The sequence below is a fragment of the Hemitrygon akajei genome, chromosome 26 (assembly GCF_048418815.1).
Source record: "Hemitrygon akajei chromosome 26, sHemAka1.3, whole genome shotgun sequence".
In the NCBI taxonomy this organism is placed as follows: domain Eukaryota; kingdom Metazoa; phylum Chordata; class Chondrichthyes; order Myliobatiformes; family Dasyatidae; genus Hemitrygon; species Hemitrygon akajei.
The window spans coordinates 48,059,128-48,203,306 of NC_133149.1; the positions used below are offsets into that span (position 1 = coordinate 48,059,128).

The 144,179-nt window shown below is 51.9% G+C and overlaps 1 protein-coding gene across 1 annotated transcript; it reads right to left on the minus strand.

Moving 5' to 3' along the window:
- Window positions 1–5,987: 5,987 nt before the first annotated feature.
- On the minus strand, window positions 5,988–89,381 carry LOC140716969 (serine/threonine-protein phosphatase 2A 65 kDa regulatory subunit A beta isoform-like). The gene is given in 16 exon segments (XM_073030167.1): window positions 5,988–7,323; window positions 16,676–16,767; window positions 22,012–22,154; window positions 31,736–31,890; window positions 34,372–34,432; window positions 37,819–37,992; window positions 45,976–46,110; window positions 48,462–48,532; window positions 53,145–53,214; window positions 53,216–53,260; window positions 60,406–60,561; window positions 63,233–63,380; window positions 65,083–65,315; window positions 68,809–68,909; window positions 68,993–69,083; window positions 89,241–89,381. Coding segments are annotated over 16 exon segments (1,779 nt in total). The 5' UTR covers window positions 89,328–89,381; the 3' UTR covers window positions 5,988–7,306.
- Window positions 89,382–144,179: the final 54,798 nt, after the last annotated feature.

Genomic DNA, 144,179 nt, shown 5'->3' on the forward strand with positions numbered 1-144,179 from the left:
GGAGCCTGAAGACACACACTCAGCGATTCAGGAACAGCTTCTTCCCCTCCGCCATCCGATTCCTAAATGGACTTTGAACCCTTGGACACAACCTCACTTTTTCTTAATATATAATATTTGTCTTTGCACGTTTTTTAAAAATCTATTGAATATACAAACGAACATAATTGATTTACTTTCATTATTATTTATTTTATTTATTATTTTTCTCTCTCTGCTAGATTACGCATTACATTGAGCTGCTGCTGCTAAGTCAACAAATTTCACGCCACAGGCCGGAGATAACGCACCCGATTCCGATTCCTGTTTTTTTTTTGAGATTCGAGGCCCGTGCCCAGTGTATTATGCACGGTAATGATTTGGATGGAAGTGCAGGTAGGGAGATTCGTAAACCTGGTGGTGCAGGAGACAGCGAGGTTGTCAAAGGTTGCGACAGAGTCTAGGGACTGCGGCTGCTGGAATTTAACTTCTCGACCAGCGTCAGACCAGGGCAGGTCGTAGGCAAATTAAGTGGGAGGACCCTGTTTGTGTAGAGAGGGAGAGACTTTGCGACGGAAGGACAGAGAAATGGCTGCATAGAACACAGCACAGCACAGGCCCTTCGGCCCGCAATGTGGTGCTGGCCTTTTAACCTGCTCCGACATCAGTCTGGTCTTTCCCTCCCGTAGAGCCCTCCATTTCTCATTCGTCTTGTATCTGACTCTCCTACCACCCCCGGGGTGTATCTACCATCCATCCACCACTCTGTAAAAAAAACCTACCCCTGACATCACCTCTGTACCGTCCTCCCACCCTCCTGAAGTCATGACCACCCTGGGGAGAAACTCCCTGGCTGCCCACTTGACCGATGCCTCTTGATCATCTTACACACCTCTGCCACCTCGCCGCTCATCTTCACCCCAAAGGGGGGCAAGCCCTCGCCCGCTCGACCAAGACGTGCTCTCTAGTCCAGGCAGCGGACTTGGCCGATCTCCTCTGCAACCTCTTAAGCGTTGCAGTTTCCGCATCCTTCCAGTGACGAGGAAACCGGGACCGAACATGGTATTCCAAGGACGGTCTAACCAGGGTTTTACAGAGAGCGCCAAAGTTACCCCGCCTCTCTGGAATTCCACCCCAGGGCTATTGAAGACCAGCTTTCTTAACCACTCTGTCAACTTGTCGGGTAACTTTCGAGGGACCTATGGACCCCAAGATCCCCCCGTTCCACCGCACTCCCGCCATTAACCCCGTACTCCGCCTTCAAGCCCGACCTTCTGAAATCCCCCTTTCACTGGGCGTCCCTGGAAGTGCGGATCGACGGCACCCCCCCCTCGCTAACGGCCGCTGGGCTCCGCGGCGAGAAACCCACCCGTCCCAGTCTTGGCGCGCCGAGGGCGTATGTGAGTTCGGCCCCAGATCCGCGAGGTCGGGACGTCTCGCCCACCCAAACCCCGGTTTGTGTGAATGCTGCGCGACTCACCGCCCCCCCCCCCCGGCAAGGCATAACGGATCGCACACCGCGTACGATTAATAAGAAGCATACTTAAGAATATTAACTTAAGCGCACGGTTATTGAAGGTAAGAGAAAAGAACAAAAAGGGCCCACTTTACTTAAACAGTCACATGTGCACGGTGGAGCTCAAATCTTGGAACTGGTCTGGAACAAACTCGCCGGGCCCTCCCTCGGTCTGCGTGAAAGCACACAGCACCCTGCGCATCAGGGACGGCATCGTCCACCACCTTCCCTCCTCTCTCCTCCCAGCTCCCGCCAAACAAGATCCTCTCCGCCCCGTGTTCTCTGGAACCTTCTCCCAATTTTGCCACCCTGACTGGCCGACACCACGCTCCTAAGCTGGAAAACAAGAGTCTCCCGTCTCAGCAGGGACCGCTAAAATGAAATACCTGCAGCATCGCGGAAAAAAAAGAATCTTAACCAGGGCGTGACGCTTTCCAAAGTGAATCCATTCATCTCCATCTGCCACCTCTCAGCCCAGCTCTGCTTCCTCTCGATGTCCCATTGTACACCCTGCTACACTATCTGTATCGCCAACCTTCGTGTCCTCTGCAAACTTACTCACCCACCCTTCCACTTCCTCATCCAAGTCATTTACTGTATATTAAAAGAAAATCACAAGTAGAGGCCCCAGAACTACAGATGCTGGAAATCTGAAGGACGTCTGCAGAAGGCAGTATCCACAGAGGTGAATGAACAGTTGATGCTTACGGCCAAATTCCTACATTAGGAGGGGTCCGTGAAAATGGCAACAAGTCAACAGGTCTGTGGGCGAGGTGTATAGCACGTGTAATGCCTTAGTTTGTGTTTTTTTTACTGTTATGCTGTCTGTTATTTCGTTTTGTGCTGTTTTGTGCGAGTTGTTTCCCGCTCACGTTTGGGTTACTGCTGAAGATAAAAGATTGGAGAACTGTATGCCGTCTATTTATTGTTGTCGAGCCCACTAGGCGATCGGCTGTGCTGGATTGGGTGTTGTGCGATGATCCGGAGGTGACAAGAGAGCTTAAGGTCAAGGAACCCTTAGGGAACGGTGATCACAACATGATCGAGCTCACTTTGAAATTCGAGGAGGAGGAACTAAAATCCAATATGCATTTCGGTGGAACAGAGGAATTTACAACGGCATGAGAAGGAAACTGGCCAAAGTCGACTGGAAAGGGTCACCAGCAGGAAGGAGAGCAGAACAGCAGTGACTGGAGTTTCTGCGGAAAATGAGGGAAGTGCAAGACAGATAGATCCCAAATAAGAAGAAATTTTCAAATGGAAGGACGCTACTGTGGCTGACAAGTGAAGTCAGAGACAAAGTAAAAGCAAGAGAGGGCATATGAGGAAGCCAAAGCTAGTGGGAAGATAGAATATTGAGAAGCCTTTAAAAACTTGCAGAAGGAAACTAAGGTCATTAGGAAGGAAAAGGTGAATTATGAAAGGAAGCTAGCGACTAATATCAAAGAAGATACTAAAAGCATTCTTAAGCATATAAAGGGCAAAAAGAGAGTCAAGGGTAGATATAGGACCAAGAGAAATTGATGCTGGAGATATTGTAATGAGAGACGCAGGGATGGCAGAGGAACTGAATGCATATTTTGCATCAGTCTTCACAGTGGAAGACATCTGCAGTATACCGGACATTCAAGAGTGTCAGGGAAGTGAAGTTTGCGCAGAGGAAATTACGACTGAGAAGGTGCTCAGGAAGCTTAATGGTCTGAGGGTGGATAAATCTCCTGGGCCTGATGGAATGCACCTCTGGGTTCTAAAGGAAGTAGCTGGAGAGATTGCGGAGGCATTAGCAATGATCTTTCAAGAATCGGTATCGGATGACAGGAAAATTGCAAATGTTACTCCGCTATTTAAGGATGGGAGGCAGCAGAAAGGAAACTATAGACCTGTTAGCCTGACATCAGCGGTTGGGAAGTTGTTGGAATCGATTGTTAGGCATGATATTACGGAGTACCTGGAGGCACATGACAAGACAGGCCAAAGCCAGCGTGGTTTCCTGAAAGGAAAATCCTGCCTGACAAACCTATTGCAAATTTTTGAGGAAATTATAAGCAGGGTAGACAAAGGAGATGCAGTAGACGTCGTGTAATTAGATTTTCAGAAGGCTTTTGACAAGGTGCCCACATGAGGCTGTTTAGCATGAGCCCATGGAATTACAGGGAAGTTACTAGCATGTGTGGAGCATTGGCTGGTCAGCAGAAAACAGAGAGTGGGAATAAAGGATCCTATTCTGGCTGGCTTCCTGTTACCAGTGGAGTTCCACAGGGGTCAGAGTCGGGACCACTGCTTTTTACGATGTATGTCAATGATGTGGACTATGGGATTAATGGATTTGTTGCTAAATTTGCCAATGATACCAAGATAGGTGGAGGAAATAGAGAAATTAAGCCTGCAGAGACTTAGATAGTTTAGGGGAATGGGCAAAGAAATGGTAAATGAAATACAATGTGGGAAAGTGTAGGGTCGTGCACTTTGGTGGAAGAAATAAACAGGCAGACTGTTATTTCGATGGGAGAGAATTCAAAATGCAGAGATGCAAAGGGACCTGGGAGTCCTCGTGCAGGATACCCTAAAGGTTAATCTCCAGGTTGAGTCAGTGGTGAAGAAAGCAAATGCAATGTTGGTGTTCTTTTCCAGAGGATATTTATAGAATATAAGAGCAGGGATGTGATGTTGGGGCTGTATAAGGCACTCGTGTGACCACACTTGAGTATTGTGTACAGTTTTGAGCTCCTTATGTTAGAAAGAATGTACTATCATAATGGGATTTCTGAGAGGGTGTGTAAGTGTGTACCTCAGATAAATACTTTGTGGAGATTTGTGATATATATGTACAATGTCTGAAATACATCTTACGGAAATGTTTGTTTGATGATGAACTTCAATTAAAAAAAGTAAATTACAAAAAAAGAATGTACTGACATTGGAGAGGGTTCACTAGAATGGTTCCAGGAATGAAAGGAACCATCTAATGAAACCAGCTAATGTAATGGTTTCTCTGTAGCAGCAATGTTTGGGTTATGACTAGAGATAATGGGGACTTTGGAATGTATGTTCACCAATGAGAGGGGTGTTGTTCTTTCTTGTGGGTCTGGAAGAGGGATTTTCATGGTCCTTTGTCAGGGAGAGATGAAGAGAGGGGATGCGAATGGAGAGAGTTGTTAGACCGCCGGACAGAGTGGACTGAGGAGTGAGGGTCCGAGGGTTTGAGGGTCGGCTATGCTTGGAGGAGGATGACGGGAACAAATGACAGGAATGACAGGAATGAAAGGGTTACCGTATGAGGAACGTCTGTCAGCTCTTGGGCTGTATTCCCTGGAGTTCAGGAGAATGAGGGGAGGGGGATCTCATAGAAAGATTCCAAATGTTAAAAAGCCTGAACAGATTAGATATGATAAAGTTACTTCCCATGGCCGGGGAGTCCAGGACAAGAGGGCACGGCTTCAGGATTGAAGGACGTCCATTTAGAACAGAGATGCAGAGAAACCTCTTCAGTCAGATGGCGGTAAATCTGTGGAATTCGTTGCCACGAGCAGCTGCACGTCAATGTCAATCTCAATGGGTGTATTTAAGGCAGAGATAGACAGGTTCTTGATTAGCCAGGGCATCAAAGGGTATGGGGAGGAGGCAAGGGGGATGGGGATGACTGGAAGAATTGGATGGCGAAACAGACTCGATGGGTCGATTGGCCTACTTCTGCTCCTCTATGATTAAGGGGAGGTTTCTCTGGTGAGGGACACTAAGGTTGGGCTTGGGGCCAGAGAGAGGAGTTTGTAGGATTTGACCCGGAGTGGGGCCGGGGTGATCAATGGGGGATTGGTGGCGGGGGAAACCGTGAGCATGTTAGACTGTTCCAGTAAAACAGGCCCTTATCTTTGCTCTTTCTTTCCTAACCTTTTAGTCAAATTGAGGATTATGAAACTAAATATCTTAATTCTATGCGGTTATTTTGTAACAGGATCACAAATTACAGAGGGTCCCCACAAACAGGGGGCCTTGGGATGGGCTCGCCCCTCAAACCCGCACGTTTGGCGGGGCCCGGAGATGGCCTTCCCTGGACTTAAGCGGCCGAGGAAACGGAAATGTTTCGCACTGGCTGAGCCAGCGAGTGCAGGAGTTGGGGAGATTACGTCGCAGTTGTACATAACGTGGAGCATCGCGTGAAGATCCGGCCACTACAGGAGCAGCGTGCTGCTTAAAGGGAGAAGCAGTAGCGGTGGGTACAACTACAAGTTTTAAAAGGCATTTGGAGGGAAAGATTTATCGCATCAGTGGGCCAAACACAGGCCAATGGGACTAGATCAGACATGAATACGATGGGCTCCCCCCCTTGCCTCTCCACGTTGACTAAACTTGCTAATCCCACTTCAGTGACAAACTCTGATTTCTGTGCAAGACTTCGGTCTAAAATCCGGCGAAGAGCACAGAAAGCCACCTGACAAAAGAAATAATTTAACAGGAAGGAAAGAATTGCGAGGAGACAAAACACGTGACAGTATTTACCTTAATCCACTTTATTGGGGAAATCAGTCCAAACAACGATGTAATGTACAAATTAGGAGAAAGACATCCAGTGGTAGCAGGTTAAACCTGCCTAAAATCATTCAAGAAGCTATCAGACATTAAATTACATGATTTGCAATATTGAAACGGCATCCCAAATGTGACGAGACCACTGGAATGATACAATATTTTGTAATTCTGGTCAGGAAGAGAATCTACTTTAACTGATACGTACAGAAGCGGGGCTGCCTAACCAAACCACCGGGTAATCACAGCATCCACTGGCACTGCTGCTCACGCCATCAAAAGAAGCAGGTCGGCATTTAAAGCCATTTCAGTAAGGTTGGTCAAAGCTTACAGCACGTCGTTCAGCAACCCGGAGAAAACGCAGCGCGGACACCCTCCCACACGAGGCCCCCGTCTCTACGCCAAGTCGCATTCTTTCCCCTTCGTCAGGACCCATCCGACGTGGACCCCACCCCTACACCAGGCCAGGACCCATCCGACGTGGACCCCACCCCTACACCAGGCCAGGACCCATCCGACGTGGACCCCACCCCTACACCAGGCCAGGATCCATCCGACGTGGACCCCACCCCTACACCAGGCCAGGACCCATCCGACGTGGACCCCACCCCTACACCAGGCCAGGACCCATCCGACGTGGACCCCACCCCTACACCAGGCCAGGACCCATCCGACGTGGACCCCACCCCTACACCAGGCCAGGACCCATCCGACGTGGACCCCACCCCTACACCAGGCCAGGACCCATCCGACGTGGACCCCACCCCTACACCAGACCAGGACCCATCCGACGTGGACCCCACCCCTACACCAGACCAGGACCCATCCGACGTGGACCCTCCCCGCCACTTCAGATTGGACGACGTCTTCAGTTTCAATTCGAGCGTTTGCCGTTGGATGCTGGGAATACAAGCGAAGGAGTTTTGGGAAAGGAGGAGAAGGAGCCGGCAGCATGCTGGATACAAAGTGACTATCGACGGAGCAGCAAAGCTAATACACATCCTTGTTAACAGCTAAACCCACCGGATACACAATGCCACTGGGTACACTACAGTCAATGAAAATAAATAGGGGGGAGTAGACACTTATGATCACTCAAGCTAATTTCAGGCAGCAGAAGGTCTGCGGAACTATCATCTCCAAGGCAACTGAAATCCAGTGGCACTACCTACGAGACATTTACATTTTCCAGGGGGTCATCCTTTTCAGAGAGAGTGGAAGAAGGTTTTCAAAGATGTCAGCGGCTGATCTCGCTGCAGGTGCGGAGAGCCGTTCCGTCACCCCTTTCTACGATAAGGCAAGCACTGGGTAAGAAAGGAAAACAGGCAGATCAGATACTGAAAGCAGACAAGACGTGAACGCTTCTGAAGATAATCAGAACGTGCATCTACCTGTAAGCTATGACGACAACTTGTGGGAATTCTAGCAATGGAGTACATGTCATTTCTAAAATACTGCAAGTGAATTCATATAATTACCAACTCTTAATTCCTGTTGCTTTAAGACCTATCCGGGCAGACGGGGCTCGTCGGCTCATCTGGGGGAAGGAGAACTCCGATCTCAAACCTCCGCTGTACCCGATCACGGGGGAGGCTCCGGGAGTGAACCCCCAGTGAAAAACCCGGAGCTGGAGCCCCCCGAGGCAGCCCTACGTCGAGTTCGACGCTGACCGGCGACTCCTGCAACGCCGCTGGTGACAAACGGTATCTGCCGTTCCTTTGGGTGCGTGGAGCCTGCTACACGGGCAACAGTTCGCTCTCCGTATCCTGCTGCCCTGGCATGCGTATCTAGACAGATAGGACACAACAGCCACGGTCGACCCTGACCAACGGAGGCCTTAGTCACTTTAAGACCTACTGGGTTCTGCTAACTACTAGATTTTAAAGTAGGAAACATTATCCACAAGCCTGATACAGAAACACAGGGGGCAGCAGGAGGCCATCGAGCCTGTATTGACTACAGCGATCACAGAAGTCTTGCTCTTGCCTCGGAACCCTTGCTGTCCCACGCTGCACTCTGCTTTCACCACTCCCACTCTCCTCACATCAGCCCCGTCATTTTCAGCCAAAATGTTAACACCCCTGCCCGTGGACCTTAAACCACTCAATAATGCAGCCCATTTCTCAGCCAGCAATTAATTTAGCAGAAACCGCGAACCAGGTTTTCTGCTTTACTGAAGAGACACCACCTCAAAATCATTCAACTGAAAACAGACCACAAACTCTCATCTCTTCAGTGATTTTTTTAAAAAAAATCAAGTAATCTGAAACGCTACACACCAAATGAATTGATTTAACTGTAATAAATGTACACGGGAGGAGTGACTGAGGCCTCCGTCGGTCAGGGTCGACCGTGGCTGTTGTGTCCGAGCTGTCTAGATACACAAGCCAGGGCAGTACGATACGGAGAGAGCGAGCTGTTCCCCGGGTAGCAGGCTCCCCCTCTCCACGCAGACGATGAACCCAGAGGAACGGCAGAGACCGATACGGTTCGGCACCGGGAGTTGCCGGTCTGCGTCGAACTCGACGTCGGACTGCCTCAGGGACTCTCCTCATGAGTGGATATCGCTGCAAGGCAGCGGAGATCTGAGATCAGAGTTTTCCTTCTCCTAGATGAGCCCCATCTAACTGAGGACCAATTGGAATAAAGGCATCAGCTACCTCACATGGTTGGGACAAGTGAGGGTGAGACACAAAAGTCGACCACAACAGCAGAGCTCCCAGAGGGTCACAAGCTTGTCGCGGGGTTTGGAGGCTTGTCTGCCTCAACGACCCGGAGAACTATGTTGGTCGGACTCAGGGTTTTATGCTTTGGCTCTTGGTGGGGTCACCCATGCCAAACAGGTCAAAGGGCAGAGGCCAGACTCAGGGCGGTCCACCGGGTTCAGCTCAGGGCCAACAACCCTGACCGGTCAAACAATAACTGTTACGGAAACAGCAATGAAGAATCTTTCTACCTCCGAGTGCATCGTAAGTCCTGGGCTCCACCCCCGCGGGATTTGTGTGATTGATAGGAGTGAAAACCGAGGAAGCTACTGACAAGATGAGGGGGAGCCCTGAACACCGCCAAAGATGCAGGGCCTTCATTACTGCCCCGAACACCAGCCGGGTAACAGGAAGTACATACGATGGTAGAGAATTATTGAACGGTACCGCTAGATTTTAACACCTGTTCTTAAACCCTAAAAATCACCTAATAGAAACACAGAACCATTTACTGAGGATTCCACTCAAAACTCTGGATTGCTTCTTAAAATATTCAGCCCACAGAAACAGGAGGGCGAGTAGGAGACAGAACTGGGAATTTCATGCTCAGCTCTATCACAAGGTTTGTAATTCTGAACAATTAGCAAATCCCTCTAACTGGAAACAGTTCCAAGTATCACAGCGTTTTTCCAGCTCTTTGAATAATCCTCTGGTTGGCTTCCCAGTTGTACTTTCAGAGTTTTGAATCCATAATTTGTGTTTTATACCCCTTATTGAACCTGCTGAGGACTGCGTGTTTCTCCCCCCGACCCTCGCTAGCTGCACGTGCAGATTACAAGGCACACATCTTTAGTTTAAAGAGCCTTTTCAACCATCAGTACCCCTACAGCAGGCACCCATCTTGTGCTATTTCTTCAGAGACCCAGCGACAAACTGGGACACGATGCAGGCCGGAACTGCCTGCGGGGAGAATGCTTATGCTGGGACCGAGCTGGGACTCTGGGACACGATGCAGGCTGGAACTGCCTGAGGGGAGAATGCTTATGCTGGGACCGAGCTGGGACTCTGGGACACGATGCAGGCCGGAACTGCCTGCGGGGAGAATGCTTATGCTGGGACCGAGCTGGGACTCTGGGACACGATGCAGGCCGGAACTGCCTGAGGGGAGAATGCTTATGCTGGGACCGAGCTGGGACTCTGGGACACGATGCAGGCCGGAACTGACTGAGGGGAGAATGCTTATGCTGGGACCGAGCTGGTTCTCTGGGACACGATGCAGGCCGGAACTGCCTGAGGGGAGAATGCTTATGCTGGGACCGAGCTGGGACTCTGGGACACGATGCAGGCCGGAACTGCCTGAGGGGAGAATGCTTATGCTGGGACCGAGCTGGGACTCTGGGACACGATGCAGGCCGGAACTGCCTGAGGGGAGAATGCTTATGCTGGGACCGAGTTGGGACTCTGGGACGTGATGCAGGCCGGAACTGCCTGAGGGGAGAATGCTTATGCTGGGACCGAGCTGGGACTCTGGGACACGATGCAGGCCGGAACTGCCTGAGGGGAGAATGCTTATGCCGGGACCGAGCTGGGACTCTGGGACACGATGCAGGCCGGAACTGCCTGAGGGGAGAATGCTTATGCTGGGACCGAGCTGGGACTCTGGGACACGATGCAGGCTGGAACTGCCTGAGGAGAGAATGCTTATGCTGGGACCGAGCTGGGACTCTGGGACACGATGCAGGCCGGAACTGCCTGAGGGGAGAATGCTTATGCTGGGACCGAGCTGGGACTCTGGGACACGATGCAGGCCGGAACTGCCTGAGGAGAGAATGCTTATGCTGGGACCGAGCTGGGACTCTGGGACACGATGCAGGCCGGAACTGCCTGAGGGGAGAATGCTTATGCTGAGACCGAGCTGGGACTCTGGGACACGATGCAGGCCGGAACTGCCTGAGGGGGGAGAATGCTTATGCTGGGACCGAGCTGGGACTCTGGGACACGATGCAGGCCGGAACTGCTTGAGGGGAGAATGCTTATGCTGGGACCGAGATGGGTCTCTGGGACACGATGCAGGCCAGAACTGCCTGAGGGGAGAATGCTTATGCTGGGACTGAGCTGGGACTCTGGGACACGATGCAGGCTGGAACTGCCTGAGGGGGGAGAATGCTTATGCTGGGACCGAGCTGGGACTCTGGGATGTGATGCAGGCCGGAACTGCCTGAGGGGAGAATGCTTATGCTGGGACCGAGCTGGGACTCTGGGACACGATGCAGGCCAGAACTGCCTGAGGAGAGAATGCTTATGCTGGGACCGAGCTGGGACTCTGGGACACGATGCAGGCCGGAACTGCCTGAGGAGAGAATGCTTATGCCGGGACCGAGCTGGGACTCTGGGACACGATGCAGGCCGGAACTGCCTGAGGAGAGAATGCTTATGCTGGGACCGAGTTGGGACTCTGGGACGTGATGCAGGCCGGAACTGCCTGAGGGGAGAATGCTTATGCTGGGACCGAGCTGGGACTCTGGGACACGATGCAGGCCGGAACTGCCTGAGGGGAGAATGCTTATGCTGGGACCGAGCTGGGACTCTGGGACACGATGCAGGCCGGAACTGCCTGAGGGGAGAATGCTTATGCTGAGACCGAGCTGGGACTCTGGGACACGATGCAGGCCGGAACTGCTTGAGGGGAGAATGCTTATGCTGGGACCGAGATGGGTCTCTGGGACACGATGCAGGCCGGAACTGCTTGAGGGGAGAATGCTTATGCTGGGACCGAGTTGGGACTCTGGGACGTGATGCAGGCCGGAACTGCCTGAGGGGAGAATGCTTATGCTGGGACCGAGCTGGGACTCTGGGACGTGATGCAGGCCGGAACTGCCTGAGGGGAGAATGCTTATGTTGGGACCGAGCTGGGACTCTGGGACACGATGCAGGCCGGAACTGCCTGAGGGGAGAATGCTTATGTTGGGACCGAGCTGGGACTCTGGGACACGATGCAGGCCGGAACTGCCTGAGGGGAGAATGCTTATGCTGGGACCGAGCTGGGACTCTGGGACACGATGCAGGCCGGAACTGCCTGAGGGGAGAATGCTTATGCCGGGACCGAGCTGGGACTCTGGGACGCGATGCAGGCCGGAACTGCCTGAGGGGAGAATGCTTATGCCGGGACCGAGCTGGGACTCTGGGACGCGATGCAGGCCGGAACTGCCTGAGGGGAGAATGCTTATGCTGGGACCGAGCTGGGACTCTGGGACGCGATGCAGGCCGTAACTGCTTGAGGGGAGAATGCTTATGCTGGGACCGAGCTGGGACTCTGGGACGTGATGCAGGCCGGAACTGCCTGAGGGGAGAATGCTTATGCTGGGACCGAGCTGGGACACTGGGACACGATGCAGGCCGGAACTGCCTGAGGGGAGAATGCTTATGCTGGGACCGAGCTGGGACACTGGGACACGATGCAGGCTGGAACTGCCTGAGGGGAGAATGCTTATGCCGGGACCGAGCTGGGACTCTGGGACACGATGCAGGCCGGAACTGCCTGAGGGGAGAATGCTTATGCTGGGACTGAGCTGGGACTCTGGGACACGATGCAGGCCGGAACTGCCTGAGGGGAGAATGCTTATGCTGGGACCGAGCTGGGACTCTGGGACACGATGCAGGCCGGAACTGCTTGAGGGGAGAATGCTTATGCTGGGACCGAGCTGGGACTCTGGGACACGATGCAGGCCGGAACTGCCTGAGGGGAGAATGCTTATGCTGGGACCGAGCTGGGACTCTGGGACACGATGCAGGCCGGAACTGCTTGAGGAGAGAATGCTTATGCTGGGACCGAGCTGGGACTCTGGGACACGATGCAGGCCGGAACTGCTTGAGGAGAGAATGCTTATGCTGGGACCGAGCTGGGACTCTGGGACACGATGCAGGCCGGAACTGCCTGAGGGGAGAATGCTTATGCTGGGACCGAGCTGGGTCTCTGGGACCTGATGCAGGCCGGAACTGCCTGAGGGGAGAATGCTTATGCTGGGACCGAGCTGGGACTCTGGGACACGATGCAGGCCGGAACTGCTTGAGGGGAGAATGCTTATGCTGGGACCGAGCTGGGTCTCTGGGACACGATGCAGGCCGGAACTGCCTGAGGGGAGAATGCTTATGCTGGGACCGAGCTGGGACTCTGGGACACGATGCAGGCCGGAACTGCCTGAGGGGAGAATGCTTATGCTGGGACCGAGCTGGGACTCTGGGACACGATGCAGGCCGGAACTGCCTGAGGGGAGAATGCTTATGCTGGGACCGAGCTGGGACTCTGGGACACGATGCAGGCCGGAACTGCCTGAGGGGAGAATGCTTATGCTGAGACCGAGCTGGGACTCTGGGACACGATGCAGGCCGGAACTGCCTGAGGGGAGAATGCTTATGCTGGGACCGAGCTGGGACTCTGGGACACGATGCAGGCCGGAACTGCTTGAGGAGAGAATGCTTATGCTGGGACCGAGCTGGGACTCTGGGACACGATGCAGGCCGGAACTGCTTGAGGAGAGAATGCTTATGCTGGGACCGAGCTGGGACTCTGGGACACGATGCAGGCCGGAACTGCCTGAGGGGAGAATGCTTATGCTGGGACCGAGCTGGGACTCTGGGACACGATGCAGGCCGGAACTGCCTGAGGGGAGAATGCTTATGCTGGGACCGAGCTGGGAGTGTGGGACACGATACAGGCCGGAACTGCCTGAGGGGAGAATGCTTATGCTGGGACCGAGCTGGGAGTGTGGGACACGATACAGGCCGGAACTGCCTGAGGGGAGAATGCTTATGCTGGGACCGAGCTGGGACTCTGGGACACGATGCAGGCCGGAACTGCTTGAGGGGAGAATGCTTATGCTGGGACCGAGCTGGGTCTCTGGGACACGATGCAGGCCGGAACTGCCTGAGGGGAGAATGCTTATGCTGGGACCGAGCTGGGACTCTGGGACACGATGCAGGCCGGAACTGCCTGAGGGGAGAATGCTTATGCTGGGACCGAGCTGGGACTCTGGGACACGATGCAGGCCGGAACTGCCTGAGGGGAGAATGCTTATGCTGGGACCGAGCTGGGACTCTGGGACACGATGCAGGCCGGAACTGCCTGAGGGGAGAATGCTTATGCTGAGACCGAGCTGGGACTCTGGGACACGATGCAGGCCGGAACTGCCTGAGGGGAGAATGCTTATGCTGGGACTGAGCTGGGACTCTGGGACACGATGCAGGCTGGAACTTCCTGAGGGGAGAATGCTTATGTTGGGACCGAGCTGGGACTCTGGGACACGATGCAGGCTGGAACTGCCTGAGGGGAGAATGCTTATGCTGGGACCGAGCTGGGACTCTGGGACACGATGCAGGCCGGAACTGCCTGAGGGGAGAATGCTTATGCCGGGACCGAGCTGGGACTCTGGGACACGATGCAGGCCGGAACTGCCTGAGGGGAGAATGCTTATGCTGGGACCGAGCTGGGACTCTGGGACACGATGCAGGCCGGAACTGCCTGAGGGGAGAATGCTTATGTTGGGACCGAGCTGGGACTCTGGGACACGATGCAGGCCGGAACTGCCTGAGGGGAGAATGCTTATGTTGGGACCGAGCTGGGACTCTGGGACACGATGCAGGCTGGAACTGCCTGAGGGGAGAATGCTTATGCTGGGACCGAGCTGGGACTCTGGGACACGATGCAGGCCGGAACTGCTTGAGGAGAGAATGCTTATGCTGGGACCGAGCTGGGACTCTGGGACACGGTGCAGGCCGGAACTGCCTGAGGGGAAAATGCTTATGCTGGGACCGAGCTGGGACTCTGGGACACGATGCAGGCCGGAACTGCTTGAGGAGAGAATGCTTATGCTGGGACCGAGCTGGGACTCTGGGACACGATGCAGGCCGGAACTGCCTGAGGGAGAGAATACTTATGCTGGGACCGAGCTGGGTCTCTGGGACACGATGCAGGCCGGAACTGCTTGAGGAGAGAATGCTTATGCTGGGACCGAGCTGGGACTCTGGGACACGATGCAGGCCGGAACTGCCTGAGGGAGAGAATACTTATGCTGGGACCGAGCTGGGTCTCTGGGACACGATGCAGGCCGGAACTGCCTGAGGGAGAGAATACTTATGCTGGGACCGAGCTGGGACTCTGGGACACGATGCAGGCCGGAACTGCCTGAGGGGAAAATGCTTATGCTGGGACCGAGCTGGGACTCTGGGACACGATGCAGGCCGGAACTGCTTGAGGAGAGAATGCTTTTGCTGGGACCGAGCTGGGACTCTGGGACACGATGCAGGCCGGAACTGCCTGAGGGGAGAATGCTTATGCTGGGACTGAGCTGGGACTCTGGGACACGATGCAGGCCGGAACTGCCTGAGGGGAGAATGCTTATGCTGGGACCGAGTTGGGACTCTGGGACATGATGCAGGCCGGAACTGCTTGAGGGGAGAATGCTTATGCTGGGACCGAGCTGGGACTCTGGGACACGATGCAGGCCGGAACTGCTTGAGGGGAGAATGCTTATGCTGGGACCGAGTTGGGACTCTGGGACATGATGCAGGCCGGAACTGCCTGAGGGGAGAATGCTTATGCTGGGACTGAGCTGGGACTCTGGGACACGATGCAGGCCGGAACTGCCTGAGGGGAGAATGCTTATGCTGAGACCGAGCTGGGACTCTGGGACACGATGCAGGCCGGAACTGCTTGAGGGGAGAATGCTTATGCTGGGACCGAGCTGGGACTCTGGGACACGATGCAGGCCGGAACTGCCTGAGGGGAGAATGCTTATGCTGGGACCGAGCTGGGACTCTGGGACACGATGCAGGCCGGAACTGCTTGAGGAGAGAATGCTTATGCTGGGACCGAGCTGGGACTCTGGGACACGATGCAGGCCGGAACTGCTTGAGGAGAGAATGCTTATGCTGGGACCGAGCTGGGACTCTGGGACACGATGCAGGCCGGAACTGCTTGAGGAGAGAATGCTTATGCTGGGACCGAGCTGGGACTCTGGGACACGATGCAGACCGGAACTGCTTGAGGGGAGAATGCTTATGCTGGGACCGAGCTGGGACTCTGGGACACGATGCAGGCCGGAACTGCCTGAGGGGAGAATGCTTATGCTGGGACCGAGCTGGGACTCTGGGACACGATGCAGGCCGGAACTGCCTGAGGGGAGAATGCTTATGCTGGGACCGAGCTGGGACTCTGGGACACGATGCAGGCCGGAACTGCTTGAGGAGAGAATGCTTATGCTGGGACCGAGCTGGGACTCTGGGACACGATGCAGGCCGGAACTGCTTGAGGAGAGAATGCTTATGCTGGGACCGAGCTGGGACTCTGGGACACGGTGCAGGCCGGAACTGCCTGAGGGGAGAATGCTTATGCTGGGACCGAGCTGGGACTCTGGGACACGATGCAGGCCGGAACTGCTTGAGGGGAGAATGCTTATGCTGGGACCGAGCTGGGACTCTGGGACACGATGCAGGCCGGAACTGCCTGAGGGGAGAATGCTTATGCTGGGACCGAGCTGGGACTCTGGGACACGATGCAGGCCGGAACTGCCTGAGGGGAGAATGCTTATGCTGGGACCGAGCTGGGACTCTGGGACACGATGCAGGCCGGAACTGCCTGAGGAGAGAATGCTTATGCTGGGACTGAGCTGGGACTCTGGGACACGATGCAGGCCGGAACTGCCTGAGGGGAGAATGCTTATGCTGGGACCGAGCTGGGACTCTGGGACACGATGCAGGCCGGAACTGCCTGAGGGGAGAATGCTTATGCTGGGACCGAGCTGGGACTCTGGGACACGATGCAGGCCGGAACTGCCTGAGGGGAGAATGCTTATGCTGGGACCGAGCTGGGACTCTGGGACACGATGCAGGCCGGAACTGCCTGAGGGGAGAATGCTTATGCCGGGACCGAGCTGGGTGCAAAGCCGCAACTTACCAGTCATGGCTTCCTGCGCGAAGTATTTCACGTCCATATCTTGGTCCTGACTCAATTTCTCCAATATTGGTTTGACCTCGTTCTGTAAAGTGCTGCGATTTAAAAGTGATTTTTAGTACCTGTGAGCTTAAAGACTAGACAGCAGCACATTCACTTCAATCCAGAACGGAACTGGGTATTACCCAGATTAAAAACCTCCTGTTTCTGCCTCTCACGCAGGCTCCCGCTACCACAACTGATCTTTTACTGGCCAGGTACGGGGTGGAGCGGTCAGAAACTGCAGCTCAGCTCATTTGGGTGAGGGGATGCAAAAGGATGCCCCATTTTTACGCCGTTGGCGAGAGGGGGCATTAAATTCATAAATTTCCTTTTAATGCAATCCATCTGCTACTACTTTCCACACAAATTCCCATCAAATCCGAAACGCACAATTTCACAAACATCGTTACCCGGACGGGTTGGCGGGTTGGGGGGTGGGGAGATACATCGCTACCAAAGGAGGTGTAAGGCACTCCTTCCCTCCGCTAGCCTGCAGGTCACCCTTGGGCAAGGTGTAGCACCTGGGAGCAGATAGCGGACGGTCACGTGTGCAGCCGGTGCGGATCACAAGCCCTGGTGATGCGACCACTGACGCCGGGCAGACAATCTCTGAAGAGTACCGATTATGGCTGGGGTCACCCCGTCTTGTAAGGACACAAGCTGCCCAGGAGGCAAGGGCACAAACCAAGAACAATCGTGGCACGTGATGATGATGGTGGTGGTGCTGACTGAAATCTCACTGTGCAGTTTTCGGTTCTAACCAGGGTTTGTCCGTCAGTGGTCGAAGGGGAGAGGGAAGATGTATTAAAGAGGATCGGAGGAGTAAACTTTTCATGCAGGAACAAAAACCTGGACAGTCACTTGATTAATCTCTGGTTAGGTCACACTTGGGGTACTGAATTCAGCGCTGGTCAGGCCTTTAAAGAGTGTGAAGGCTTTGGAGAGGGTACAGAAGACGTTTACCATGACGTTGCCTGAGATAAATCTCTGGTTGGGTCACACTTGGGGTACTGAATTCAGCGCTGGTCAGGCCTTTAAAGAGTGTGAAGGCTTTGGAGAGGGTACAGAAGACGTTTACCATGACGTTGCCTGAGATAAATCTCTGGTTAGGTCACACTTGGGGTACTGAATTCAGCGCTGGTCAGGCCTTTAAAGAGTGTGAAGGCTTTGGAGAGGGTACAGAAGACGTTTACCATGACATTGTCTGAGATAAATCTCTGGTTGGGTCACACTTGGGGTACTGAATTCTGCTCTGGTCAGGCCTTTAAAGAGTGTGAAGGCTTTGGAGAGGGTACAGAAGACGTTTACCATGACATTGCCTGAGATAAATCTCTGGTTGGGTCACACTTGAGGTACTGAATTCCGCTCTGGTCAGGCCTTTAAAGAGTGTGAAGGCTTTGGAGAGGGTATAGAAGACGTTTACCATGACATTGCCTGAGATAAATCTCTGGTTGGGTCACACTTGAGGTACTGAATTCCGCTCTGGTCAGGCCTTTAAAGAGTGTGAAGGCTTTGGAGAGGGTACAGAAGACGTTTACCAGGATGTGATAAATCTCTGGCTGGGTCACATTTGGAGTTCTGATTTGAGCTCAGGTCTCCCCTTTAAAGGGTCTGAAGAAGGTAAAGAAGACATGCTAGCTGGTACTGCAGCCTTTACCTGAGAGGTTGCTAAATTGGGATTGCTTTCTCCAGAGCAGTGGAGTCTGAGGGACGGGCTGATTGAAGTTTGCAAAGGCAAAGACAGACGGCTGATGGGTAAGATGCGAGAGCAAGAGGAAAACAGCTCGAAGATGTGCCGAGGATTTGAGTGCCTGGAACACACTGATGGGTCTGGTGGCAGTCGATGCAGATACGAAAGAAGCGTTTAAGATCCGAAGGAGGGTCACGGTCTGAAACGTCGACTGGTGCTGCCTGACCTGCCGAGTTCCTCCGGCATTTTTTTGTGAGTGTTGAAGTGTTTAAGACACTGTTAGACAGGCAAATGAATGTGCAGGGAACGGAGCATATTGGCCACTTGTAGGCAAAAGGACGTGGTTCAATTGGGCGCTGATTTTGTTTTTTTGCTTTTGCAGGTGTGGGAGTTCCAGAGCAACATGCACAAAATGCCGGAGCACCTCGGCAGGCCAGGTAGCACCTACGGAAATTAATGAACAGTCGACGCTTCAGGCCGAGAGCCTTCGCCAGGACTGAGAAGGAAGAATTGTGGGTCAACGGGCCTTTTCTACAGTGAGCAAGACAAAGGGATGTGGAGTTAGCGTGGCTAAGTGGGTTACTATAGCAAGGAGTGATTGTCAGTACAGACGCAATGGACGGGAGGGCATGCTTCCATACAGTACAACTATTTCCGGAACCTGGGCTTTGCTTGAAACATCATCCGCAGACAACTTTTAACCCACGTTGCCAGCTTGCCAGAAGTTTTAACAATAAAACTTGACTAATCTGTTGGGATTTTTTTGAGGATGTAACCAGGAAGTTAGACAAGGGAGATCCAGTGGATGTAGTGTACCTCGATTTTCAGAAGGCATTTGATAAGGTCCCACATAGGAGATTGGTGGGTAAAATCAAAGCTCATGGCATTGGGGGGGAAGGTATTGACATGGATAGAAAACTGGTTGGCAGATAGAAAGCAAAGGGTAGCGGTGAATGGGTGTTTCTCGGAATGGCAGGTGGTGACTAGTGGGGTGCCACAGGGCTCAGTACTGGGACCACAGCTGTTTACAATTTACGTCAACGATTTGGATGAAGGCATTAAGAATAACATCAGCAAGTCTGCTGATGATACTAAGCTGGGTGGCAGTGTGACATGTGATGAGGATGTTAGGAGAATTCAGGGTGACTTGGATTGGCTGGGTGAGTGGGCAGATACTTGGCAGATGACGTTTAATGTTATTAAGTGTGAGGTTATCCACTTTGGGAGTAAGAACAGGAAGGCAGATTATTATCTGAATGGCGTAGAATTAGGTAAGGGAGAAATACAAAGAGATCTTGGAGTCCTTGTTCATCAGTCACTGAAGGTGAATGAGCAAGTGCAGCAGGCAGTGAAGAAGGCTAATGGAATGTTGGCCTTTATTACAAAGGCAATTGAGTACAAGAGCAAGGAAATCCTCTTGCATTTGTACAGAGCCCTGGTGAGACCACACCTGGAGTACTGTGTACAGTTTTGGTCTCCAAGGTTAAGGACGGACATCCTGGCTGTAGAGGAAGTGCAGCGTAGATTCACAAGGTTAATTCCTGGGATGTCCGGACTGTCTTACGCAGAGAGGTTAGAGAGACTGGGCTTGTACACGCTGGAATTAAGGAGATTGAGAGGGGATCTAATTGCAACATATAAGATTATTAAGGGATTGGACAAGATAGAGGCAGGAAATAGGTTCCAGATGCTGGGAGAGTCCAGTACCAGAGGGCATGGTTTGAGAATAAGGGGTAGGTCATTTGGGTCAGAGTTAAGGAAAAACTTCTTCTCCCAGAGAGTTGTGGGTGTCTGGAATGCACTGCCTTGGAAGGCAGTGGAGGCCAATTCTCTGGATGCTTTCAAGAAGGAGCTAGATAGGTATCTTATGGATAGGGGAATCAAGGGATATGGGGACAAGGCAGGAACCGGGTATTGATAGTGATTGATCAGCCATGATGTCAGAATGGCGGTGCAGGCTCGAAGGGCCGAATGGTCTACTTCTGCACCTATTGTCTATTGTCTATAAAGACCAGCCTCCTGTGCAGGACCTTGTCAAAGGTCTCACTGAAGTCGAAGCAGACACATTGCATGACACACAAATAAAATGGTTCGCTGGGCTCCCAAAAGGCCACTGGGAGCTGGGGAGCAGATCTACAGGCAGATACGACGTGCGACACAGGAACGGAATCAGGCCGTCCAGCCCATCGAGTCTACTCTGCCATTCCGTCACAGCCGATTTATTATCCCCCCACCCCCCCCCAACCCCAGTCACGGAAAGGGTTTACTGAGTGGCTGACTTCAACCTCCCCAGTACCAAACGGAATTTCCTGAGCGCCAGAGGCTTCAATGGGTCAAAATCAGTAACTGCGTCTAGGAGGGTTACACCAGACGTCGACGTCACAGAGCCTACGAGGAAATGAGCCGGGCCGGATGATCACATTTTCAGCCGCAATTGTAATTCCCTCAGTTTTAAGATATTCACGGATTAAAACTGATCCTTGGGTGAAGGTGCTGAGGCGCAGAAGGGGTAATTGTAAGAGTATTAGGCAGGGACAGGAGAGGGTAATCTGGGAAGCAGCTGCTCGAGGGGACAGCGACACCTCTTCCCCAGGGCACCACTGCTCAGTACAAGAGGATGTGGCTTTAAGGTGAGGGGAGGGAAGTTCAAGGGGGATATTAGAGGAAGGTTTTTCACTCAGAGAGTGGTTGGTGCGTGGAATGCACTGCCCGAGTCAGTGGTGGAGGCAGACACACTAGTGAAGTTTAAGAGACTACTAGACAGGTATATGGAGGAATTTAAGGTGGGGGGATACATGGGAGGCAGGGTTTGAGGGTCGGCACAACACTGTGGGCTGAAGGGCCTGTACTGTGCTGTACTATTCTACGTTGGACCCTTCTAAAGGCCAGTTGATTGGAGTTCCTCGGGTAGCGTGGGTGATGAGAGAGTGTGTGCAAGGTCAGTCTTACAACCTTACAGAAAGGAATATTACGCATGGCTCGGGAAAGCGGTAGTAAAACGAGGCCCTTGGGAATACGAAGGCAATACAAGTCATTCGGAGGGCAGAAACGGGCCACAATGTCCTTGGCAAGAAGGCAAGAGAGTGGGGCTGAGGGGGGGATAGTAAATCAGCACGATAGAATGGCTGTGCAGCGTCGATGGGCCAAACAGTCTATTTCTGCTCCTGTGGCTTGTGGTGTTAATCTCAGGACAGCGAAGATCGTTTAAGGTTAGCAAAGGAGGAGAGTGAGGGTGGGGAGAGGAGATGGACTGAGGGTTAAGTTTATGCCCCTCTCCCACACAGTACACGGAATGAGCTGCCAGAGGAAGTGGTTGAGCCAACTCAACATTGACAACTTTGAAGAGGACAGGTACGTGGGCGGGGAAGGTTTAAAGCAGGGGTTCACAACTATCTTGGTGCCACGGACCGACACCGTTAAGCTAAGGGGTCCACGGACCCCAGGTTAGGAATCTGGGACCGGCAGAGACGGGAGGTCTTGGCCGGAACGGGCCTGTGGCTCCATCACTAAATGCCACCACAAGCGGCATCTCAACTTGCGTCCCAAACCAGAGACGGAACATGCTCCGCGGGCCGGGTTACGAGCCCCAACTCAGTGGCGTACCTACCTGGCATCTAAAACCGGTCCTATTTTCTGCAACGACTTCGCCACGTTGAAGCGAACGTTTGCCACCTGGTCGCCTGCCATCTGGAGGACCGTCGGCAGCATGTGCTTCGCTGTGATCTCCTGGCCACAGGCTTCAGACAACACCTGAAACAGACAGACAGACAGCAGGGAATGCAAACGTTCACTCACAGCCCCCACCTTCCAGACGGAAGAAAAGATCACCCATCTGATTAGTGCAATTTTGCCCCGTGATGAAAAGACACGGTCCACGCTGGCACCGGTGATAATCGGCAAGGAGAGAGAGGAGGTCCTGCAAAGGGGATTTACAGGTCAATTGAAGTGTTGTAAAGAAGTAAGTTTCTTCCAAGATGGCGGTGTGACGCAGCTTGCAGCGGCCACTCCGGAGCTGATTATCTGTTATTTGTGAAGTGGGGTGCCGTGCGCAATCATAATCGATTGAAAACGGACGTGGGAGCACGGAGGAACATCGGGGAATCTCCAGGAAGACCTTCTTCGTTGCTGCTGCTGCTGTGAGGTCCGGGACTCTGCTGGGAAGAACAGGCCCCCAGTCCTCGGGGTCGCGTTGCCGATGGCCGTTGGCGGGGCCGTCTTGATACGCTCGGCAGAGGATGGTGCTCGGAGAGGCTGTGCCGGAGGGGATGGTCGTCGGCTCAGAGGTTCGACGGACTCGGAGTCCGCTGCGGTCAGGTCACTTTCGATGTGTGCTGTGTCTGCGAGGCTGGGTTCGACAGAGTTTTCATTGTGTGCTGTGTCTGCGAGGCTGAGTCGGGTGGCGCCGTGGAAGTCCATAGCAGGGGTACTCCCTTCTGCCGCCGGCGTGGGATGGCGAGTCTGTCGGGACCCTGAGGACTTGTGGAAACTGTGTGGTGATTTCTTTTGAACTTATAGTCCTTTAACATCTTTGGACTATTTTTACTGTGCCCATGGACTGTCTTTAATCAATTATGCTATTGCTTGCACTGTTGTAACGATATGTTGTAACTATGTGGTTTTGTGCAGGTCTTGTAGTTTTAGTTTTTAGTCTTGTTTTTGTCTGGTGGGTTTGGAGCTCCTTTCCAGGGTAGCGCGATATTAATACACAGCAGCCTCTCCGGACTCTGGATTGGGGATTGCCGAACGTTATGTGGATTTTCTGGTGTAGTCTGCTTTGTCGTGTGCTTTTGTGATATCATTCTGGAGGAACGTTGTCTCATTTTTTAACTGCATTGCATTTGTGGTTTCTAAATGACAATAAACTGAATCTGAATCTGAAATGGTGGTCTATTGTAATCGCCGGACTACCCCCTCGGCGAGTTTAGAAACAGGAAGGCAGGACGGCTGAGATGAAGAGACAAAGAGTGGGTGCAGAGAGCAGGCAGGCAGGCATCACTGGGACCTCTTCCATGGCAAGCTGACCCGAGCCAAGAGGGAACCGAGACTGTAAGACGCAAGAGCAGAATTAGGCTATCGAGTCAAATATGATGGCAGAATATAGCATTAATGGTCAGACTCTTGGCAGTGTGGAGGATCGGAGGGATCTTGGGGTCCGAATCCATAGGACACTCGAAGCAGCTGCGCAGGTTGACTCTGTGGTTAAGAAGGCGTACGGTGTATTGGCCTTCATCAATCATGGGATCGAGTTTAGGAGCCGAGAGGTAATGTTGCAGCTGTACAGGACCCTGGTCAGACCCCACTTGGAGTACTGTGTTCAATTCTGGTCGCCTCACTAGAGGAAGGACGTGGAAACCATAGAAAGGGTGCAGAGGAGATTTACAAGGATGTTGCCTGGATCGGGGAGCATGCCTTATGAGAATAGGTTGAGTGAACTTGGCCTTTTCTCCTTGGAGCGACGGAGGATGAGAGGTGACCTGATAGGGGTGTATAAGATAATGAGAGGCATCGATCGTGTGGATAGTCAGAGGCTTACTCCCAGGGTGAAATGACTAACATGAGGGGGCATATTTTTAAGGTGCTTGGAAGTAGGTACAGAGGAGATATCAGGGGTAATTCTTTTACGCAGATAATGGTGAGTGCGTGGGATGGGTTGCTGATGGCAGTGGTGAATCCGGATACGATAGGGTCTTTTAAGAGACTCCTGGATGGATACATGGAGCTCAGAAAAATAGAGGGCTGTGGGTGAGCCAAGGTAGTTCTAAGGTAGGGACATGTTCAACACAGCTTTGTGGGCCAAAGGGCCTGTACTGTGCTGTAGGCTTTCTACGTTTCTATAAGTCCCCTCCACCATTCCATCATGGCTGATTTATTTTCCTCAGTCCCATTCTCCTGTCTTCTCCCCGTATCCCTTCACGCACTTAACTGATCAACCTCCACTTTAAATATATTCAATGGCTCGGCCTCCATGGCCGTCTGTGGCAATGAATTCCACAGATTCCCCACCCTCTGGCTGAAGAGATTCCCCCTCAGCTCTGCTCGAAAGGGACGTCCTTCTATCCTGAGGCTGTGCCCTCTGGTCCCAGACTCCTGCACTATTGAAAACCGCCTCTGTGCATCCGTACCCTGGCAGTGAGGTTCGCTCCAGCTCTTTGGGAGGGTTTAAGCTAGTGAGGCAGCAGGGGTGGGACAGAGAACACTCGCGTAGCGAGTGCTGAGTCAGAATTCTAACGTCAAACAAACTGAACAGGCAGGAACGGGTGGGGAAGCACGAGAGGACTGGGAGGTTTAACCGCGTCTGTTTTAGAACATAGAAATTTAAAGCAGATTACAAGCCCACGTACCTGTAACCTACTCTAGAAACTGCCTAGAATTTCCCTAGCGTATAGCCCTCTAGTTTTCTAAGCCTCACGGACTCATCTAAGAAATTCTTAAAAGACTGTGTGAAAAACTTCACCCCTGACACCCCCTCGGCACCTAAAAACTATGCCCCCTCATGTTGGCCATTTCGGGCCTGTAAAGAGCAGCCTGTCCTGCTTTCAGCCCGCTTGGATTTGAGCTGAGATAAGAGGCTTAGGAATGTGGTGTCAGCCGATCAGGATGGTGGAATTGGGAGGAGGTGCTAGAGAACGAGGGGGAGCCGGGAGCCGGGAGGAGGCAGGAGGGAAGGCGGTGGGCGACGCCGTCCCTGTTGTGCAGGTGAGTGGCTTCGAGGAGGAAGGGCCGATACTCCCAATGGGAAAGCCCGTTTGCTCAAGGTGGATTTCCAGCGACCTTCGGAAGGTGGTGTGTGTGCTTTCACGCAGACCGAGGGAGGGTCCGGCGCGCGATTTACAGACAAGTTCAAGGTTCGAGCTCCACTGTGCACATGTGACTGTCTCAGTAGAACGGGCCCCTTTTGTAAATTTTTTCCCTCTCTCTTTCCTTTTGCTGCAGTTAACGTTCTTAAATAGACTCCTGAATCATTCTAAGCAGGGTACGGTCTGTTATTCCTTGCTGACAGACGATCGTCAGGGGCAGTAAGTCACACAGCGTTCACACAAACCGGGGTTTGGGTGGGCCAGATACCCCAGCCTCACGGATTCTGCACCCTCGTACAAAGTCTCGTACACCCTCGACGTACGAAGCCTGAAGTTTCTCCCCGCTGAGTCCAGCGGCCGTTAGCGAGGGGCTAAAAGGCTGCGTTTTCAGAGACGCCCGTTACAAAGGGGGTCTCGGAACTAATGGCAATATATTTCCAAGTCCGGATGGTAATATTCCAATGTTTCGCTATACTTGGCTGCTTACATCAAGTTCAAGTTTAACTGTCATTCAACCGCACTCTTTCAGGGTCACGGTACAAGACACAGTACCAACAGTCATGCACAGCACGTGGCACATACAGCAGTCACACAAAAAACATACCGTGCAAGTCCCTGAGTCCATGAATGTTGCAGCAGTTTGGAGTCGGGCACATAAATCCTGTCTCCTGCCGAGCAAACACTTGGAGGGAGGGGGACGGCACCAACGTTAGCATAGACGCCGCGCTACTCCACCTCCAGCGCCAGCTCCTGACGCCTCTCTCCTGGGAGGCTCAAACCCCTGCAGTCCGCCAATAAATCAGTGGACCAGACTTGCAGCATTACACGTTAACAATGCTCGACACGAGAGACTAAGACAATCGCTCGCTGCCAGACTGCACGCCGACCCCGCTGCTGCCTCTCTGACGCGGGGAGCAGCGCCATCTGCCCCGAATCCAGCTCCTTCACCTTCTCCGCCGGCGGGCAACTCGCCGATGGGGTAGACCCGCAGCACTCTGTTAAGATCCAGCAGGGCCTTGCAATCGTAAATAAATAAAAGACAATAACACCTTTGGCTGGCCTCGTCGCGCCCGAGCACACTGCCATCTTGCGGGAAGCTCGCCGCTAGAGGTTTGTGGATTAATAAGGTGCGTCCCAGAAAACCCTCCTCCTCAGCATTTCAGTAATAAATCATTACGGTGCCTCCCCACCACTCCACTCACTCACTGAATCGTTCAGCCACTCAACGACGACAGGAACAATATCACCCTCCCGTGTTGCTTACACCAAACTAAATATAATCTTGCATTCCTTATCACACTGACGTTTACTCTCCTTACTGGGCTCGCTGTGTTTCTCTTCACTGCCCCCTCAGCTGTGAACGTGGCCTGTGGCCCATCCCTGTGGGTTGGAATCCCAGCGGACACTCCCGCAGGACGCGAGCCCTGCTTTGGTCCAAAGCCCGCACAGGGATCACTTTCTGGGCTGCTCCTGCTGATCCAGAGGTCCAAAGTTCAAAGCACATTCATTACCAAAGTGTGAGCTCCATATACTAGCAGGAGATTCGTCTTCTTGCAGGCAGTCAGAAAGCGAAGAAACACAAGAGAATCCACGGAAAAGGAACCCCACGCAACGTGCGCAGAAAGAACAAACCGTGCAAACAAGAATTTAAAAATAGTAAAGACATAGAACAAGACCCGCAGAGTCACTGGAATTAGGTCCACAGCCAGGGAGCCAGTTCAGACCTGTAGCTGGTCCAGGGCCCCGATGGCCTCAGGCCACAGCCAGGCAGTCAGTTCAGACCTGTAGCTGGTCCAGGGCCCCGATGGCCTCAGGCCACAGCCAGGGAGCCAGTTCAGACCTGTAGCTGGTCCAGGGCCCCGATGGCCTCAGGCCACAGCCAGGCAGTCAGTTCAGACCTGTAGCTGGTCCAGGGCCCCGATGGCCTCAGGCCACAGCCAGGGAGTCAGTTCAGATCTGTAGCTGGTCCAGGGCCCCGATGGCCTCAGGCCACAGACAGGGAGCCAGTTCAGACCTGTAGCTGGTCCAGGGCCCCGATGGCCTCAGGCCACAGCCAGGGAGCCAGTTCAGACCTGTAGCTGGTCCAGGGCCCCGATGGCCTCAGGCCACAGCCAGGGAGTCAGTTCAGACCTGTAGCTGGTCCAGGGCCCCGATGGCCTCAGGCCACAGCCAGGGAGTCAGTTCAGACCTGTAGCTGGTCCAGGGCCCCGATGGCCTCAGGCCACAGCCAGGGAGTCAGTTCAGATCTGTAGCTGGTCCAGGGCCCCGATGGCCTCAGGCCACAGCCAGGGAGTCAGTTCAGACCTGTAGCTGGTCCAGGGCCCCGATGGCCTCAGGCCACAGCCAGGCAGTCAGTTCAGACCTGTAACTGGTCCAGGGCCCCGATGGCCTCAGGCCACAGCCAGGCAGTCAGTTCAGACCTGTAGCTGGTCCAGGGCCCCGATGGCCTCAGGCCACAGCCAGGGAGCCAGTTCAGACCTGTAGCTGGTCCAGGGCCCCGATGGCCTCAGGCCACAGCCAGGGAGCCAGTTCAGACCTATAGCTGGTCCAGGGCCCCGATGGCCTCAGGCCACAGCCAGGGAGCCAGTTCAGACCTGTAGCTGGTCCAGGGCCCCGATGGCCTCAGGCCACAGCCAGGGAGCCAGTTCAGACCTGTAGCTGGTCCAGGGCCCCGATGGCCTCAGGCCACAGCCAGGGAGTCAGTTCAGACCTGTAGCTGGTCCAGGGCCCCGATGGCCTCAGGCCACAGCCAGGGAGTCAGTTCAGACCTGTAGCTGGTCCAGGGCCCCGATGGCCTCAGGCCACAGCCAGGGAGTCAGTTCAGACCTGTAGCTGGTCCAGGGCCCCGATGGCCTCAGGCCACAGCCAGGGAGCCAGTTCAGACCTATAGCTGATCCAGGGCCCCGATGGCCTCAGGCCACAGCCAGGCAGTCAGTTCAGACCTGTAGCTGGTCCAGGGCCCCGATGGCCTCAGGCCACAGCCAGGGAGTCAGTTCAGACCTGTAGCTGGTCCAGGGCCCCGATGGCCTCAGGCCACAGCCAGGGAGTCAGTTCAGACCTGTAGCTGGTCCAGGGCCCCGATGGCCTCAGGCCACAGCCAGGGAGTCAGTTCAGACCTGTAGCTGGTCCAGGGCCCCGATGGCCTCAGGCCACAGCCAGGCAGTCAGTTCAGACCTGTAGCTGGTCCAGGGTCCCGATGGCCTCAGGCCACAGCCAGGGAGTCAGTTCAGATCTGTAGCTGGTCCAGGGCCCCGATGGCCTCAGGCCACAGCCAGGGAGTCAGTTCAGATCTGTAGCTGGTCCAGGGCCCCGATGGCCTCAGGCCACAGCCAGGCAGTCAGTTCAGACCTGTAGCTGGTCCAGGGCCCCGATGGCCTCAGGCCACAGCCAGGGAGTCAGTTCAGACCTGTAGCTGGTCCAGGAGCCACTCGAACTAGGCAAGTTCAGTGCGGAGGGAAGTACTGACAGTGACAAGTCGGTTCAGTGCAGAGGTGAGTAAAGCCTCACGGAGATGTGAGTCTTTCGCCCTCAACTCTTTTAACCTGGCTCGGTGCTTAAATCGACTGAACACTGGTTCATTCCCCACTCTCAGGCCACTTACAATCCAACCTGGTCCGCGGCAGCCGACCTGCGTTCTTGAGAGTCCAGCTTGCCAAATCCTTTAGGACACCGTAAAAAATGCCAGGTCGAGCAGAGCACGATACCCTCCAGAACCTATCAAGCTCCACTTCAAATATACCCAGTGACTTGGCCTCCATCGCTGCCTGTGGCGATGAATTCTGTGGACTCACCACCCTCTGGCTAAAGAAATTCTTCATCTCCGTTCTAAAAGGGATATCCCTCTGCTCCAAAGGCTGTGTTCTCTGGTCCTAGACTCCCCCACTATAGGAAACATCCTCTCCACATCCACTCCATCTGTGTCCTCTGGTCCTAGACTCCCCCACTATAGGAAACATCCTCTCCACATCCACTCTATCTGTGTCCTCTGGTCCTAGACTCCCCCACTATAGGAAACATCCTCTCCACATCTACTCTATCTGTGTCCTCTGGTCCTAGACTCCCCCACTATAGGAAACATCCTCTCCACACCCACTCTATCTGTGCCCTTGGTCCTAGACTCCCCCACTATAGGAAACATCCTCTCCACACCCACTCTATCTGTGCCCTCTGGTCCTAGACTCCCCCACTATAGGAAACATCCTCTCCACACCCACTCTATCTGTGCCCTCTGGTCCTAGACTCCCCTACTATAGGAAACATCCTCTCCACATCCACTCTATCTGTGTCCTCTGGTCCTAGACTCCCCCACTATAGGAAACATCCTCTCCACACCCACTCTATCTGTGTCCTCTGGTCCTAGACTCCCCCACTATAGGAAACATCCTCTCCACATCCACTCTATCTGTGTCCTCTGGTCCGAGACTCCCCCACTACAGGAAACATCCTCTCCACATCCACTCTATCTGTGCCCTCTGGTCCTAGACTCCCCCACTACAGGAAACATCCTCTCCACATCCACTCTATCTGTGCCCTCTGGTCCTAGACTCCCCCACTGTAGGAAACATCCTCTCCACACCCAATCTATCTGTGTCCTCTGGTCCCAGACTCCCCCACTATAGGAAACATCCTCTCCACATCCACTCTATCTGTGTCCTCTGGTCCCACACTCCCCCACTATAGGAAACATCCTCTCCACATCCACTCTATCTGTGTCCTCTGGTCCTAGACTCCCCCACTATAGGAAACATCCTCTCCACACCCACTCTATCTGTGTCCTCTGGTCCTAGACTCCCCCACTATAGGAAACATCATCTCCACATCCACTCTATCTGTGTCCTCTGGTCCCAGACTCCCCCACTATAGGAAACATCCTCTCCACATCCACTCTATCTGTGTCCTCTGGTCCCAGACTCCCCCACTATAGGAAACATCCTCTCCACATCCACTCTATCTGTGTCCTCTGGTCCTAGACTCCCCCACTATAGGAAACATCCTCTCCACACCCACTCTATCTGTGTCCTCTGGTCCTAGACTCCCCCACTATAGGAAACATCATCTCCACATCCACTCTATCTGTGTCCTCTGGTCCTAGACTCCCCCACTATAGGAAACATCCTCTCCACATCCACTCTATCTGTGTCCTCTGGTCCTAGACTCCCCCACTATAGGAAACATCCTCTCCACACCCACTCTATCTGTGTCCTCTGGTCCTAGACTCCCCCACTATAGGAAACATCCTCTCCACATCCACTCTATCTGTGTCCTCTGGTCCCAGACTCCCCCACTATAGGAAACATCCTCTCCACACCCACTCTATCTGTGTCCTCTGGTCCTAGACTCCCCCACTATAGGAAACATCCTCTCCACACCCACTCTATCTGTGCCCTCTGGTCCTAGACTCCCCCACTATAGGAAACATCCTCTCCACATCCACTCTATCTGTGTCCTCTAGTCCTAGACTCCCCCACCATAGGAAACAACCTCTCCACACCCACTCTATCTGTGCCCTCTGGTCCTAGACTCCCCCACTATAGGAAACATCCTCTCCACACCCACTCTATCTGTGTCCTCTGGTCCTAGACTCCCCCACTATAGGAAACATCCTCTCCACACCCACTCTATCTGTGCCCTCTGGTCCTAGACTCCCCCACTATAGGAAACATCCTCTCCACACCCACTCTATCTGTGTCCTCTGGTCCTAGACTCCCCCACTATAGGAAACATCCTCTCCACACCCACTCTATCTGTGCCCTCTGGTCCTAGACTCCCCCACTATAGGAAACATCCTCTCCACATCCACTCTATCTAAGCATTTCAATGGAATCTCCCCCTCACCTTGTCCGAACTCCAGCGAGGCCCAGGCCCATCAAATAAAACCAGGGAGCTCTGCAACAGGAGAGCTGCAAAGCTGAAGACTGTGGGGGCCTTTAAGACCACTTGTAAATTGTAGTTGCATCAAAAAACTTAAAATTCCCTCAGCCAGATAACGTATAACGTCCATTTCAAGGTATTCAGATCTCTCAGCATAGTCCACTACATCGCGGAAACAGACCCTTGTGAAATAAAACTTCACAGTTGTAAGCCATCAGGTGGGTCAACCGGTCATTAAATCAGTTGTCCTTCAGCTAACACCGTCCGTCCATTTCCACAGGGACGGATCGGAACTCTGCTTCACAGAATCATGAGAAGTCTCGCCCTCAAATCACTTTCTACTCCAGACACCTTGCCGATTAAACACGAAACACCACTCCACCTCGGCAAATAACGCAAAAGCGCCGAGCCTCGCATCAAGCAGATGCCAATACTGGAAGGAGCAGCTTTGGCAACGTTGAGAAATTAAATGAAGAATTAAGTGTTGTTAATTGATTTTTTTGCAGAATCTAAACATTCACAGTGAACATATTAGAAGAACATTTTAAATAAATCCATAATATCTCTGTTAAATCCTTTGTGTGTTCTAACTGTACGTTTTATTCATGGAATATTTTAGCAGCTTGTGAAGTTTAATGGAAGCATTGTGAAGGTGATACTCACGTTAATGCAGAACAGGGTAGTCATTCTGTGAAGGTAGTTGGGGTCGCTGGCCATGGCAAGCACTTTCGGCACAATGGTGGATTCCGCCCAGTCTTTGCCGAACTTCTCCACCAACTTGGTCAAGTTGTTGGTCGCGGCCTCGCGAATGGCGTACACTGCAAGACAGCGTTCACAGGGTCAAGAATTAGGCGCTTGGAAAGTAGCGTTTTAATATACTTATTTATTGTTTATTATTTATTGAGATACAGCACGGAACAGGCCCTTCTTGCCCTGCGAGCCTAGCCTAATCACAGGACAATTTACAATGACCAATTAACCTACCAACCAAGACGTCTTTGGGAGGAAACGGGGAGAACGTATAAACTCCTCACAGGCGGCGGCGGAAATCGAACCCAATTGTAAACCGTTGTGCTAACCACGACGCCACTGTCTGCCCCATTGGATACTTTAAAAAATACATCGGATAGATTACCATTATTTATTACTAATTATTGTAATTGAATAATTAGTCATTGTTCAAGCCCTAACCGCAATATTCAGATTCCAGGGACCTACACGAAAAGCAAAACAGTCCAAATCAAATCTGTTGCTAATTTTATTGGTCTTTCATCAAAACGCACTTTAAAGAAAAATCAGCCCAGCTGCTTTTGGGAAATTTCTTGCACAGGGAAGTAATTAAGCCCTAACTGCAATATTCAGATTCCAGGGTAAAACGGACCTACACGAAAAGCAAAACAGTCCAAATCAAATCTGTTGTTAATTTTATTGGTCTTTAATCAAGACGCACTTTAAAGAAAAATCAGCCCGGCTGTTTCTGGGAAATTACTTGCACAGGGAAAAATATCCTCATCTGCCATTCACTTATAAAAAGGATAAGGAACGTGAATATCGATTGCAAGGACAAACTACATTCTGACTGACGAATGCACAGAAGCTTGAAAGCTCCCAATTTAACGGCTGAGAGATTTACGACGGGTGACACACATGAGTGGCCGAAGTCTCAGGAGAGGCTTCCGGCATCAACTAAATACCACAACCCGCTTACCCCCAAGAGAACGAAGAGAGCCATCTTTTACAAAAAAACAACACAGGACCTGAGCGATGTTGCCTTAAAGCCGGCTTGAGTACTGCATAGCTGTGACCGCCAGGCAAGAAGAAAACCACTGCAGATGTGATGGGCGGCTTCTGGAGACGCAGGCAGGATTGGGAACTCGTACATAGAGGGGGGTGAGAAAAAAGGAGTGGATGAGGCCGGCACGAGGCCATGTTGGGAGATGTGTCTGTGAATCCCTGCCCGTTCATTCGCCTGCTCTGTTGAGCATCTCCAGAATTTTTCAGCTACTGTTTCAGATCCCCAGCTCCGCTGCCTGTGGAATAAGAGGCAACTAACCGGAGTGGCTCGTGGGTCTAGCTCACGTCTCGCAACACCCCGCAGAGTCTGGAGACGTCCCGGCTAGCAGGCTCACTGGTCATTGTAAACTGTCCTGTGATTAGGCGAGGGTTAGATCGGCTGGTTTCTGGGCGATGTGGCTTGTTGGGCCATTCTCGAATAATTAAATAAATAAACGTATCTGTTAAAGTCCGGTCTGTTTCTTGTTACCTTTGTGTACTAGTGTACTAAAAGTGTACTTGTAGCAGTAAGAATTGGGGGGGGGGGAGGTGGTGTTAGGATTATGATGGCATTGGGCAGGAATCTGGGAGTACAAACTGGGATGAATGCACTCAGAAACACACAATTGAGACGCGGAAGTCGTTTAGGGCTTCACTTGGATGGGGCTCTGCAGAGGCTTGTCCCACTGAGGCGGGGAAAGGACAGAAGGGCGAAGGAGCCATGCTTGACAAGAGATGCGGAACAGCTAGTCTAGAAGCGTAGGATGCGAAGATCAGCCTGGGCTCCGGAGAGTCACAGAAGGTGGCCAGGAAGGGCGTGAAGAATGGACTCGGGAGAACTAGAAGCGAGGACTTGGCGAGTAGGATTCAGGGGGAAAAACCCCGAGACACTGGAGAACAGGAGGATGGCCAGAGTGAGGGTCCGGGCCGGCCAGTGCTGAAAGACGAAACGTGTCTGGAGCCGGAGGACTTTGGGGGGAGATCCGCAGCGAAGACTTTGCTTCAGTAACCACCAGTGAGGGGGACCTTGATGTTTGTGAGGGCAGTGATATGCTACAACTTGTTGACATTAAGAAAGAGGACGTGCTGGAACTTAGGGCGGATAAGTCCCCGGGGCCCCAGGGTTACTTATGGGAAGCAAGGGAAGAGATCGCTGCACCTTTAGTGACGATCTGGGCATCCTCACTGGAGGTAGTCCCAGAGGATTGGAAGCTGGCAAATGTTATTTCCTTGTTCAAGGAGGAGAGCAGGGATGACTCTGGGAATTACAGACCAGTGAGTTTTAGGAGAAGATTCTTACAGACAGGGTTTACAAGAAGCACAGCCTGATTCGGGAGAGTCAGCACGGCTTTGTGAGGAGGGGCATGATCCAATCCTTTGAGGATGTGACGAAGCAGGATGATGAACTTTTGGTAAGGGGTTTAGCGGGCTCACTCAGCATCAAAGAAAGCACTGTTAAACGACGCGGACAACTCTGAAGGGCTTTTCGCTCAGCAGAAGTCACGATTCGTCAAGGCTGTACTCACCGTGATCCACCAGCCACGTCATGCACAACGAGTTCAACTTCTCATCGAAAAACTCCACCCCCTAAACAGGTTTTGACGGAAAAAAAGAAGAGCGTTGATAAAACAACTCCTGGGATTTCTAGCAGAACGTGCCAACTCGCGACATTTGCATTCTGGCCGCCTCCGCCCGTTGCTACTTACCGGCACGGTTAGCTAACTTCTTTGAGCCAACGGCCAAGGGGTCACACAAGAAAGACTGGCCACATCCTCTAATAAACTGCAGCAAAACTAGATCGTGCCATGGCAGAAGGCTATACAAAAGATACCCTATCTAATGTACTTGCTTCAAGTACTTTCGAATATCCTTGAATCAATTTCTTTGATCAGGACTATGATCCATGAAAAATAGGAAAAAACTTAGAAGTGTCCAATGGTTTAATGAACCATTAAAGTAAGAACGTTACCACTATCGGTAGCGTAGCAGTTGGCATGACACTATTACAGCTGGAGGGGGGGGGGGAGGTCAGAGTTCAATTCTGATTGTCACCTGTGAGGAGCCGGTACGTTTTCCCTGTGGGATGCCAGCGTTTCCTCCCACAATCCAGAGACGCACCCAGTTAGTAGTCACTGTTACCTGTCTCCTGTTTGGGCTAGGGTGGGATCAGGGTTTGCTGAGCGGCAATCGAAGGGCAGGCAGGGCCTGTATTTTTAATAACCCATGCACCCAGATCCACAGCAGGAAGCTATTTCAACTTCACGATTTAAACATTACGCAAGCTGCCACGTGTGCTGGATTATTCAGATTACAGATCTCACACTCCCGACCAGCGCGGTATCTCTCTTCGACATGACAATGCACCATTCTACTTTCTACATTCAATCACTGGGAACGAGTTAGCCTTTTCCCGCGGTGCATAATTCTCAGGTTACTTTGCTTCGTATCCAGCACAAATAAAAACTCCCCCAGGGTAACCGTGTGGCTGAGTAGTCCAACCACAAGCTCTGCCGGTGACTCTTACCCGGACCTTGACAACTCTTTAACTACAAAGGTGTAAATATTCACTGAACAGTTTTATGATTAACCGTAAAACACGGGAACACAGCACAACAGGAGCATTGTTAGTTTCTGGCTGAGAAAATCTACCTTGTGTTTTCACACGGAAACTGAGGGTGACTGGCTTCCTTAAAACCAATCCCATACAAAATCTGGTATGATACAGGAGAGTTGTAAAATTAGTCAGCTCCATCATGGGCTCTAGCCTTCGTATTATCCAGGACATCTTCAAGGAGCGTTGCCTCAAAAAGGCTGGGTCCATCATTAAGGACCCCCCCAACACCCAGGACATGCCCTCTTCTCACAGCTACCATCAGGGCGGAGGTACAGGAGCCTGAAGACACACACTCAGCGATTCAGGAACAGCTTCTTCCCCTCCATCATCAGGGAGGAGGTACAGGAGCCTGAAGGCACACACTCAGCGATTCAGGAACAGCTTCTTCCCCTCTGCCATCAGGGAGGAAGTACAGGAGCCTGAAGACACACACTCAGCGATTCAGGAACAGCTTCTTCCCCTCCGCCATCAGGGAGGAGGTACAGGAGCCTGAAGGCACACACTCAGCGATTCAGGAACAGCTTCTTCCCCTCCGCCATCAGGGAGGAGGTACAGGAGCCTGAAGACACACACTCAGCGATTCAGGAACAGCTTCTTCCCCTCCGCCATCAGGGAGGAGGTACAGGAGCCTGAAGACACACACTCAGCGATTCAGGAACAGCTTCTTCCCCTCCGCCATCAGGGAGGAGGTACAGGAGCCTGAAGACACACACTCAGCGATTCAGGAACAGCTTCTTCCCCTCCGCCATCAGGGAGGAGGTACAGGAGCCTGAAGACACACACTCAGCGATTCAGGAACAGCTTCTTCCCCTCCATCATCAGGGAGGAGGTACAGGAGCCTGAAGACACACACTCAGCGATTCAGGAACAGCTTCTTCCCCTCTGCCATCAGGGAGGAGGTACAGGAGCCTGAAGGCACACACTCAGCGATTCAGGAACAGCTTCTTCCCCTCCTGCCATCAGGGAGGAGGTACAGCAGCCTGAAGACACACACTCAGCGATTCAGGAACAGCTTCTTCCCCTCCTGCCATCAGGGAGGAGGTACAGGAGCCTGAAGACACACACTCAGCGATTCAGGAACAGCTTCTTCCCCTCCTGCCATCAGGGAGGAGGTACAGGAGCCTGAAGACACACACACAGTGATTCAGGAATAGCTTCGTCCCCTCCGCCATCAGGGAGGAGGTACAGGAGCCTGAAGACACACACTCTGCGATTCACGAACAGCTTCTTCCCCTCTGCCATCTGATCTCTGAGTGGACACTGAACCCATGAACACGACCTCAGTATTTCTGCTAGTTACCGACACAGAGAGGTAATCTACAATAACCAGCTTACAACCAGCACGTCTCTGGGATGGCGGAGGTAATCGGAGCGCCTGGCAGAAACAGAGATGAGGAGCGATTTCTTCAGGCCGGAGGGTGGTGAATTCACTTCCACGGACGACCATGGGGGCCGAGACATTGGGTGTAATTAAAATGGAGGACGGCAGGCTCTTGATTAATCAGGGCGTGGAAGGATACGGGGCGAAGACAGGAGAATGAGGTTGAGAGGGACGATGAATCAGCCATGGTGGAATGTTGCAGGATACTCGAAGGGCTGAATGGACTAATTCTGCTCTCAAGAGGTCACTTGGTTCCAAACAATTCGTTTATTGGTCATTACAGAATGTCTCTCTGGTGCTTCCTGCTCCCTTCCCCCTTTTCCCAACCAAAGAGTCAGAGGGTCACTCATTATCAAAGCATGTATCCATGTACAACTCTGAAATCTGTCTTCTCCAGATAGCCACGAAGCAAAGAGAGAAACATGAAAGTCTTTCAGAGAGAAACACGAAACCTACACCCCTCCAGTACAAAAAAAATAGCATCCTGATCATCAGCCCCCCAAAACCACCCCTCCCGCCACACACAAAATGGAACAGCAACATCGATCCCCCCCCAACCCAACACAAATATCCAACAGAACAGTTAACCCCCAAACAGCCCTCGCACAACAAAATGAAAAGAAACAAGCGATATAAAAAATAGAATATAAAAACCGTAAGTCTGAAAAAGTCTGCAGTCCTTAAACCTGCTGGACTAAAAAGGCTCCCCACCCCGGGATCCGCAGGCTAATGGTCAATCAAAAAAAAAGGTGGGGAGCCCCGGGTCTAAGGTAAGGCTACCCATGTCGGTGGGCTACGAGTATAATAGTTACCATCGCACGGTTGCTTCTGGTACAAAAAGGAAATTGAAGACGTTCAAAGTTATTTGCGTCTTTAAAGTATGAATTTAATATGGGCAATCATTTCCATTCTGCAAATCATCCACACGGAAGCACTGCTAATAAGACTATGAAGAACATTTTAGAACAAAACACCCACCAGCTGCCCTGCGAGCAGGGGCATGTACTCGATGATCGCCAGGCGCACTCTCCATTTGGCATCTTCTGCTAATTCCACAATGGCTGGCAGCAGAGACTGTGATAACTGGCGAATTCCAATCACTTCATTCACGCAGTCCAGATTGGAGATAATGTTCAGACGGACCTCAGGGCACTAGGGAGGAGACAGACAGACAGACATACTTTATTGATCCTGAGGGATCACCACGAATAGTGTAGAAATATAGCAATATAAAACCATAAATAGTTAAATAATAATAAGTTAATCGTGCCAAGTGGAAATAAGTCCAGGACCAGCCTATTGGCGCAGGGTGTCTGACACTCCGAGGGAGGAGTTGTGAAGTTTGATGGCCACAGGCAGGAATGACTTCCTATGACGCTCAGTGTTACATCTCGGTGGAATGAGTCTCTGGCTGAACGTACTCCTGTGCCTAACCAGTACATTATGGAGTGGATGGGAGTCATTGTCCAAGATGGCGTGCAACTTGGACAGCATCCTCTTTTCAGACACCACCGTCAGAGAGTCCAGTTCCACCCCCACAACATCACTGGCCTTACGAATGAGATTGTTGATTCTGTTGGTGTCTGCTACCCTCAGCCTGCTGCCCCAGCACACAACAGCAAACATGATAGCACTGGCCACCACAGCCTCGTAGAACATCCTCAGCATCGTCCGGCAGATGTTAAAGGACCTCAGTCTCCTCAGGAAGTAGAGACGGCTCTGACCCTTCTTGTAGACTGCCTCTGTGTTCTTTGACCAGTCCATTCGTATCCCCAAGGCAATTTTCTGAGTACAGCACAGGTGAAAAACGTTCATACTGCGAACACTGTCTCACAGATACACTGGCACTCCCCAAACTCTCTCCTTTCAAATATCATCTCAGACATTAATGAAATATTAACCCCACAAAAGAAATTATGAACGTCACTTTCACACTTACAATACTTAGGGGACATGCATATAGCCAGGGTGTCGAAGACTTGTCGACGTGCAGCGGAGAGCAAGTTTGTCAATCTGGCGGGAGCACAGGATGTTGGGAATGGCGAGGGTGGAGCGCCCACGGGAGGGGCGTGGGACAGGCGCCAGAGAAGGAGTGCCAGGGGCAGGAGGGGGTGGCGCGGGTACAGAAACACCCCCAGCCCTGAGACACCAGGCAAGGTCACTTGATTCCAAACAATTGGCTTATTGATCGTTAAAGAATGTCCCTCTGGTGCTTCCCGCTCCCTCCCCACCTTTCCCAACCAGAGAGTCAGAGGTTCATTTATTATCAAAGCATGTATCCATGTACAACTCTGAAATCTGTCCTCTCCAGATAGCCACGAAGCAAAGAAAGAAACATGGAAGTCATTCAGAGAGAAACACGAAACCTACACACACACTCCCCCCCGTACGAAAAAGAACGGCATCCCGATCATCAGCCCCCCCCCACCAAAACCACCCCTCCCCTCCACACACAAAGTGGAACAGCAACATCGACCCCCCCCAACCCAACAGAACATTTAACCTCCTGAAACACACCCCCTGCACAACAAGATGAAAGGAAACAAGCAATATAAAAAAAAATAAAAACCCTAAGTCTGGAAAAAGTCCACAGTCTATGAATACAAATGCAGGACCACGATACCACCGACATTCACCAAAAGAGGGGGGCAGGGACACAATTCCCCCTCTCCCTGCCCCCCTTCCCACTCTCAGTCCGCAACAGAGACCCGTATCAGAATCAGGTTCATCACCCCTCACAGGTGTCATGAAATCTGATTTTTTTTCCCCCCGCGGCAGCAGCCCAGTGCGATATAGAAGAATCACCGCAGGACCGTGCAAACCCCAGACACCCCAGCTATGCACACGAGCCCAGGACTTTTGCGCAGTACTATACATAGCTGTGGTCACGCCAGGAACTCGAGCGTCGGTTAGCAGAAGCGAGCGCAGTTGCTGCTATTAAGAAGGTGCTTGGGAAGCTGGAAGCTTTGACGGTAGTCAAGTCACCTGCGCCAGATGGGCCGCACCGCAGGGTGCTGAAAGAGGCAGCTTTAGAGATTGGGGAGGCATTAGGAATAATCTTTCAAGAGTCATTAGATTCTGGAATGGTTCCGGAGGACTGGAAATTTCCAAATGTCACTTCACTCTTTTAAGATGGGAGGGAGGCAAAACCCAGGGAGCCCGTTAGCCTGTCTTCAAGTGGTTGGGAAAACGTTGGGAATCCATTAATAAGGACGAGGCTTCCGGTACTTGGAGGTGCATGGTTTCCGTGAGGGGAAATTACAGGCAGGATAGACAGAGGAGGGTCAGTGGACGCTGTTTACTTGGGAGTTTCAGAAGGCCTTTGACAAGGTGCCACACTATTACAGAAGACACCTTAGCACAGGTAGAAGGTTGGCTGATTGACAGTAGGCAAAGAGTTGCCCTTTCTGGTTGACTGCAGGTGACTATTGGTGTTCCGCAGGGGTCGGCATTGCGACTTTTTCTTTCCAAGAATATGTCAATGATCTGAACGATGGAACTGACGGCCCGGTGGCCAAATTTGTGGATGATACCAAGACAGGAGGAGGGGCGGGTAGTGTTGAGGAAGCAGAGCGAGTCTGCAGAAGGGCTTGACAGATCAGGAGAACAGCAAGGCAGTGGCAGCCGGAATATACTGTAGTGTCCAAAAGTTTTTCGGGCAGGTGAGGACCATCAGCCTTGGACGGCAGCCCACCTAGGAGAGGGAAAGCCCTGATTTTAAACCTCCGCTGCCTCGCGACCACACCCACCCACGGGGAAGGCTTTGGGAGTAAACCCCTAAGGCAGTTTGATGTTGTTTACGACCTCTGCGAGGACCCTGGTGCCCAGCTGTATCGGCGCTTGCCCTTCCCTTCGACTACATCAGTGACGCGGAGAGGGGGGAAACCCACTTCATGGGCAACAGCCAGTTCTTCAAACTTTCCTGCCCAGGCCGGCACCCTGGAGAGGACACCGCAAGTCCACCAGAGGCGCAAACCCACGGTCCCCCGGGATCGACGGCTGCCTACTGCCAGAAGTGTACAGCCATATGCACTTTGGTAAGAAGGAATGAAGGCATACACTTCTTTCTAAATGGGGAGAAAATTCCAGAAGGCAGAGGTGCAAGGGCACTTGGGAGACCTCGCGTAGGGTTCTCTAAACGTTATCTTGCAGGCTGACAGGGTGGTAAGGCAGGAAAACGGAATGCCGGCTTTCATTTTGAGAGGGCCAGAACAAATATAGGGGCAATGCTGAAGCCTCGCAGTTGGGAGTATTGTGAGCAGCTTCGGGCCCTTTACCCAAGATGTGCTGGTATTAGAGAAAGTTCATGAGAGTGATCCTGGGAATGAAGGTGAAAACATTCAAGGGGAAGAGGTTGATGGCTCCGGGTCTGTACTCCGAAGGGAAGGAAGGGAGGTGAATCTGATTGAAACTTATCGAATGTTACGAGGCCTAGAACAGAGAGGATGTTTCCTATCACCGGAGGGCACAGCCTCGGAATAGAGGGGCGCCCAGAGCTGAGAGGAAAATTTCTTCAGCGAGAGGGCGGCGGGTCCGCCCGCCGCTGATGGCCGCGGAGGACGAGTCATTAGGCATGTTTAACGTGGAGGTTCTTGATTAGTCCGGGGGTTAAAGGTTACGGGGGGAGAAGGCAGGAGAATGGGGTCGAGAGGGTAACAAGCCAGCCACGATGGAACGGCGAAGCAGTCTGGATGGGCTGAGGGGCCTAATTCTGTCCCTGAGTCTCACCGCCCTTTATTGCCAGCTCCTCGGGAGGGAAACAGCCACCATTTTGCGAAAAGCTGCCCTTCACAAAAGAAACACACTGGGATTTCTGCGTCTGAGAAATCTTTCTGCACGTGTGGCATAAATAACATGCAAAAATGCCAAATGCTATTGAACTATCCAACAGTTCAAATCATGACCCGGCAGGCTTTTTTTCCTTCATTTCATTTCAAACGAACAAATAACTCAAGGTTTGAATTAATAGCCGACAATTTGAAGATGTGCACTTGGGATCTGTCAGCTGTGCCGGGAAAAAATCGAGGCATTTCCGACATTTGGTGAGTCTTTTGAGGTGTAGCACATGAAGGGAGTCATTTTAATTGTAAGCACGAGCAAGTCTGCAGGCGCCGGAAATCCAGAGCAACTCACACAAAACGCTGGAGGAGCTCAGCGGGTCAGGCAGCGTCTAGGAGGATGAATAAACAGCCGGCGTTTCAGGCCGAGGCCTTTTATCGGGACTGGAGAGGGAGGGGGAGGACGCCAGAATAAAAAGCTGAGGAGAGGGGAAGGAGGCCAGCTGGAAGGTGATAGGTGAAGCCAGGTGGGTGGGAAAGGTCAAGGGATGGAGGAGGAAAGGATCTGAGAGAGGAGAGTGGACCAGAGGAGAGATGGAAGGGGGTGGGGACCCAGGGAGAAGTAAAAACTCAAGAGTGGGGAATAGAGGAAGGGGAGATTTTTAAAAAAATAATTTTAATTCTGTAAAAATAGTGAAATGCAAATTTCCACATTAATTAAAAAATCCCAAATTTGCACATGCAACGTTTTTGTTTAAGTTCACGCCAAAATAAATAAGGAACTTGATAGATGGAAAAATTACAGTTCCATCACACCATCAAGCAATTCACCTTTAATCCAATACGCACTAAGATTACAAATTAGCTCTCCAAACATGATAGGAAAGTGTTTCCATGGCAACACATCACTGCTTCTAAAGAATGCCGTGCACATTTGCTCTTACCTAAAGCTCTCAAACTAAATAGTTTGAGAGACCCTGGTGAAAGAAGCAGTTGTTATTCCATTCATGATTCATAAGAACATAAGAAATAGGAGCAGGAGTAGGCCATCGAGCCTGCCCCACCATTCAATAAGATCATGGCTGATCTGTCTGCAAACTCAGCTCCATCTACCTGCCTTTTCCTTATTCCCCTTCTACCTAAAAATCTATCTAACTGTATCTTAAATATATTTAGTGAAGAAGCCTCAACTGCTTCCCTGGGCAGAGAATTCCACAGATTCACCACCCTCTGGGGAAAACAGTTTCTCCTCATCTCCGTCCTAAATCTTCTCCCCTGAATCTCGAGGCAATGTCCCCTGGTTCTAGTCTCACCTACCAATGGAAACAACTTTCCTACTTCTATCTTATCTATCCCTTTCGAAATTTTGTCTGTTTCTATAAGATCCCCTCTCATTCTTCTGAATTCCAGAGGGTATAGTCCCAGGCGACTCAATCTCTCCTGGTAGGTTAACCCCTTCATCTCTGGAATCTACCTGGTGAACCACCTCTGCACCGCCTCCAAAACCAGTCTATCCTTCCTCAAGCAAACATGAGGAAATCTGCAGATGATTGCTTGCATATCCTCCCTCAAGTATGGAGACCAGAACTGCACACTGTACTCCAGGTGCGGTCTCACCAGTACCCTGTACAGTTGAAGTATGACCTCCCTGCTCTTGAATTCAATCCCTCTAGCCATGAAGGCCAACATTTTGTTTCCCTTAATATCCTGCTGTACCTGCAAGCCAACTTTTTGCGATTCATGCACAAGCACTCCCAAGTCCCTCTGCACAACAGCATGCTGCAATCTTTCACCATTTAAATAATAATCTGCTCTTCTATTATTCCTTCCAAAGTGGATGATCTCACATTTATCAACGTTGTATTCCATCTGCCAGACCTTGGCCCACTCACTTAACCTATATCCCTCTGGAGACTCTCCACATCCTCTGTACAATTTGCTTTTCCACTTAGTTTAGTGTTATCAGCAAACTTTGCTACGCTACACTCAGTCCCCTCTTCTAAATTATCCGTGTAAATGGTAAACAGCTGCGGGCCCAGCACCGACCCCTGCGGCACCCCACTCACCATAGACTGTCAACCGGAGAAACACCCATTTATACCAACTCTCTGCCTTCTATTGGTTAACCAATCCACTATCCACGCCGATACACTTCCTCCGACTCCATGCATCCGTATCTTATTTATAAGTCTCTTGTGAAGCACCCTACCGAATGCCCAGTATATGACATCCACCTGCTCTCTTCTATCCACTGCACTCATTAGGTCCTCAAAGAACTCCAGTAAGTTTGTCGAACAGGACCTGCCCTTTCTGAATCCATGCTGTGTCTGTCTAATGGAACCCCTCCTTTCTAAATACTTCGCTATTTCTTCCTTAATGACAGCTTCAAGCATTTTCCCGACTACAGATGTTAAGCTAACTGGCCTTAGAAATGTTATTCACTGAATAACATATTCCATTCCGGCTCCCCTCTTCTCTTGTAATCTGCCTATCACCTCCCCCGGATCCCCTCCTCCTTCCCTTTCTCCTATGGTCCACTCTCCTCTCCTATCAGATTCCTCCCTCTCCAGCCCTTTCCCTTTCCCACCCATCACCTCCCCCTGGTGTCCCTCCTCCTTCCCTTTCTCCCACGGTCCACTCTCCTCTCCTATCAGATTCCTTCCTCTCCAGCCCTTTACCTTTCCCACCCATCTCCTCCCCCTGGTGTCCCTCCTCCTTCCCTTTCTCCCACGGTCCACTCTCCTCTCCTGTCAGATTCCTTCCTCTCCAGCCCTTTACCTTTCCCACCCATCACCTCCACCTGGTGTCCCTCCTCCTTCCCTTTCTCCCACGGTCCACTCTCCTCTCCTGTCAGATTCCTTCCTCTCCAGCCCTTTACCTCTCCCACCCGTCACCTCCCCCTGGTGTCCCTCCTCCTTCCCTTTCTCCCACGGTTCCACTCTCCTCTCCTGTCAGATTCCTTCCTCTCCAGCCCTTTACCTCTCCCACCCGTCACCTCCCCCTGGTGTCCCTCCTCCTTCCCTTTCTCCCACGGTCCACTCTCCTCTCCTATCAGATTCCTTCCTCTCCAGCCCTTTACCTTTCCCACCCATCACCTCCCCCTGGTGTCCTCCTTCCCTTTCTCCCACGGTCCACTCTCCTCTCCTATCAGATTCCTTCCTCTCCAGCCCTTTACCTTTCCCACCAACCACCTCCCTTCAACCCCCCTCCCCCTACACACCAACCTTTCCCCTTTTCCTGGTCAACCTAGCACCTGCCAGCTTGTACTCCCCTTGCCCCACCTTCTTATTCGGGTGCCTTCCCCCCTTCCAGTCCCGTCAAAGGACCTCGGCCCCAAGGGTTCATTCCCCTCCATTGGTGCTACCTGACCTGCTGAGTTCCCCTGGGGGGAGGGGAAGGGGGCAGAGAGGGAGAGAGGGGGGAGAGTGGGAGAGAGAGGGGGAGAGTGGGAGAGAGAGAGGGAGGGGGGAGAGAGGAGGGGGAGAGAGGGAGAGAGAGGGGGGAGAGAGAGGGGGAGAGAGAGAGAGGGAGAGGGGGAGGGAGGGAGAGACAGAGGGGGAGAGAGAGAGAGGAGAGGGGGAGGGAGGGAGAGACAGAGGGGGAGGAGAGGGGGGGAGAGGGGGAGAGAGTGAGACAGAGAGTGAGAGGGCAGAGAGAGAGAGGGAGAGAAAGAAAGAGAGAGAGGGGGAGAGTGAGGGGGAGGGGAGAGATAGGGGGAGAGAGAGGGGGGAGAGGGGGGGAGAGAGGGGGGAGAGAGGGGGAGAGAGAGGGGGGAGAGAGTGGGGAGAGAGAGGGGGGAGAGAGAGAGGGGGAGAGAGAGAGGGAGAGAGAGAGAGGGAGAGGGGGAGGGAGGAAGAGAGAGATGTGTGTGTGTGTGTCAGTCACTCTGGATTGCCAGCATCTGCAGAGTCTGTCATTATAACATCTCAGAATGCTGGACATCACCGGCAAACGGCAGTTACAATGTTTTGTCATCAGGAAAGATGGCAGATGAACATGGGTCAACTGCTGTCCCCTAATCAAAGCCTAGACACATCAATCTGCATTGCAACACGTCCCGTTCTGGCACACTCATCCAGATACCTGTGTCTCGTGGTGGAGCACGGGCTGCCCGTCACCCTCAGCAGATGCCTGAGGGTACAAGTCCCAGGGAGACGGCAACCAGCTTTCCGATCGCCTAATGAAGAAGCGACCTTTCATCACCACTCTTGACTCGACAGCAGCTTTCCAACAGCAGACAGAAAAAAAAGCCCCCCGCAGCTGTTTGCCTGTTTCCGTAGGCTATTCAGAAAATATCCCTGATGCCCACCGGTCACGCGAGGGGTATGTTACAGTTTGTACTTGGTGATAAAGTTACCTCATCTTTGAGCTGAGCCAGGAACAGGGGAAGCAGGTGCTCAACAGTGCTGTCCTTGCCCAGGATGGTGGACAAGCCCATGATAACAGAGGCCAGCGCCGACTTCACGTGTTGATTGGTGTCGGACACAAGCTCCTGGAAAAGAAACCCACAGGAAATGATCAAGTGAAAACCTGGACAGGTGTGGTGGTGACATTTGCAGAATGTTCCTCGCTTGCTGCTAGGAGCCCCTGTTTGGAACATTCGGTTTAGTATGTGTGTCAAAGGCGATTAACGCCTTACTTCTGCAGAGCAACAGTCTTACGAGAACTGCAACAGCTTAGATATTAACCGCAGCCTAGAGCTTCTGCCTTAGAGCGAAGAGCAGCCCGTTCCAGCTAAAACCGCAGGCTAAGACGTGACATACGATGTTATTACTTTCTTGTACGTCAAACCGTTTCATCTATCTGTACAAAAGGTCAACTCGCACACACTCGCCTGGTCAGAGTCAGTCTCTCCACCGTGAGGGTTGGCTCTCCGTCATCATCACGACAATAGAGGTTCTCGCTGCGAACTGAGCCCAGAGAGTCTCTGTCTTTTATTTTAAGTGAAGCGTTAAAACTCTGCTACAACACAGGCATCTCAGTCAACACGCACAAAATGCTGGAGGGACTCAGCAGGCCAGGCAGCGCCTACAGAACCGTCGACCGCACTGTTCTCCGTGGACGCTGCCCGGCCTGCTGAGTCCCTCCAGCATTTTGTGTGTGTTGTTCTGGATTTCCGGCACCTGCAGACTTCCTCTTGTTTGTGATTTGATATCTCAGTCAGGTTGCTATTGTGCTCCACTTTCCTACGATCCACCTGGTCAGTCATGGGTCATTCTTAAATAATTTATTTTACAGTTTGATATTATAGTTTATATAGATCACGGAACAGAACCCTACAGCGTTGTACTTAAATTCCTATCAAGTGCGCAATCTAATCTACCCAGTGTCCACATTCTCCCATTTTCCTCACATTCGCGTGTTTATCTAAACGTCATTAAAGGTCTCCGATACTTCTGCTTCTACCACCACTCCAGGCAGCCAACACCAGGCTTAAAAAATGCGAGCAACTCGCACAAGATGCTGGAGGAACTCAGCAGGCCAGGCAGCGTCTACGGAGAAAAGGACAGTCGATGTTTCGGGCCGAGACCCTTCGTCAGGGCTCAGCCCTTCCTGCCGAAGCAGTTCAGCCCGAAACGCCGACTGCTGAGTTCCTCCAGCATCTTGTGTTTTTCCAGCATGTCTTGACTGTGTTAAAAACTTGCCTAACACACCTCCTTTCAGTTCACCCCCTCCTCCGCGCACGTCCTCTGGTATTAGACATGGGAAAGACATGCTCCCCGTCCACTCTATGCCTCTCATATAACTTTCTATTCGATCTCCCCTCGGCTTCCGCCACTTCAGAGAAACCAGCCCAGGTCTGCCCGACCTCTCGCACTTTCTCCAAAGCCCCAACACCTTGCTATAACGGGGCGACCACAGCTGGAAGCAATACCCCAGATGCGGCCCGGCTATATAAAAAAAAAGCAACACAACTTCCTGAGCTCGATGCCCCGACCGGTACAGGAAAGCGTGCCGCACGCCTTCCTAACCGCCATGTGCCGACCTTTATCGGAGGTGGGAAGTTCTTTATGAACCTAGCAGCGCTCGTGCGAGAGTCCTCCACTCTGCTGAGCTCAGCGGGCTTAGTGACGTCACTGATCCCGGCGAGCGACACCAAAGCTTCAGAACAGGAGGAACTGTACCCGCCAGATCCCCGCAAACGCCAGAGTCAACGGCCCGGTGTGCCGTATCTTCCTACCGACCACAAAACCAGAGCAGCGCTGTAAGGTGGCTTCAGGAATGTGTTTGCTCAACGGCTCCACTTAGTATCAGAGAATACACAATCTGCAATTCTTACTCTTCACAGATGTCCTCGAAAACAGAAATCCCAAACAATGAATGACAGAAAAAATGCAGAGTCCCAAAGGCCCCGCTCCCACACCCAAGCAGCGTCAATCCTCCCCCCCCACACACTTATGAAGCACCATCATCCCCACCACCCAGCACGCCAGCAACAGCAACGAGAGACCGTGGTCTACCTCCATCAAAAACTAACTGCTCTCTCCAACATTTCGACATCCCGGGGGGGAGACAGGTATCGATCCTTTCACGGCGTGAGAGGAGACAACAATCATTATTTCCAGTTAATCAGTCTGAAGTCTTTTTTATTTCAAGTTCAGGGGAGGGAGGGAGTGGGGGCGGGAGATGGGGCAAGATGTGACTAGTGCTTGGATATTGAGCTTTTCCAGTTACCAGCAGCTGACCGTGATAAAACCTGGATTAAGAGGCTCCCGAATCCTCGTTTCAGGCCCACCCGAGACACTGAGGGACTTTTTCCCCCCGAGGTGAGTGAGATGGGTTGCTACGTTAATTTTAGACAGACCGTACAACCAGCCAAGAATGTGAGAGAGGCATATTTACCTTAACATACGGCAAGATGTGACTCATTATGACCGTCTCCCTGCAATCTGCTGGCAAGTTTTCACAAAAATCTGCAAGATAGAGTACTGCATGTTAAAAGAGTTGTTCTCAAACAAAACACCGGAGTCAAAGAAAGGTACGGCACAGAAACAGGCCCTTCAGCCCATCTATTCTGTGCCGATCCATTAAAATTGCCCACTCCCATCGACCTGCATCTGGACCAGAGCCCTCGAAACTTCCATCCCAAGCTTCTCTGAAACGTTGAAATCGAGCTTGCGTGCACCACTGGTGCTGGTAGCTCGTTCCACACTCTCGCCACACGATGACAAATCAATAAAAGTTTAACAGATTAAGCAACGGCTGAACAGCACCTGCCGACATATTTGTATCTTTTCAGGAGACAAGTGGCAAGAGAAAACATACGTTCTGAAGCACAATTTAAGTCGCACGAGGAAAAGCGAGGCTGGCACCTACAGAGTGAGCATCGAGGTCCAGACGGCCCAGGTTCTGTCCTTCGCGTGCTCACTTCATCCCCCGTTCCCGTTGGTGGGTTAACTGGTCGGTGTCCCGTGGTCAGGCTAGGATTGAATCGGGCAAGGGGCGGATCGGAGGGCTGGACGGGCCTATTCCGCGCTGGAATCTTAATAAACAGATGTTCAGAGGTATCAAACTGGCCCACTCCTCCTCCATAGTGTCGGCCAAGTTGTTCTGGTGCAGTTTGACTCAGTCAGTTGGCATCAAGGTACCAGCTACTGAAGATGACTGGCAAAGAACTTTGGCAGGCACATCACAACCTACTTGAAACGTTTGATTTACGGAAACTGGCCAGGCCAAGACGACCGACGCTGCGATACTTATCCCGGCCAGCTCCACTTCGAGTGAAGGCACGACCCATGACTAAACCACCGCAATCTGAAAGGCCAAACACGACCCATGACTAAACCACCGCAATCTGAAAGGCCAAACACGACCCATGACTAAACCACCACAATCCGAAAGGCCAAACACGACCCATGACTAAACCACCGCAATCTGAAAGGCCAAACACGACCCATGACTAAACCACCGCAATCTGAAAGGCCAAACACGACCCATGACTAAACCACCACAATCCGAAAGGCCAAACACGACCCATGACTAAACCACCGCAATCTGAAAGGCCAAACACGACCCATGACTAAACCACCGCAATCTGAAAGGCCAAACACGATCCATGACTAAACCACCGCAATCTGAAAGGCCAAACACGACCCATGACTAAACCACCGCAATCCGAAAGGCCAAACACGACCCATGACTAAACCACCACAATCCGAAAGGCCAAACACGACCCATGACTAAACCACCGCAATCTGAAAGGCCAAACACGACCCATGACTAAACCACCGCAATCTGAAAGGCCAAACACGATCCATGACTAAACCACCGCAATCTGAAAGGCCAAACACGACCCATGACTAAACCACCGCAATCTGAAAGGCCAAACACGACCCATGACTAAACCACCGCAATCTGAAAGGCCAAACACGATCCATGACTAAACCACCGCAATCTGAAAGGCCAAACACGACCCATGACTAAACCACCGCAATCTGAAAGGCCAAACACGACCCATGACTAAACCACCACAATCCGAAAGGCCAAACACGACCCATGACTAAACCACCGCAATCTGAAAGGCCAAACACGACCCATGACTAAACCACCGCAATCTGAAAGGCCAAACACGATCCATGACTAAACCACCGCAATCTGAAAGGCCAAACACGACCCATGACTAAACCACCGCAATCTGAAAGGCCAAACACGACCCATGACTAAACCACCGCAATCTGAAAGGCCAAACACGACCCATGACTAAACCACCACAATCTGAAAGGCCAAACACGACCCATGACTAAACCACCACAATCTGAAAGGCCAAACACGACCCATGACTAAACCACCGCAATCTGAAAGGCCAAACACGACCCATGACTAAACCACCGCAATCTGAAAGGCCAAACACGACCCATGCACCCTTTTCTCAAAACGCGCGACTGGAGCCAGATTTTGTGGATGGGGCGGAAACCGCCTGGGTACCTGAGCCTGCTTTAGATCGACGCAGATTGCAGATCTGGATATTTGTCTGCCAGCTTGCTGACTCGGAAGCAGGGAATCCACCCGCTGCAGCTGGCGGCAGTGAACAACACTACCAAAGACGGTTCGCGGGGCAAAATCCCTTTCGCATCTTCGTTTTACTTCCGAGCCCGTTATCTCCAATCTGGCGACTCGATTTCGGGCTCATTGGGCACTTCAGCCTCTCGCTGGCTGTTCCCCAGGGAAGGTCCTCGCCCTCGAGTGAACCTCTCTCTCTCTTCCTCGATGCTGTCAGCCGACGGTACCTGAGCCTGCTTTAAATCGACACAGACTGCAGATTTGGACTCAAATTCAGGTTTATGACGTGTTCTGGTTTCTAGCTCTAGTTCATCTCTCTTTCGCCATCTCTGTGATGACGTGCTGCTGCAGACGCAATCGGTGGACAGTGGCGTGTCTGGGTGGCCTGACATCCAACCCAATTTCTTCAACAAAAGATCCGACCGAGAGACACGTACACGAAAAAAGATGCAGCTTGTTGGGCAGTCAATGATTCCCTAAGGCTCTCACAAACGGGGGGCAGTAATGGGGACAAGCTCCCACTGCAGATTAAACGCAGGAACCCGGTGGCAGGCACCTCAAACAGCCTCTCGCAACCGAGTCCAGCTCCTGGCCTTTGCGTGTGCCTTACTGACAGGAGAAGGCAGGTCACTGACACTTTAAAACCCAGTCACTTCGGGCAGACGGGGATCGTTGGCAGCTCATCTGGAAGGAAAACTCCTGACTTCAAACTTCCGCTGCCTTGCGGCCGTACCCGCTCACAGGAGTGAACCCCGAGGGGGGGGGGAAAAATCCGGAGCTGGAGTCCCTGAGGCAGTCCGACGTCGAGTTCGACGCTGACCGGCAACTCCTGGTACCAAACCGTCATCGGTCTCCGCCGTTCCTTTGGGTTCATCGGCTGCGTGGAGAGGGGGGAGCCCGCTACGTGGACAGCAGCAGCACGCTCTCCGTATCGTACCGCGCTGGCTCGTGTATCATGCAGACAGCTGCCCGTAACATCCATGGTCGACCCCGACCAACGGAGGCCTCGGGTCAGGCAGCAGGTGATACAAACTTAAAGAGGCACCATTCACTCTCCTTCACAATCTCGCAACCTTCCAAGGCTCTTCACGAGCACCGGAGTGCAAGGAACAGCCACTACCGAAACACCAAGTCAAGTGGCCGTCTGCTGTTACCGGGCTCTGAGATCAGATCAGGACGTCAAAGGGGAGGCATGCTGTCCTCGCTCGGAGAAGTATCACCTGGCAGTCCCTCGATGTGTGGCACGACATTAAATAGTGTGGCAGAAAAGGCCCTTTGGCCCCTCTAGTCCATGCTGAACAATTCAAACTGGCCTGCACCGGGACCATAACCGCACCCCCCCCCCCCCCCCCACCATATCCCTCGTACCCGTGTACCTATCCAAACACTGAAATCGAAACCGCACAGACCACTTGTGCTGGCAGCTCGTTCCACTCTCACGACCCCCTGTGTGAAGAAGTTTCTCCCCATGTTCCCCCTAAAACTCCTCACCTTTCACCTTTAACCCACCACCTCTGGTTGGAGTCCTACCCAACCTCAGTGGGGGAGAAAACCTGCTTGCATTTACCCCAGCTATACACCCCCCTCCCCATAGTATGGCACCTCCATCAAATCTCCTCTCAATCTTCTGCATTCCAAATACAGTCCTAACCTGTTCAATCTTTCCCTGTGACTCAGGCCTCCCAGACCCGGCAAAATCCTCATAAACTCTCTCTGCATTCTTTCAAACTTGTTTACATCTTTCACAGGAGTTCAAAGTTCAGGGGTGTCCAGGGAAGGGGGAAGCACCTCTGGTTGGAGGGGTGTGTCGCGTCCATCCCGGGGCAGCTCAATCAGCTTTGCCCCCCACCCCACCGGACACTCGACACTCGTCTCTCACCTGCAAGCAGCCGATTGCACGTGACAGCAGTCTCATACTCCAGTGAGACCGGGACACGCAGCAGTCCGAGCACGCAGAGTCAGCCTCAGCGGACTGGGCGGGTGAGACCCAACGGCGCAGAGCGAGGGGCACGGAAGACGTCCTGGTCACCAGCTTCTTCTGATGCTCGTCCACTGGGCCCGGACTTCTGAGGCTAAGAGAGTGGAACTGCCCCAGCGTGAAGGCTTTAAAAAAAAAACTCTCCCGCACGGGCTTCCTGTCGCCGTCGGACAAGATGGGCAACCACCGCGCATACCGTACGCAACCTTGACATTTCTCTCCTCACGGGCGGCCACAAAGCAAAGAAACCCAACAGAGCCCGTTAGAACAAGACCGCCAATCACACAACGTGCAGGGGGAAAAAAAAACCTGACAAACTGTGCAGACAAGAAAAGCAAAAGCAGGTAACGTTCAGGACTGCACGGCAAAACGCCAGGTGGTACAGCTGGGTCAAAGGCTCACCTCCGCTAGGGGAGTTCCAGGCACAGATTGCCCACAACAAGAGTCTATTAATAAAGTAACCGGTAGCTGTTTACGCCGCCAGCGAGTCTTCACCAACGACATCCCAAAGCGGATGGGAAAGACGAGAACGGGAATTCCCAACCAACCTTTCACTTTGTTGGCACCAGCTGCCCGCACTTCAGCCTCACAATCCTTCAACAGGTTTTGGAAAGCGGGGAACCAGATCATTCTCCGTAATTTCAGGACCCACGGCCTTCTGAAGCTTTAAAGGCAAGAGAAGATGAATGAGTAACAAAGATAGAGAGGGATTCATGAGCAGCAATCTGTGCATTAGCACGTGAACAGAGGAATCACAAAGACAATACCATCTTTCTGTTCCACACTCCCTTCTCACTGCTGCCTTCAGGAGGGAGGTACAGGAGCCTCAGGACCCACACCACCAGGTTCAGGGACAGTTATCATCCCTCAACCATCAGGAAGGAGGTACAGGAGCCTCAGGACCCACACCACCAGGTTCAGGGACAGTTATCATCCCTCAACCATCAGGAAGGAGGTACAGGAGCCTCAGGACCCACACCACCAGGTTCAGGGACAGTTATCACCCCATAACCATCAGGAAGGAGGTACAGGAGTCTCAGGACCCACACCACCAGGTTCACGGACAGTTATCACCCCTCAACCATCAGGAAGGAGGTACGGGAGCCTCAGGACCCACACCACCAGGTTCAGGGACAGTTATCACCTCTCAACCATCAGGAAGGAGGTACAGGAGCCTCAGGACCCACACCACCAGGGTCAGGGACAGTTATCACCCCTCAACCATCAGGAAGGAGGTACGGGAGCCTCAGGACCCACACCACCAGGTTCAGGAACAGTTATCACCCCTCAACCATCAGGAAGGAGGTACGGGAGCCTCAGGACCCACACCACCAGGGTCAGGGACAGTTATCACCCCTCAACCATCAGGAAGGAGGTACGGGAGCCTCAGGACCCACACCACCAGGTTCAGGAACAGTTATCACCCCTCAACCATCAGGAAGGAGGTACGGGAGCCTCAGGACCCACACCACCAGGTTCAGGGACAGTTATCACCCCTCAACCATCAGGAAGGAGGTACAGGAGCCTCAGGACCCACACCACCAGGTTCAGGGACAGTTATCACCCCTCAACCATCAGGAAGGAGGTACAGGAGCCTCAGGGCCCACACCACCAGGTTCAGGGACAGTTATCACCCCTCAACCATCAGGAAGGAGGTACGGGAGCCCCAGGACCCACACCACCAGGTTCAGGGACAGTTATTACCCCTCAACCATCAGGAAGGAGGTACAGGAGCCCCAGGACCCACACCACCAGGTTCAGGGACAGTTATCACCCCTCAACCATCAGGAAGGAGGTACAGGAGCCTCAGGACCCACACCACCAGGTTCAGGGACAGTTATCACCCCTCAACCATCAGGAAGGAGGTACAGGAGCCTCAGGACCCACACCACCAGGTTCAGGGACAGTTATCACCCTTCAACCATCAGGAAGGAGGTACAGGAGCCTCAGGACCCACACCACCAGGTTCAGGGACAGTTATTACCCCTCAACCATCAGGAAGGAGGTACAGCAGCCTCAGGACCCACACCTCCAGGTTCAGGAATAGTTATTACCCCTAAACCATCAGGAAGGAGGTACAGGAGCCTCAGGACCCACACCACCAGGTTCAGGAACAGTTGTTACCCCTCAATCATCAGGAAGGAGGTACAGCAGCCTCAGGACCCACACCACCAGGTTCAGGAACAGTTACTGCCCCTCAAGCATCAGGCTCTTGAACAACAGGGGATAACTACACTTATTCGATTGCGATGCTCCCACAACCAATGAATGATCTTACTTTAATATTCTTTATCTTGTTATTTCATGCTCGTTATTTATTGCTATTTATTTTTATTTGCATTTGTACCTGATCTTTCACTGATCCTGTTTACAGTTACTATTCTATAGATTTGCTGAGTCTGCCCGCAGGAAAATGAATCTCAGGGCTGTGTGTGGTGACATGTATGTACTCTGAAAATAAATTTTACTTTGAACTTCAAAATTGAAAATCTGAACTAGACTTTAGCTACGGACCTCATTCCAAGATTAGTTTATATGTGGTCTTGAGCCTAGAAAGTGCCTTTTTTTAAAGTCTGTCATTAACAATGACAGCAGAACATTACAATAAACTCTATGCCATTATAAATGCAATTGTTTTCCAATAATGGGTTGGTGTCAATTTCACGAGTGCTCTGGGAACCTTTATCTTGCCCTGGTATATTCCCCCTTCCTTTCCTGTCCCGATGAAGGGTCTCGGCCCAAAACGTCGACTGTTTATTCATTTCCGTAGATGCAGCCTGACCTGCTGAGCTCCTCCAGCGTTTTGTGTGAACCCTTTCCCATCCACTTGCCTTCAACTATCACTTTCTAGAATATTCCCCTTCTCCCTCCCCCCACCTTCTTATTCTGGCATCTTTCCCTTCCTTTCCGGTCCTGATGAAGGGTCTCAGCCCAACACATTGACTGCTTATTCATTTCCGTAGATGCTGCCTGACCTGCTGAGTTCCTCCAGCATTTTGTGCCTGTTACCTTACACAGAGCTTATTTTTGAACATGGGTTAGTTCTCTTATAAAGACAAGCGATACAGTCTTGGCCTGTTCCAAGGGTAACGATCCCAAGCTGACAAAATGGCTGTGTTTTCTGTGTGCTTTTTGAACACTGGTCCATCTGTAATTTGCTTTAATTTTCCATCAGGTTTACAGTTTTGAATCATGCAATTTTATCAGGGGTGAAGGGGTGGAGATACATCTCTACCAAGAGAGGTGTGAGGCGCTCCATCCCTCCGCTAGCATGCAGGTCACCCTTGGGCAAGGTGTAGCACCTGCTTAGCCCTCTCCCCCGCCCCGTTCACCCCCCCCCCCCCAAGATCAGGGTCACGTGAAGCCATGGGGCAAGGTTATGGATGCTCGTATGAGTAGCTTATCACAGGTCCTGGTTATGTGACCGATGACGCAAGGCAGACATTCTCTGAAGAGTTGGGGGTCACCCAACTTTTAAAGACACTGCCCAGAAGGGGATAATGGCAAGCCGCTTCTGTAGAAAAAATCTGCCAAGAACAATCATGGACACGGAAAGACAGTGATCGCCCACGTCATATGACATGGCACATAACGAATAAATGAACGAACATTTGATCTGGATGCCGAAATCAAATCTAGTATCTTATCTATTGAGACCTTCATGAAAGCTTAAAGCACAGGTCACTATTAGAGGAAAGAAACCCGGAGAGATGTTGCCGTAAGTTACAGGGAAAGGTTGAACAAGTTAGGTCTTTATTCTTTGGAGCATAGAAGGTTGAGGGGGGACTTGATAGAGGTATTTAAAATTATGAGGGAGATAGATAGAGTTGACGTGGATAAGTTTTTTCCACTGAGAGTAGGGGAGATTCAAACAAGAGGACATGAGTTGAGAGTTAGGGGGCAAAAGTTTAGGGGTAACACGAGGGGGAATTTCCTTACTCAGAGAGTGGTAGCTGTGTGGAATGAGCTTCCAGTAGAAGTGGTAGAGGCAGGTTCGATATTGTCATTTAAAGTAAAATTGGATAGGTATACGGACAGGAAAGGAATGGAGGGTTATGGGCTGAGTGCAGGTCGGTGGGACTAGGTGAGAGTAAGCGTTCGGCACAGACTAGAAGGGCCGAGATGGCCTGTTTCCGTGCTGTAATTGTTATATGGTTGTGTTCAGATGCTTATCGATGACTGGATACCTCATGCTCTGGTAAAGGAAGAGGGGAGGAAAAGGGAATGGTTAGATAAATGGTGTCCATTTAAAATAAAATGGAAGCAGCATTCTTCAGTGTTACCCAGGTACAACAGCTGTGATGATGTACCCTTGATAATGTATCCACATATAAACCAGCTGCTTCTGTGCAGACTTTACATTCATACAGAACAGAAAGATTTAATCTCGATACTTGGGGTGGGACCGGAATTTTAGTCATTTCTTTGTTGGGAGATTCAGAAAACGAAGCGAACTGTCAGAATAAATCGGTGAATTTAGAGTAAAGCCAGATAACTCTGTAGGCAGGGTAAATCGGAATAAACCGGTGAATTTAGAGTAAAGCCAGATAACTCCGTAGGCAGGGTAAATCGGAATAAATCGGTGAATTTAGAGTAAAGCCGGATAACTCCGTAGGCAGGGTAAATCGGAATAAATCGGTGAATTTAGAGTAAAGCCAGATAACTCCGTAGGCAGGGTAAATCAGAATAAATCAGTGAATTTAGAGTAAAGCCAGATAACTCCGTAGGCAGGGTAAAAGTTGGTGGCAAAGCTGATGAGAACGCTGTGCTCCGCACGAGTGCGTGAAGCGGCTGTGATATTATTGATGCCGGGGAGAGGAAGGCGGAGGTTTGTACAGGGGTACAGAAGCGAAAGCCCCCCACGTGACTGTCCCATTACTCCTCAGGCTTTTCTTGAAAATTTGTTTAAAGCTGACATTTAAGCTTTTTGACCTTTCGGCTCATTGTTAAACAGAACTGAAGTTCCCCTTAACTTCCTCCAGTCAAAAGCAAAAAAAAATGATCAGCGTCATTAACCTGTGCATGTGCAGGATTCCCAGATCCCCGGCACCCTGCCAACAAGTTTGCTCGACACCCCTGTCACAGGATCCCCAGATCCCCGGCACCCTGCCAACAAGTTTGCTCGACACCCCTGTCACAGGATCCCCGGATCCCCGGCACCCTGCCAACAAGTTTGCTCGACACCCCTGTCACAGGATCCCCGGATCCCCGGCACCCTGCCAACAAGTTTGCTCGACACCCCTGTCACAGGATCCCCAGATCCCCGGCACCCTGCCAACAAGTTTGCTCGACACCCCTGTCACAGGATCACCCAGATCCCCGGCACCCTGCCAACAAGTTTGCTCGACACCCCTGTCACAGGATCCCCAGATCCCCGGCACCCTGCCAACAAGTTTGCTCGACACCCGTCACAGGATCACCCAGATCCCCGGCACCCTGCCAACAAGTTTGCTCGACACCCCTGTCACAGGATCCCCAGATCCCCGGCACCCTGCCAACAAGTTTGCTCGACACCCCTGTCACAGGATCCCCGGATCCCCGGCACCCTGCCAACAAGTTTGCTCGACACCCCTGTCACAGGATCCCCAGATCCCCGGCACCCTGCCAACAAGTTTGCTCGACACCCCTGTCACAGGATCACCCAGATCCCCGGCACCCTGCCAACAAGTTTGCTCGACACCCCTGTCACAGGATCCCCAGATCCCCGGCACCCTGCCAACAAGTTTGCTCGACACCCGTCACAGGATCACCCAGATCCCCGGCACCCTGCCAACAAGTTTGCTCGACACCCCTGTCACAGGATCCCCAGATCCCCGGCACCCTGCCAACAAGTTTGCTCGACACCCCTGTCACAGGATCCCCAGATCCCCGGCACCCTGCCAACAAGTTTGCTCAACACCCCTGTCACAGGATCCCCAGATCCCCGGCACCCTGCCAACAAGTTTGCTCGACACCCCTGTCACAGGATCCCCAGATCCCCGGCACCCTGCCAACAAGTTTGCTCGACACCCCTGTCACAGGATCCCCAGATCCCCGGCACCCTGCCAACAAGTTTGCTCGACACCCCTGTCACAGGATCCCCAGATCCCCGGCACCCTGCCAACAAGTTTGCTCGACACCCCTGTCACAGGATCCCCAGATCCCCGGCACCCTGCCAACAAGTTTGCTCGACACCCCTGTCACAGGATCCCCGGATCCCCGGCACCCTGCCAACAAGTTTGCTCGACACCCCTGTCACAGGATCCCCGGATCCCCGGCACCCTGCCAACAAGTTTGCTCGACACCCCTGTCACAGGATCCCCGGATCCCCGGCACCCTGCCAACAAGTTTGCTCGACACCCCTGTCACAGGATCACCCAGATCCCCGGCACCCTGCCAACAAGTTTGCTCGACACCCCTGTCACAGGATCACCCAGATCCCCGGCACCCTGCCAACAAGTTTGCTCGACACCCCTGTCACAGGATCACCCAGATCCCCGGCACCCTGCCAACAAGTTTGCTCTACACCCCTGTCACAGGATCACCCTTCAGATACACTGAAAAAGATCTGAGCTCAATTCAGACCACCAACTTTGTTCCATTTCAGATCCATGTTTAAAAACAGGCTAATTAAATGAATCTGGGGGAAAAAATCTCAGCACCTTTTGGCATGTCAGTCAAACAGCTTTTTATATTAAAAATAAGCAGGTGCTTGATTTAATGATTTTTTAAACTATATTAGAGGAACTAAATAAAAACACAAAATGCTGGCAGAACTCAGCAGGCCAGACAGCATCTATGGGAGGGGAGGTAGTGACGACGTTTCGGGCCGAAACCCTTCATCAGGAGTGAAGTAACGTGGGATGGTCGAGAGGGGGATAAGAAGTGGGGGGAGGGATGAAGTAGAGAGCTGGGAAGTGATAGGCTGGAGGGAAATGGGCTGGGGGGGGGAAGGTGGAGAACTATGGGAAATAAAAGAGAAAGAAAGGTAGGGCTGGGGGGAGATTACAGTGAGGGGGGAAAGAGAGAGAAAGAGAACCAGACTAAAATAATAGATAGGGATGGGGTAAGGGGAGGGGGGGGGGCAGGGGTATCAATGGAGGTCTGTGAGTTGAATGTTCATGCCGGCAGGTAGGAGGCTACCTAGGCGGGAGATAAGGTATTGCTCCATCGACCTGCGTGTGGCCTCATCTTGATGGTAGAGGAGGCCATGGACAGACATGTCGGAGTGGGAGTGGGAGTCAGACAGACGTATCTACCTTATCTCCCGCCTAGGTAGCCTCCTACCTGCCGGCATGAACATTCAACTCACAGACCTCCGATGATACCCCAGACCCCACCCCCCTACCCCATCCCTATCTATAATTTTAGTCTGGTTCTTTCTCTCTGTTTTTCCCCCCTCACTGTAATCTCCCCCCAGCCCTACCTTTCTTTCTCTTTTATTTCCCATAATTCTCCACCTTCCCCCAGCCTATCACTTCCCAGCTCTCTACTCCATCCCTCCCCCCACTTCTTATCCCCCCTCCACCATCCCACGTTACTTCACTCCTGATGAAGGGTTTCGGCCCGAAACGTCGTCACTACCTCCCCTCCCATAGATGCTGTCTGGCCTGCCGAGTTCTGCCAGCATCTTGTGTTTTTATTTATTTCCAGCATCTGCAGATTCACTCGTGTTGCCTTAGAGGAACTAATCCTGTTTTCATCACTTCTGACAGCATCAGAAGGGATTCGAGCTGGAACAGAAAACTTTAAAGACCAGTTTTAAAATGTAAATGCACCGCATCGTCACACCAAAGAGATGCACTTTGCGCTTTAGCAATGAACACATACTTCAGAGAATTTGTCAGCCACCATGTAACGGACACGCCAGGATTTATCCTCCACTGCCTGCCGGAGGGTGGGCATCACCAACGCTTCCAGGTCCTCCTGGGGCAACAGCTGGGCTATGCTCACACAAGCCTCAACCGCCAACAGCCTCACCGAATCCTGCGAAAGAGATGTTCAAACCGGGTTTGAGCTGGTTCTTAATTTTAAAAATAAACAAAATTAATTTACTGAAGTTAACATCAGGAAGAACTAATCTCATCAAAAGAAAGTCATAAAAATAAATTCTGACAACATAACAATTGTTTCCCCAGATGATATACACTCAGATCACCGAGAAAGTAGCAACAGGTTTCGCTACTTGGTGATGTGTGCTGGAATCTTCCCAGGATACAAGTACTGTGATGGGGATTTGGGGCGTATCGCCATGCAAAAACACCTTTGATGGAAGCATTCCTTGGATTAGTATATTAGCAAATGTCACGACAGAGCAAAAATTTATTGATGACCCAATTTTCTTTCTCCTGCTCTTGAAGCACCACTCTGCTGCTGAGTACAAGCTAATCACCCAAGTGGTCACTTTTCACCACAGGATATAGGAGCTGAATCAGGCCATTTGGCCCATCGAGTCTGCCCCGCCACTTCATCATGGCTGATCCATTTCCCCCTCAGCCCAATCTCCTGCCTTCTCCCCGTATCCCTTCGTAGAAACACATTACAAGCCAAAAGCTGTGCCGACCAAGTAACCCACTTGAGAAACTGCCTAGAATTTCCCTACCGCATAGCCCTCTATTTTTCTAAGCTCCATGTACTCACCTCTCTTAAAAAACCCTACCGTATCCGTCTCTGCCATCTTCGCAGGCAGTGCATTCCACACACCCACCACTCCCTGTGTGAAAAACTTACCCCTTGTACCTACTTCCAAGCACGTTAAAACTAGGCCCCCTCACGTCAGCCATTTCAGCCCTGGGAAAAAGCCTCTGGCTATCCACACAATCAATGCCTCTCGTCATCTCGTACACCTCTATCAGGTCATTTCTCATGCCCTGACTAATCAAGAATCTATCAACCTCTCCGCCCTGAATATACCCGACGATGGATTCCACAGGTTCTCTGGCTAAAGAAACCCTTCCTCATCTCCATTCTGAATGGACAAACCTCTATTCTGAGATTGGTTCCTCTGGTCTTAGAAAACGTCCTCCCCGTATCCACTCTATTTCGGTATTTGATAGGTTACAATGAGATCCTCCCCCTCATCCTTCTGAATTCCAGTGTGCACAGCCACGGAGCCATCAAACACTCCTCATACGACAAGCCTGGAATCACTTTCGTGACCCTCCTTTGACCCCTCTCCAGTCTCGGCACACCCTTTGTGAGATGAGGGGCCCGAAACCGCCCTCAATATCCCCAGTTGAAGCCCTTATAAAACGTGAACACTGCATCCTTGGTTCGCTACGCTAGCCATCACTGGCAGGGTTTGGACCTGGGGCAAGTGTGAACATCTCCTTGGCTACAGATGTGGGGGTTTATTTCCGGGAGTCACTGAGCAGTAATCGGAAGGGAAGCTTGCTCAACGCCAGGGACCCCACGTCCAACCGCTGACCAGAAGCTAGCTGAGGGTCGAAGCGTCTATCCCAGCTCCCCTTCGGCGTACCGTTTCTGTACGACTCTGGCTCCTCAGTGCACGAGGACGCCGCGGAGCGCGTCAAGCCTTTTGCTCGTGGATATTTGTGGAATAGGAAAGGACGCACACTGGTTAAACGGTTCGTTCTTCAGGCAAAAGCCTCGAGGGAACCATCCACTTGGAAGAGCAGCTCCAGCTGGAGTACTGGAACGGTGTGATTACGTCGGCAGATTGACAGGCACTGCTTCCATCTGCTGTGAACTTTATAAAGCAGGGGCCCCCAGCCTGGGGTCCCTCGGCCGATGGCGTAAAAGAGGGTTGTGAACCCCGGTTACAAAGGTAAACAGCTGGCGCAGACCGCCAACAACGGAAACGTTGCGAGCAGGAAGTGGCTTGAACTTATTGAGTAGGGAGACGCGTTAACGGCATGCAACTCAGTGCCCTGACACGTGCAAACCATCTGTGCTCATCCTTCCCGCCTCCAGCTCATCCACACGGTAAAATGCAAGCGGTAATCATGCAATTGCTGCAGCGAGCTGAATGACAGCCAAGTACTCTCCATTATTTCAGAGACTGCCATGACGTGTGGGATACAGTACAAGCAATTGATACACGTGACGTAAAGCGAAGGTTACAGCACCAGCTTCAGCAAGACAAGCCACTGGGGAATAAGATCACCACGCCTACGTCTCTTCTTCCTCAAAAGCAGGGTTTCCCTTCCACTGTAATCGACGCTTCCCTCATCCACGTCACCTACATTCTTCCCACCCCCTTGTCCTGACAAGCCTTCCCAGCGCATCACTGTCCGTAGCCCCCGCCACCCGGAACAGAATCCTACCGCTAATCCGAAACCTCCGCTATCTGCAAGGGACCCCCGCCACTAATCACACCCCACCCCTCAGCGTTCGCTCTCCACGCCGCTCCCTTGCCCACTCATTCCTCTTCGCCGCCCTCCCCGAAAGCCAGGCAAGGTCTACACCCGCCCGTTCAGGGCTGCAAACAGTCCTTACGGGCGAAGAGGCCCTTTCCTTTCGGGGCAATTCGTTGTATCTGGAGCTCCCACCGTGGCCCCCCTCGACATTGGAGGACCCAACACAGATGATGGGGGGGGACTTCTTCATCGAGCACCTCCCTCTGGGCCCGCTGCCACAGCCCAACGGCCACCCGCTTCAATTCCACTTCACCAGCGTCTGCTCTACAACGACGTACCTGCTCATCAGAAGCCAGGGAAGTGAAGAGGGGTATAATGTCGCTTTTCAAGAACTCCAGCTCCAGGACCTTTGCAAATTCACCCAACTTTGATGCTGCCGCCCGGCGGACCATCGGTGTGTCGTCTGAGCACAAACTGCGGAAATGTCTACGGAGAGAAAAATAAAATGAGAGGTCACGTGGGAGTATTCCCCCCCATTGATGCAGGACTCGACAATTCGCAAATAGAAATGCAAGAACTAAAAATTGACATCTTTTCAATTAATGTTTCCAAATCAGAAGCTACTAAAATATCTTACTAGACCCATCAGCATTATGCGCTGTGTCATATGACGTGGGCGATCAGGGTCTTTCCATGACCACGATTGCTCTTAGCAAAGTTTTCTACGCAAGTGGTTTGTCATTGCCGCCTTCTGGGCAGCGTGCGCGTCTTTACGAGACGGGTGACCCCCAGCCCAGCCCATTATCAATACCCTTCAGAGATTGTCTGCCTGTCGTCAGGGGTCGCATCACCAGGACTTGTGATCTGCAACGGCTGCTCGTACGGCCGCCCACCGCCTGCTCCCACGGCTTCTTTTGACCCTAAAGCAGGTGCTACAACTCGCCCCAAGGGTAACCTGCGGGCCAGCGGAGGGAAGGAGTGCCTTAAACCTCCTTTGGTAAGAGACGCATCTCCACCACGCCACCCAAAAATCCAGCATTTGCGGTATTTAGATTTTATCCTGGGAAATACTTCAGGATAGCAATAGAACATAGGAATTTACAGCACATCACAGACCCTTCAGCCCACCATGTTGTGCCGACCACGTAACCTACTCTAGCGACTGCCTAGGATTCCCCTACCGCACTGCCCTCTATTTTCCCGAAGCAATTTACTGAAAGTTGACACGATTGACACCACGCAAAACTTTAATTCAGGGAGTAAAGCTGCTGGAAGTGAACCCCAGATGCGGGACTCTTGCACTTGGAGCAGAACAGAGCGACTGGTTGTGGACTGCAGATACACACAGTTTCCAAAGCAACCTTCTCGTCCGACAAGACCCAAAACACCTCTGAACATGTTCATTTTTGAACGCGTGAAATCCTCTGATCATTAATCAAAATTGCCCTGAAGCGCAGCAGCAGGCTTGACAAGACACGACTCTCCGAAAGAACACTCCTTTGTAAATGACAAGGTCACTTCAACCACACAGCCGAGAGTAAGTGACGAGCACCACTCGACTATGATGCACCGAGGCTTTTGCTCCTTCCTCACTAAAAACCTGCAGTTTATGTCATTAGAAACAAAAACGCCACATTTTTTGTGCTATTTTGGAGCTGTTTGTTCTCAGTTAAAACAAGGCCCTGTCCACCATGGCGGTAGTGCGTTATCTCCGTCTCCAATAAAACCAAACCATTACTGAAATTGGGTGGCAGGAAGGGAATCCGTCCCTGCCAAAGGAGGCGTAGGGCGCTCCTTCCCTCCACTAGCCTGCAGGTCACCCTTGGGCAAGGTGTAGCAACCCCCCCCCCCCCCCACCCGATCTAGGGTCACATGAAGCTAAGGGAGCAGGTGGCGGACGGCCGCACGAGCAGCCGGGGCAGATCACAAGACCCGGTTATGCCACCAACGACGCCAGGCGGGCAATCTCTGAAGAGCGCGGCTGGGGTCACCCATCTTGTAAAGACGCACGCTGCCCAGGAGACGACGGCAAAAACCACTTCTGCAGAGAACCACGTCCACGGAGATCGCCCTCCCCACACAATGAGCGGTACTACAGGATGTAGATCTTCTACGGTGATACCGTCACATCCCCAGCTAACTCCTACCCCGTACACCTGCGGCGTTCCGAGGGAAGAAAAGTACTTACTGGCGCAGCTCGGCCTTTACAGAGCTGGAAACCCGAGGGTAGCAGACACTGAAAAGACCGCATGCCGAAGTCCTGGATGTGAACCAGTCGCCACAAGCCAGGCGCTTGACCAGCGGCACAAAGTGGACTTCTAGGTCCGCAGGAGAGTGCTCGTGGGAGATGGCCCGCAGGGAATCGACCGCTTTATCCCGTACCACCGTTTCCTCCACCGTCGCGAGGCTCTCCAAGGGAGGCTGATTAGTGGGAAAGAATTAGACTGAAACGCATGCTCATTTTTACTCTACTTCTTAAAAGAAACACGATTATTAAACTGCTGAGAATTAGGAATGAAAGAGAAGGAGAGAGAAAAACATTTAAAGGCAGGACAATATAGAACCGTGCTGGAGGACGAGACCCATCAAACTGTAAATCCAAGCACGTATTTTCTCAATGACAGAAATTCCCAAGGTTCCTAACCAGAAACCACTGCACTAATATTAAATAAATGGAAATTACACCGACACATTCCTAATTATCAGCAATTACTATTCCGTCTTCAAATTAAGAACCAATAATTGTTAATCCTGTGAGGTTTTCCATTTCATTTTCAATCTATTTTTATTTAAGGATAAAAACAAGTCAGAGGAGTTATCTCAAATACATATTTCAATAAAAGTACACAGAAAGGAATATACACTGGCAAATTCATATATAGTATTAAGCTAATAAAAAGAAAAAAACAACTCCTCTTAGCAATTCATAGAGAGAAAAAAAAGACTCAAAAATTTCTATTATTGACAGAGAAAAAACCCCCACTAAACTAACCTAGAACAAGAAAAAGGGGACTGGACAGTCCATTTCGAGGGTAGAATTTTTTTTAAAAAAAGGGAAAAATCCTTCTGGTCAAATCTAAAACTTCACGGAGAAGGAAAAAAATTAACTGAAAAAGTAAGAAAGAAAAGTTAGATCATACGAAAATATTGAATGAAAGGTCGCCAAGTTCGCTCAAATTTAAAAGATGAGGTTAAATGAGATTTCTTTTTTTAAAATTTTTTAAAATTTAATTTTATCTGTAATTTTTTTACACATTCATAAGTACACATTGAGATAATATGAAAATAAGGCACTTAAATAGATAATTATGTGCAGTTGTAAATCCACCCTATCAGACTAAGCAATGACAATAATTAAGAAAAATAGTAATAATAGAGGATTAATAATAATCTCCTTGTATCTCTTCTGAACCATTACTTCTGGTCCCAAATATTATATGTAACCCTATGTGACTACCATTGTAGGATTTTATATCCTAACTCGTTCATGTTCGCTCCTACCCCCAAACATAATTATCCAATCCCTATGTACTTATTTACCTAATTTTTAAAAATATTTTCCCCCTATCCCAAATCTTTTCCTTTTAAATGAGATTTCAATATGCAAATAAACATGAAGCTACCTGTCATAACAGTTTTGCCAAAATCTGAGGGAAGCTCATGGTCGTCCACATTGTTAGAAGAAACAAAAGCGTAAACTACTTTCTAAATCGGGAGAAGATTCAAGAATCCGGGGTGCAGAGGGACTTGGGAGTCCTCATGCAGCATTCACTAAAGGTTAGCTCACAGGCCGAGGAAGGCAAATGCAATGTTAGCATTCATTAGGAGAGGACTGGAAGATAAAAGCAGGGATGTAATGTTAAGGCTTTATCAGGTATTGGTGAGGCCTCACTTAGAGTTCTGTGAGGAGCTTTGGGCTCCTCATCGAAGAAAGAGTGTGATGACATTGGAAAGGGTTTAAAGGAGTTTAAATAATTCTGAGAATGAAAGGCTTGTCGCGTGAGGAGTGTTTGATGGCTCTGGGCCTGTACTCACTGGAGTTCAGAAGAATGAGAAGAGACCTCATTGAAACCTATCAAATGTTGAAAGGTCTGAATAGAGTGGATGTGGAGAGGATGTTTCCTATAGTGGGGGAGTCTAGGACCAGAGGACACGGATAGAGTGGATGTGGAGAGGATGTTTCCTATAGTGGGGGAGTCTAGGGCCAGAGGGCACAGATAGAGTGGGTGTGGAGAGGATGTTTCCTATAGTGGGGGGGTCTAGGACCAGAGGGCACAGATAGGGCGGGTGTGGAGAGGATGTTTCCTAAAGTGGGGGAGTCTAGGACCATAGGACACAGATAGAGTGGATGTGGAGAGGATGTTTCCTATAGTGGCGGAGTCTAGGACCAGAGGACACAGATAGAGTGGGCGTGGAGAGGATGTTTCCTATAGTGGGGGAGTCTAGGACCAGAGGACACAGATAGAGCGGGTGTGGAGAGGATGTTTCCTATAGTGGGGGAGTCTAGGACCAGACGACACAGATAGAGTGGATGTGGAGAGGATGTTTCCTATAGTGGGGGGAGTCTAGGACCAGAGGGCACAGCCTCAGAATAGAGCAGGACATCCATTTAGACAGAAATGACGAGGAATTCCTTTAACCAGAGGTTGGCAAGTCTGTGGAATTCGTTGCCACAGGTGATTGTGGAGGCCGAGTCAATTTAAGGCAGAAGTTGACAGGTTCTTGATTGGCCAGGGCATGACGGGATACGGGGAGAAATCAGGAGATGGGGGCTGAGAGGGGAAAATGGATTGGCCATGATGAAAATGATGGACCAAACTGTTCCTTTTCTCTTATGGCCTATAATTTTAAAAGTGTACGCTGTGATAAGAGTTGTGACCTTCTCCCCATATCCCCTGACTCCGCTATCTTTAAGAGCTCTATCTAACTCTTTCTTGAATGCATCCAGAGAATTGGCCTCCACTGCCTTCTGGGGCAGAGCATTCCACAGATCCACAACTCTCTGGGTGAAAAAGTTTTTCCTCAACTCCGTTCTAAATGGCCTACCCCTTATTCTTAAACTGTGGCCTCTGGTTCTGGACTCCTCCCAACATCGGGAACATGTTTCCTGCCTCTAGCGTGTCCAATCCCTTAATAATCTTGTATGTTTCAATCAGATCCCCTCTCATCCTTCTAAATTCCAGTGTATACAAGCCCAGTCACTCCAATCTTTCAACATATGACAGTCCCGCCATTCCGGGAATTAACCTTGTGAACCTACGCTGCACTCCCTCAATGGCAAGGACGTCCTTCCTCAAATTTGGAGACCAAAACTGCACACAACACTCCAGTTGGGGTCTCACCAGGGCCCTGGACAACTGCAGAAGGACCTCTTTGCTCCTATACTCAACTCCCCTTGTTATGAAGGCCAACATGCCATTAGACAATAGACAGTAGGTGCAGGTGTAGGCCATTCGGCCCTTCTAGCCAGCACTGCCATTCACTGTGATCATGGCTGATCATCCACAATCAGTACCCCGTTCCTGCCCTCTCCCCATATCCCTTGACCCCGCTATCTGTAAGAGCTCTATCTAACTCTCTCTTGAATGCATCCAGAGAATTGGCCTCCACTGCCTTCTGGGGCAGAGCGTTCCACAGATCCACCACTCTCTGGGTGAAAAAGTTTTTCATCAACTCCGTTCTAAATGGCCTACCCCTTATTCTTAAACTGTGGCCTCTAGTTCTGGACTCACCCATCAGCGGGAACATGCTTCCTGCCTCCAGCGTGTCCAATCCCTTAATAATCTTATATGTCTCAATCAGATCCCCTCTCATCCTAATAAATGAACCTTTATTAAGACAGTAACTCCGCTTCGATGGCATTAACCGCGTGACCGTCCTGTACAGTGCTTCGTAAATGTACGCCCGCTCTTACCAGCAAACAGTGAACGTACTCCGGTCCGCCAACGAGCACCGTGAAGCTCCCTAGCTGCTCCGCTAACGCCAGCAGCACCTCGTCTTCATCGTAAATGGTGTCTGCACCGAGACGAGAAATCAGCGGTAAGGCGACTGATTGTTCAAACCGAGGCAGCCCAAACCACGCGCAGCTTTGTACCTACCAGTCAGAAACGGGAGCAGCTCACTCCGGGTACGCTCGACCCCCAAGGCCAAGGCAATTGTGGACAGTTTCTTTATGCTGTTCAACCGTAACTGCGGAAGAGGAAAGAAATGAAATTGATCAATGCCATCTAACCCTGAACAGAATTCTGGGGGGAAAAAAAGACATCTTTGCTTACAATATGCCAAAATGAAAAATGCACCACTAAGTGGCTCTTGTTAACAATTAAATGCAGATCATGGCCAACAGAACAGAAACCCAGAGCAGTAAGCATTATTTCCGGAGTAGAGTGAGGTCATTGTTGTGACAGAAAGATCAGATCTCACGATTTAGTAACTCTTGCTTGGGCGTGATTCGTTAGTACAGTACGGTAATAACACTGGGCACCACACAACATTATTCCTGTCAGCGCAAGTCCCGGGCCCCAAGCCCCGTCACTAAATGGTTTCTCTTTCTGCAGATGCCTGAGCCTCTGCTTTGGACACCCATTTCCAGTTAAGGTGGCCATTAGAGATTGGAGAAGGGATCTAGCAATACGGGTCCGTAATCCACTGAAAGTGGCGTCATGGGTAGATAAGGTCATGAAGAAAGCTTCATGCTTATCAATATTCCTTTCTGTCAACTTTTATGCTGGATATGGGGAGCTAGGTGTTGTAGAGAAAAACTGCACAGTGCTGGCCTTCTGGCCCACGTTGTTTACCTTTCAGTCCACGTCATGATTAATCAAATGCTTTTGTCCTGTAGAGAATTCTATCTGTCTTTTACTGTGAGCCTATTTAGGAGTTTCTTGAATGTCTTTGTTGTGTCTGCCTCCAGGACTACCCATGGCAGATCTTTCCACGTACCCACTGGTCTATGAAAAACATCTTTGGAAGTCTATTTTCCCTACAATTTCTAAAGTTTTAAAAATTAATTTACAACCTAACAAGTTGACAGTTTTATTTGGTACAGTCCCTCAACATATTCATGGTATTTCTCCATCAGACCAACATGTAATTGCATTTGTTACATTATTGGCCAGAAGGGCTATTCTGTTGAAACGGAAAGATGTTTCTGCTCCTACTTTGATACAATGGATCTCTCAGGTGATGCTATGCCTTAGTCCGGTGAAAATCAGAAGTCGAAATTTCGATCCTCGATTTGACTTTGAGAAAAGGTGGGGTCCATTCGCCCGCTACAATCATCTGATTTGAGTTAGTTAATATGGTTTCCTTCCGATTTTTCTTTAAGTGGATTTGAGTTGATTTTTTTAATGGAAGCTTGTGTGATGTATAGCTCCGGGGTTCTGCTCCCAATGGGGGTTTTCTTTCCCAGTTAGTAGGGGGTTTTATCCCCCTTCTTTTTCTTTCAAAAAAAAAATTCTTAACACTTTATTTTCCCTTATTATTATTATTGATATACTGCTAATTAGCTATTTGCTCATCTTCAATAATAATTAATAAAAAGATTTTAAAATGAAGGAAGCTTCTGGCCTTCATAAATCAGGGCGCTGAATGGAGGAGTTGGGATGTTACATTGGGACAGCAGCAAGACCTAATGTGGAGCATCGAGCGCAGTTTCCGCCGCCTAACTACACGAGAGATGCCAGTAAGGTTGAAAGAGTACAGAGAAAATTTACGAGGATGGTGCCAGGACTGGAGGGCTTGAGCCGTCAGGGAAGATTGAACAGGTCAGGACTTTATCCCTTGGAACACAGAAGATTGAGAGGAGATCTGACAGAGGTATGCAAAATTCGGAGGGATCTAGGGTAAACGCAAGCTGACTTTTTCCGCTGAGGTTGGGTGGGTCTACAACCAGAGGCCGTGGTTTAAAGGGTGGGAGGTTTAAGGGGAACGTGAGGGGGGAATTTCTTCACTCGGAAGGTGGTGAGCTGCCAGCGCGAGGTGGCGGATGCGAGCTCGGTTGAATTGACTTTAATACCTTCATCCTTCACACAGACGAGTAAAAAACCTTCACGCTACGTCTCCGTCTAAATGTGCAATTTATAATAAGTAGAATGTGCAACAGGACAGTCAATATAACGTAGAAATACTGTTGTATCAGCATGAATCAATCTGTCTGATTTCAACGGTTTGGATAGGTACATGGATGGTAGGGCTATGGGCCAGGTGCAGTTTGATGGCAGTAGGCAGTTTAAATGGTTCGGCACAGATTAGATGGGCCGAAAGGCCTGTTTCTGGACTGTTCTTTTTTATGACTATATTATAGCTGATCAAATCTTGGCATTAACTCCACTTTGCGATGTTCCTTCCTCCTCAATTCCTACGTACACCAAATCAACAACGGAAGCCAAGAGCCTTAACTGATCTCTCTCTCTCTCTCATCTGTCCAAAGTCAAATCCAATTAACAAACCTTCCTTCGTCTGCAAGGTTTAGCTACTCATCGAGCAAGCCTCTCCCTTAATGTTATCAGTTATTAATAAATTTAATTGGGACAACTGTACACCCACTAACTTCCTTCACACAATGAAAAATCCAGGGAATTACATTTTCCAAATGCAAGTGGCCACGCTGAATCTCCTCCTTACAGATTTAGTCTTAACTCAACAAAAAGAGCTACAAAATTCCCCAGCTGTCAAACAACAAGGAATGAATCTTGTCGCGAAACAGGGTGGAAATTTGGGATTGCGACTTCATAAACAAGAACAGAATGAGCTACGGAACGCCCCAGCTGTCGAACAACAGGGAATGAGTCTTGTCACGAAATAGGATGGAAATTTGGGATGATCGCTTCATAAACTAGATTGACATCTGGGATACATCTAGCATAGCAAGTTGCAGTAATGGATGTAAAAAAAAATCACACCGTTAAGGACTTGGGGTGTGGAGCAAGATAATAACTTCAGCAACCTAGGTCTGAATATGGACTGGAGTTTAAATCCGAAATGCAGGTTCCTAGAATGGTGAACCACAGTTAATTGGAAGACCAGACAATGATGATTTAACATTAATTTTGAGTGTCTACAGAGCAGCTGTGAAAATTATATGTAATTCAAAGGCAGTAAGGTAGATACATTCTGAATACAGAATTGTCCTTTGATCTTTAACAATATAAAACGTCATGTGATGTGGGGTCGAAAAGGCCTCTTCCTCCAAAGCTTTCTCAATCTGCTGCCTGCTGCCTCTCATTTTGTCGGATGAAAGACTACTTCAGCTGCGTCTCTCCGTTAACTGCAGCACACACAAATGAGTCACGCGAACACGCTGAGGACATCTCATACCAATGGACTGGTCGAGAGTCACAAAAAGATCAGCCAATCGAACCTGGCTGTTCTCACTATCCAGACGAGGATGAAACAGTAACGCACGCACCCCCCCCTTCATTTCAGAATATTCTCCCAAGTGGCGTACGACACCACTATCAGCACATCCCATTCATTCTACAGCAGACATTCATATTACAAGGTCAGATCCGGCGATGTTTAGCACCCCCAAGTTTTCACACTACGAAAACATAGAAATCTACCACAGGCCCTTCGGCCCACAACGTTGTGCCGACCCTGTAACCTACTCTAGAAACTGCCTGGAATTTCCCTAACGCACAGCACTCTATTTTTATAAGCTCAATGTAACTATCCAAGAGGCTCTTGAAAGACCCTAATGTATCCGTCTCCACCACCGACGCCGGGAGCCCATTCCACGCACCCACCACTCTCTGTGTGAAAAACTTACCCCTGACATCTCCTACTTCCAAATATCTTAAAACCACGCCCCCTTGTGTTAACCATTTCAGCCCCTGGGAAAAAGCCCCTGGCTATCCACACGATCAATGCCTCTCATCATCTTGTACACCTCTATCAGGTCACCTCTCATCCTCCGTCGCTCCGAGGTGAAAAGGCCGAGTTCACTCAGCCTATTCTCGTAAGGCGTGCTCCCCAATCCAGGCAACATCCTTGTAAATCTCCCCTGCACCCTTTCTATGGTTTCCACATCCTTCCTGTAGTGAGGTGAACACTTTAAAGTTTATTTATTGATATACAGGGCAGAATAGGCCCTTCCTGCTCCACGAGCCATCACCCATTTAAACCCCAGCCTGACCACAGGACAACTTACAACCGGTACGTCGATGGACTGTGGGAGGAGACCCACCGGATGTCGGGGAGAACGTACAAGCTCCTCTCAGGCAGGGGTGGGAATTGAACCTGGGTCGCCTGTACTGTATTAGCATTGTGCTAACCACTACGTACTGTGTTCAACGGCGCAGAATATCTCGACTTCCAAGCTTGGTGTTGTGAAAATGTGATAACACTTACACTTCAGAGCTCAAACCAACAGATCCATAATGTGACGCACAATCCTTATCTTAAACTGGAAAGGGGTATTGCTGTAACTTCCAGAGCACCTCCCCAATGGAATCAATATTCATCCATTTAAAATGACGTAAATGCACCAACCTCACCAAACTGGTCCTCAACAGCACAAGATACAAAAAGCAGCCCCCGGAGCACAAGCTGCCCACGTATGCAAGGAGCAGGGGCAGGAGTCTGGCCTGTCGAACCTGCTCCACTGTTCGATAAGAACACAAGGAATAGGAACAGCAGTCGTCCACCCAGCTCGTCAAACTGACTCCACCATTCAAAGAGAACACGAGGAACAGGAACAGCAGTCGTCCACCCAGCTCGTCAAACTGACTCCACCATTCAATGAGAACACGAGGAACAGGAACAGCAGTCGTCCACCCAGCTCGTCAAACTGACTCCACCATTCAAAGAGAACACGAGGAACAGGAACAGCAGTCGTCCACCCAGCTCGTCAAACTGACTCCACCATTCAATGAGAACACGAGGAACAGGAACAGCAGTCGTCCACCCAGCTCGTCAAACTGACTCCACCATTCAAAGAGAACACGAGGAACAGGAACAGAAGTCGTCCACCCAGCCCGTCAAACCTGCTCCACCATTCAGTAAGAACAAATGGACCAGGGGCAGCAACCCACACAAACTGCTGGTGGAACTCAGCAGGCCAGGCAGCATCTATAGGGAGAAGTAGTCGGCGTTTCGGGCCGAGACCCTTCGACAGGAACAGCAGTCGTCCACCCAGCTCGTCAAACTGACTCCACCATTCAATGAGAACACGAGGAACAGGAACAGCAGTCGTCCACCCAGCCTGTTCCGCCATTTAATAAGGACGTGAAGAATAGGAGAAGAGGTCGGTTACCTGGTCTGTTGAACCTGTTCGCTCCCTCATTCAGTAAGATCGTGAGGACTATGAGCAGGAGTCTGCTTTCTGCTCCATGGACCCTACTCCACCGTGGCTGATCGGACCGCAGACTCAGCTCCACCCACCTGCCTTTTCTTCACAATCCTCAATTCCCCTACTTTGCAAAAATCTAACTTGTGTCTTACCAGGAAGCCTCTATCGCTTCCCTGGGCAGAGAATTCCACAGATTGACTACTCTCCGGGAAAAGTAATTTCTATTCACCACCATCCCAATTCTATTCCCCTGAACCTTGAAATTATGTTCCCTGGTTCTAGCCTCACCTACCAGTGGAAACAACCTTCCTGCCTCTATCTTACATATCCGTTTCAAAATGTTATGTTTTTATTAAGATCTGCTCTTATTTTCTAAATTCAAGCAGATATACTCTCAGGCAACTAAAAACCTCCTCACAGGCTAACCCTCACATCTCTCAAATTAACCTGGTGAACCTCCTGTAAAAGCAGTATATCTATCCTCAAGTTAGGAGACCAGAACTGCACACGGTACTCCCGATGCAGCTGCAGCGTAACCTCATCGCTCTCAACTTCAATCCCTCTAGAAATGAAGGACCAGCCCTTTGGCATGAACATCAAATTCTCCAACTTCCGGTAATTCTCTCCCTCCCCCTTCCCCCATCCCACCTCTACTCTGTCTCCTCTTCTAGCTGCCTATCACCTCTCTCTCTCTCTCTCTCTCTCTCTCCGTCTTGTTTTACGGCGGTTGGCACCCAGCTTAATGGTGCATTACCGCCTCCTTCGGTTCCAGAGTATGCGATGGACTCACATTCTGAATGCCTTCACCCAATCGCACACATACACGTACCCTAACCTACACTTTATCCTCCCCATCCTAGTACCCTATTTCTGTTTATCCATCATATCCTATAAAAAACCCCTGTACCCCTTAAGAAAGCTAAAAATACCCTGACCTGTGTTCTCTCACCCATGCCCGGCAATCCTTTTAATGTGAATTCCTGCACCCCCAGTTCCCTTAGATTAATTTTCATCATCTCTCTCTGTATCCCATACTTCCTGCAACTCAGAACTACATGCTCTACTGACTCCTCTTCCTGACATTCCTCACATAGTCCTGTCTGGTGTTTCCCTATCAATTTCAGTGTTTGGTTTAGTGCACAGTGCCCCAGCCTTAACCTAGTCCACACAATTTCCTCTCTTCTGTATCTACTTCCTACCCTAGTACCTGCAACACTTTTTTGTATTTGATATAAATGCCTCCCTTTCCCATCTTTCTTGCCACATTTGGTTATTTTTTTCCCCAGATTTAACACTTAACCTCTGCTTTACTAATACTAATGTGCATTTCTATATTTTCTTTCTTTATTGCCCTCTTTGCCAACTCATCCACCCTTTCATTGCCCTTCACCCCTACATGAGCTGGAACCCATAGAAATTTAACCTGACCTCCCTGATTTGCAACTCTTGTGACTGACTGAAGGACTTCATGAAGTACATCTTGCCGGCTGTTTGAGGGAGAAGACCTTAAACTTGCTAGTACTGAAGAGGAATCTGAGCATATCAACGCTTTGACTAGTTCTTGCATTTGTACAGAGCCCTGGTGAGACCACACCTGGAGTATTGTGTACAGTTTTGGTCTCCAGGGTTAAGGAAGGACATCCTGGCTGTAGAGGAAGTGCAGCGTAGATTCACGAGGTTAATTCCTGGGATGTCTGGACTGTCTTACACAGAGAGGTTAGAGAGACTGGGCTTGTACACGCTGGAATTAAGGAGATTGAGAGGGGATCTGATTGAAACATATAAGATTATTAAGGGATTGGACAAGATAGAGGCAGGAAATATGTTCCAGATGCTGGGAGAGTCCAGTACCAGAGGGCATGGTTTGAGAATAAGGGGTAGGTCATTTAGGACAGAGTTAAGGAAAAACTTCTTCTCCCAGAGAGTTGTGGGGGTCTGGAATGCACTGCCTCGGAAGGTAGTGGAGGCCAATTCTCTGGATGCTTTCAAGAAGGAGCTAGATAGGTATCTTATGGATAGGGGAATCAAGGGATATGAGGACAAGGCAGGAACCGGGTATTGATAGTAATTGATCAGCCATGATCTCAAAATGGCGGTGCAGGCTCGAGGGGCCGAATGGTCTACTTCTGCACCTATTGTCTATTTAGTTTTCTCCACCCAACGCAACGCAACCAACACTGCCATCATCTCCACTGTATAAACCGCTAACTTATCAGATGTTCTTCTGCTGATTGCAATTGCTTTTGCTGGTATAGCCACCCCAAACCCTGTCACTCCTGTCTCAGGTTCCTTAGCACCATCTGTATAGACCTGAGTATAATCACTATACATTTCCATCACATGACAGTTAAATGCACTTACCAAATCAGTTTTATACTTTCCTTTCCTTTTTACCTCTAACAAATGCCAGTCTACGTCAGGCCATACCAGCTTCCATGGAGCTACAACCGGATAAACTACTGAAGGACTCTGCCCATCACCTCTCATGATTCTGCCTTCTTCTACTACCCATAGTGCTTTCCCTTTACATTCCTTCTTCACCTCTCCGGCCTATCGCCTCCCTGCCTCCCCTCGATCTTTCCTCTGATTGGTTTTTCACCTGCACCCTCCCCCTCCCCCCACCTTCTTTACAGGGCCCCCGCCCCCTCCCTCTTCAGTCCTGACGAAGGGTCTCGGCCCGAAACGTTGGCCGCTCATTTCAATGGATGCTGCCCGACCTGCTGAGTTCATCCAGCCTGTTTGTACGTGTTGATTTGACCACAGCATCTGCAGTGTACATTGTGTTTAGGTTCCATCTGCCTTCTCGATAACCTGTTGGGACCCGCAACCCGGCCTTCACACACAATCACTCCCAATTCCCTCCGCACAACAGCCGCGCTGCAAACTTTCACCGCTTAAGTAATGAACTGACCCAGTTCCCCTTCCAAAGTGGATAATCTCACACTTGTCAATGCCGTACCCTCCCTCGCCCACTCGCTTAACCGATCTGTACCCCTCTGCAGGTGCTCCAGCTACACAACTCTGCACAATTTGCATTTCCACTTCGTGTCATCAGCAGACCTGGGCACACGATACCTGGTGCACCCTTTCTACTTGTGAACGGATATTTTCAACAATACCAACGCCGCTGGCTCTCTGCTGACCCAGAGAAACACCCACTTAACCCAACTCCCTGCCTTCTACTGGTCAACCAATCCTCTATCCATGCTAATACTTTACCCGCAACTCCAGGTAACCATATCTTATGGGTGTGTTTATTTTCACACACAGCACCTTAATCTAATACCTTCTGGAAATCCATCAGTCACCTGTCCCCCTATATCCTTAGAGAACTCCAGGAAGTTCATCAAACACGTATGGCCCTTCATAAATCCCTGCCGTGTCTGACTGACAGAACCACTTCTGACCAAATGCCTCGCTGTCCCCACCTCTTTCGGCATCCTGGGATGTACCTCGTCCAACCGTTTTAATGCCGTGGGCCAAAACCATTAAGCAAGGGACCCGTGGGCTCCAGGTTGGCGACCCCTCCTTTAGATCCACTCGTCTGCTCAACGTTACCTCTTCAGTCGACATTGATTGTTCTCACCTCCCATCACATCTATCGCATGTTAGATGTGCCCTCCGCCACGAAGACCGACACAAGATAATCGTTCCAGGCCTTAGCCTGATGTTAATTCCCCAAGGCACTTACAGTCACTTTAGTCCCCCTTTGTCGCTCTATAAATGATACAGGATCGGGGGATACAAGATCCATGATACATTGAAAGTGGCGTCACAGGTCATAATGAGAGCTTCTGGCACACCGGCCTTCAGAAATCAAAGTACTGAGTACAGGAGATGGGATGTGATGTTGAAGTTGTACGAGATGTTGGTGGGGCCTCGCTGGGAGTACTGTCTGCAGTTTTGGTCACATACCTAGTGGAAGGACGCAAATAAAGTTGAAAGGGCACAGAGAAAATTTACAAGGGTGGTGCTGGGTCTGGAGGACCCGAGTTATAAGGAAAGACTGAACAGGTTAGGACTTCACTTCTTGGAACGTAGAAGATTGAGAGGTGATTTGATAGAGGTATGCAAAATTATGAGAGGTAAACGCAAACCAGGCTTTTTCCAGAGATTGGGTGGGACGAGAACCAGATATTGTGGGTTAAGGTGGATACTTCGCTGATCCCAAAGCAAATTACAATGTCGCAGTAGCATTACAAGTAAAAGAGATATACAAATATTAGAAGTAAGAAACAGTTTTAAAAAAAAGTTAGCTCAAGCAGTCTAACAGGAGGGGGTCATCACTTCCTCAGCCATTTTGATTCACTATAGAGCCTAATGGCCGAGGGTAAGAATTTGGAGCAGTGCAGCTGTCTCAGTCTGCTACTAAAAACGCTCCTCTGTTCAGCCACGCAGAGGGTGGGAAACATTGCCCAGAATCGCCAGGATTTTCCGGAGGGTCCTCTGTTCCACCACGGCCTCCAGTGTGTCCGGTTTGACTCCCACAACAGAGCCAGACTTTCCAATCAGTTTATCGAGCCTGTCGGCATCACCCCGTGTCGATGCCATTGCTCCAGCTCACCATGGATGGAAGATTGTCCTGGTGACGACAGACCGGTAGAACGTGTGAGGGAGAGGCCTGCACACTCCAAAGGACCTCAGTCTCCTCGGGAAGTGGAGGTGACTCTGGCCCTTCTTGTACACAGCCTCTGTGTTGGTGCTCCACTCAAGTCTGTCGTCCAGGTCCCCCCACCACCCCCAGGAACTTGTAAGTCCTCACCACATCCACGTCCTCATCGTCAATAGTAACAGGGAGCAGTGCGGGCTTAGTCTTACTAAAGTCCATCACCATCTCCTTTGTCTTACTGATGTTGAGCTGCAGATGATTCAGCTTGCACCGTTTGATGAAGTCCTCCACCAGGGCCCTGCCTTCATCCTCCCATTATACACCCAACTACTGCCGAGAATTTCTGCAGATGACACGACTCAGTGTTGTATCTGAAGCCCTAGGTGTACAGGATAAACCGCAAGGGAGTCAATGAAGCCCCCCTGTGGCCATGTCTGACACACAGCTCTGAAGCTGCACAAACTGTGGTCCGTTATCCAGGATACAATGGAAGCGTAAACCTGCAATAAACGGAGCTTCTCCCCCAGGAATGAGGGCTGTACGCACTCGAGAAGTTAAAAAAACATGATCCTCAGTGCTGCCCTGCTCATCCAAATGGGAGTAGGCTCTGTCGAGAGGTAGACGAGTCCGACGTGCCCCCGGTAGGCAAACTGCAGGGGATCGAGATCCGGCCTGACCAGGGGTCAGAGGCGAGCCGGGACCAGCCTCTCTAGGGTCTTTGTGACGCGTGAGGTCAGGGCCGCAGGACGGTAGTCATTCAAGGCCCCTCGTGGGTACTGGGACCACACGTGATGCTTCCCCACACAGGCGGGACCCATTCCTTCCAGGCCGAGAATCAAGACTGAAAATGCGCTGGAGGACTCAGCAGCCCCTCTCAGGACCCTGGGGTTCACGCCACCCCGACTTTCCCCAGAACCCTTCTCACCTGCTCGGTACTGAAAGGCGAAAAGCGAAGGGGAACATGAGAGGGAACCATCTCACTCAGAGGGTGGCGAGAGTGTGGAACGAGAGCTGCCCGCGAGCTCGATTTCAACGTTTGAGGAGTTTGGATGGGCACATGGGTGGCAGGGGTACACAGGGTTATGGTCCCGCTGCAGGTCGAGGGGAGTAGGCTGCATTAATGGCTCAACACAGACTAGATGGGCCAAAGGGCCCGATTGTATGCTGTGCTTTTCTATGACTCTATGAAAACTTGTACCGTCTCTTTTTATATTTTTGAGCTAGCTCTCTTCCACAGTCTGTCTTCCCTTTGCTTATTACATCTTAGTGGCTCTGGGCTGCTTTTTCAAAGTCTTCTTGGTTTTCCAGTGGGCGAGTCTGCATTCACGAGCTGTCAGTTTGACGCAATGCTATTAGCTGGTCGAAGTTATTTACAATCAGACCAGTTCAACTAGGAATGACTTTCCAATAAAATGAGGCTGCCCGTGTTTACATTACAGAGTGAATTCAGCAGGAAATCTAGCAGAAATCTGCATGTGCAAATGAGAGTACTGACACGACGTTTGTACCTGACCCATAATAGTGTTCACCAAATAGGTCAGGGTCAGACTCCAACAAAATGGAAACAAGCCCCTGTGGCCAAAAAAGACCCGTGGCCGCTGAGACTCCCCTTCTATGCCCACATCCCTCTCAAACAAGACAAGTATCAAGCAGGTGGTAAGAGTGAAGGAATTGGAAGGAACTGCATAGCCACAACCTAAGCGAGGAGAAGAACCAGCTGTCAGCGGTGGGACATTGTATCAGGAAGTGCAGGAGACAGCAGAGGAAAGTCTGAGGCGAGAACCAGAGAAGCCTTCATGGTAGATGTCGAGATCAGAGAGCATGTTTTATATGGAGAGATTCACCGGGGTGATGTCGGGATCAGAGAGCATGTTTTATATGGAGAGATTCACCGGGGTGATGTCGGGATCAGAGAGCATGTTTTATATGGAGAGATTCACCTGGGTGATGTCGGGATCAGAGAGCATGTTTTATATGGAGATTCACCGGGGTGATGTCGGGATCAGAGAGCATGTTTTATATGGAGATTCACCAGGGTGATGTCGGGATCAGAGAGCATGTTTTATATGGAGAGATTCACCGGGGTGATGTCGGGATCAGAGAGCATGTTTTATATGGAGATTCACCGGGGTGATGTTGGGATCAGAGAGCATGTTTTATATGGAGATTCACCGGGGTGATGTCGGGATCAGAGAGCATGTTTTATATGGAGATTCACCGGGGTGATGTCGGGATCAGAGAGCATGTTTTATATGGAGATTCACCGGGGTGATGTCGGGATCAGAGAGCATGTTTTATATGGAGATTCACCGGGGTGATGTCGGGATCAGAGAGCATGTTTTATATGGAGATTCACCGGGGTGATGTCGGGATCAGAGAGCATGTTTTATATGGAGATTCACCGGGGTGATGTCGGGATCAGAGAGCATGTTTTATATGGAGATTCACCGGGGTGATGTCGGGATCAGAGAGCATGTTTTATATGGAGAGATTCACCGGGGTGATGTCGGGATCAGAGAGCATGTTTTATATGGAGATTCACCGGGGTGATGTCGGGATCAGAGAGCATGTTTTATATGGAGAGATTCACCGGGGTGATGTCGGGATCAGAGAGCATGTTTTATATGGAGAGATTCACTGGGGTGATGTCGGGATCAGAGAGCATGTTTTATATGGAGAGATTCACCGGGGTGATGTCGGGATCAGAGAGCATGTTTTATATGGAGAGATTCACCGGGGTGATGTCGGGATCAGAGAGCATGTTTTATATGGAGATTCACCGGGGGTGATGTCGGGATCAGAGAGCATGTTTTATATGGAGATTCACCGGGGGTGATGTCGGGATCAGAGAGCATGTTTTATATGGAGAGATTCACCGGGGTGATGTCGGGATCAGAGAGCATGTTTTATATGGAGAGATTCACCGGGGTGATGTCGGGATCAGAGAGTATGTTTTATATGGAGATTCACCGGGGTGATGTCGGGATCAGAGAGCATGTTTTATATGGAGATTCACCGGGGTGATGTCGGGATCAGAGAGCATGTTTTATATGGAGAGATTCACCGGGGTGATGTCGGGATCAGAGAGCATGTTTTATATGGAGAGATTCACCGGGGTGATGTCGGGATCAGAGAGCATGCTTTATATGGAGAGATTCACCGGGGTGATGTCGGGATCAGAGAGCATGTTTTATATGGAGAGATTCACCGGGGTGATGTCGGGATCAGAGAGCATGTTTTATATGGAGATTCACCGGGGTGATGTCGGGATCAGAGAGCATGTTTTATATGGAGATTCACCGGGGTGATGTCGGGATCAGAGAGCATGTTTTATATGGAGATTCACCGGGGTGATGTCGGGATCAGAGAGCATGTTTTATATGGAGAGATTCACCGGGGTGATGTCGGGATCAGAGAGCATGTTTTATATGGAGATTCACCGGGGTGATGTCGGGATCAGAGAGCATGTTTTATATGGAGAGATTCACCGGGGTGATGTCGGGATCAGAGAGCATGTTTTATATGGAGAGATTCACTGGGGTGATGTCGGGATCAGAGAGCATGTTTTATATGGAGAGATTCACCGGGGTGATGTCGGGATCAGAGAGCATGTTTTATATGGAGAGATTCACCGGGGTGATGTCGGGATCAGAGAGCATGTTTTATATGGAGATTCACCGGGGGTGATGTCGGGATCAGAGAGCATGTTTTATATGGAGATTCACCGGGGGTGATGTCGGGATCAGAGAGCATGTTTTATATGGAGAGATTCACCGGGGTGATGTCGGGATCAGAGAGCATGTTTTATATGGAGAGATTCACCGGGGTGATGTCGGGATCAGAGAGTATGTTTTATATGGAGATTCACCGGGGTGATGTCGGGATCAGAGAGCATGTTTTATATGGAGATTCACCGGGGTGATGTCGGGATCAGAGAGCATGTTTTATATGGAGAGATTCACCGGGGTGATGTCGGGATCAGAGAGCATGTTTTATATGGAGAGATTCACCGGGGTGATGTCGGGATCAGAGAGCATGCTTTATATGGAGAGATTCACCGGGGTGATGTCGGGATCAGAGAGCATGTTTTATATGGAGAGATTCACCGGGGTGATGTCGGGATCAGAGAGCATGTTTTATATGGAGATTCACCGGGGTGATGTCGGGATCAGAGAGCATGTTTTATATGGAGATTCACCGGGGTGATGTCGGGATCAGAGAGCATGTTTTATATGGAGAGATTCACCGGGGTGATGTCGGGATCAGAGAGCATGTTTTATATGGAGAGATTCACCAGGGTGATGTCGGGATCAGAGAGCATGTTTTATATGGAGAGATTCACCGGGGTGATGTCGGGATCAGAGAGCATGTTTTATATGGAGATTCACCGGGGTGATGTCGGGATCAGAGAGCATGTTTTATATGGAGAGATTCACCGGGGTGATGTCGGGATCAGAGAGCATGTTGTATTAGGGAAGGTTGGCCAATCTTGTGCTGTTTACTCTGGAACAGCGGTTGCTGTCGGAAGACCTGACAGAAATTACGAGAGACATAGATAAGAGTGGACAGCCAGTATCTTTCTCCTGATGTTGAAATTTCTAACAGCTGGACCGTGCACTTAAATTAATTATATGTCTTATTTTAAAGCATATAGTGGTGAGTGCCTGGAGCGTGCTGGGCTGGTGGAGACAGATACGCAGGGCATTCACGAAGCTTTCAAGCATGCTGATGTGCAGGATATGGGCATTGTATATTAGCTCAGTTGGGTATTGGATTACTAATGAACGAGTATGGCTTAGGAGCTGAGGGACTTTAACGATAAGATGGAGATGAGGACAGTCAGACGTTAGTTCAACCTAATTTCTTCTCTTGATCTCTACTAACAATGTTCCTTCTAATTTGTAATCAGTGCACACAAAAATCTTCTGCTGTGTTATTTTTTTTTGCACAGTGACATGTGCGCCTGAATAATTTCTTCAATAAAAACATAGAAAACCTACAGCACAATACAGGCCCTTCAGCCCACAAAGCTGTGCCGAACATGTACTTACTTTAGAAATTACCTCAGGTTACCTACAGCCCTCTATTTTTCTAGCCAGGAGTCTCTTGAAAGACCCTATCGTATCCGCCTCCACCACTGTCGCCGGCAGCCCATTCCACGCACTCACCACTCCAAGTAAAAAACCTACCCCTGACATCTCCTCTGTAGCTACTTCTAAGCACCTTAAAACTGTGCCCTCTCGTGTTAGCCACTTCAGCTCTGGGGAAAAGCCTCTGACTATCCCCACGATCAATGCCTCTCGTCATCCTGTACACCTCTCATCCTCCGTCGCTCCAAGGAGAAAAGGCCGGGTTCACTCCAGCTATTCTCATAAGGCACGCTCCCCAATCCAGGCAACATCCTTGTAAATCTCCTCTGCACCCTTTGTATGGTTTCCACGTCCTTCCTGTACTGAGGCGACCAGAACTGAGCACAGTACTCCGAGTGGGGTCTGACCCAGCGTCCTATACAGCTGCAACATTACCCCTCGGCTCCTAAACTCAATCCCACCACTGATGAAGACCAATGCACCGTACGCCTTCTTAACCAGCGTAGTCAACGTCTATGGAAAAGAACGCGGTCGACGTTTCGGGCCAAAACCCCTTCGGCAGTCTCAGCCTGGAATGTGGACCGTGCTCTTTTCCATAGACGCTGCCTGGCCTGGGGGGGGGGGTTGTGCGTGGGTGTAGCACAGATTCCCAGCATCCGCAGATCTTCCAGAGGAAACACTGCCTACTGACGGTAAACTGTCCACAAGCTTTAGGCGAAGACAGGTTGGAAGTGGATTACACACCGTTGAACAACCCTGATCCTTACGGCGCAGCAGCCAGGGCGACCCTATTACAGCTCGGGGCGTTTCGGGGTTAAATTCCGGCGCCATTTGCAAAGGAGTCTCTGCGGGTTCTCCCCGTGGAACGTGTGGGGCTTCCACAGTCCGAAGCTGTACCAGGTAGGTTAATCGGTCATTAGGTCAGGGTTCATCGGGTCTGTCGGGGCTCTGAAACAGGAAGGACATACTCCGTGCTGTATCGCCGAGATGTACCGATTTTCTACCCCGCTGTGGAAACACACTGCAGGTGGATTCGGCAATTTCAGGGCACACCAAATCGGAAGCACCAGCTGACTAACCGGACGACACACAGGGAAAAAAAAACCCAGTCGGGTGTCAAGTACAGAGATGGGAGGAAAATTCAAGGCCGCGTCAGCGAACTCCCGGCAGAGTGACCGGCTAGGACCCTAAACAGGAATGAACGAACGCCGGATAACGGTGTTCAAACTGTACAGGCCGACAACCATCCGGTTCTGGCCACTGGGAGCCAGCCGGCCAGCTCTCAGCTCACGCCTCAGGGGTCATTGATATGCGCTACCCATCATCTTAAAATATCACCCGCATCGATTAGAAAGGCTGGCTCTGTCACAGGAGTCAAGCTGGACACTCTGGAGAATGTGCTAGAACAAAGGACCCGACAGGAAGCCCTGACACACACAGGACTATTCTGACCGGCTTTCCGTTTCTTTCCAGGGAGCAGTTTTGAAAGGTCGCCTTACAATGCAGTAACGAATCGGCCTCGACGGGTCGGATGGCCGTAACTCCGCTCCTCCTCACCCATAACGGACTGGAATGCAGAGTACAGACGCGCAAAACGAACAGGGCTCACACTTTGTTTTGAATCTCTGAAGGTGGTGAGTGTTTGAAACAATTGTGGATATTTCAGCTTTACGCTGGCAAGCCTATGGGGTGGCGTGCTGGGGCAATGGCATCAACAGGGGTGAGGGCAGAGTTTAGCTAAAATGGCGCTAAACGACTCCTTTGCTTGCGTCTTTGGAAACAGCTCTATTTCCATCTTTAATATCTCTATTTTTCCCTTTCAGGGTTCTTTTGAAGACCCTGACCCGGAGTAGCACGCTGTCAAATTACCGGGTGAACGGGTAGTCTTTGGGGTGCTGCAAGTCTGTGTCTTTGCTGTTGCTTCGCTGCACGCTCCAGTGCTGGGTGGGGGGTGGTTTTTGCTGGTGGGGGGACGGGGAATTGTTGACTTGCTACTGCATACACGAGGGGGGAGCTGGGGGGGGCTTTGGGGTTCTAACATTTAACTGTCATTCATTCTTTGGGGGCACTCCTCTGTTTCCAGGGATGGTTGCGAAGAAAAAGTATTTCGGGATGTATATTGTATACATTTCTCTGACATTAAATGTACCTTTGAAACCTTTGATGCCAACAGGCTCGATAAACTGACTGGAAAGTCTGGCTCTGTTATAGGAGTAAAACTGGACACACTGGAGGCCGTGGTGGAACAAAGGACCCTCCGGAAAATCCTGGCAATTCCTGACGATGTTTCCCACCCTCTGCGTGCCACCTTGGCCGAACAGAGGGAGCACTTTCAGTAACAGACTGAGACAACTGCGCTGCTCCAAAAGAGCGATAAATGAGGTCATTCTGACCCTCGGCTGTTTCTATAATGTTAACCTATAGCCGGGGGTGGGGGTGGGGAGGAGGAGTGATGACCCTCCCCTCCTGTTAGACTGTTTGAGGTAACTTATTTTTTTTATTCTTTCTACTTCTCCTCTAATATCTGAACATCTGTGCGCTTGTAATGCTACTGTGACACTGTAATTTCTTTTGGGATCAGTAAAGTATCTGTCTACAGTAGCAAGGTGGTGACAGGATAGCTCCATAAATTACCGGCCCGTCCTGACCTGCGGTATCAAGGCATCTCAGGTGGTGACGAGGGGGCGTACAGGAGCGAGGCATACCAGCCAGTCGAGTGGTGCTGCAGCCACCACCTCAGTGAAACCAAAGATCCGATTGCGGACCTCAGAAAGGGTAAGACAAGGGAACGCAAACTGAGGGATCAGCAGTGGAGAGTTCCTGGGAGTCTGAGGATCTCTCCCGGGCCCCATATACCGATGCAGCTATATTTCACTCGGAGTTTGAGGAGATTTGGAATATCACCTAAAACACTCGCAAATCTCTACACATGTACTATGGAGAGCATTCTGACTCACTGCATCACCACCTGGTATTGGGGGGGGGGGATTGCTACTGCACAGGATTGAAGTAAGCTGCAGAAATGTAAAATCAGTCAGCTCCATCATGGGTGTACCAGCCTCAGTAGCATCCAAGGCATCTTCAGGGAGCGGTGCCTCAGAAAGGCAGCGTCCATCATTAAGGACCCCCATCACCCAGGACTGGCTCCCTTCTCATTGCTACCGTCAGGAAGGACGTACAGAAGCCTGAAGTCACTGATTCAGCGACAGCTTCTTTCCCTCCGCCATCCAATTTCTGAACTGACACTGAAAAGAAGAACACTGCCTCGCTACTTTTTTTTAAAATATGCTTTTTTGCACTACTTAATTTACATTTACATTTTTTCTGTACTGTCGTGATTCACTGCAGCCACGCTAGCAGATTTCACAGCGTGCCGGTGATACTAAACCCGATTCTGATGAGGAAAATGCCGAAAGATTACAGGATGACGGCGCTCAATCGCGTCAACAGCAGATGGCATCAAGAGGCAAGGATGCTGTTTGCGAACCGAACGAGAGGGCATCGAAGATTTCTACCAGGATACCATCTGGTTAGAAGGCTTGTGCGTTAAGGAGGCTGGACAAACGTGGGCCGTTGTCCTGGACCGAGATCTCAGACCTCTCCCGGCTCCAAGTGTTCCTATCACCACCGAGATTACTCTGGCTTGAACCTCGACATCCTCTCTATCTGCTCTTTCAAGCCGGTATTTCTCCAGCTTCTCATACTCTTTCTTCCTGAGGTCACTGTCATTTGGGATTGCCAAATCTCTACTGCTTTCTCCTGTCCCTTGTCCGGTATTACTATGTCTGGTTGGTCGGCCAGAACCTGCTTATCAGTCTGTATTTGGAGGTCCCACAGGATCTTAGCTCCGTCACTCTCCGCTACCTTCTCGGGTGTTTCCCATTTGGACTGGGGAGCGTCTGATCCACGCTCAGCGCAGATGTTCCTGCAGCTTGGTTGTACCGTTCAGTGTACGCAGTCCCTGCCTGCACATTGCCCCTGCTACAAGGTGCTGGACGGCTTCAGCACATCCCTTGCGCAGTCCGCACCCTTGGGTCTCGTCTGGCGTGACAAGACTCCTGCTCTATGGCCCTTGTGCTCAGCGCCTGTTCTTGTGCCGTCACGATACATAACGTACACACATTGCAACTTAGAGGTTTATTGTGTATTGCAATGCGTGTTTTCTCATTCATTTAAGGGTTGTGGGTGTCGTCAGCTGAGCCGGCATTTATCCCTAGTTGCCCCTTGAGAAGGTGGTGATGAGCTGCCTTCTTGAACCACTTCAGTCCCTGAGTTGTGGGGACACCCACAGTGCTGTCCCAATTACCCAATTTCCCTCGGGATCAATAAAGTATGTCTGTCTGTCTGTCAGGGAGGGAATTCCGTGATTCTGACCTGGCGACAATGAAGGAACGGCGATATGTTTCCAAGTCAGGGTGGTGAGTGACTGGGAGGGGGATTTCCAAGTGGGGGTGTTCCCGGGGATCGGCTGTTCCCGTCCTTCTAGACGGTGGTGGCCCTGGGGTCTGGGAGGGGCTGCCTGAGGAACTTTGGTGTGTTGTCACAGTGCACCTCGTAGACAGTACACACTGCGGCAACTGTCTGTCGATGGTGGGGGGGGGGGTCGGATGCTTCTGGAAGGGGTAACGATCAAGGGGGCTGTCTTGTACTGGATGGTGTCGAGCTTTCTGGGTGTTGATGGAGCTGCACTCATTCAGGCGAGGGGCGAGTCTTCCATCACACTCCTGACCTGAGGGGGGGAGTGGGGGTGTGTGTGTGTCTGTGATATATACACACATACATATGATTGTGTGTGTCATATATACACATACATAGAAATTTATATATATACACACACATATGTATATACACACGTGTACATTAATACATTGCAATGCAATTTATGTATTGCTATACACATAACCACACTGCAATTTATTTTTATGTAGTTATATTTACACACACACACACACATACTATCATTTATAGTTTTTGATATTTATGTTGCAGTCCACTGCAGCCGCAGAACGTCGTATTTCATACCAGGCAGTGATATTAAACCTGTCCCTGGCTCTGACCCACCCTCACACCACGGCCCGGAGGATATTCCTCCCTCTCCCTCGGCCTCCGGGAACCCAGCCCGGGCCCCGGCTCGGCCTCACATACCGGGCTCCCGGAGGATATTCCTCCCTCCTTCTCCCTCCCTCCCTTCCTCGGCCTCCGGGAACCCGCCCTGGGCCCCGGCTCGGCCTCACATACCCGGGCCCCCGGCGGCCCGGACGGGCCGAGAGCGCAGAAGCCCGCCGCAACCCCGCCCAGAAGCGGCCGCCGGCCGCCGGCAGCCTCCCGGCCCCCCGGCCGCCGCCGCCGCCGCTCACCTGCACGTCCTCGTTGCGCAGCTCGTCGATCAAGACGGCGATCGGGTACAGGGAGTCATCGCCGTCCGCCACCTCTGCCGCCGCCATCTTGCCCACTTCCTGCCCGCCCGGCGCACGAACGGGGCCGCCCGCGGCTCGCGGCAGGAGCGGAAGCCGCCTCAGCCAATCCGCGCCGTCCTGGCGCCGCGGCCACACTGGAGCGCCGCCATGTTTGCTACTGGCATTCGGTGGGCTTTGGGGATGGCGGGCGGGAGGGAGGGCCGGACAAAGGCCGGGATTGCATTCGGTCTGAATGACTTTGGGAGTTTAAATGAACCGCTTCTTTCTACGTGCGGAGTTTCTCAGGGCCGATGAGTGCCTTCTGCTCCCTCTCCGAGGTGACCAGTGATGGGGAGTAGGGTTAACAGGAGAATGCTGGTGATTTTTCTCCTGTCAGATTCCGCAGGCTGTTCATTCATTTTGGCTTTGACAAACCAGAGAAAGTCTGCAGATGCTGGAAATCCAGAGCGACAAACACACACACACACACACAGTCACACAAACACACACTCACACACACACTCACTCTCTCACACACACTCACTCTCTCACACACACACGCACACACTCACACACACACACACACACAGACACGCTCACTCTCACACACACTCACTCTCACACACACACACTCACTCTCACACACACACACTCACACACACACTCACTCTCACACACACACACACACACTCTCACACTCACACACACACACACACTCACTCTCACACACACGCACACACTCATTCTCACACACACACACTCTCCCACACACACACAAACACACACAGAAACACACACACTCACACACACACTCACTCTCACACACTCAGACACACACACTCTCACACACACACAAACACACACTCACTCACACACACTCACTCTCACACACACAGTCACACACACTCACTCACACACGCACACACACTCACACACACACTCACTCTCTCACACACACACAAACACACACTCACACACACTCACTCTCACACACACAGTCACACACACTCACTCACACACGCACACACACTCACACACACACTCACTCTCTCACACACACACAAACACACTCACACACACACTCACTCTCACACACACACACTCACTCTCACACACAAACACACACACACACTCACTCTCACACACAAACACGCACACACACACACACACACACACACACACACACACACACACACACACACACACACACACACACACACACTCCTGAGGGCATCCCAAAGCACCTCACGGTCAATGACTCTAACAGTGTGATACAAACGATCGGCCGGCTTCCGCCCCGGGAACGTGGTCGCCGCCGATCACGGTGTAGGTTGAGGATTAAAACGACCCTGACCAGGACACCGGTCTCTCTTGCTGCTGGATTCTTTTTTATCAGGAGAGATTTATTGCAGAAGCACTTGCCCTGAGTGGAGACTTCACTGTGTGCGCCCCCACCCCCAAACCTGGTCGAGTGGCCAGCGAGGGTACGTTGGCGGTCTTCTGCTGCTGTGGCCCGTCCACTTCCAATGTTCGACGGGCCGTGCGTTCAGAGATGTCGTAACGCGCGGCTATCAGAGTCACCGTCACCTTCCTTGAATCAGTCTGGCCGTTTCCCCCTCTGACCTCTCTCATCAACCAAGGGTTTTTCACCCACAGAACTGCCGCTCACTCGATGCGATTCTTGTTTTTTTCTCCCCTCCAGAAACTGTTGTGCCTGAAAGCCCCAGGAGATCGGCAGTTTCTGCGATACTCCGACCACCCCGTCTGGCACCGGCAATCATTCAACAGTCAAAGTCACTCTCATCCGCCCCCCCCCACCCACCATCCTGATGTTTATTCTGAACAACTGAACCTCTTGACCGCGCCACGTGATTGGCCGATTAGATATTCACATTGAGCTGCAGCCACGTGATAGGCCGATTAGATATTGGCATTGAGCTGCGGCCACGTGATTGGCCGATTAGATATTCGCATTGACCAGCAGGTGTACAGCCGCACCTGGTGGTGTGGCCAAGGAGCGTATCTGGCGACTCTTTGCCTCGTTGTTTCACGCCCCTGTTACTTTTTGCTATCTGGTCGTGCGTGCATTTCAACAGCTCGTTGTCCTCTTTGCTCTCTCTTTGATCCTGTTCACAGTTACTATTCTATAGACTTGCCGAGTATGCCCACAAGGAAAGTGTAACTCGGGGTCGGATGTGGTGATGTTAACGCACTCTGATGATAAAAATGTGTACGCACTCGGGTCTGGAGGAACTGTACTGGTCTGGAGGACCTGTATTGGTCTGGAGGACCTGTACTGGTCTGGAGGACCTGTATTGGTCTGGAGGAACTGTACTGGTCTGGAGGAACTGTACTGGGCTTGAGGACCTGTACTGGTTTGGAGGAACTGTACTGGGCTTGAGGAACTGTACTGGTCTGGAGGAACTGTACTGGTCTGGAGGAACTGTACTGGGCTTGAGGAACTGTACTGGGCTTGAGGACCTGTACTGGTCTGGAGGAACTGTACTGGTCTGGAGGAACTGTACTGGGCTGGAAGGACTGTACTGGTCTGGAGGACCTGTACTGGGCTGGAGGAACTGTACTGGGCTTGAGGAACTGTACTGGTCTGGAGGAACTGTACTGGTCTGGAGGAACTGTACTGGGCTTGAGGAAATGTACTGGGCTGGAGGAACTGTACTGGTCTGGAGGAACTGTACTGGGCTTGAGGACCTGTACTGGTCTGGAGGAACTGTACTGGGCTGGAGGAACTGTACTGGGCTTGAGGAACTGTACTGGTCTGGAGGAACTGTACTGGTCTGGAGGAACTGTACTGGGCTTGAGGAACTGTACTGGGCTTGAGGACCTGTACAGGTCTGGAGGAACTGTACTGGTCTGGAGGAACTGTACTGGTCTGGAGGAACTGTACTGGGCTTGAGGAACTGTACTGGGCTTGAGGACCTGTACTGGTCTGGAGGAACTGTACTGGGCTGGAGGAACTGTACTGGTCTGGAGGAACTGTACTGGTCTGGAAGAACTGTACTGGGCTTGAGGAACTGTACTGGGCTTGAGGACCTGTACAGGTCTGGAGGAACTGTACTGGTCTGGAGGAACTGTACTGGTCTGGAGGACCTGTACTGGTCTGGAGGAACTGTACTGGGCTTGAGGAACTGTACTGGGCTTGAGGACCTGTACAGGTCTGGAGGAACTGTACTGGTCTGGAGGAACTGTACTGGTCTGGAGGAACTGTACTGGGCTTGAGGAACTGTACTGGGCTTGAGGACCTGTACTGGTCTGGAGGAACTGTACTGGGCTGGAGGAACTGTACTGGTCTGGAGGAACTGTACTGGTCTGGAAGAACTGTACTGGGCTTGAGGAACTGTACTGGGCTTGAGGACCTGTACAGGTCTGGAGGAACTGTACTGGTCTGGAGGAACTGTACTGGTCTGGAGGACCTGTACTGGTCTGGAGGAACTGTACTGGGCTTGAGGACCTGTACTGGTCTGGAGGAACTGTACTGGTCTGGAGGAACTGTACTGGGCTTGAGGAACTGTACTGGTCTGGAGGAACTGTACTGGTCTGGAGGAACTGTACTGGGCTTGAGGAACTGTACTGGGCTTGAGGACCTGTACAGGGCTTGAGGACCTGTACAGGTCTGGAGGAACTGTACTGGTCTGGAGGAACTGTACTGAGCTTGAGGAACTGTACTGGGCTTGAGGAACTGTACTGGGCTTGAGGACCTGTACTGGTCTGGAGGAACTGTACTGGGCTGGAGGAACTGTACTGGTCTGGAGGAACTGTACTGGTCTGGAGGAACTGTACTGGGCTTGAGGAACTGTACTGGGCTTGAGGACCTGTACAGGTCTGGAGGAACTGTACTGGTCTGGAGGAACTGTACTGGTCTGGAGGACCTGTACTGGTCTGGAGGAACTGTACTGGGCTTGAGGAACTGTACTGGGCTTGAGGACCTGTACTGGGCTGGAGGAACTGTACTGGTCTGGAGGAACTGTACTGGGCTGGAGGAACTGTACTGGGCTGGAAGGACTGTACTGGTCTGGAGGACCTGTACTGGGCTTGAGGAACTGAACTGGGCTTGAGGAACTGTACTGGTCTGGAGGAACTGTACTGGTCTGGAGGAACTGTACTGGGCTTGAGGAAATGTACTGGGATGGAGGAACTGTACTGGTCTGGAGGAACTGTACTGGGCTTGAGGACCTGTACTGGTCTGGAGGAACTGTACTGGGCTGGAGGAACTGTACTGGGCTTGAGGAACTGTACTGGTCTGGAGGAACTGTACTGGGCTTGAGGAACTGTACTGGGCTTGAGGACCTGTACAGGTCTGGAGGAACTGTACTGGTCTGGAGGAACTGTACTGGTCTGGAGGAACTGTACTGGTCTGGAGGAACTGTACTGGGCTTGAGGAACTGTACTGGTCTGGAGGAACTGTACTGGGCTGGAGGAACTGTACTGGTCTGGAGGAACTGTACTGGGCTTGAGGAACTGTACTGGTCTGGAGGACCTGTACTGGTCTGGAGGAACTGTACTGGGCTTGAGGACCTGTACTGGTCTGGAGGAACTGTACTGGTCTGGAGGAACTGTACTGGTCTGGAGGAACTGTACTGGGCTTGAGGAACTGTACTGGTCTGGAGGACCTGTACTGGTCTGGAGGAACTGTACTGGTCTGGAGGAACTTTACTGGTCTGGAGGAACTGTACTGGGCTTGAGGAACTGTACTGGTCTGGAGGAACTGTACTGGTCTGGAGGAACTGTACTGGGCTTGAGGAACTGTACTGGTCTGGAGGACCTGTACTGGGTTGGAGGACCTGTACTGGTCTGGAGGACCTGTACTGGTCTGGAGGAACTGTACTGGTCTGGAGGAACTGTACTGGGCTTGAGGAACTGTACTGGTCTGGAGGACCTGTACTGGGTTGGAGGAACTGTACTGGGCTTGAGGAACTGTACTGGTCTGGAGGAACTGTACTGGTCTGGAGGAACTGTACTGGGCTGGAGGAACTGTACTGGGTTGGAGGAACTGTACTGGTCTGGAGGACTGTACTGGGCTTGAGGAACTGTACTGGTCTGGAGGAACTGTACTGGTCTGGAGGAACTGTACTGGTCTGGAGGACCTGTACTGGGTTGGAGGAACTGTACTGGGCTTGAGGAACTGTACTGGTCTGGAGGAACTGTACTGGTCTGGAGGAACTGTACTGGTCTTGAGGAACTGTACTGGACTGGAGGAACTGTACTGGGCTTGAGGAACTGTACTGGGCTGGAGGAACTGTACTGGGCGGGAGGAACTGTACTGGGCTGGAAGGACTGTACTGGTCTGGAGGAACTGTACTGGTCTGGAGGAACTGTACTGGGCTTGAGGAACTGTACTGGTCTGGAGGAACTGTACTGAGCTTGAGGAACTGTACAGGTCTGGAGGACTGTACTGGGCTGGAGGAACTGTACTGGTCTGGAGGAACTGTACTGGTCTAGAGGGCCTGTACTGGTCTGGAGGACCTGTACTGGTCTTGAGGAACTGTACTGGGCTTGAGGAACTGTACTGGTCTGGAGGAACTGTACTGAGCTTGAGGAACTGTACAGGTCTGGAGGACTGTACTGGGCTGGAGGAACTGTACTGGTCTGGAGGAACTGTACTGGGCTTGAGGAACTGTACTGGTCTGGAGGAACTGTACTGAGCTTGAGGAACTGTACTGGGCTTGAGGAACTGTACTGGGCTGGAAGGACTGTACTGGGCTGGAGGAACTGTACTGGTCTGGAGGAACTGTACTGGGCTTGAGGAACTGTACTGGGCTTGAGGAACTGTACTGGTCTGGAGGAACTGTACTGAGCTTGAGGAACTGTACAGGTCTGGAGGACTGTACTGGGCTGGAGGAACTGTACTGGTCTGGAGGAACTGTACTGGGCTTGAGGAACTGTACTGGTCAGGAGGAACTGTTCTGGGCTTGAGGAACTGTACTGGGTTTGAGGAACTGTACTCGGCTGGAAGGACTGTACTGGGCTGGAGGAACTGTACTGGTCTGGAGGAACTGTACTGGGCTGGAGGAACTGTACTGGTCTGGAGGAACTGTACTGGGCTTGAGGAACTGTACTGGTCTGGAGGAACTGTACTGGGCTGGAGGAACTGTATGGGCTTGAGGAACTGTACTGGTCTGGAGGAACTGTACTGGTCTGGAGGAACTGTACTGGTCTGGAGGAACTGTATGGGCTTGAGGAACGGTACTGGGCTGGAGGAACTGTACTGGGCTTGAGGAACTGTACTGGTCTGGAGGAACTGTACTGGGCTTGAGGAACTGTACTGGTCTGGAGGACCTATATTGGGCTTGAGGAACTGTACTGGTCTGGAGGACCTGTTCTGGGCTATAGGAACTGTACTGGGCTTGAGGAACTGTACTGGTCTGGAGGAACTGTACTGGTCTGGAGGAACTGTACAGGTCTGGAGGAACTGTACTGGGCTTGAGGAACTGTACTGGGCTGGAGGAACTGTACTGGGCTTGAGGAACTGTACTGGTCTGGAGGAACTGTACTGGGCTTGAGGAACTGTACTGGTCTGGAGGACCTGTATTGGTCTGGAGGAACTGTACTGGGCTTGAGGAACTGTACTGGGCTGGAGGAACTGTACTGGGCTGGAGGAACTGTACTGGTCTGGAGGAACTGTACTGGGCTTGAGGAACTGTACTGGTCTGGAGGACCTGTATTGGGCTTGAGGAACTGTACTGGTCTGGAGGAACTGTACTGGGCTTGAGGAACTGTACTGGGTTGGAGGAACTGTACTGGGCTTGAGGAACTGTACTGGTCTGGAGGAACTGTACTGGGCTGGAGGAACTGTACTGGTCTGGAGGAACTGTATGGGCTTGAGGAACTGTACTGGGCTGGAGGAACTGTACTGAGCTTGAGGAACTGTACAGGTCTGGAGGGCCTGTACTGGTCTGGAGGACCTGTACTGGTCTTGAGGAACTGTACTGGGCTTGAGGAACTGTACTGGGCTTGAGGAACTGTACTGAGCTTGAGGAACTGTACCTGGCTTGAGGAACTGTACTGGGCTTGAGGAACTGTACTGGTCTGGAAGGACTGTACTGGGCTGGAGGAACTGTACTGGTCTGGAGGAACTGTACTGGGCTGGAGGAACTGTACTGGTCTGGAGGACCTGTACTGGTCTGGAGGAACTGTACTGGGCTTGAGGAACTGTACTGGGCTTGAGGAACTGTACTGGGCTTGAGGAACTGTACTGGTCTGGAGGACCTGTACTGGTCTGGAGGAACTGTACTGGTCTGGAGGAACTGTACTGGGCTTGAGGAACTGTACTGGGCTTGAGGACCTGTACTGGTCTGGAGGAACTTTACTGGTCTGGAGGAACTGTACTGGGCTGGAAGGACTGTACTGGTCTGGAGGACCTGTACTGGGCTTGAGGAACTGTACTGGGCTTGAGGAACTGTACTGGGCTGGAGGAACTGTACTGGGCTTGAGGACCTGTACTGGTCTGGAGCAACTGTACTGGGCTGGAGGAACTGTACTGGGCTGGAGGAACTGTACTGGTCTGGAGGAACTGTACTGGGCTTGAGGAACTGTACTGGTCTGGAGGAACTGTACTGGGCTGGTGGAACTGTACTGGTCTGGAGGAACTGTACTGGGCTTGAGGACCTGTACTGGTCTGGAGGAACTGTACTGGGCTGGAGGAACTGTACTGGGCTTGAGGAACTGTACTGGTCTGGAGGAACTGTACTGGTCTGGAGGAACTGTACTGGGCTTGAGGAACTGTACTGGGCTTGAGGACCTGTACAGGTCTGGAGGAACTGTACTGGTCTGGAGGAACTGTACTGGGCTGGAGGAACTGTACTGGGTTGGAGGAACTGTACTGGTCTGGAGGACTGTACTGGGCTTGAGGAACTGTACTGGTCTGGAGGAACTGTACTGGTCTGGAGGAACTGTACTGGTCTGGAGGACCTGTACTGGGTTGGAGGAACTGTACTGGGCTTGAGGAACTGTACTGGTCTGGAGGAACTGTACTGGTCTGGAGGAACTGTACTGGTCTTGAGGAACTGTACTGGACTGGAGGAACTGTACTGGGCTTGAGGAACTGTACTGGGCTGGAGGAACTGTACTGGGCGGGAGGAACTGTACTGGGCTGGAAGGACTGTACTGGTCTGGAGGAACTGTACTGGTCTGGAGGAACTGTACTGGGCTTGAGGAACTGTACTGGTCTGGAGGAACTGTACTGAGCTTGAGGAACTGTACAGGTCTGGAGGACTGTACTGGGCTGGAGGAACTGTACTGGTCTGGAGGAACTGTACTGGTCTAGAGGGCCTGTACTGGTCTGGAGGACCTGTACTGGTCTTGAGGAACTGTACTGGGCTTGAGGAACTGTACTGGTCTGGAGGAACTGTACTGAGCTTGAGGAACTGTACAGGTCTGGAGGACTGTACTGGGCTGGAGGAACTGTACTGGTCTGGAGGAACTGTACTGGGCTTGAGGAACTGTACTGGTCTGGAGGAACTGTACTGAGCTTGAGGAACTGTACTGGGCTTGAGGAACTGTACTGGGCTGGAAGGACTGTACTGGGCTGGAGGAACTGTACTGGTCTGGAGGAACTGTACTGGGCTTGAGGAACTGTACTGGGCTTGAGGAACTGTACTGGTCTGGAGGAACTGTACTGAGCTTGAGGAACTGTACAGGTCTGGAGGACTGTACTGGGCTGGAGGAACTGTACTGGTCTGGAGGAACTGTACTGGGCTTGAGGAACTGTACTGGTCAGGAGGAACTGTTCTGGGCTTGAGGAACTGTACTGGGTTTGAGGAACTGTACTGGGCTGGAAGGACTGTACTGGGCTGGAGGAACTGTACTGGTCTGGAGGAACTGTACTGGGCTGGAGGAACTGTACTGGTCTGGAGGAACTGTACTGGGCTTGAGGAACTGTACTGGTCTGGAGGAACTGTACTGGGCTGGAGGAACTGTATGGGCTTGAGGAACTGTACTGGTCTGGAGGAACTGTACTGGTCTGGAGGAACTGTACTGGTCTGGAGGAACTGTATGGGCTTGAGGAACGGTACTGGGCTGGAGGAACTGTACTGGGCTTGAGGAACTGTACTGGTCTGGAGGAACTGTACTGGGCTTGAGGAACTGTACTGGTCTGGAGGACCTATATTGGGCTTGAGGAACTGTACTGGTCTGGAGGACCTGTTCTGGGCTATAGGAACTGTACTGGGCTTGAGGAACTGTACTGGTCTGGAGGAACTGTACTGGTCTGGAGGAACTGTACAGGTCTGGAGGAACTGTACTGGGCTTGAGGAACTGTACTGGGCTGGAGGAACTGTACTGGGCTTGAGGAACTGTACTGGTCTGGAGGAACTGTACTGGGCTTGAGGAACTGTACTGGTCTGGAGGACCTGTATTGGTCTGGAGGAACTGTACTGGGCTTGAGGAACTGTACTGGGCTGGAGGAACTGTACTGGGCTGGAGGAACTGTACTGGTCTGGAGGAACTGTACTGGGCTTGAGGAACTGTACTGGTCTGGAGGACCTGTATTGGGCTTGAGGAACTGTACTGGTCTGGAGGAACTGTACTGGGCTTGAGGAACTGTACTGGGTTGGAGGAACTGTACTGGGCTTGAGGAACTGTACTGGTCTGGAGGAACTGTACTGGGCTGGAGGAACTGTACTGGTCTGGAGGAACTGTATGGGCTTGAGGAACTGTACTGGGCTGGAGGAACTGTACTGAGCTTGAGGAACTGTACAGGTCTGGAGGGCCTGTACTGGTCTGGAGGACCTGTACTGGTCTTGAGGAACTGTACTGGGCTTGAGGAACTGTACTGGGCTTGAGGAACTGTACTGGGCTTGAGGAACTGTACTGAGCTTGAGGAACTGTACCTGGCTTGAGGAACTGTACTGGGCTTGAGGAACTGTACTGGTCTGGAAGGACTGTACTGGGCTGGAGGAACTGTACTGGTCTGGAGGAACTGTACTGGGCTGGAGGAACTGTACTGGTCTGGAGGACCTGTACTGGTCTGGAGGAACTGTACTGGGCTTGAGGAACTGTACTGGGCTTGAGGAACTGTACTGGGCTTGAGGAACTGTACTGGTCTGGAGGACCTGTACTGGTCTGGAGGAACTGTACTGGTCTGGAGGAACTGTACTGGGCTTGAGGAACTGTACTGGGCTTGAGGACCTGTACTGGTCTGGAGGAACTTTACTGGTCTGGAGGAACTGTACTGGGCTGGAAGGACTGTACTGGTCTGGAGGACCTGTACTGGGCTTGAGGAACTGTACTGGGCTTGAGGAACTGTACTGGGCTGGAGGAACTGTACTGGGCTTGAGGACCTGTACTGGCCTGGAGCAACTGTACTGGGCTGGAGGAACTGTACTGGGCTGGAGGAACTGTACTGGTCTGGAGGAACTGTACTGGGCTTGAGGAACTGTACTGGTCTGGAGGAACTGTACTGGGCTGGTGGAACTGTACTGGTCTGGAGGAACTGTACTGGGCTTGAGGACCTGTACTGGTCTGGAGGAACTGTACTGGGCTGGAGGAACTGTACTGGGCTTGAGGAACTGTACTGGTCTGGAGGAACTGTACTGGTCTGGAGGAACTGTACTGGGCTTGAGGAACTGTACTGGGCTTGAGGACCTGTACAGGTCTGGAGGAAAAGTACTGGTCTGGAGGAACTGTACTGGTCTGGAGGAACTGTACTGGGCTTGAGGAACTGTACTGGGCTTGAGGACCTGTACTGGTCTGGAGGAACTGTACTGGTCTGGAGGAACTGTACTGGTCTGGAGGAAATGTACTGGTCTGGAGGACCTGTACTGGTCTGGAGGAACTGTACTGGGCTTGAGGACCTGTACTGGTCTGGAGAAACTGTACTGGGCTGGAGGAACTGTACTGGGCTTGAGGAACTGTACTGGTCTGGAGGAACTGTACTGGTCTGGAGGAACTGTACTGGGCTTGAGGAACTGTACTGGGCTTGAGGACCTGTACAGGTCTGGAGGAACTGTACTGGTCTGGAGGAACTGTACTGGTCTGGAGGAACTGTACTGGTCTGGAGGAACAGTACTGGGCTTGAGGAACTGTACTGGGCTTGAGGACCTGTACTAGTCTGGAGGAACTGTACTGGGCTGGAGGAACTGTACTGGTCTGGAGGAACTGTACTGGGCTTGAGGAACTGTACTGGGCTTGAGGACCTGTACAGGTCTGGAGGAACTGTACTGGTCTGGAGGAACTGTACTGGTCTGGAGGACCTGTACTGGTCTGGAGGAACTGTACTGGGCTTGAGGAACTGTACTGGGCTTGAGGACCTGTACTGGGCTGGAGGAACTGTACTGGTCTGGAGGAACTGTACTGGTCTGGAGGAACTGTACTGGGCTGGAAGGACTGTACTGGTCTGGAGGACCTGTACTGGGCTTGAGGAACTGTACTGGGCTTGAGGAACTGTACTGGTCTGGAGGAACTGTACTGGTCTGGAGGAACTGTACTGGGCTTGAGGAAATGTACTGGGCTGGAGGAACTGTACTGGTCTGGAGGAACTGTACTGGGCTTGAGGACCTGTACTGGTCTGGAGGAACTGTACTGGGATGGAGGAACTGTACTGGTCTGGAGGAACTGTACTGAGCTTGAGGAACTGTACTGGTCTGGAGGAACTGTACTGGGCTGGAGGAACTGTACTGGGCTTGAGGAACTGTACTGGGCTTGAGGACCTGTACTGGTCTGGAGGAACTGTACTGGTCTGGAGGAACTGTACTGGTCTGGAGGATCTGTACTGGTCTGGAGGAACTGTACTGGGCTTGAGGACCTGTACTGGTCTGGAGGAACTGTACTGGTCTGGAGGAACTGTACTGGGCTTGAGGACTTGTACTGGTCTGGAGGAACTGTACTGGGCTTGAGGAACTGTACTGGTCTGGAGGAACTGTACTGGTCTGGAGGAACTGTACTGGGCTTGAGGAACTGTACTGGGCTTGAGGACCTGTACAGGTCTGGAGGAACTGTACTGGTCTGGAGGAACTGTACTGGTCTGGAGGAACTGTACTGGGCTTGAGGAACTGTACTGGTCTGGAGGAACTGTACTGGGCTGGAGGAACTGTACTGGTCTGGAGGAACTGTACTGGGCTTGAGGAACTGTACTGGTCTGGAGGACCTGTACTGGTCTGGAGGAACTGTACTGGGCTTGAGGAACTGTACTGGGCTTGAGGACCTGTACTGGTCTGGAGGAACTGTACTGGGCTGGAGGAACTGTACTGGGCTGGAGGAACTGTACTGGGCTGGAGGAACTGTACTGGGCTTGAGGAACTGTACTGGGCTTGAGGACCTGTACAGGTCTGGAGGAACTGTACTGGTCTGGAGGAACTGTACTGGTCTGGAGGACCTGTACTGGTCTGGAGGAACTGTACTGGGCTTGAGGAACTGTACTGGGCTTGAGGACCTGTACTGGGCTGGAGGAACTGTACTGGTCTGGAGGAACTGTACTGGGCTGGAAGGACTGTACTGGTCTGGAGGACCTGCACTGGGCTTGAGGAACTGTACTGGGCTTGAGGAACTGTACTGGTCTGGAGGAACTGTACTGGTCTGGAGGAACTGTACTGGGCTTGAGGAAATGTACTGGGCTGGAGGAACTGTACTGGTCTGGAGGAACTGTACTGGGCTTGAGGACCTGTACTGGTCTGGAGGAACTGTACTGGGCTGGAGGAACTGTACTGGTCTGGAGGAACTGTACTGAGCTTGAGGAACTGTACTGGTCTGGAGGAACTGTACTGGTCTGGAGGACATGTAACGGTCTGGAGGAACTGTACTGGACTGGAGGAACTGTACTGGGCTTGAGGAACTGTACTGGTGTGGAGGAACTTTATGGGCTTGAGGAACTGTACTGGTCTGGAGGAACTGTACTGGTCTGGTGGAACTGTACTGGTCTGTTGGACTGTACTGGTCTGGAGGACATGTAACGGTCTGGAGGAACTGTACTGGGCTTGAGGAACTGTACTGGTCTGGAGGAACTGTACTGGTCTGGAGGACCTGTACTGGTCTGGAGGAACTGTACTGGGCTTGAGGAACTGTACTGGGCTTGAGGAACTGTACTGGGCTTGAGGAACTGTACTGGTCTGGAGGACCTGTACTGGTCTGGAGGAACTGTACTGGTCTGGAGGAACTGTACTGGGCTTGAGGAACTGTACTGGGCTTGAGGACCTGTACTGGTCTGGAGGAACTGTACTGGTCTGGAGGAACTGTACTGGGCTGGAAGGACTGTACTGGTCTGGAGGACCTGTACTGGGCTTGAGGAACTGTACTGGGCTTGAGGAACTGTACTGGTCTGGAGGAACTGTACTGGTCTGGAGGAACTGTACTGGGCTTGAGGAAATGTACTGGGCTGGAGGAACTGTACTGGTCTGGAGGAACTGTACTGGGCTTGAGGACCTGTACTGGTCTGGAGGAACTGTACTGGGCTGGAGGAACTGTACTGGGCTTGAGGAACTGTACTGGTCTGGAGGAACTGTACTGGTCTGGAGGAACTGTACTGGGCTTGAGGAACTGTACTGGGCTTGAGGACCTGTACAGGTCTGGAGGAACTGTACTGGTCTGGAGGAACTGTACTGGTCTGGAGGAACTGTACTGGGCTTGAGGAACTGTACTGGGCTTGAGGACCTGTACTGGTCTGGAGGAACTGTACTGGGCTGGAGGAAATGTACTGGTCTGGAGGAACTGTACTGGTCTGGAGGAACTGTACTGGGCTTGAGGAACTGTACTGGGCTTGAGGACCTGTACAGGTCTGGAGGAACTGTACTGGTCTGGAGGAACTGTACTGGTCTGGAGGACCTGTACTGGTCTGGAGGAACTGTACTGGGCTTGAGGACCTGTACTGGTCTGGAGGAACTGTACTGGGCTGGAGGAACTGTACTGGGCTTGAGAAACTGTACTGGTCTGGAGGAACTGTACTGGTCTGGAGGAACTGTACTGGGCTTGAGGAACTGTACTGGGCTTGAGGAACTGTACTGGTCTGGAGGAACTGTACTGGTCTGGAGGAACTGTACTGGGCTTGAGGAACTGTACTGGGCTTGAGGACCTGTACTGGTCTGGAGGAACTGTACTGGGCTGGAGGAACTGTACTGGTCTGGAGGAACTCAACTGGTCTGGAGGAACTGTACTGGGCTTGAGGAACTGTACTGGGCTTGAGGACCTGTACAGGTCTGGAGGAACTGTACTGGTCTGGAGGAACTGTACTGGTCTGGAGGACCTGTACTGGTCTGGAGGAACTGTACTGGGCTTGAGGAACTGTACTGGGCTTGAGGACCTGTACTGGTCTGGAGGAACTGTACTGGTCTGGAGGAACTGTACTGGGCTGGAAGGACTGTACTGGTCTGGAGGACCTGTACTGGGCTTGAGGAACTGTACTGGGCTTGAGGAACTGTACTGGTCTGGAGGAACTGTACTGGTCTGGAGGAACTGTACTGGTCTGGAGGAACTGTACTGGGCTTGAGGAAATGTACTGTGCTGGAGGAACTGTACTGGTCTGGAGGAAATGTACTGGGCTTGAGGACCTGTACTGGTCTGGAGGAACTGTACTGGGCTTGAGGAACTGTACTGGTCTGGAGGAACTGTACTGGTCTGGAGGAACTGTACTGGGCTTGAGGAACTGTACTGGGCTTGAGGACCTGTACAGGTCTGGAGGAACTGTACTGGTCTGGAGGAACTGTACTGGTCTGGAGGAACTGTACTGGGCTTGAGGAACTGTACTGGTCTGGAGGAACTGTACTGGGCTGGAGGAACTGTACTGGTCTGGAGGAACTGTACTGGGCTTGAGGAACTGTACTGGTCTGGAGGACCTGTACTGGTCTGGAGGAACTGTACTGGGCTTGAGGAACTGTACTGGGCTTGAGGACCTATACTGGTCTGGAGGAACTGTACTGGGCTGGAGGAACTGTACTGGGCTGGAGGAACTGTACTGGTCTGGAGGAACTGTACTGGGCTTGAGGAACTGTACTGGTCTGGAGGAACTGTACTGGGCTGGAGGAACTGTACTGGGTTGGAGGAACTGTACTGGTCTGGAGGACTGTACTGGGCTTGAGGAACTGTACTGGTCTGGAGGAACTGTACTGGTCTGGAGGAACTGTACTGGTCTGGAGGACCTGTACTGGGTTGGAGGAACTGTACTGGTCTGGAGGAACTGTACTGGGCTTGAGGAACTGTACTGGTGTGGAGGAACTGTATGGGCTTGAGGAACTGTACTGGTCTGGAGGAACTGTACTGGTCTGGAGGAACTGTACTGGTCTGTTGGACTGTACTGGTCTGGAGGACATGTAACGGTCTGGAGGAACTGTACTGGGCTTGAGGAACTGTACTGGTCTGGAGGAACTGTACTGGTCTGGAGGACCTGTACTGGTCTGGAGGAACTGTACTGGGCTTGAGGAACTGTACTGGTCTGGAGGACCTGTACTGGTCTGGAGGAACTGTACTGGGCTTGAGGACCTGTACTGGTCTGGAGGAACTGTACTGGTCTGGAGGAACTGTACTGGTCTGGAGGAACTGTACTGGGCTTGAGGAACTGTACTGGTCTGGAGGACCTGTACTGGTCTGGAGGAACTGTACTGGTCTGGAGGAACTGTACTGGTCTGGAGGAACTGTACTGGGCTTGAGGAACTGTACTGGTCTGGAGGAACTGTACTGGTCTGGAGGAACTGTACTGGGCTTGAGGAACTGTACTGGTCTGGAGGACCTGTACTGGGTTGGAGGACCTGTACTGGTCTGGAGGACCTGTACTGGTCTGGAGGAACTGTACTGGTCTGGAGGAACTGTACTGGGCTTGAGGAACTGTACTGGTCTGGAGGACCTGTACTGGGTTGGAGGAACTGTACTGGGCTTGAGGAACTGTACTGGTCTGGAGGAACTGTACTGGTCTGGAGGAACTGTACTGGGCTGGAGGAACTGTACTGGGTTGGAGGAACTGTACTGGTCTGGAGGACTGTACTGGGCTTGAGGAACTGTACTGGTCTGGAGGAACTGTACTGGTCTGGAGGAACTGTACTGGTCTGGAGGACCTGTACTGGGTTGGAGGAACTGTACTGGGCTTGAGGAACTGTACTGGTCTGGAGGAACTGTACTGGTCTGGAGGAACTGTACTGGTCTTGAGGAACTGTACTGTACTGGAGGAACTGTACTGGGCTTGAGGAACTGTACTGGGCTGGAGGAACTGTACTGGGCGGGAGGAACTGTACTGGGCTGGAAGGACTGTACTGGTCTGGAGGAACTGTACTGGTCTGGAGGAACTGTACTGGGCTTGAGGAACTGTACTGGTCTGGAGGAACTGTACTGAGCTTGAGGAACTGTACAGGTCTGGAGGACTGTACTGGGCTGGAGGAACTGTACTGGTCTGGAGGAACTGTACTGGTCTAGAGGGCCTGTACTGGTCTGGAGGACCTGTACTGGTCTTGAGGAACTGTACTGGGCTTGAGGAACTGTACTGGTCTGGAGGAACTGTACTGAGCTTGAGGAACTGTACAGGTCTGGAGGACTGTACTGGGCTGGAGGAACTGTACTGGTCTGGAGGAACTGTACTGGGCTTGAGGAACTGTACTGGTCTGGAGGAACTGTACTGAGCTTGAGGAACTGTACTGGGCTTGAGGAACTGTACTGGGCTGGAAGGACTGTACTGGGCTGGAGGAACTGTACTGGTCTGGAGGAACTGTACTGGGCTTGAGGAACTGTACTGGGCTTGAGGAACTGTACTGGTCTGGAGGAACTGTACTGAGCTTGAGGAACTGTACAGGTCTGGAGGACTGTACTGGGCTGGAGGAACTGTACTGGTCTGGAGGAACTGTACTGGGCTTGAGGAACTGTACTGGTCAGGAGGAACTGTTCTGGGCTTGAGGAACTGTACTGGGTTTGAGGAACTGTACTGGGCTGGAAGGACTGTACTGGGCTGGAGGAACTGTACTGGTCTGGAGGAACTGTACTGGGCTGGAGGAACTGTACTGGTCTGGAGGAACTGTACTGGGCTTGAGGAACTGTACTGGTCTGGAGGAACTGTACTGGGCTGGAGGAACTGTATGGGCTTGAGGAACTGTACTGGTCTGGAGGAACTGTACTGGTCTGGAGGAACTGTATGGGCTTGAGGAACGGTACTGGGCTGGAGGAACTGTACTGGGCTTGAGGAACTGTACTGGTCTGGAGGAACTGTACTGGGCTTGAGGAACTGTACTGGTCTGGAGGACCTATATTGGGCTTGAGGAACTGTACTGGTCTGGAGGACCTGTTCTGGGCTATAGGAACTGTACTGGGCTTGAGGAACTGTACTGGTCTGGAGGAACTGTACTGGTCTGGAGGAACTGTACAGGTCTGGAGGAACTGTACTGGGCTTGAGGAACTGTACTGGGCTGGAGGAACTGTACTGGGCTTGAGGAACTGTACTGGTCTGGAGGAACTGTACTGGGCTTGAGGAACTGTACTGGTCTGGAGGACCTGTATTGGTCTGGAGGAACTGTACTGGGCTTGAGGAACTGTACTGGGCTGGAGGAACTGTACTGGGCTGGAGGAACTGTACTGGTCTGGAGGAACTGTACTGGGCTTGAGGAACTGTACTGGTCTGGAGGACCTGTATTGGGCTTGAGGAACTGTACTGGTCTGGAGGAACTGTACTGGGCTTGAGGAACTGTACTGGGTTGGAGGAACTGTACTGGGCTTGAGGAACTGTACTGGTCTGGAGGAACTGTACTGGGCTGGAGGAACTGTACTGGTCTGGAGGAACTGTATGGGCTTGAGGAACTGTACTGGGCTGGAGGAACTGTACTGAGCTTGAGGAACTGTACAGGTCTGGAGGGCCTGTACTGGTCTGGAGGAACTGTACTGGGCTTGAGGAACTGTACTGGGCTTGAGGAACTGTACTGAGCTTGAGGAACTGTACCTGGCTTGAGGAACTGTACTGGGCTTGAGGAACTGTACTGGTCTGGAAGGACTGTACTGGGCTGGAGGAACTGTACTGGTCTGGAGGAACTGTACTGGGCTGGAGGAACTGTACTGGTCTGGAGGACCTGTACTGGTCTGGAGGAACTGTACTGGGCTTGAGGAACTGTACTGGGCTTGAGGAACTGTACTGGGCTTGAGGAACTGTACTGGTCTGGAGGACCTGTACTGGTCTGGAGGAACTGTACTGGTCTGGAGGAACTGTACTGGGCTTGAGGAACTGTACTGGGCTTGAGGACCTGTACTGGTCTGGAGGAACTTTACTGGTCTGGAGGAACTGTACTGGGCTGGAAGGACTGTACTGGTCTGGAGGACCTGTACTGGGCTTGAGGAACTGTACTGGGCTTGAGGAACTGTACTGGTCTGGAGGAACTGTACTGGTCTGGAGGAACTGTACTGGGCTTGAGGAAATGTACTGGGCTGGAGGAACTGTACTGGTCTGGAGGAACTGTACTGGGCTTGAGGACCTGTACTGGTCTGGAGGAACTGTACTGGGCTGGAGGAACTGTACTGGGCTTGAGGAACTGTACTGGTCTGGAGGAACTGTACTGGTCTGGAGGAACTGTACTGGGCTTGAGGAACTGTACTGGGCTTGAGGACCTGTACAGGTCTGGAGGAAAAGTACTGGTCTGGAGGAACTGTACTGGTCTGGAGGAACTGTACTGGGCTTGAGGAACTGTACTGGGCTTGAGGACCTGTACTGGTCTGGAGGAACTGTACTGGTCTGGAGGAACTGTACTGGTCTGGAGGAAATGTACTGGTCTGGAGGACCTGTACTGGTCTGGAGGAACTGTACTGGGCTTGAGGACCTGTACTGGTCTGGAGAAACTGTACTGGGCTGGAGGAACTGTACTGGGCTTGAGGAACTGTACTGGTCTGGAGGAACTGTACTGGTCTGGAGGAACTGTACTGGGCTTGAGGAACTGTACTGGGCTTGAGGACCTGTACAGGTCTGGAGGAACTGTACTGGTCTGGAGGAACTGTACTGGTCTGGAGGAACTGTACTGGTCTGGAGGAACAGTACTGGGCTTGAGGAACTGTACTGGGCTTGAGGACCTGTACTAGTCTGGAGGAACTGTACTGGGCTGGAGGAACTGTACTGGTCTGGAGGAACTGTACTGGGCTTGAGGAACTGTACTGGGCTTGAGGACCTGTACAGGTCTGGAGGAACTGTACTGGTCTGGAGGAACTGTACTGGTCTGGAGGACCTGTACTGGTCTGGAGGAACTGTACTGGGCTTGAGGAACTGTACTGGGCTTGAGGACCTGTACTGGGCTGGAGGAACTGTACTGGTCTGGAGGAACTGTACTGGTCTGGAGGAACTGTACTGGGCTGGAAGGACTGTACTGGTCTGGAGGACCTGTACTGGGCTTGAGGAACTGTACTGGGCTTGAGGAACTGTACTGGTCTGGAGGAACTGTACTGGTCTGGAGGAACTGTACTGGGCTTGAGGAAATGTACTGGGCTGGAGGAACTGTACTGGTCTGGAGGAACTGTACTGGGCATGAGGACCTGTACTGGTCTGGAGGAACTGTACTGGGATGGAGGAACTGTACTGGTCTGGAGGAACTGTACTGAGCTTGAGGAACTGTACTGGTCTGGAGGAACTGTACTGGGCTGGAGGAACTGTACTGGGCTTGAGGAACTGTACTGGGCTTGAGGACCTGTACTGGTCTGGAGGAACTGTACTGGGCTGGAGGAAATGTACTGGTCTTGAGGACCTGTACAGGTCTGGAGGAACTGTACTGGTCTGGAGGAACTGTACTGGTCTGGAGGATCTGTACTGGTCTGGAGGAACTGTACTGGGCTTGAGGACCTGTACTGGTCTGGAGGAACTGTACTGGTCTGGAGGAACTGTACTGGGCTTGAGGACCTGTACTGGTCTGGAGGAACTGTACTGGGCTTGAGGAACTGTACTGGTCTGGAGGAACTGTACTGGTCTGGAGGAACTGTACTGGGCTTGAGGAACTGTACTGGGCTTGAGGACCTGTACAGGTCTGGAGGAACTGTACTGGTCTGGAGGAACTGTACTGGTCTGGAGGAACTGTACTGGGCTTGAGGAACTGTACTGGTCTGGAGGAACTGTACTGGGCTGGAGGAACTGTACTGGTCTGGAGGAACTGTACTGGGCTTGAGGAACTGTACTGGTCTGGAGGACCTGTACTGGTCTGGAGGAACTGTACTGGGCTTGAGGAACTGTACTGGGCTTGAGGACCTGTACTGGTCTGGAGGAACTGTACTGGGCTGGAGGAACTGTACTGGGCTGGAGGAACTGTACTGGGCTTGAGGAACTGTACTGGGCTTGAGGACCTGTACAGGTCTGGAGGAACTGTACTGGTCTGGAGGAACTGTACTGGTCTGGAGGACCTGTACTGGTCTGGAGGAACTGTACTGGGCTTGAGGAACTGTACTGGGCTTGAGGACCTGTACTGGGCTGGAGGAACTGTACTGGTCTGGAGGAACTGTACTGGGCTGGAAGGACTGTACTGGTCTGGAGGACCTGCACTGGGCTTGAGGAACTGTACTGGGCTTGAGGAACTGTACTGGTCTGGAGGAACTGTACTGGTCTGGAGGAACTGTACTGGGCTTGAGGAAATGTACTGGGCTGGAGGAACTGTACTGGTCTGGAGGAACTGTACTGGGCTTGAGGACCTGTACTGGTCTGGAGGAACTGTACTGGGCTGGAGGAACTGTACTGGTCTGGAGGAACTGTACTGAGCTTGAGGAACTGTACTGGTCTGGAGGAACTGTACTGGTCTGGAGGACATGTAACGGTCTGGAGGAACTGTACTGGACTGGAGGAACTGTACTGGGCTTGAGGAACTGTACTGGTGTGGAGGAACTTTATGGGCTTGAGGAACTGTACTGGTCTGGAGGAACTGTACTGGTCTGGTGGAACTGTACTGGTCTGTTGGACTGTACTGGTCTGGAGGACATGTAACGGTCTGGAGGAACTGTACTGGGCTTGAGGAACTGTACTGGTCTGGAGGAACTGTACTGGTCTGGAGGACCTGTACTGGTCTGGAGGAACTGTACTGGGCTTGAGGAACTGTACTGGGCTTGAGGAACTGTACTGGGCTTGAGGAACTGTACTGGTCTGGAGGACCTGTACTGGTCTGGAGGAACTGTACTGGTCTGGAGGAACTGTACTGGGCTTGAGGAACTGTACTGGGCTTGAGGACCTGTACTGGTCTGGAGGAACTGTACTGGTCTGGAGGAACTGTACTGGGCTGGAAGGACTGTACTGGTCTGGAGGACCTGTACTGGGCTTGAGGAACTGTACTGGGCTTGAGGAACTGTACTGGTCTGGAGGAACTGTACTGGTCTGGAGGAACTGTACTGGGCTTGAGGAAATGTACTGGGCTGGAGGAACTGTACTGGTCTGGAGGAACTGTACTGGGCTTGAGGACCTGTACTGGTCTGGAGGAACTGTACTGGGCTGGAGGAACTGTACTGGGCTTGAGGAACTGTACTGGTCTGGAGGAACTGTACTGGTCTGGAGGAACTGTACTGGGCTTGAGGAACTGTACTGGGCTTGAGGACCTGTACAGGTCTGGAGGAACTGTACTGGTCTGGAGGAACTGTACTGGTCTGGAGGAACTGTACTGGGCTTGAGGAACTGTACTGGGCTTGAGGACCTGTACTGGTCTGGAGGAACTGTACTGGGCTGGAGGAAATGTACTGGTCTGGAGGAACTGTACTGGTCTGGAGGAACTGTACTGGGCTTGAGGAACTGTACTGGGCTTGAGGACCTGTACAGGTCTGGAGGAACTGTACTGGTCTGGAGGAACTGTACTGGTCTGGAGGACCTGTACTGGTCTGGAGGAACTGTACTGGGCTTGAGGACCTGTACTGGTCTGGAGGAACTGTACTGGGCTGGAGGAACTGTACTGGGCTTGAGGAACTGTACTGGTCTGGAGGAACTGTACTGGTCTGGAGGAACTGTACTGGGCTTGAGGAACTGTACTGGGCTTGAGGAACTGTACTGGTCTGGAGGAACTGTACTGGTCTGGAGGAACTGTACTGGGCTTGAGGAACTGTACTGGGCTTGAGGACCTGTACTGGTCTGGAGGAACTGTACTGGGCTGGAGGAACTGTACTGGTCTGGAGGAACTCAACTGGTCTGGAGGAACTGTACTGGGCTTGAGGAACTGTACTGGGCTTGAGGACCTGTACAGGTCTGGAGGAACTGTACTGGTCTGGAGGAACTGTACTGGTCTGGAGGACCTGTACTGGTCTGGAGGAACTGTACTGGGCTTGAGGAACTGTACTGGGCTTGAGGACCTGTACTGGTCTGGAGGAACTGTACTGGTCTGGAGGAACTGTACTGGGCTGGAAGGACTGTACTGGTCTGGAGGACCTGTACTGGGCTTGAGGAACTGTACTGGGCTTGAGGAACTGTACTGGTCTGGAGGAACTGTACTGGTCTGGAGGAACTGTACTGGTCTGGAGGAACTGTACTGGGCTTGAGGAAATGTACTGTGCTGGAGGAACTGTACTGGTCTGGAGGAAATGTACTGGGCTTGAGGACCTGTACTGGTCTGGAGGAACTGTACTGGGCTTGAGGAACTGTACTGGTCTGGAGGAACTGTACTGGTCTGGAGGAACTGTACTGGGCTTGAGGAACTGTACTGGGCTTGAGGACCTGTACAGGTCTGGAGGAACTGTACTGGTCTGGAGGAACTGTACTGGTCTGGAGGAACTGTACTGGGCTTGAGGAACTGTACTGGTCTGGAGGAACTGTACTGGGCTGGAGGAACTGTACTGGTCTGGAGGAACTGTACTGGGCTTGAGGAACTGTACTGGTCTGGAGGACCTGTACTGGTCTGGAGGAACTGTACTGGGCTTGAGGAACTGTACTGGGCTTGAGGACCTGTACTGGTCTGGAGGAACTGTACTGGGCTGGAGGAACTGTACTGGGCTGGAGGAACTGTACTGGTCTGGAGGAACTGTACTGGGCTTGAGGAACTGTACTGGTCTGGAGGAACTGTACTGGGCTGGAGGAACTGTACTGGGTTGGAGGAACTGTACTGGTCTGGAGGACTGTACTGGGCTTGAGGAACTGTACTGGTCTGGAGGAACTGTACTGGTCTGGAGGAACTGTACTGGTCTGGAGGACCTGTACTGGGTTGGAGGAACTGTACTGGTCTGGAGGAACTGTACTGGGCTTGAGGAACTGTACTGGTGTGGAGGAACTGTATGGGCTTGAGGAACTGTACTGGTCTGGAGGAACTGTACTGGTCTGGAGGAACTGTACTGGTCTGTTGGACTGTACTGGTCTGGAGGACATGTAACGGTCTGGAGGAACTGTACTGGGCTTGAGGAACTGTACTGGTCTGGAGGAACTGTACTGGTCTGGAGGACCTGTACTGGTCTGGAGGAACTGTACTGGGCTTGAGGAACTGTACTGGGCTTGAGGAACTGTACTGGGCTTGAGGAACTGTACTGGTCTGGAGGAACTATACTGGGCTGGAGGAACAGTACTGGGCTTGAGGAACTGTACTGGGCTTGAGGAACTGTACTGGGCTTGAGGAACTGTACTGGTCTGGAGGAACTGTACTGGGCTTGAGGAACTGTACTGGTCTGAAATAACTGTACTGGTCTGGAGGAACTGTACTGGTCTGGAGGACCTGTATTGGGCTTGAGGAACTGTACTGGTCTGGAGGACCTGTTCTGGGCTATAGGAACTGTACTGGGCTTGAGGAACTGTACTGGGCTTGAGGAACTGTACTGGTCTGGAGGAACTGTACTGGGCTTGAGGACCTGTACTGGTCTGGAGGAACTGTACTGGGCTGGAGGAACTGTACTGGGCTTGAGGAACTGTACTGGTCTGGAGGAACTGTACTGGTCTGGAGGAACTGTACTGGGCTTGAGGAACTGTACTGGGCTTGAGGACCTGTACAGGTCTGGAGGAACTGTACTGGTCTGGAGGAACTGTACTGGTCTGGAGGAACTGTACTGGGCTTGAGGAACTGTACTGGGCTTGAGGACCTGTACTGGTCTGGAGGAACTGTACTGGGCTGGAGGAACTGTACTGGTCTGGAGGAACTCAACTGGTCTGGAGGAACTGTACTGGGCTTGAGGAACTGTACTGGGCTTGAGGACCTGTACAGGTCTGGAGGAACTGTACTGGTCTGGAGGAACTGTACTGGTCTGGAGGACCTGTACTGGTCTGGAGGAACTGTACTGGGCTTGAGGAACTGTACTGGGCTTGAGGACCTGTACTGGTCTGGAGGAACTGTACTGGTCTGGAGGAACTGTACTGGGCTGGAAGGACTGTACTGGTCTGGAGGACCTGTACTGGGCTTGAGGAACTGTACTGGGCTTGAGGAACTGTACTGGTCTGGAGGAACTGTACTGGTCTGGAGGAACTGTACTGGGCTTGAGGAAATGTACTGTGCTGGAGGAACTGTACTGGTCTGGAGGAAATGTACTGGGCTTGAGGACCTGTACTGGTCTGGAGGAACTGTACTGGGCTTGAGGAACTGTACTGGTCTGGAGGAACTGTACTGGTCTGGAGGAACTGTACTGGGCTTGAGGAACTGTACTGGGCTTGAGGACCTGTACAGGTCTGGAGGAACTGTACTGGTCTGGAGGAACTGTACTGGTCTGGAGGAACTGTACTGGGCTTGAGGAACTGTACTGGTCTGGAGGAACTGTACTGGGCTGGAGGAACTGTACTGGTCTGGAGGAACTGTACTGGGCTTGAGGAACTGTACTGGTCTGGAGGACCTGTACTGGTCTGGAGGAACTGTACTGGGCTTGAGGAACTGTACTGGGCTTGAGGACCTGTACTGGTCTGGAGGAACTGTACTGGGCTGGAGGAACTGTACTGGGCTGGAGGAACTGTACTGGTCTGGAGGAACTGTACTGGGCTTGAGGAACTGTACTGGTCTGGAGGACCTGTACTGGTCTGGAGGAACTGTACTGGTCTGGAGGAACTGTACTGGGCTTGAGGAACTGTACTGTTCTGGAGGACTTGTACTGGTCTGGAGGACCTGTACTGGGCTTGAGGAACTGTACTGGTGTGGAGGAACTGTATGGGCTTGAGGAACTGTACTGGTCTGGAGGAACTGTACTGGTCTGGAGGAACTGTACTGGTCTGTTGGACTGTACTGGTCTGGAGGACATGTAACGGTCTGGAGGAACTGTACTGGGCTTGAGGAACTGTACTGGTCTGGAGGAACTGTACTGGTCTGGAGGACCTGTACTGGTCTGGAGGAACTGTACTGGGCTTGAGGAACTGTACTGGGCTTGAGGAACTGTACTGGGCTTGAGGAACTGTACTGGTCTGGAGGAACTATACTGGGCTGGAGGAACAGTACTGGGCTTGAGGAACTGTACTGGGCTTGAGGAACTGTACTGGGCTTGAGGAACTGTACTGGTCTGGAGGAACTGTACTGGGCTTGAGGAACTGTACTGGTCTGAAATAACTGTACTGGTCTGGAGGAACTGTACTGGTCTGGAGGACCTGTATTGGGCTTGAGGAACTGTACTGGTCTGGAGGACCTGTTCTGGGCTATAGGAACTGTACTGGGCTTGAGGAACTGTACTGGGCTTGAGGAACTGTACTGGTCTGGAGGAACTGTACTGGGCTTGAGGACCTGTACTGGTCTGGAGGAACTGTACTGGGCTGGAGGAACTGTACTGGGCTTGAGGAACTGTACTGGTCTGGAGGAACTGTACTGGTCTGGAGGAACTGTACTGGGCTTGAGGAACTGTACTGGGCTTGAGGACCTGTACAGGTCTGGAGGAACTGTACTGGTCTGGAGGAACTGTACTGGTCTGGAGGAACTGTACTGGGCTTGAGGAACTGTACTGGGCTTGAGGACCTGTACTGGTCTGGAGGAACTGTACTGGGCTGGAGGAACTGTACTGGTCTGGAGGAACTCAACTGGTCTGGAGGAACTGTACTGGGCTTGAGGAACTGTACTGGGCTTGAGGACCTGTACAGGTCTGGAGGAACTGTACTGGTCTGGAGGAACTGTACTGGTCTGGAGGACCTGTACTGGTCTGGAGGAACTGTACTGGGCTTGAGGAACTGTACTGGGCTTGAGGACCTGTACTGGTCTGGAGGAACTGTACTGGTCTGGAGGAACTGTACTGGGCTGGAAGGACTGTACTGGTCTGGAGGACCTGTACTGGGCTTGAGGAACTGTACTGGGCTTGAGGAACTGTACTGGTCTGGAGGAACTGTACTGGTCTGGAGGAACTGTACTGGTCTGGAGGAACTGTACTGGGCTTGAGGAAATGTACTGTGCTGGAGGAACTGTACTGGTCTGGAGGAAATGTACTGGGCTTGAGGACCTGTACTGGTCTGGAGGAACTGTACTGGGCTTGAGGAACTGTACTGGTCTGGAGGAACTGTACTGGTCTGGAGGAACTGTACTGGGCTTGAGGAACTGTACTGGGCTTGAGGACCTGTACAGGTCTGGAGGAACTGTACTGGTCTGGAGGAACTGTACTGGTCTGGAGGAACTGTACTGGGCTTGAGGAACTGTACTGGTCTGGAGGAACTGTACTGGGCTGGAGGAACTGTACTGGTCTGGAGGAACTGTACTGGGCTTGAGGAACTGTACTGGTCTGGAGGACCTGTACTGGTCTGGAGGAACTGTACTGGGCTTGAGGAACTGTACTGGGCTTGAGGACCTGTACTGGTCTGGAGGAACTGTACTGGGCTGGAGGAACTGTACTGGGCTGGAGGAACTGTACTGGTCTGGAGGAACTGTACTGGGCTTGAGGAACTGTACTGGTCTGGAGGACCTGTACTGGTCTGGAGGAACTGTACTGGTCTGGAGGAACTGTACTGGGCTTGAGGAACTGTACTGTTCTGGAGGACTTGTACTGGTCTGGAGGACCTGTACTGGTCTGGAGGAACTGTACTGGTCTGGAGGAACTGTACTGGGCTTGAGGAACTGTACTGGTCTGGAGGACCTGTACTGGGTTGGAGGACCTGTACTGGTCTGGAGGACCTGTACTGGTCTGGAGGTACTGTACTGGTCTGGAGGAACTGTACTGGTCTGGAGGAACTGTACTGGGCTTGAGGAACTGTACTGGTCTGGAGGAACTGTACTGGGCTGGAGGAACTGTACTGGGTTGGAGGAACTGTACTGGTCTGGAGGACTGTACTGGGCTTGAGGAACTGTACTGGTCTGGAGGAACTGTACTGGTCTGGAGGAACTGTACTGGTCTGGAGGACCTGTACTGGGTTGGAGGAACTGTACTGGTCTGGAGGAACTGTACTGGGCTTGAGGAACTGTACTGGTGTGGAGGAACTGTATGGGCTTGAGGAACTGTACTGGTCTGGAGGAACTGTACTGGTCTGGAGGAACTGTACTGGTCTGTTGGACTGTACTGGTCTGGAGGACATGTAACGGTCTGGAGGAACTGTACTGGGCTTGAGGAACTGTACTGGTCTGGAGGAACTGTACTGGTCTGGAGGACCTGTACTGGTCTGGAGGAACTGTACTGGGCTTGAGGAACTGTACTGGGCTTGAGGAACTGTACTGGTCTGGAGGAACTATACTGGGCTGGAGGAACAGTACTGGGCTTGAGGAACTGTACTGGGCTTGAGGAACTGTACTGGGCTTGAGGAACTGTACTGGTCTGGAGGAACTGTACTGGGCTTGAGGAACTGTACTGGTCTGAAATAACTGTACTGGTCTGGAGGAACTGTACTGGTCTGGAGGACCTGTATTGGGCTTGAGGAACTGTACTGGTCTGGAGGACCTGTTCTGGGCTATAGGAACTGTACTGGGCTTGAGGAACTGTACTGGGCTTGAGGAACTGTACTGGTCTGGAGGAACTGTACTGGGCTGGAGGAACTGTACTGGTCTGGAGGAACTGTACTGGGCTTGAGGAACTGTACTGGTCTGGAGGACCTGTACTGGTCTGGAGGAACTGTACTGGGCTTGAGGAACTGTACTGGGCTTGAGGACCTGTACTGGTCTGGAGGAACTGTACTGGGCTGGAGGAACTGCACTGGGCTGGAGGAACTGTACTGGTCTGGAGGAACTGTACTGGGCTTGAGGAACTGTACTGGTCTGGAGGACCTGTACTGGTCTGGAGGAACTGTACTGGTCTGGAGGAACTGTACTGGTCTGGAGGAACTGTACTGGGCTTGAGGAACTGTACTGGTCTGGAGGACTTGTACTGGTCTGGAGGACCTGTACTGGTCTGGAGGAACTGTACTGGTCTGGAGGAACTGTACTGGGCTTGAGGAACTGTACTGGTCTGGAGGACCTGTACTGGGTTGGAGGACATGTACTGGTCTGGAGGACCTGTTCTGGTCTGGAGGAACTGTACTGGTCTGGAGGAACTGTACTGGTCTGGAGGAACTGTACTGGGCTTGAGGAACTGTACTGGTCTGGAGGAACTGTACTGGGCTGGAGGAACTGTACTGGGTTGGAGGAACTGTACTGGTCTGGAGGACTGTACTGGGCTTGAGGTACTGTACTGGTCTGGAGGAACTGTACTGGTCTGGAGGAACTGTACTGGTCTGGAGGACCTGTACTGGGTTGGAGGAACTGTACTGGTCTGGAGGAACTGTACTGGGCTTGAGGAACTGTACTGGTGTGGAGGAACTGTATGGGCTTGAGGAACTGTACTGGTCTGGAGGAACTGTACTGGTCTGGAGGAACTGTACTGGTCTGTTGGACTGTACTGGTCTGGAGGACATGTAACGGTCAGGAGGAACTGTACTGGGCTTGAGGAACTGTACTGGTCTGGAGGAACTGTACTGGTCTGGAGGACCTGTACTGGTCTGGAGGAACTGTACTGGGCTTGAGGAACTGTACTGGGCTTGAGGAACTGTACTGGGCTTGAGGAAATGTACCGGTCTGGAGGAACTATACTGGGCTGGAGGAACAGTACTGGGCTTGAGGAACTGTACTGGGCTTGAGGAACTGTACTGGGCTTGAGGAACTGTACTGGTCTGGAGGAACTGTACTGGGCTTGAGGAACTGTACTGGTCTGAAATAACTGTACTGGTCTGGAGGAACTGTACTGGTCTGGAGGACCTGTATTGGGCTTGAGGAACTGTACTGGTCTGGAGGACCTGTTCTGGGCTATAGGAACTGTACTGGGCTTGAGGAACTGTACTGGTCTGGAGGAACTGTACTGGGCTTGAGGAACTGTACTGGGCTTGAGGACCTGTACTGGTCTGGAGGAACTGTACTGGGCTGGAGGAACTGTACTGGGCTGGAGGAACTGTACTGGTCTGGAGGAACTGTACTGGGCTTGAGGAACTGTACTGGTCTGGAGGACCTGTACTGGTCTGGAGGAACTGTACTGGTCTGGAGGAACTGTACTGGGCTTGAGGAACTGTACTGTTCTGGAGGACTTGTACTGGTCTGGAGGACCTGTACTGGTCTGGAGGAACTGTACTGGTCTGGAGGAACTGTACTGGGCTTGAGGAACTGTACTGGTCTGGAGGACCTGTACTGGGTTGGAGGACCTGTACTGGTCTGGAGGACCTGTACTGGTCTGGAGGTACTGTACTGGTCTGGAGGAACTGTACTGGTCTGGAGGAACTGTACTGGGCTTGAGGAACTGTACTGGTCTGGAGGAACTGTACTGGGCTGGAGGAACTGTACTGGGTTGGAGGAACTGTACTGGTCTGGAGGACTGTACTGGGCTTGAGGAACTGTACTGGTCTGGAGGAACTGTACTGGTCTGGAGGAACTGTACTGGTCTGGAGGACCTGTACTGGGTTGGAGGAACTGTACTGGTCTGGAGGAACTGTACTGGGCTTGAGGAACTGTACTGGTGTGGAGGAACTGTATGGGCTTGAGGAACTGTACTGGTCTGGAGGAACTGTACTGGTCTGGAGGAACTGTACTGGTCTGTTGGACTGTACTGGTCTGGAGGACATGTAACGGTCTGGAGGAACTGTACTGGGCTTGAGGAACTGTACTGGTCTGGAGGAACTGTACTGGTCTGGAGGACCTGTACTGGTCTGGAGGAACTGTACTGGGCTTGAGGAACTGTACTGGGCTTGAGGAACTGTACTGGTCTGGAGGAACTATACTGGGCTGGAGGAACAGTACTGGGCTTGAGGAACTGTACTGGGCTTGAGGAACTGTACTGGGCTTGAGGAACTGTACTGGTCTGGAGGAACTGTACTGGGCTTGAGGAACTGTACTGGTCTGAAATAACTGTACTGGTCTGGAGGAACTGTACTGGTCTGGAGGACCTGTATTGGGCTTGAGGAACTGTACTGGTCTGGAGGACCTGTTCTGGGCTATAGGAACTGTACTGGGCTTGAGGAACTGTACTGGGCTTGAGGAACTGTACTGGTCTGGAGGAACTGTACTGGGCTGGAGGAACTGTACTGGTCTGGAGGAACTGTACTGGGCTTGAGGAACTGTACTGGTCTGGAGGACCTGTACTGGTCTGGAGGAACTGTACTGGGCTTGAGGAACTGTACTGGGCTTGAGGACCTGTACTGGTCTGGAGGAACTGTACTGGGCTGGAGGAACTGTACTGGGCTGGAGGAACTGTACTGGTCTGGAGGAACTGTACTGGGCTTGAGGAACTGTACTGGTCTGGAGGACCTGTACTGGTCTGGAGGAACTGTACTGGTCTGGAGGAACTGTACTGGTCTGGAGGAACTGTACTGGGCTTGAGGAACTGTACTGGTCTGGAGGACTTGTACTGGTCTGGAGGACCTGTACTGGTCTGGAGGAACTGTACTGGTCTGGAGGAACTGTACTGGGCTTGAGGAACTGTACTGGTCTGGAGGACCTGTACTGGGTTGGAGGACATGTACTGGTCTGGAGGACCTGTTCTGGTCTGGAGGAACTGTACTGGTCTGGAGGAACTGTACTGGTCTGGAGGAACTGTACTGGGCTTGAGGAACTGTACTGGTCTGGAGGAACTGTACTGGGCTGGAGGAACTGTACTGGGTTGGAGGAACTGTACTGGTCTGGAGGACTGTACTGGGCTTGAGGTACTGTACTGGTCTGGAGGAACTGTACTGGTCTGGAGGAACTGTACTGGTCTGGAGGACCTGTACTGGGTTGGAGGAACTGTACTGGTCTGGAGGAACTGTACTGGGCTTGAGGAACTGTACTGGTGTGGAGGAACTGTATGGGCTTGAGGAACTGTACTGGTCTGGAGGAACTGTACTGGTCTGGAGGAACTGTACTGGTCTGTTGGACTGTACTGGTCTGGAGGACATGTAACGGTCAGGAGGAACTGTACTGGGCTTGAGGAACTGTACTGGTCTGGAGGAACTGTACTGGTCTGGAGGACCTGTACTGGTCTGGAGGAACTGTACTGGGCTTGAGGAACTGTACTGGGCTTGAGGAACTGTACTGGGCTTGAGGAAATGTACCGGTCTGGAGGAACTATACTGGGCTGGAGGAACAGTACTGGGCTTGAGGAACTGTACTGGGCTTGAGGAACTGTACTGGGCTTGAGGAACTGTACTGGTCTGGAGGAACTGTACTGGGCTTGAGGAACTGTACTGGTCTGAAATAACTGTACTGGTCTGGAGGAACTGTACTGGTCTGGAGGACCTGTATTGGGCTTGAGGAACTGTACTGGTCTGGAGGACCTGTTCTGGGCTATAGGAACTGTACTGGGCTTGAGGAACTGTACTGGTCTGGAGGAACTGTACTGGTCTGGAGGAACTGTACTGGGCTTGAGGAACTGTACTGGGCTGGAGGAAATGTACTGGGCTTGAGGAACTGTACTGGTCTGGAGGAACTGTACTGGGCTTGAGGAACTGTACTGGTCTGGAGGACCTGTATTGGTCTGGAGGAAGTGTACTGGGCTTGAGGAACTGTACTGGGCTGGAGGAACTGAACTGGGCTTGAGGAACTGTACTGGTCTGGAGGAACTGTACTGGGCTTGAGTAACTGTACTGGTCTGGAGGACCTGTATTGGGCTTGAGGAACTGTACTGGTCTGGAGGAACTGTACTGGGCTTGAGGAACTGTACTGGGTTGGAGGAACTGTACTGGGCTTGAGGAACTGTACTGGTCTGGAGGAACTGTACTGGGCTGGAGGAACTGTACTCGTCTGGAGGAACTGTATGGGCTTGAGGAACTGTACTGAGCTGGAGGAACTGTACTGAGCTTGAGGAACTGTACAGGTCTGGAGGGCCAGTACTGGTCTGGAGGATCTGTACTGGTCTTGAGGAACTGTACTGGGCTTGAGGAACTGTACTGGGCTTGAGGACCTGTACAGGTCTGGAGGAACTGTACTGGTCTGGAGGAACTGTACTGGTCTGGAGGAACTGTACTGGGCTTGAGGAACTGTACTGGGCTTGAGGACCTGTACTGGTCTGGAGGAACTGTACTGGGCTGGAGGAAATGTACTGGTCTGGAGGAACTGTACTGGTCTGGAGGAACTGTACTGGGCTTGAGGAACTGTACTGGGCTTGAGGACCTGTACAGGTCTGGAGGAACTGTACTGGTCTGGAGGAACTGTACTGGTCTGGAGGACCTGTACTGGTCTGGAGGAACTGTACTGGGCTTGAGGACCTGTACTGGTCTGGAGGAAATGTACTGGGCTGGAGGAACTGTACTGGGCTTGAGGAACTGTACTGGTCTGGAGGAACTGTACTGGTCTGGAGGAACTGTACTGGGCTTGAGGAACTGTACTGGGCTTGAGGACCTGTACAGGTCTGGAGGAACTGTACTGGTCTGGAGGAACTGTACTGGTCTGGAGGAACTGTACTGGGCTTGAGGAACTGTACTGGGCTTGAGGACCTGTACTGGTCTGGAGGAACTGTACTGGGCTGGAGGAACTGTACTGGTCTGGAGGAACTCAACTGGTCTGGAGGAACTGTACTGGGCTTGAGGAACTGTACTGGGCTTGAGGACCTGTACAGGTCTGGAGGAACTGTACTGGTCTGGAGGAACTGTACTGGTCTGGAGGACCTGTACTGGTCTGGAGGAACTGTACTGGGCTTGAGGAACTGTACTGGGCTTGAGGACCTGTACTGGTCTGGAGGAACTGTACTGGTCTGGAGGAACTGTACTGGGCTGGAAGGACTGTACTGGTCTGGAGGACCTGTACTGGGCTTGAGGAACTGTACTGGGCTTGAGGAACTGTACTGGTCTGGAGGAACTGTACTGGTCTGGAGGAACTGTACTGGTCTGGAGGAACTGTACTGGGCTTGAGGAAATGTACTGTGCTGGAGGAACTGTACTGGTCTGGAGGAAATGTACTGGGCTTGAGGACCTGTACTGGTCTGGAGGAACTGTACTGGGCTTGAGGAACTGTACTGGTCTGGAGGAACTGTACTGGTCTGAAGGAACTGTACTGGGCTTGAGGAACTGTACTGGGCTTGAGGACCTGTACAGGTCTGGAGGAACTGTACTGGTCTGGAGGAACTGTACTGGTCTGGAGGAACTGTACTGGGCTTGAGGAACTGTACTGGTCTGGAGGAACTGTACTGGGCTGGAGGAACTGTACTGGTCTGGAGGAACTGTACTGGGCTTGAGGAACTGTACTGGTCTGGAGGACCTGTACTGGTCTGGAGGAACTGTACTGGGCTTGAGGAACTGTACTGGGCTTGAGGACCTGTACTGGTCTGGAGGAACTGTACTGGGCTGGAGGAACTGTACTGGTCTGGAGGAACTGTACTGGGCTTGAGGAACTGTACTGGTCTGGAGGACCTGTACTGGTCTGGAGGAACTGTACTGGTCTGGAGGAACTGTACTGGGCTTGAGGAACTGTACTGTTCTGGAGGACTTGTACTGGTCTGGAGGACCTGTACTGGTCTGGAGGAACTGTACTGGTCTGGAGGAACTGTACTGGGCTTGAGGAACTGTACTGGTCTGGAGGACCTGTACTGGGTTGGAGGACCTGTACTGGTCTGGAGGACCTGTACTGGTCTGGAGGTACTGTACTGGTCTGGAGGAACTGTACTGGTCTGGAGGAACTGTACTGGGCTTGAGGAACTGTACTGGTCTGGAGGAACTGTACTGGGCTGGAGGAACTGTACTGGGTTGGAGGAACTGTACTGGTCTGGAGGACTGTACTGGGCTTGAGGAACTGTACTGGTCTGGAGGAACTGTACTGGTCTGGAGGAACTGTACTGGTCTGGAGGACCTGTACTGGGTTGGAGGAACTGTACTGGTCTGGAGGAACTGTACTGGGCTTGAGGAAATGTACTGGTGTGGAGGAACTGTATGGGCTTGAGGAACTGTACTGGTCTGGAGGAACTGTACTGGTCTGGAGGAACTGTACTGGTCTGTTGGACTGTACTGGATTGGAGGACATGTAACGGTCTGGAGGAACTGTACTGGGCTTGAGGAACTGTACTGGTCTGTAGGAACTGTACTGGTCTGGAGGACCTGTACTGGTCTGGAGGAACTGTACTGGGCTTGAGGAACTGTACTGGGCTTGAGGAACTGTACTGGGCTTGAGGAACTGTACTGGTCTGGAGGAACTATACTGGGCTGGAGGAACAGTACTGGGCTTGAGGAACTGTACTGGGCTTGAGGAACTGTACTGGGCTTGAGGAACTGTACTGGTCTGGAGGAACTGTACTGGGCTTGAGGAACTGTACTGGTCTGAAATAACTGTACTGGTCTGGAGGAACTGTACTGGTCTGGAGGACCTGTATTGGGCTTGAGGAACTGTACTGGTCTGGAGGACCTGTTCTGGGCTATAGGAACTGTACTGGGCTTGAGGAACTGTACTGGGCTTGAGGAACTGTACTGGTCTGGAGGAACTGTACTGGGCTGGAGGAACTGTACTGGTCTGGAGGAACTGTACTGGGCTTGAGGAACTGTACTGGTCTGGAGGACCTGTACTGGTCTGGAGGAACTGTACTGGGCTTGAGGAACTGTACTGGGCTTGAGGACCTGTACTGGTCTGGAGGAACTGTACTGGGCTGGAGGAACTGTACTGGGCTGGAGGAACTGTACTGGTCTGGAGGAACTGTACTGGGCTTGAGGAACTGTACTGGTCTGGAGGACCTGTACTGGTCTGGAGGAACTGTACTGGTCTGGAGGAACTGTACTGGTCTGGAGGAACTGTACTGGGCTTGAGGAACTGTACTGGTCTGGAGGACTTGTACTGGTCTGGAGGACCTGTACTGGTCTGGAGGAACTGTACTGGTCTGGAGGAACTGTACTGGGCTTGAGGAACTGTACTGGTCTGGAGGACCTGTACTGGGTTGGAGGACATGTACTGGTCTGGAGGACCTGTTCTGGTCTGGAGGAACTGTACTGGTCTGGAGGAACTGTACTGGGCTTGAGGAACTGTACTGGTCTGGAGGAACTGTACTGGGCTGGAGGAACTGTACTGGGTTGGAGGAACTGTACTGGTCTGGAGGACTGTACTGGGCTTGAGGAACTGTACTGGTCTGGAGGAACTGTACTGGTCTGGAGGAACTGTACTGGTCTGGAGGACCTGTACTGGGTTGGAGGAACTGTACTGGTCTGGAGGAACTGTACTGGGCTTGAGGAACTGTACTGGTGTGGAGGAACTGTATGGGCTTGAGGAACTGTACTGGGCTTGAGGAACTGTACTGGGCTTGAGGAAATGTACCGGTCTGGAGGAACTATACTGGGCTGGAGGAACAGTACTGGGCTTGAGGAACTGTACTGGGCTTGAGGAACTGTACTGGGCTTGAGGAACTGTACTGGTCTGGAGGAACTGTACTGGGCTTGAGGAACTGTACTGGTCTGAAATAACTGTACTGGTCTGGAGGAACTGTACTGGTCTGGAGGACCTGTATTGGGCTTGAGGAACTGTACTGGTCTGGAGGACCTGTTCTGGGCTATAGGAACTGTACTGGGCTTGAGGAACTGTACTGGTCTGGAGGAACTGTACTGGTCTGGAGGAACTGTACTGGGCTTGAGGAACTGTACTGGGCTGGAGGAAATGTACTGGGCTTGAGGAACTGTACTGTTCTGGAGGAACTGTACTGGGCTTCAGGAACTGTACTGGTCTGGAGGACCTGTATTGGTCTGGAGGAAGTGTACTGGGCTTGAGGAACTGTACTGGTCTGGAGGAACTGTACTGGGCTTGAGTAACTGTACTGGTCTGGAGGACCTGTATTGGGCTTGAGGAACTGTACTGGTCTGGAGGAACTGTACTGGGCTTGAGGAACTGTACTGGGTTGGAGGAACTGTACTGGGCTTGAGGAACTGTACTGGTCTGGAGGAACTGTACTGGGCTGGAGGAACTGTACTCGTCTGGAGGAACTGTATGGGCTTGAGGAACTGTACTGAGCTGGAGGAACTGTACTGAGCTTGAGGAACTGTACAGGTCTGGAGGGCCAGTACTGTTCTGGAGGATCTGTACTGGTCTTGAGGAACTGTACTGGGCTTGAGGAACTGTACTGGTCTGGAGGAACTGTACTGAGCTTGAGGAATTGTACAGGTCTGGAGGACTGTACTGGGCTGGAGGAACTGTACTGGGCTTGAGGAACTGTACTGGGCTTGAGGAACTGTACAGGTCTGGAGGACTGTACTGGTCTGGAGGAACTGTGCTGGTCTGGAGGAACTGTACTGGTCTAGAGGGCCTGTACTGGTCTGGAGGACCTGTACTGGTCTTGAGGAACTGTACTGGGCTTGAGGAACTGTACTGGGCTGGAGGAACTGTACTGGTCTGGAGGAACTGTACTGGGTTGGAGGAACTGTACTGGGCTGGAGGAACTGTACTGGTCTGGAGGAACTGTATGGGCTTGAGGAACTGTACTGGTCTGGAGGACCTGTATTGGTCTGGAGGAACTGTACTGGGCTTGAGGAACTGTACTGGGCTGGAGGAACTGTACTGGGCTTGAGGAACTGTACTGGTCTGGAGGAACTGTACTGGGCTTGACGAACTGTACTGGTCTGGAGGAACTGTACTGGTCTGGAGGACCTGTACTGGTCTGGAGGAACTGTACTGGGCTTGAGGAACTGTACTGGTCTGGAGGAACTGTACTGGTCTGGAGGACCTGTACTGGTCTGGAGGAACTGTACTGGGCTTGAGGAACTGTACTGGGCTTGAGGAACTGTACTGGGCTTGAGGAACTGTACTGGTCTGGAGGACCTGTACTGGTCTGGAGGAACTGTACTGGTCTGGAGGAACTGTACTGGGCTTGAGGAACTGTACTGGGCTTGAGGACCTGTACTGGTCTGGAGGAACTGTACTGGTCTGGAGGAACTGTACTGGGCTGGAAGGACTGTACTGGTCTGGAGGACCTGTACTGGGCTTGAGGAACTGTACTGGGCTTGAGGAACTGTACTGGTCTGGAGGAACTGTACTGGTCTGGAGGAACTGTACTGGGCTTGAGGAAATGTACTGGGCTGGAGGAACTGTACTGGTCTGGAGGAACTGTACTGGGCTTGAGGACCTGTACTGGTCTGGAGGAACTGTACTGGGCTGGAGGAACTGTACTGGGCTTGAGGAACTGTACTGGTCTGGAGGAACTGTACTGGTCTGGAGGAACTGTACTGGGCTTGAGGAACTGTACTGGGCTTGAGGACCTGTACAGGTCTGGAGGAACTGTACTGGTCTGGAGGAACTGTACTGGTCTGGAGGACCTGTACTGGTCTGGAGGAACTGTACTGGGCTTGAGGACCTGTACTGGTCTGGAGGAACTGTACTGGGCTGGAGGAACTGTACTGGGCTTGAGGAACTGTACTGGGCTTGAGGACCTGTACTGGTCTGGAGGAACTGTACTGGGCTGGAGGAACTGTACTGGGCTGGAGGAACTGTACTGGTCTGGAGGAACTGTACTGGGCTTGAGGAACTGTACTGGTCTGGAGGACCTGTACTGGTCTGGAGGAACTGTACTGGTCTGGAGGAACTGTACTGGTCTGGAGGAACTGTACTGGGCTTGAGGAACTGTACTGGTCTGGAGGACTTGTACTGGTCTGGAGGACCTGTACTGGTCTGGAGGAACTGTTCTGGTCTGGAGGAACTGTACTGGGCTTGAGGAACTGTACTGGTCTGGAGGACCTGTACTGGGTTGGAGGACATGTACTGGTCTGGAGGACCTGTTCTGGTCTGGAGGAACTGTACTGGTCTGGAGGAACTGTACTGGTCTGGAGGAACTGTACTGGGCTTGAGGAACTGTACTGGTCTGGAGGAACTGTACTGGGCTGGAGGAACTGTACTGGGTTGGAGGAACTGTACTGGTCTGGAGGACTGTACTGGGCTTGAGGAACTGTACTGGTCTGGAGGAACTGTACTGGTCTGGAGGAACTGTACTGGTCTGGAGGACCTGTACTGGGTTGGAGGAACTGTACTGGTCTGGAGGAACTGTACTGGGCTTGAGGAACTGTAATGGTGTGGAGGAACTGTATGGGCTTGAGGAACTGTACTGGTCTGGAGGAACTGTACTGGTCTGGAGGAACTGTACTGGTCTGTTGGACTGTACTGGTCTGGAGGACATGTAACGGTCAGGAGGAACTGTACTGGGCTTGAGGAACTGTACTGGTCTGGAGGAACTGTACTGGTCTGGAGGACCTGTACTGGTCTGGAGGAACTGTACTGGGCTTGAGGAACTGTACTGGGCTTGAGGAACTGTACTGGGCTTGAGGAAATGTACCGGTCTGGAGGAACTATACTGGGCTGGAGGAACAGTACTGGGCTTGAGGAACTGTACTGGGCTTGAGGAACTGTACTGGGCTTGAGGAACTGTACTGGTCTGGAGGAACTGTACTGGGCTTGAGGAACTGTACTGGTCTGAAATAACTGTACTGGTCTGGAGGAACTGTACTGGTCTGGAGGACCTGTATTGGGCTTGAGGAACTGTACTGGTCTGGAGGAACTGTACTGGTCTGGTGGACCTGTATTGGGCTTGAGGAACTGTACTGGTCTGGAGGACCTGTTCTGGGCTATAGGAACTGTACTGGGCTTGAGGAACTGTACTGGTCTGGAGGAACTGTACTGGTCTGGAGGAACTGTACTGGGCTTGAGGAACTGTACTGGGCTGGAGGAAATGTACTGGGCTTGAGGAACTGTACTGTTCTGGAGGAACTGTACTGGGCTTGAGGAACTGTACTGGTCTGGAGGACCTGTATTGGTCTGGAGGAAGTGTACTGGGCTTGAGGAACTGTACTGGGCTGGAGGAACTGAACTGGGCTTGAGGAACTGTACTGGTTTGGAGGAACTGTACTGGGCTTGAGTAACTGTACTGGTCTGGAGGACCTGTATTGGGCTTGAGGAACTGTACTGGTCTGGAGGAACTGTACTGGGCTTGAGGAACTGTACTGGGTTGGAGGAACTGTACTGGGCTTGAGGAACTGTACTGGTCTGGAGGAACTGTACTGGGCTGGAGGAACTGTACTCGTCTGGAGGAACTGTATGGGCTTGAGGAACTGTACTGAGCTGGAGGAACTGTACTGAGCTTGAGGAACTGTACAGGTCTGGAGGGCCAGTACTGGTCTGGAGGATCTGTACTGGTCTTGAGGAACTGTACTGGGCTTGAGGAACTGTACTGGTCTGGAGGAACTGTACTGAGCTTGAGGAATTGTACAGGTCTGGAGGACTGTACTGGGCTGGAGGAACTGTACTGGGCTTGAGGAACTGTACTGGGCTTGAGGAACTGTACAGGTCTGGAGGACTGTACTGGTCTGGAGGAACTGTGCTGGTCTGGAGGAACTGTACTGGTCTAGAGGGCCTGTACTTGTCTGGAGGACCTGTACTGGTCTTGAGGAACTGTACTGGGCTTGAGGAACTGTACTGGGCTGGAGGAACTGTACTGGTCTGGAGGAACTGTACTGGGTTGGAGGAACTGTACTGGGCTGGAGGAACTGTACTGGTCTGGAGGAACTGTATGGGCTTGAGGAACTGTACTGGTCTGGAGGACCTGTATTGGTCTGGAGGAACTGTACTGGGCTTGAGGAACTGTACTGGGCTGGAGGAACTGTACTGGGCTTGAGGAACTGTACTGGTCTGGAGGAACTGTACTGGGCTTGACGAACTGTACTGGTCTGGAGGAACTGTACTGGTCTGGAGGACCTGTACTGGTCTGGAGGAACTGTACTGGGCTTGAGGAACTGTACTGGTCTGGAGGAACTGTACTGGTCTGGAGGACCTGTACTGGTCTGGAGGAACTGTACTGGGCTTGAGGAACTGTACTGGGCTTGAGGAACTGTACTGGTCTGGAGGACCTGTACTGGTCTGGAGGAACTGTACTGGTCTGGAGGAACTGTACTGGGCTTGAGGAACTGTACTGGGCTTGAGGACCTGTACTGGTCTGGAGGAACTGTACTGGTCTGGAGGAACTGTACTGGGCTGGAAGGACTGTACTGGTCTGGAGGACCTGTACTGGGCTTGAGGAACTGTACTGGGCTTGAGGAACTGTACTGGTCTGGAGGAACTGTACTGGTCTGGAGGAACTGTACTGGGCTTGAGGAAATGTACTGGGCTGGAGGAACTGTACTGGTCTGGAGGAACTGTACTGGGCTTGAGGACCTGTACTGGTCTGGAGGAACTGTACTGGGCTGGAGGAACTGTACTGGGCTTGAGGAACTGTACTGGTCTGGAGGAACTGTACTGGTCTGGAGGAACTGTACTGGGCTTGAGGAACTGTACTGGGCTTGAGGACCTGTACAGGTCTGGAGGAACTGTACTGGTCTGGAGGAACTGTACTGGTCTGGAGGAACTGTACTGGGCTTGAGGAACTGTACTGGGCTTGAGGACCTGTACTGGTCTGGAGGAACTGTACTGGGCTGGAGGAAATGTACTGGTCTGGAGGAACTGTACTGGTCTGGAGGAACTGTACTGGGCTTGAGGAACTGTACTGGGCTTGAGGACCTGTACAGGTCTGGAGGAACTGTACTGGTCTGGAGGAACTGTACTGGTCTGGAGGACCTGTACTGGTCTGGAGGAACTGTACTGGGCTTGAGGACCTGTACTGGTCTGGAGGAACTGTACTGGGCTGGAGGAACTGTACTGGGCTTGAGGAACTGTACTGGGCTTGAGGACCTGTACTGGTCTGGAGGAACTGTACTGGGCTGGAGGAACTGTACTGGGCTGGAGGAACTGTACTGGTCTGGAGGAACTGTACTGGGCTTGAGGAACTGTACTGGTCTGGAGGACCTGTACTGGTCTGGAGGAACTGTACTGGTCTGGAGGAACTGTACTGGTCTGGAGGAACTGTACTGGGCTTGAGGAACTGTACTGGTCTGGAGGACTTGTACTGGTCTGGAGGACCTGTACTGGTCTGGAGGAACTGTACTGGTCTGGAGGAACTGTACTGGGCTTGAGGAACTGTACTGGTCTGGAGGACCTGTACTGGGTTGGAGGACATGTACTGGTCTGGAGGACCTGTTCTGGTCTGGAGGAACTGTACTGGTCTGGAGGAACTGTACTGGTCTGGAGGAACTGTACTGGGCTTGAGGAACTGTACTGGTCTGTAGGAACTGTACTGGGCTGGAGGAACTGTACTGGGTTGGAGGAACTGTACTGGTCTGGAGGACTGTACTGGGCTTGAGGAACTGTACTGGTCTGGAGGAACTGTACTGGTCTGGAGGAACTGTACTGGTCTGGAGGACCTGTACTGGGTTGGAGGAACTGTACTGGTCTGGAGGAACTGTACTGGGCTTGAGGAACTGTACTGGTGTGGAGGAACTGTATGGGCTTGAGGAACTGTACTGGTCTGGAGGAACTGTACTGGTCTGGAGGAACTGTACTGGTCTGTTGGACTGTACTGGTCTGGAGGACATGTAACGGTCAGGAGGAACTGTACTGGGCTTGAGGAACTGTACTGGTCTGGAGGAACTGTACTGGTCTGGAGGACCTGTACTGGTCTGGAGGAACTGTACTGGGCTTGAGGAACTGTACTGGGCTTGAGGAACTGTACTGGGCTTGAGGAAATGTACCGGTCTGGAGGAACTATACTGGGCTGGAGGAACAGTACTGGGCTTGAGGAACTGTACTGGGCTTGAGGAACTGTACTGGGCTTGAGGAACTGTACTGGTCTGGAGGAACTGTACTGGGCTTGAGGAACTGTACTGGTCTGAAATAACTGTACTGGTCTGGAGGAACTGTACTGGTCTGGAGGACCTGTATTGGGCTTGAGGAACTGTACTGGTCTGGAGGACCTGTTCTGGGCTATAGGAACTGTACTGGGCTTGAGGAACTGTACTGGTCTGGAGGAACTGTACTGGTCTGGAGGAACTGTACTGGGCTTGAGGAACTGTACTGGGCTGGAGGAAATGTACTGGGCTTGAGGAACTGTACTGTTCTGGAGGAACTGTACTGGGCTTGAGGAACTGTACTGGTCTGGAGGACCTGTATTGGTCTGGAGGAAGTGTACTGGGCTTGAGGAACTGTACTGGGCTGGAGGAACTGAACTGGGCTTGAGGAACTGTACTGGTCTGGAGGAACTGTACTGGGCTTGAGTAACTGTACTGGTCTGGAGGACCTGTATTGGGCTTGAGGAACTGTACTGGTCTGGAGGAACTGTACTGGGCTTGAGGAACTGTACTGGGTTGGAGGAACTGTACTGGGCTTGAGGAACTGTACTGGTCTGGAGGAACTGTACTGGGCTGGAGGAACTGTACTCGTCTGGAGGAACTGTATGGGCTTGAGGAACTGTACTGAGCTGGAGGAACTGTACTGAGCTTGAGGAACTGTACAGGTCTGGAGGGCCAGTACTGGTCTGGAGGATCTGTACTGGTCTTGAGGAACTGTACTGGGCTTGAGGAACTGTACTGGTCTGGAGGAACTGTACTGAGCTTGAGGAATTGTACAGGTCTGGAGGACTGTACTGGGCTGGAGGAACTGTACTGGGCTTGAGGAACTGTACTGGGCTTGAGGAACTGTACAGGTCTGGAGGACTGTACTGGTCTGGAGGAACTGTGCTGGTCTGGAGGAACTGTACTGGTCTAGAGGGCCTGTACTGGTCTGGAGGACCTGTACTGGTCTTGAGGAACTGTACTGGGCTTGAGGAACTGTACTGGGCTGGAGGAACTGTACTGGTCTGGAGGAACTGTACTGGGTTGGAGGAACTGTACTGGGCTGGAGGAACTGTACTGGTCTGGAGGAACTGTATGGGCTTGAGGAACTGTACTGGTCTGGAGGACCTGTATTGGTCTGGAGGAACTGTACTGGGCTTGAGGAACTGTACTGGGCTGGAGGAACTGTACTGGGCTTGAGGAACTGTACTGGTCTGGAGGAACTGTACTGGGCTTGACGAACTGTACTGGTCTGGAGGAACTGTACTGGTCTGGAGGACCTGTACTGGTCTGGAGGAACTGTACTGGGCTTGAGGAACTGTACTGGTCTGGAGGAACTGTACTGGTCTGGAGGACCTGTACTGGTCTGGAGGAACTGTACTGGGCTTGAGGAACTGTACTGGGCTTGAGGAACTGTACTGGGCTTGAGGAACTGTACTGGTCTGGAGGACCTGTACTGGTCTGGAGGAACTGTACTGGTCTGGAGGAACTGTACTGGGCTTGAGGAACTGTACTGGGCTTGAGGACCTGTACTGGTCTGGAGGAACTGTACTGGTCTGGAGGAACTGTACTGGGCTGGAATGACTGTACTGGTCTGGAGGACCTGTACTGGGCTTGAGGAACTGTACTGGGCTTGAGGAACTGTACTGGTCTGGAGGAACTGTACTGGTCTGGAGGAACTGTACTGGGCTTGAGGAAATGTACTGGGCTGGAGGAACTGTACTGGTCTGGAGGAACTGTACTGGGCTTGAGGACCTGTACTGGTCTGGAGGAACTGTACTGGGCTGGAGGAACTGTACTGGGCTTGAGGAACTGTACTGGTCTGTAGGAACTGTACTGGTCTGGAGGAACTGTACTGGGCTTGAGGAACTGTACTGGGCTTGAGGACCTGTACAGGTCTGGAGGAACTGTACTGGTCTGGAGGAACTGTACTGGTCTGGAGGAACTGTACTGGGCTTGAGGAACTGTACTGGGCTTGAGGACCTGTACTGGTCTGGAGGAACTGTACTGGGCTGGAGGAAATGTACTGGTCTGGAGGAACTGTACTGGTCTGGAGGAACTGTACTGGGCTTGAGGAACTGTACTGGGCTTGAGGACCTGTACAGGTCTGGAGGAACTGTACTGGTCTGGAGGAACTGTACTGGTCTGGAGGACCTGTACTGGTCTGGAGGAACTGTACTGGGCTTGAGGACCTGTACTGGTCTGGAGGAACTGTACTGGGCTGGAGGAACTGTACTGGGCTTGAGGAACTGTACTGGGCTTGAGGACCTGTACTGGTCTGGAGGAACTGTACTGGGCTGGAGGAACTGTACTGGGCTGGAGGAACTGTACTGGTCTGGAGGAACTGTACTGGGCTTGAGGAACTGTACTGGTCTGGAGGACCTGTACTGGTCTGGAGGAACTGTACTGGTCTGGAGGAACTGTACTGGTCTGGAGGAACTGTACTGGGCTTGAGGAACTGTACTGGTCTGGAGGACTTGTACTGGTCTGGAGGACCTGTACTGGTCTGGAGGAACTGTACTGGTCTGGAGGAACTGTACTGGGCTAGAGGAACTGTACTGGTCTGGAGGAACTGTACTGGGCTGGAGGAACTGTACTGGGTTGGAGGAACTGTACTGGTCTGGAGGACTGTACTGGGCTTGAGGAACTGTACTGGTCTGGAGGAACTGTACTGGTCTGGAGGAACTGTACTGGTCTGGAGGACCTGTACTGGGTTGGAGGAACTGTACTGGTCTGGAGGAACTGTACTGGGCTTGAGGAACTGTACTGGTGTGGAGGAACTGTATGGGCTTGAGGAACTGTACTGGTCTGGAGGAACTGTACTGGTCTGGAGGAACTGTACTGGTCTGTTGGACTGTACTGGTCTGGAGGACATGTAACGGTCAGGAGGAACTGTACTGGGCTTGAGGAACTGTACTGGTCTGGAGGAACTGTACTGGTCTGGAGGACCTGTACTGGTCTGGAGGAACTGTACTGGGCTTGAGGAACTGTACTGGGCTTGAGGAACTGTACTGGGCTTGAGGAAATGTACCGGTCTGGAGGAACTATACTGGGCTGGAGGAACAGTACTGGGCTTGAGGAACTGTACTGGGCTTGAGGAACTGTACTGGGCTTGAGGAACTGTACTGGTCTGGAGGAACTGTACTGGGCTTGAGGAACTGTACTGGTCTGAAATAACTGTACTGGTCTGGAGGAACTGTACTGGTCTGGAGGACCTGTATTGGGCTTGAGGAACTGTACTGGTCTGGAGGACCTGTTCTGGGCTATAGGAACTGTACTGGGCTTGAGGAACTGTACTGGTCTGGAGGAACTGTACTGGTCTGGAGGAACTGTACTGGGCTTGAGGAACTGTACTGGGCTGGAGGAAATGTACTGGGCTTGAGGAACTGTACTGTTCTGGAGGAACTGTACTGGGCTTGAGGAACTGTACTGGTCTGGAGGACCTGTATTGGTCTGGAGGAAGTGTACTGGGCTTGAGGAACTGTACTGGGCTGGAGGAACTGAACTGGGCTTGAGGAACTGTACTGGTCTGGAGGAACTGTACTGGGCTTGAGTAACTGTACTGGTCTGGAGGACCTGTATTGGGCTTGAGGAACTGTACTGGTCTGGAGGAACTGTACTGGGCTTGAGGAACTGTACTGGGTTGGAGGAACTGTACTGGGCTTGAGGAACTGTACTGGTCTGGAGGAACTGTACTGGGCTGGAGGAACTGTACTCGTCTGGAGGAACTGTATGGGCTTGAGGAACTGTACTGAGCTGGAGGAACTGTACTGAGCTTGAGGAACTGTACAGGTCTGGAGGGCCAGTACTGGTCTGGAGGATCTGTACTGGTCTTGAGGAACTGTACTGGGCTTGAGGAACTGTACTGGTCTGGAGGAACTGTACTGAGCTTGAGGAATTGTACAGGTCTGGAGGACTGTACTGGGCTGGAGGAACTGTACTGGGCTTGAGGAACTGTACTGGGCTTGAGGAACTGTACAGGTCTGGAGGACTGTACTGGTCTGGAGGAACTGTGCTGGTCTGGAGGAACTGTACTGGTCTAGAGGGCCTGTACTGGTCTGGAGGACCTGTACTGGTCTTGAGGAACTGTACTGGGCTTGAGGAACTGTACTGGGCTGGAGGAACTGTACTGGTCTGGAGGAACTGTACTGGGTTGGAGGAACTGTACTGGGCTGGAGGAACTGTACTGGTCTGGAGGAACTGTATGGGCTTGAGGAACTGTACTGGTCTGGAGGACCTGTATTGGTCTGGAGGAACTGTACTGGGCTTGAGGAACTGTACTGGGCTGGAGGAACTGTACTGGGCTTGAGGAACTGTACTGGTCTGGAGGAACTGTACTGGGCTTGACGAACTGTACTGGTCTGGAGGAACTGTACTGGTCTGGAGGACCTGTACTGGTCTGGAGGAACTGTACTGGGCTTGAGGAACTGTACTGGTCTGGAGGAACTGTACTGGTCTGGAGGACCTGTACTGGTCTGGAGGAACTGTACTGGGCTTGAGGAACTGTACTGGGCTTGAGGAACTGTACTGGGCTTGAGGAACTGTACTGGTCTGGAGGACCTGTACTGGTCTGGAGGAACTGTACTGGTCTGGAGGAACTGTACTGGGCTTGAGGAACTGTACTGGGCTTGAGGACCTGTACTGGTCTGGAGGAACTGTACTGGTCTGGAGGAACTGTACTGGGCTGGAAGGACTGTACTGGTCTGGAGGACCTGTACTGGGCTTGAGGAACTGTACTGGGCTTGAGGAACTGTACTGGTCTGGAGGAACTGTACTGGTCTGGAGGAACTGTACTGGGCTTGAGGAAATGTACTGGGCTGGAGGAACTGTACTGGTCTGGAGGAACTGTACTGGGCTTGAGGACCTGTACTGGTCTGGAGGAACTGTACTGGGCTGGAGGAACTGTACTGGGCTTGAGGAACTGTACTGGTCTGGAGGAACTGTACTGGTCTGGAGGAACTGTACTGGGCTTGAGGAACTGTACTGGGCTTGAGGACCTGTACAGGTCTGGAGGAACTGTACTGGTCTGGAGGAACTGTACTGGTCTGGAGGAACTGTACTGGGCTTGAGGAACTGTACTGGGCTGGAGGACATGTAACGGACTGGAGGAACTGTACTGGGCTTGAGGAACTGTACTGGTCTGGAGGAACTGTACTGGGCTTGAGGACCTGTACTGGGCTTGAGGAACTGTACTGGGCTGGAGGAACTGTATTGGGCTTGAGGAACTGTACTGGGCTGGAAGAACTGTACTGGTCTGGAGGAACTGTACTGGTCTGGAGGACCTGTACTGGTCTGGAGGAACTGTACTGGGCTTGAGGACCTGTACTGGTCTGGAGGAACTGTACTGGGATGGAGGAACTGTACTGGGCTTGAGGAACTGTACTGGTCTGGAGGAACTGTTCTGGTCTAGAGGAACTGTACTGGGCTTGAGGAACTGTACTGGGCTTGAGGACCTGTACAGGTCTGGAGGAACTGTACTGGTCTGGAGGAACTGTACTGGTCTGGAGGAACTGTACTGGGCTTGAGGAACTGTACTGGGCTTGAGGACCTGTACTGGTCTGGAGGAACTGTACTGGGCTGGAGGAACTGTACTGGTCTGGAGGAACTGTACTGGGCTTGAGGAACTGTACTGGGCTTGAGGACCTGTACAGGTCTGGAGGAACTGTACTGGTCTGGAGGAACTGTACTGGTCTGGAGGACCTGTACTGGTCTGGAGGAACTGTACTGGGCTTGAGGAACTGTACTGGGCTTGAGGACCTGTACTGGTCTGGAGGAACTGTACTGGTCTGGAGGAACTGTACTGGGCTGGAAGGACTGTACTGGTCTGGAGGACCTGTACTGGGCTTGAGGAACTGTACTGGGCTTGAGGAACTGTACTGGTCTGGAGGAACTGTACTGGTCTGGAGGAACTGTACTGGTCTGGAGGAACTGTACTGGGCTTGAGGAAATGTACTGGGCTGGAGGAACTGTACTGGTCTGGAGGAAATGTACTGGGCTTGAGGACCTGTACTGGTCTGGAGGAACTGTACTGGGCTTGAGGAACTGTACTGGTCTGGAGGAACTGTACTGGTCTGGAGGAACTGTACTGGGCTTGAGGAACTGTACTGGGCTTGAGGACCTGTACAGGTCTGGAGGAACTGTACTGGTCTGGATGAACTGTACTGGTCTGGAGGAACTGTACTGGGCTTGAGGAACTGTACTGGTCTGGAGGAACTGTACTGGTCTGGAGGAACTGTACTGGTCTGGAGGAACTGTACTGGGCTTGAGGAACTGTACTGGTCTGGAGGACCTGTACTGGTCTGGAGGAACTGTACTGGGCTTGAGGAACTGTACTGGGCTTGAGGACCTGTACTGGTCTGGAGGAACTGTACTGGGCTGGAGGAACTGTACTGGGCTGGAGTAACTGTACTGGGCTTGAGGAACTGTACTGGTCTGGAGGAACTGTACTGGTCTGGAGGAACTGTACTGGGCTTGAGGAACTGTACTGGTCTGGAGGACTTGTACTGGTCTGGAGGACCTGTACTGGTCTGGAGGAACTGTACTGGTCTGGAGGAACTGTACTGGGCTTGAGGAACTGTACTGGTCTGGAGGACCTGTACTGGGTTGGAGGACCTGTACTGGTCTGGAGGACCTGTACTGGTCTGGAGGTACTGTACTGGTCTGGAGGAACTGTACTGGTCTGGAGGAACTGTACTGGGCTTGAGGAACTGTACTGGTCTGGAGGAACTGTACTGGGCTGGAGGAACTGTACTGGGTTGGAGGAACTGTACTGGTCTGGAGGACTGTACTGGGCTTGAGGAACTGTACTGGTCTGGAGGAACTGTACTGGTCTGGAGGAACTATACTGGTCTGGAGGACCTGTACTGGGTTGGAGGAACTGTACTGGTCTGGAGGAACTGTACTGGGCTTGAGGAACTGTACTGGTGTGGAGGAACTGTATGGGCTTGAGGAACTGTACTGGTCTGGAGGAACTGTACTGGTCTGGAGGAACTGTACTGGTCTGTTGGACTGTACTGGTCTGGAGGACATGTAACGGTCTGGAGGAACTGTACTGGGCTTGAGGAACTGTACTGGTCTGGAGGAACTGTACTGGTCTGGAGGACCTGTACTGGTCTGGAGGAACTGTACTGGGCTTGAGGAACTGTACTGGGCTTGAGGAACTGTACTGGTCTGGAGGAACTATACTGGGCTGGAGGAACAGTACTGGGCTTGAGGAACTGTACTGGGCTTGAGGAACTGTACTGGGCTTGAGGAACTGTACTGGTCTGGAGGAACTGTACTGGGCTTGAGGAACTGTACTGGTCTGAAATAACTGTACTGGTCTGGAGGAACTGTACTGGTCTGGAGGACCTGTATTGGGCTTGAGGAACTGTTCTGGTCTGGAGGACCTGTTCTGGGCTATAGGAACTGTACTGGGCTTGAGGAACTGTACTGGGCTTGAGGAACTGTACTGGTCTGGAGGAACTGTACTGGGCTGGAGGAACTGTACTGGTCTGGAGGAACTGTACTGGGCTTGAGGAACTGTACTGGTCTGGAGGACCTGTACTGGTCTGGAGGAACTGTACTGGGCTTGAGGAAATGTACTGGGCTTGAGGACCTGTACTGGTCTGGAGGAACTGTACTGGGCTGGAGGAACTGTACTGGGCTGGAGGAACTGTACTGGTCTGGAGGAACTGTACTGGGCTTGAGGAACTGTACTGGTCTGGAGGACCTGTACTGGTCTGGAGGAACTGTACTGGTCTGGAGGAACTGTACTGGGCTTGAGGAACTGTACTGGTCTGGAGGACTTGTACTGGTCTGGAGGACCTGTACTGATCTGGAGGAACTGTACTGGTCTGGAGGAACTGTACTGGGCTTGAGGAACTGTACTGGTCTGGAGGACCTGTACTGGGTTGGAGGACCTGTACTGGTCTGGAGGACCTGTTCTGGTCTGGAGGAACTGTACTGGTCTGGAGGAACTGTACTGGTCTGGAGGAACTGTACTGGGCTTGAGGAACTGTACTGGTCTGGAGGAACTGTACTGGGCTGGAGGAACTGTACTGGGTTGGAGGAACTGTACTGGTCTGGAGGACTGTACTGGGCTTGAGGAACTGTACTGGTCTGGAGGAACTGTACTGGTCTGGAGGAACTGTACTGGTCTGGAGGACCTGTACTGGGTTGGAGGAACTGTACTGGTCTGGAGGAACTGTACTGGGCTTGAGGAACTGTACTGGTGTGGAGGAACTGTATGGGCTTGAGGAACTGTACTGGTCTGGAGGAACTGTACTGCTCTGGAGGAACTGTACTGGTCTGTTGGACTGTACTGGTCTGGAGGACATGTAACGGTCAGGAGGAACTGTACTGGGCTTGAGGAACTGTACTGGTCTGGAGGAACTGTACTGGTCTGGAGGACCTGCACTGGTCTGGAGGAACTGTACTGGGCTTGAGGAACTGTACTGGGCTTGAGGAACTGTACTGGGCTTGAGGAAATGTACCGGTCTGGAGGAACTATACTGGGCTGGAGGAACAGTACTGGGCTTGAGGAACTGTACTGGGCTTGAGGAACTGTACTGGGCTTGAGGAACTGTACTGGTCTGGAGGAACTGTACTGGGCTTGAGGAACTGTACTGGTCTGAAATAACTGTACTGGTCTGGAGGAACTGTACTGGTCTGGAGGACCTGTATTGGGCTTGAGGAACTGTACTGGTCTGGAGGACCTGTTCTGGGCTATAGGAACTGTACTGGGCTTGAGGAACTGTACTGGTCTGGAGGAACTGTACTGGTCTGGAGGAACTGTACTGGGCTTGAGGAACTGTACTGGGCTGGAGGAAATGTACTAGGCTTGAGGAACTGTACTGGTCTGGAGGAACTGTACTGGGCTTGAGGAACTGTACTGGTCTGGAGGACCTGTATTGGTCTGGAGGAAGTGTACTGGGCTTGAGGAACTGTACTGGGCTGGAGGAACTGAACTGGGCTTGAGGAACTGTACTGGTCTGGAGGAACTGTACTGGGCTTGAGTAACTGTACTGGTCTGGAGGACCTGTATTGGGCTTGAGGAACTGTACTGGTCTGGAGGAACTGTACTGGGCTTGAGGAACTGTACTGGGTTGGAGGAACTGTACTGGGCTTGAGGAACTGTACTGGTCTGGAGGAACTGTACTGGGCTGGAGGAACTGTACTGGTCTGGAGGAACTGTATAGGCTTGAGGAACTGTACTGAGCTGGAGGAACTGTACTGAGCTTGAGGAACTGTACAGGTCTGGAGGGCCAGTACTGGTCTGGAGGATCTGTACTGGTCTTGAGGAACTGTACTGGGCTTGAGGAACTGTACTGGTCTGGAGGAACTGTACTGAGCTTGAGGAACTGTACAGGTCTGGAGGACTGTACTGGGCTGGAGGAACTGTACTGGGCTTGAGGAACTGTACTGGGCTTGAGGAACTGTACAGGTCTGGAGGACTGTACTGGTCTGGAGGAACTGTGCTGGTCTGGAGGAACTGTACTGGTCTAGAGGGCCTGTACTGGTCTGGAGGACCTGTACTGGTCTTGAGGAACTGTACTGGGCTTGAGGAACTGTACTGGGCTGGAGGAACTGTACTGGTCTGGAGGAACTGTACTGGGTTGGAGGAACTGTACTGGGCTGGAGGAACTGTACTGGTCTGGAGGAACTGTATGGGCTTGAGGAACTGTACTGGTCTGGAGGACCTGTATTGGTCTGGAGGAACTGTACTTGGCTTGAGGAACTGTACTGGGCTGGAGGAACTGTACTGGGCTTGAGGAACTGTACTGGTCTGGAGGAACTGTACTGGGCTTGACGTACTGTACTGGTCTGGAGGACCTGTATTGGGCTTGAGGAACTGTACTGGTCTGGAGGAACTGTACTGGGTTGGAGGAACTGTACTGGGCTTGAGGAACTGTACTGGTCTGGAGGAACTGTACTGGGCTGGAGGAACTGTACTGGTCTGGAGGAACTGTATGGGCTTGAGGAACTGTACTGGGCTGGAGGAACTGTACTGAGCTTGAGGAACTGTACAGGTCTGGAGGAACTGTACTGGTCTGGAGGAACTGTACTGAGCTTGAGGAACTGTACTGGGCTTGAGGAACTGTACTGGGCTGGAAGGACTGTACTGGGCTGGAGGAACTGTACTGGTCTGGAGGAACTGTACTGGGCTGGAGGAACTGTAATGGTCTGGAGGAACTGTACTGGGCTTGAGGAACTGTACTGGTCTGGAGGAACTGTACTGGGCTGGAGGAACTGTACTGGGCTGGAGGAACTGTACTGGGCTGGAGGAACTGTACTGGTCTGGAGGAACTGTGCTGGGTTGAAGGAACTGTACTGCGCTGGAGGAACTGTACTGGTCTGGAGGAACTGTATGGGCTTGAGGAACTGTACTGATCTTGAGGAACTGTACTGGGCTTGAGGAACTGTACTGGGCTGGAAGGACTGTACTGGGCTGGAGGAACTGTACTGGTCTGGAGGAACTACACACTACACACACACTACACACTACACACAGACACACTACACACTACACACACAGACACAGACACACTACAGAACCCTAACCCTAACCCTAACCCTAACCCTAACACGGGAGGGTATGTCTACTGGGGAGTGAGTGTACATGGGAGGGGATGTCTACTGGGGAGTGAGTGTACACGGGAGGGGGATGTCTGCTGGGGAGTGAGTGTACACGGGAGGGGATGTCTGCTGGGGAGTGAGTGTACACGGGAGGGGGATGTCTGCTGGGGAGTGAGTGTACACGGGAGGGTATGTCTACTGGGGAGTGAGTGTACACGGGAGGGGATGTCTGCTGGGGAGTTTGGTTGTTGCTACAGCATGTTCCCCGGTCTGGAGGAACTGTACTGGGCTGGAGGAACAGTACTGGGCTTGAGGAACTGTACTGGGCTTGCGGAACTGTACTGGGCTTGAGGAACTGTACTGGTCTGGAGGAACTGTACTGGGCTTGAGGAACTGTACTGGTCTGAAATAACTGTACTGGTCTGGAGGAACTGTACTGGTCTGGAGGACCTGTATTGGGCTTGAGGAACTGTACTGGTCTGGAGGACCTGTTCTGGGCTATAGGAACTGTACTGGGCTTGAGGAACTGTACTGGTCTGGAGGAACTGTACTGGTCTGGAGGAACTGTACTGGGCTTGAGGAACTGTACTGGGCTGGAGGAACTATACTGGGCTTGAGGAAATGTACTGGTCTGGAGGAACTGTACTGGGCTTGAGGAACTGTACTGGTCTGGAGGACCTGTATTGGTCTGGAGGAACTGTACTGGGCTTGAGGAACTGTACTGGGCTGGAGGAACTGAACTGGGCTTGAGGAACTGTACTGGTCTGGAGGAACTGTACTGGGCTTGAGGAACTGTACTGGTCTGGAGGACCTGTATTGGGCTTGAGGAACTGTACTGGTCTGGAGGAACTGTACTGGGCTTGAGGAACTGTACTGGGTTGGAGGAACTGTACTGGGCTTGAGGAACTGTACTGGTCTGGAGGAACTGTACTGGGCTGGAGGAACTGTACTGGTCTGGAGGAACTGTATGGGCTTGAGGACCTGTACTGGTCTGGAGGAACTGTACTGGGCTGGAGGAACTGTACTGGGCTGGAGGAACTGTACTGGTCTGGAGGAACTGTACTGGGCTTGAGGAACTGTACTGGTCTGGAGGACCTGTACTGGTCTGGAGGAACTGTACTGGTCTGGAGGAACTGTACTGGGCTTGAGGAACTGTACTGGTCTGGAGGACTTGTACTGGTCTGGAGGACCTGTACTGGTCTGGAGGAACTGTACTGGTCTGGAGGAACTGTACTGGGCTTGAGGAACTGTACTGGTCTGGAGGACCTGTACTGGATTGGAGGACCTGTACTGGTCTGGAGGACCTGTTCTGGTCTGGAGGAACTGTACTGGTCTGGAGGAACTGTACTGGTCTGGAGGAACTGTACTGGGCTTGAGGAACTGTACTGGTCTGGAGGAACTGTACTGGGCTGGAGGAACTGTACTGGGTTGGAGGAACTGTACTCGTCTGGAGGACTGTACTGGGCTTGAGGAACTGTACTGGTCTGGAGGAACTGTACTGGTCTGGAGGAACTGTACTGGTCTGGAGGACCTGTACTGGGTTGGAGGAACTGTACTGGTCTGGAGGAACTGTACTGGGCTTGAGGAACTGTACTGGTGTGGAGGAACTGTATGGGCTTGTGGAACTGTACTGGTCTGGAGGAACTGTACTGGTCTGGAGGAACTGTACTGGTCTGTTGGACTGTACTGGTCTGGAGGACATGTAACGGTCTGGAGGAACTGTACTGGGCTTGAGGAACTGTACTGGTCTGGAGGAACTGTACTGGTCTGGAGGACCTGTACTGGTCTGCAGGAACTGTACTGGGCTTGAGGAACTGTACTGTGCTTGAGGAACTGTACTGGGCTTGAGGAAATGTACTGGTCTGGAGGAACTATACTGGGCTGGAGGAACAGTACTGGGCTTGAGGAACTGTACTGGGCTTGAGGAACTGTACTGGGCTTGAGGAACTGTACTGGTCTGGAGGAACTGTACTGGGCTTGAGGAACTGTACTGGTCTGAAATAACTGTACTGGTCTGGAGGAACTGTACTGGTCTGGAGGACCTGTATTGGGCTTGAGGAACTGTACTGGTCTGGAGGACCTGTTCTGGGCTATAGGAACTGTACTGGGCTTGAGGAACTGTACTGGTCTGGAGGAACTGTACTGGTCTGGAGGAACTGTACTGGGCTTGAGGAACTGTACTGGGCTGGAGGAAATGTACTGGGCTTGAGGAACTGTACTGGTCTGGAGGAACTGTACTGGGCTTGAGGAACTGTACTGGTCTGGAGGAGCTGTATTGGTCTGGAGGAAGTGTTCTGGGCTTGAGGAACTGTACTGGGCTGGAGGAACTGAACTGGGCTTGAGGAACTGAACTGGGCTTGAGGAACTGTACTGGTCTGGAGGAACTGTACTGGGCTTGAGTAACTGTACTGGTCTGGAGGACCTGTATTGGGCTTGAGGAACTGTACTGGTCTGGAGGAACTGTACTGGGCTTGAGGAACTGTACTGGTTTGGAGGAACTGTACTGGGTTTGAGGAACTGTACTGGTCTGGAGGAACTGTACTGGGCTGGAGGAACTGTACTGGTCTGGA